Source organism: Schistocerca serialis, chromosome 8 (assembly GCF_023864345.2).
Source record: "Schistocerca serialis cubense isolate TAMUIC-IGC-003099 chromosome 8, iqSchSeri2.2, whole genome shotgun sequence".
Taxonomy (NCBI): Eukaryota; Metazoa; Arthropoda; class Insecta; order Orthoptera; family Acrididae; genus Schistocerca; species Schistocerca serialis.
The window spans coordinates 536837381-536981559 of NC_064645.1; the positions used below are offsets into that span (position 1 = coordinate 536837381).

The 144179-nt window shown below is 41.0% G+C and overlaps 1 protein-coding gene across 1 annotated transcript; it reads left to right on the forward strand.

Moving 5' to 3' along the window:
• The first annotated feature begins 8099 nt into the window (after positions 1-8099).
• On the forward strand, positions 8100-103398 carry LOC126416307 (T-complex protein 1 subunit theta). Its single transcript, XM_050083969.1, has 9 exons — positions 8100-8276; positions 35842-36144; positions 57170-57368; positions 65705-65766; positions 65844-65981; positions 84601-84846; positions 95282-95485; positions 98029-98265; positions 103038-103398. Exons 1-9 carry the CDS (start codon positions 8217-8219, stop codon positions 103224-103226), a joined length of 1638 nt encoding a protein of 545 aa, XP_049939926.1. The 5' UTR covers positions 8100-8216; the 3' UTR covers positions 103227-103398.
• Positions 103399-144179: the final 40781 nt, after the last annotated feature.

Consider the following 144179-nt stretch of genomic DNA (forward strand, 5'->3'; position numbering starts at 1 on the left):
GTAGGGTTTCGCAGGGATCAAATGAAGGCTAGAGCCACGGGTTGTAACACACCTGAAATGTAACGTCCACTGCTCAAAGTGCCGTCAATGGGAACAAGAGGTGACCGAGACGTGTAACCAATGGCACCCCAAACCATCACGCCGGGTGATACGCCATTATGGTGATGACGAATACACACTTCCAATGTGCGTTCACTGCGATGTCGCCAAACACGGGTGCGGCAATCATGAAGCTGTACACAGAACCTGGATTCATCCGAAAAAATGACGTTTTGCCATTCATGCACCCAGGTTTGTCGTTGAGTACACCATCGCAGGCGCTCCTGTCTGTGATGCAGCGTCAAGGGTAACCGCAGCCATGGCCTCCAAGCTGATAGTCCATGCTGCTGCAAACGTAGTCGAACTGTTCGTGCAGATGGTTGTTGTCTTGCAAACATCCCCATCTGTTGACTCAGGGATCGAGACATGGCTGCACGACACGCTACAGCCATGCGGATAAGAAGCCTGTCATCTCGACTGCTAGTGACACGAGGCCGTTGGGATCCAGCACGGCGTTCCGTATTACCCTCCTGAACCCACTGATTCCAATTCTGCTAACAGTCATTAGATCTCGACCAACGCGAGCAGCAATGTCGCGATACGATAAATCGCAATCGCGATAGGCTACAATCCGACCTTTATCAAAGTCGGAATCGTGATGGTACGCATTTCTCCTCCTTACACGAGGTATCACAACAACGTTTCACCAGGCAACGCCGGTAAACTGCTGTTTTTGTATGAGAAATCGGTTGGAAACTTTCCTCATGTCAGCACGTTGTAGGTGTCGCCACCGGCGCCAACTTGTGTGAATGCACTGAAAAGCTAATCATTTGCATTTCGCATCATCTTCTTCCTGTCAGTTAAATTTCGCGTCTGTGGCACGTCATCTTCCTGGTGTAACAATTTTAATGGCCAGTAGTGTATACACTGAAAACCAAAGAAACTGATACATCTGCCTAATATCATGTAGGGCCCCCGCGAGCACACAGAAGTGCCTCAACACGACGTGGCATGGACTCGACTAATGTCGGAAGTACTGCTGGAGGGTACTGACACCATGAATCCTGTAGGGCTTGTAACATGCACACGGGCACACAATACTCATTAAAGCCTGTACTATGGTAAGTGAGTGGGGCTCACCTTACGAGACAGGATTTTTGTATAGATATTGACCGCGTGTACCTGAATGGTGGCAAATCAGACTTACACCCACTCTGTAATAACAATGATACGTCAAGCAAGTTCAAAATGCAATTACACGTCAGGACGGACAAAAAGCAACACAGAAGATGCTACCAATTTGTTAATAATACGGTCGCCAGCCTAATTAGGCATTAACTGAGTTTCTTCCCTGTACAAGTTGGTGTATATTCATGCAAAACAACACGTAGTAACACTGCATAATATAGTAAATTTTAGAACCAGAAAATCTATTGAACTGATAGTTTCACTTTTTTGTACTGATATGGAAAAACCAGGAATACATAACACTACACTATAATGTATACTACAAAACTTCGTACTGTCTATTGATCTGATTAAAATCGGGCTTAGGTTACCCTAGAAATAGCACTTTCGAGCCACACACAAAATGTCAATTTTGATAAAAATAAAACACTGATAAATTTTGGCTTTTATATTGACTTTAACTTTTGCTGGTCAAATCAATTTAGAACACCTCAGAATTCAAATGAATAAAAAAAAGGGGGGACCCTGAAACTGTTATGATCACTGTATTAAAAAAATTAATTACTGACACCATTATGCGCTCAAGATTTCCAATATATGAGTTACTACTCTCTTTATCTTATTTCCTACTCATTTAAATACCTTTATATCTGTCTCGAAATAATTAAACTTCATTACTAAATCAATATTAAAGTTATCTTCCAACTTTATCAGACCTTCGTTATTCATTTACTGGTTCATTAACAAAACAGTTCTTTAAACACCATTCTAACATAGTTAGGTCTGCAAGTAATTATTAATAACACAAAATTTAATTTTTCATTTCGGGACAGTCGGATTGCGCAACATTTGGAAAGGACCCTATCTAGGTTAGTTGTGAGGATAATTAAATGATAGGAAAGTTCTGGTAAAATTTAAGTTGTTATTGAACAGTATGGAACAAAAGTAACACTGGTCCATACGAATACAGTACTAAAAGTTTCAACCTGTTTGTATCGATGCGGCGGTTGGCAGGCGGCGAGATGGCGAGGCACAAAGCACACATACAACCACAGCTATGGCTCTTGACGTATTGGCACTTTATTTCTTCATAGCGTTGCAATACTTTTCCATTTAGTGCCTATGGAATTTTGCCATGCTGTATGGGCGTTGGAATGGCATACCCGAGGCTCAATGAAACTACGTCTTCTAGGAGAGCCTCCTCGCTCCAGAACGTGTTGCTCAGACCAATGCCAAATTCCAACTAACTGCTGCTGAGCCCGTTATGCCGTACAGCGCCCGCGTGCATTTTCCTGCGCTCGCCTGCCATCCAACTTTTACCGCTCCCTTACAGACCGGTTATTCACCCGAGGTTTTGCATTATACATATCCTAACACATTGCCTGCGTATGGACCAGACGCACAGTTACAATTTTAAACGTCTTGCAACAGTTTCAACACTTGTTACATTTCAATTCTATTACAATATTGCTTGACATTTGACATAAACATTAATATTAACATTGAAACTTGTTTACAGTTTTCTTAACACAATGACATGAACCAAAAAAGCAAATGAAATCAGAACATCAATCACACTAGTTTATCGAAAAATCAGATGGAAAAAAATTACTTATATGTACAAGAGTACAGCATTGTTGTTACAGGCTGTCCATAAATCCGTAAGAGTACGAGGTTGGAGATCTCTTCTGAACTATTGGAATTTGCACAGCTGAATAAGTATTAAGGAGAAAAAAAAACATTTTACTAATAACTATATTTGCACATTCAAGAACAAAAAAATTTACAACAAACACAACAGAATGATTAGCGCACACAAAGAGTGTTAGACAATGCCAAAGAGGTCTGTTTTACACAGTGCACTTTGCGCCGTCACACACGATATATGTTGTTCACACAATTCCAACACCCCTCCCTCCTTGAACTTATATTTTGTATGTTGCTTCCACAAGCTAAACCAAATAGTCTCACAATCTTCTCAAACTTCTCCCTTTCCAAGGGTTTGGTCAGAAGGTCATCTAACATGTCTTCTGTGCGCAGATAGTCCACGGCAATGTTCTGTCGCTCTATGTGGTCCCGAATGAAATGGTGCCGTATATCAATATGCTTTCTCCTAGCACTAGTAACATCGTTTTTAGCTAGGTTTATGGCTGCCTTATTGTCACAGAAGATGGTTGTAGGTTCCTCAGTTAAATCGGGTTCTATTTCACTTATTAATGTTCATAGCCATAATGCTTCCTGTGTGGTGTAAGATAGTGCCATATACTCGGCCTCTACGGTGCTCAATACAACAGTTTTTTGCTTTTGACAGGACCATGATGTGAGGCCCCCCATTAATTTAAAACAGCAGCCAGTGGTGGAGTATCTGTCTCCCAATTCACTCCCCCAGTCCGCATCGCTATATCCCTCTAGTTTTGCATTACCATCTCTATGGTATTTTAACTCATAGTTTGAGGATCCTCTTAGGTATCGGAATATCCTCTTTACAGCTTTCCAGTGCTTTTCCTTTGGATCTCTGCAATATCTGCTCACTGCATTGGTGGCAAAAGCAATGTCGGGTCGTGACGTTTGAGACAAATATTACAGACTCCCTACTGCTTCTAAATAAGGAACATTCTTGTCACATTCCACATCAGTCTCATTTACACTTAACTTCACTCCTACTTCCATTGGAGTACTTATGGGCTTGCAATCACTCATGCCAAATTTCTTTAATATTTTTCTGAGTATGATGATTGACTTATGCTCAATTCTTGTCTTTCTTCATCCTTAGTAATCTGCATACCTAAATAATGTTTGACTTCTCCCAAATCATGCACCTTAAACTTGGTTTGCGGCTGTTTCTTGAAAATTCTCATTTGGCCTTCACTTTCAGTCAGGATAGAGAAATCGTCCACCCATATCGCCATTATTATTATTTCTTCTTTTCTCCCTTTATAGTAAATGCTGGGATCTGCATTGGATTGCTTCATATTCATATTTATTAGAGTTTCATGTAGACATCGATTCCAGCAACGTACACTTTGTTGAAGTCCATAAATACTTTTTCTCAAACGCCAAATCTTTTTACTTTCTGATCTGGTTTTTATGGCTTCCCTTGGTGGAATGACATATATCTCCTCCTCCAATTTCCCATTTAAATATGCCGTTTTAACATCCATATGATGAATTATTAAATTTCGTTTTACTGCCAAGGCTAAAAGATATCTCAATGATGCATACTTGACTACAGGTGAAAAAGTTTCTTCGTAATCTACCTCTTGTTTTTGTGATTATCATTTTACCACAAGTCTTGCTTTGTATTTTGGTGATGAGCTTTCAGAGTTCTTCAAATTGAATACCCATCTTGCCTGCAGTGGTTTCTTATCTCCTGGCATATCTACCCATTCAAAGGTTTCGTTCTGATATAAAGATTCTAATTCTCTCTTCATCGCTTCTTTCCATTCTTGAGAGTTTGGGCCACTCATTGCTTCTTCTGCTGTTCTTGGCTCATCATTAAAAGATTGTGCTGTATACATCTCAAAATCCGGATATTCCTTCGGTTTTGGTACACGAGAAGAACGCCTTACATTGTTTTCTTCATTTTTTCATCCTCTAACTCATTGTTGTCATAAATTGTATCCATTTGTCCTTGGCTGTCGTCTTCCTCTTCTTCACTTTCTATTTCCTCACACAAGGTTTCACCATCTGAACTAGGTGCAGTTGACTTAGTGGTTTTGCTCTCTTTTGAGTCCTTTCTATTTTCAAAGAATATTACATCTCTACTTGTGACAATCTTATTAGTCAATGGATTCATTAATCGGTAGCCCTTTGAATTTTCACAATAGCCTACAAAAATATACTTTTTAGCTCTCGGATCCCATTTTCCTCTTAGCTGTTTTGGAATATGTGCCATTGCATCACACCCAAAAACCCTTATATTGCTTAGATCAGGTTTCTTTCCTATCCATATCTCATAAGGGGTTCTAGTCTTTAATGCTTTTGTAGGTGATCTATTGTTCAAATATACAGCTGTTGACACTACCTCTGCCCAAAAATCTTTGGATAATTCAGTGTCAGTCATCATGCTCCTTGCTTTCTCAACAATGGTCCTATTAGCCCTCTCAGCAATCCCATTTTGAGATGGGCTGTACCTTATGGTAGTTTGATGCCTGATTCCCTTTTCTGCCAGAAGTTTCTTCAATTTCTGGTTAATATATTCTCTCCCATTATCAGACCTGATGATCTTGATCATCTTTCCCGTCCACCTTTCAACCATATTGCAATATTCCTCAAAGATATCTCTCACTTGGTCTTTAGAACTAAGAAAATAAATATGAGTATATCGTGAGTAATCATCAATAAACGTAAGAAAATAATTACTCCCACCTATGGATTCACACTCCACCGGGCCACATACATCTGTGTGGATTAACTGTAAGACTTCTGTGGATTTACTCTTATTAGTCTTGAAGGGTAATCCTACATGTCTCACAAGGATCCTTGGACACACTAAATTTCTGTATTCCCTTTACCATATCCTTTATTATAGACATACTCTTTCTATTTAGATGTCCAAGCCTCTGGTGCCATAAAAAACCTTCTGCTGAATATACTGAATCACTAACATTTTTATGTTTACTGTCAATGGTGTCCAACTTAAAAATGCCCCTTTCGTTACTTGCTGTAGCTATAACTTCACCACTTTCACTGATTACTCTTGCACCCTGCATGTCAAAAGTGACTGTATTTCCTTTCTTGACAATTTCCCCTACAGTCAGCAGGTTAGTTGCTACATTTTTCACATAATGAATATTGTGTGCAGTAACCATATCTGATTCACCATTTACACTTATATGTAGATCTGGTTTCCCAGCCAGATGACACTGGAGCTTGTTGCCATCAACAGTAGATATTCCCATATGAGTCTTATCTTTGATGTCATAAAGAAGTGATTTATCTTTAACAATATGCACAGATGCACCTGAGTCTAAAATCGATTCCATATCACGATTACTCATCCCACCGAAAGAATAAAAACATGAGAGTACCTTACCTTTGTTATTGGTCCTTCTCTCTGGGCTATCAGTAACATACCTCTTTTGCTGAGTGTCTGATCTTGGGCTTACTTTTTCTTTGCACTGAGACGCAATATGTCCCATCTCGTGACATTTATAGCACCTCACCGATTCTCCTTTTTGTTTTTGAGTAGAGAGCAGACGCACCTTCCTTCTCCAATGTACAACAGCTTGGAGCACTCTTTACATCCTGCAGGATTTTCACATTAACACTGTCGCCTGTGATTGGTATACCCGAGCTTTCAAGTCCCATAATCATAGGTGCATACCTTTCGGGCAGTCCTGCCAACAGCAATGTTCCTATCCATTCGTCAGCGATCACGAATCTGATGTTTCTCAGTCGGTTCGACGTGGTTATTATTTTGTTAACGTATTCGTCTACACGCTTACATTTGTCCAGACGAGTGGTAATTAACTCGCGTAATAATCCTACATTTCTCGTAAGACCACCATCCTCGAATGTCCTTCGTAAATTGTCCCAGACTTCTTTCGCTGTAGCAGCTTTTTCAACGTGAACGTAATTCACCGAATCAATCAGTAATATCAATTTTGATTTTGCTTTCCTATCCTTATTTGAATAATTCTGATCTGTGGATTTCATTGTCCCATCTACCACGTCCCATAGGTTGTCTAAACGTAAATACGCTTCCACTGCGAACTTCCAGGTTTCATAGTTTTCGCGACCTGTAAGTCTTTCAGTCTGTGGAATTTGTGCCGCACTCATTCTTAACGGTAACTTGCTTTTTATTGCCGTAAAGAACACCGAAAAATAATGCGGAAAAAAATTGCGATCGTCTTGTAAGGATAACTCGCACTTCACGTAAATTGGAACTTTTCCAATACTTTCTCCCTACTATTTTATTGATATACTTATTCCAAATGCAGCCTGGGCCCATAACCTATTGGAATTTGCGCAGCTGAGTAAGTATTAAGGAGAAAAAAGGACATTTTACTAATAACTATATTTGCACATCCAAGAACAAAAAAATTTACAGCAAACACAACAGAATAATTAGCGCACACAAAGAGTGTTAGACAATGCCAAAGAGGTCTATTTTACACAGTGCACTTTGCGCCGTCACACACGAAATATATTGTTCACACAATTCCAACATGAACAGCACGTTGCAAGGCATCCCAGATAGGCTCAAAAATCTTCATGTCTAGGGAGTTTGATGGTCAGCGGAAGTACAGATAGTGTGGCTGAATACTACACATTTTACTTGGAGATTTATAATAAGAATGTTATGGACAAAGCAGTGGTGTCATTCACTGTTAGTTGCATTTATAATACTACATGTGGTCTGAAGATGATAGTTAAGGTACTGGTACTGGTCGCAATTTGTAAAGATTTTTTTAAATGTTAAATGTGATTGAGACAATATATAGAAAATTTTAGAAAGTTTATTAGAAAGGTTTTGAAAATTTATGATCTATATTTTATTGTTTGCTTACCCTCGCTTGCTCTTATTCTGCTAATATATTCACGTACCACTTACTTCGTGTTTTAGTGTATATGTATAAATTCTTTTTTATAAGAAACTCTAGGATGGATTTTTGAAGATTGCTGATCAGCCAAAATAATGCTATATGAAACGTAAACTATAGATTGGCGTATCTTATCTAGGTCTCGCCAAAATAATGCTATATGAAACGTAAACTGTAGATTGGCGTATCTTACGGAGGTACAATGGACTGGCGCCAATGAAATTTAGGCTGAACTTTCCTGCAAGTTGGAAGTTGGGTGGAAGAGACTGTGTTAGAAGTGTGTAAATGTGTTTTCTCTTTCTTTTGTGTGTATTAACTTTCGGTGAAATTCTTTGGTAGTGTTTCGGTGTAGTCCTGTGTCAGAAGCGTGTGTGGTAGCGTGCATTGCCATTTACGGTAGTATTTCTGTAAAAGCGCGTTGTTGATTGTATTTATTATTTAATCATGGCCTTACATGTTCCCAAAGCGCCAGGAATGGCGCAGATGCTTAAAGACGGTGCCAGAGTAAGTATGTGTTCGGAACGAATGTAATGTTTGTTATGAAATTGGTGAGTTTCTAGAAGTATCATCGTCTGCGGATAACGACTGTTATAATGTTAGCAAGCTGGTTTCATAAACACGCATCTTGTGCAAGCGTCAGCGTATTGCAAAATAATGTGGAAGCCCGCCAACGACGTGTAGGATTGTTTGTAATTTTTGGCTCCCTAATATCGTAGGGTGAGAGACTTCAACTAATTCCATGAGCTACCGATTTAACATTTCTTAATAAGCGTTCTGTTTAATGCCGTACCTCGTTAAATGTCGAATTAAACATCACGTTTAAGTCATGTTAGTAGGGTAGCTGAAACACAAAATAGAGATTGTCCTAAACGCAATAGTGAGCTTGAACAAATTCGCCATTAGGACACCGATATATATCGTAGTCGTCACATCTCAGAATGGAACTGTCATTGAAATAAAAGTGATTAACTCCAAACTTCAAGATATTGATAATTCTAGTCATTGGATGGTCAAGTACACGACGCCCAGAAAATACAAAGAACCACATAGATGGCCGTTAGTCATGAAATCCTAACGCAGGGAGGAAATTCAGATGTTTTTATTAAATAAGAAAAATCGATGTTATGGCGAAATTTGTCTAGAGTACAAAAAGCAATTGATATGTACAGGAACATATATGTGTTTGGATGAGTATCTGGACAAAAATGGAACTAGTGGTTGGCTGTGGCCTGTAATAGAACTATCCTGTCGTTTGCATGAAGCCGACTAGTCGAAGGAAACCATGAAAAACCTAAAACAGGATGGCCGAACTGTGCTTCGAATCTCTATACTCGTGCTTTGAGTCTCCATTCTCGCAAATACGAGGTCAGTCTGCAAGAACTTAATTATGTCTAAGCTACTTCTCAATTGTCAACACTGTCACAGAATAAAATGTATAAAGCTAGTTTTACACTGTGCTGTCATTTCTCAACATCACTACAGAAAGTTCTGCAGCTTACCATTTAATTGCAAAAAAAGAAAAAAGTCCGTATTTCTCCATAACAAGACAGATGTTGCATTTAGGATGATAATATATTAATATCGTATGCACAGTTTGCACTTCCTGGGAGTGATTGATGTATTGGCTGACTTAGTGTTAGTATGGACTGTTTCTGCATGTTGCCAAACTGAGCTATGGCGCCAGTAACGCAAGCCATAAGAATATGAGCGTGTAGTAGGCATTGTGACTGCAGTGTGGCTCTTGGTGTAGTGCTTACCTTGCAGGGAGACAGCGTTAGTTCTACCAGCACCTCTTTTTCCCCACAACTGTGCATGTGCTGGCTGATTGTCTTCTGACTCTCTCAGCAGCCCCTAAAATTTGTTCAAATTTATGTTCTGTTTATAGTAGCTATTATAATATCACCAAAATTAAAGAGTGGTATTCCTTGTTACTGTTGTAGGGATACCTGTATTTACCTCAAAATATACCATTACATTAAATATTTTAAATTTCCTATGTAATCTGTGAGAAATATAAACCCCTCCTCAAGACGTCCACTTCATGGGATGTAGTGGATGACTGCTATGGCTGGCTGCTTAACTACGTATCTTGCAATGCTTTAATTATGCACACCTCTAGAACATCTGCTGCCTTGGGTAAATAAGGCAAACACCATGCCTATCATGGCAGTCAGCAGTTTTAAGACCTTAGGATAGTGGCAGTTAACAGCTGTTGAAAACTCTACAATTTTATCTAAGTTGATTTGACTTGAAAACTTAGAACATTTTATCTAGTTGTGGCAGCATGAAGAGGACACATGGATGTTTATCATTATGATAGAGTATTTTTGTGGCATTCTTGTTTATTTCGTCAGCAGATGAATACTCATTCTTCAACTATACATTTATGACTTTGAGATATTTTAATTCTGCGTTGAGTAGCTATAGTTCACAGATGTTCCTTGCTCTATCCACTTAATGTTTTTGGAGTGAATTACTTTACTGTGGATGACAATTTTAACCTCCGTGTAGGTAATGGCCTTTGTGTGTGGGTTTCCAGTATACTATGAGGCCCAAACTACCAGCTTCTTTCTTCAAGAGTAGCACAGCTAGAAAATTTAATCTGCCATATACACTCATCCTCTATGGTTAACTGTGCCTTTGGATTAATCCTATTGAGTTGTTACTGAAAACATCCTGGGTCCTCCCTGCCATGCCTCCACAAAACAAATGCTTGTAGCAAGGAGACAACTGTCTAATTGAACTTACAAAAATGTCAGCTAATAGTGGATAGTATGATAGGCTATACATACAGGTGATAAAGATTCCTAACATGCCGATAATTGCAAGTGGAAGGAGGTTTGTGTTAAACTTATTGATATCTGGACACACGTTTTAAAGGTGTCTACTAGTCTGTCACTGAGTGGCAGTAGCAGGTGACACTGATTAATGAAGTCCAGCTGTGATCGAATTTTCAAAATGTGATGTCATTCCTCTGCATTGTAGCAGGTGGAAGTGAAATTTTACTTCAGCCAGCAGTGAGCCAGAGTGTGGATCGGACAGTCATAAAACTGCAACCTGCTCCATCCTTGAACATGTCTTTCTCAGATGCGCATGAAACAGTGGGTTTCTGCTACAAATTTTGCAACGGCACAATATTACCAACATGGTCCATCAAACTGCACATAAAACAATGCCCAAGTTATAATCCAGAAGGCTTGTGGATTTGAAGGATGTGCTGCACAAACAGTTCCAATCTGTATCATTCAGAATACATTGTGAAATTCATGGTTTCACATGATAGGGTTTCTTCCCTTTCCAATTACAAATGGGGTTCAGAAATGATTGAATACCTTTGTACTGGCTGTAATTAGTTTGTCTCCCCCCCTGCCCCCCCCCCCCAATCTTATGTTTTGTTTGGTCTTTTGTGCTGTTCTGTTCCCATTTTTCTTGGATCTTCTTTCTCTAGTATTGGCCTCATTGTGTCATGATCATGGTATGGTGTGGAGATATGGATGATTCAACGGCAGTGCCAGCTACTTGTAGTGCTTAGTGCCTCTGATGCACACCCTGGTCTCACCCCTCCCTCCTTCCCCCTTCGGTTCTTTGCTCTTCCTGCCACCCCAATGTTCCTTCTGCCTCTTTGTTTGTTTTCCTTTCCCCAGTGACCAGGCTGTGCTGCTGGTATTCCTCCCATAGTTTCTGCCACCACCTTAGATCTTGGGACTGATATCATCGCTGTTTGGAACTTCCCCCCCCCCCCCCCTCCCCCCTCAAAAAAATCAAGTAACTGACCAACAATTTTTTTTCACTAAATATACAGAGCTCAGTATGACCCCTGTCTAAGTTTCTCTTTGGTTTTTGAGTGTAATATTTATGAAAATAGAATCATTACTGTCACACTGAACTGTAGTGTATGTTTTTGTATTATTTTTCTGCCTTCATATCCAGTGTAAATCACATTGGCTCTATAAGACACCAGTGGTACTTGGTGTGTGTGTGTGTGTGTGTGTGTGTGTGTGTGTGTGTGTGAGAGAGAGAGAGAGAGAGAGAGAGAGAGAGAGAGAGAGAGAGAAAGGGGGGGAGACCTGGTGCCAGGATGGTTATTTTGAGCCATTTCAACTGTTTCTCAGTACCACAGACACTTCGGGATACTTAAAGCAAGTTGCCAATCTTTGCACCATCTCGAAATCCTATCAAGCTCTGATTGAATGTTTATGTGGCTTCTTTCAGACAGTACTTTGTTATAAAGAGTACAACTGCATCATCTGCAAGAAGCGTGAGGTTACTATCAATATTGCCTGCAAGGTGATTACAATATAAACAGCAAGGGTCCCAACAGACTTTCTTGGGGTACACTGGAAGTTACTTCTGATGGTGACTCTCCATTCAAGATAACATGCTGAGTCATCTGTACCAAAAAGCCCTAATCCAGTCACAAACTTCACTTGATATCCCATATGAGCCTGCTTTTGACAATAACTGTAGGTGTGATGCTGAGTGAGATGCTTTTCAGAAAATAAGAAATACTGCATCTGACAGCCTTGGTCCAAAGGAGAAAAGTGCAGTTGCTTTTCACATGATAAATATTTTCAGGATTTGTGCTGGTTGGCGTGGAGAAGGTCATTCTGTTTGAGATACCTCACTAGGTTTGAGCCCAGAATACATTGTAAAATTCTTCAACAGACCAGTGTCAGGGATACTGGGTGGTAGTTTCACAGATAACTTCTATTACCCTTCTTGTAGAGGGTGTGACCTGTGCTTTCTTCCAACTACTGGACATAATTATTTGTTTGAGGGAACTGCAATAGGTTATAGTTAGAAGAGGGGCTAACTCAGCCACAGATTCAGTATAGAATCTGAAAAGAATTCAATCTGGCCCTGGAGCTTTGTTTAGTTTTATCTATAGTGAAGGGGAAGGAAATAAAAATTAATAACACAGCAGTGGGTCTTGGACACTCCTTATAAAACTAATATGTGTATCAAACAATGGAAAATGAAGGATGGAATGTAACAATATTATGAAAAGGAAAGTTGCTACTCACCATTCAGCGGAGATGCTGAGCCGCAGATAGACACAACAAGGGTGTCACAAATACAGCTTTTGGCCAGTAAGGCCTTTGTCAAAAACACACACACACACACACACACACACACACACACACACACACACACACACATACGGCTGCAGTCTCAGGCAACTGAAGCCTCACTGTGAGCAGCAGCACCAGTGCATGATGGGAGTGGCGATTGGTTGGTGGGGGGGGGGGGGTGCAGGGATGGGATGGACAGAGGGTAGGGCAGGTATATGCAGTTGGGAGGTTAGATGGGGAGGGGGGGGGATGGAAAAGGAGAGAAGTAAAAAGATTGGGTGTAATAGTGCAATGAGGGCTGTGTTGTGCTGGAATGGGAACAGGGAAGGGGCTGGATGGGTGAGGACAACAAAGGTTGAGACCAGGAGGGTTATGGGAACATAAGATATATTGCAGAGAAAGTTCCCACCTGCGCAATCCAGAAAGGTTGGTGTTGGTGGGAAGGGCCCATATGGCACAGGCTGTGAGAAGCACTCATTGAAATTGTGTGTCGTGTTTGGCAGCGTGCTCAGTTACGGGGTGGTCCACTTGTTTCTTGGCCTCAGTTTTTTGGTGGCCATTCATGCAGACAGACTTCTTGTTGGTGTTCGTGTCCACATAGAATGCAGGGCAGTGGTTGCAGCTTAGCTTGTGCATCACAGGACTGGTTTGCGGTAGCCCTGCCTTTGATGGGATAGGTAATGTTTGTGACTGGACTGGAGTGGGTGGTGGTGGGAGGATGTATGGGACAGGTCTCACATCTAGTCACCAACATAGTCCTGCAAAACCATATCAACCAAGCCCAAACCTCCTTGCAGTACCTTCTCTCCATCTGCTAAATTCTCCTGCTATGCAATCCCAAATTCGTGGAACCCATAACACACACTGAAACTTGTGCTCCCCAGGAAGTAGAGCAACATGTCCATTGTCACCTCAGAAAGCTCTTGACCCTGCTCACTTCCTACTCCCACCTTGTAGTACCACTGTCCACCACCTTTACCAAACCACCTCCAAACTTCCCCCACGCCCCTTCATAGCTGACAAACCCTGTCTCGCAGACCTACTACATTTACCCCAACCTCCAAAACTCACTCCCACCACTACACAGAATCTTGAACCTAAACAGACCCGAAACACAGTCATGAACCTTTCCTCCAGAAGCTTTAGCCCCACAGAAATATCAGTCCTTTCCAAAGGCCTCACCTTTTGCCCCACTCCCAAATTCAGTCATGCAGGCCTTGTTAAAGACCTTCTCTCCTTCCGGTCGCTACAGTGGAAACACTTTTCGCTACCACCCCTACCAATCAGACTCGACCAAAGACCAATGTTGAACCCTGACTAACTCAGTTCACTCCTCCATTATCGAACCATGATCCCCCCCTCAAATCAACCCCTATTAACTTTCCAGAGTTTCTTAACCTCGAACCTTGTGTCACCATCATTCCCCAAATCTCTCAACATGCAAAATAACCTTACATCTGCAGAAGGAACTGCAGTCCACCATCTAAAAACTGATCCCAACCTTACAATCCTACCTGCGGACAAAGGCACCACCACTGTAGTTTTGAACTGCAAGAATTACTTGGCAGAAGGACTCTGCTAGCTGTCAGATACAGCCACCTACAAACCTTGCCACAGTGACCCCATTCCAGAAATCCAGCAGAATCTCCAGTCACTCCTCAAATCCTTAGGCCTATCCCAGAACCTCTTCCTGGAGTCCATCTCCTACCACTCCCCACACTCCTACCTTCGACATTCTTCCTGAAGTCCATAACTGAACCAGGACGCCGCATTGTGGCTGGTTACTGTGCCCGCACTGAGACAATCTCTGCTGTCACAGACAAGCACCTTCAACCTATTACCCAGAACCTACCATCCTCTATAAAAGATACCAACTCTCCACAGTTCCTGTCCCTTTACCACACAGTGCCCTGCTCGTCACTATTGATGCCATCTCCCTTTGCACTAACATCCCTAATGCCCGTGGCCTTACTGCTATTGAACACTACCTTTCCCAATGCTCAACAGATTCCAAACCAACAGCTTCCTTCCTAGTTGCTATGACCAACTATATCCTCACCCACAATTACTTTTTCTTTGAAGGCATTACCCACAAAGAAATCTGGAGTACAGCTATAGGCACCCACATGGCACTATCCTATGCCAACCTATTCATGGGCTATCCTGAGGAATCTTTCCTACGCGCCCAGAATCATAGACACCTCACCTGGATCAGATTCATTGATGATATCTTTGTGATCTGGATCCATATTCCTCCAGAATCTCAACTACTCCCCTATTTGCTTCACCTGGACCTACTCAACCCAACAAGCCACCTTCCTAGATATTGAACTCTACCTCAAAAGGTGTCACCTGGTCCTACTTAACCCAACAAGCCACCTTCCTAGATATTGAACTCTACCTCAAAAGATGGCTACATCTGTACCTCCATCCACATCAGACCTTCTAACCACCAGTAGTACCTCCACTTTGACAGCTGCCACCAGTTCCACACCAGAAGTCCTTTCCATACAGCCTAGCCACCTGAGGTCATTGCATCTGCAGTGATGAGCGATCCCCCTCAGAATATACCGAGGGTCTTGCTGAAGTCTTCACAGACCATAATTATCCTCCCAACCTTGTACAAAAGCAAATCTCCTGTACCTTGTCCTTCGTCTCCCTCCACCTCCCAAAGTCCCACCATCTGGCCATAAAAGGGTATTCCTCTCATAACTCAGTACTACGCAGGACTGGAGCAACTGAATTACATTCTCCGCCAGGGTTTTGACTATCTCTCGTCGTGCCCTGAAATGAGAAATGTCCTGGCCACTATCCCCCCCACACACACACAGCAGTATTCCACCCACCACTGAACACTGTGTACTCATCCATCCCTACACAACCCCTGTTCCAATCCCTTACCTCTTGGCTCATACCCCTATAATAGACCTAGATGCAAGATGTGACCCATACATCCTCCCACCACCACCACCACCACCGCCACCACCTCCTACTCCAGTTCGGTCGCAAACATCACCAATTCCATCATAGGATGTGCTACCTGTGAAACAAATAATGTGATCTACAAGCTAAGCTGCAACCAGTGTGCTGCATTCTATGTGGGCATGAACACCAACAAGAAGTCTGTTTGTATGAATGGCCACCAACAAACTGTGGCCAAGAAACGAGAGGATCACCATGTTACTGAGCAACACCAACAAGAAGTCTGTATGAATGAGCACCAACAAACTGTGGCCAAGAAACAAGAGGACCACCATGTTACTGAGCACGCTGCCAAACATGGCATCCTTCATTTCAATGACTGCTTCACAGCCTTGTGCCATATGGATCCTTCCTACCAACATCAGCTTTTCTGAATTGCACAGGAGGGAACTTTCCGTGCAATATATCCTACATTCCCATAACCCTCCTGGCCTTAACCTTCATTAGTCATTGTCCTCACCCATCCAGTCCCTTCTCTGTTCCCATTCCAGCACTACACACCCTGTAATGCACTACTGCACTCAGTCTTGTATATTATTCTCCTTTTCCACTACCCCCCTCTCCCCCCTTCCCCAACTCTTTCCTGCCCTCCGTCTCCTGACTGTACAGAGCTGCCCTACCCTGTGTCCATGTCGTGTCATCCCTGTGTCCCCCCCCCCCCCCCTCCCAACAGAACTTCACTGTCCGCCACCCCTACCCTACTATCCCTCCACCTCCCTGCCCCAGCCTCCTCCTTACCCCCGCCCAATTGCCACTCCCATCATGCATTGTTGCTCCCAGTGAGGCTTCAGTTGCATGAGACTGCACTGTGTGTGTGTGTGTGTGTGTGTGTGTGTGTGTGTGTGTGACTAGCCGAAAGCTTTGTGACAATCTTTTTGTTGTGCCTATCTGTGACTGCATCTCTGCTATATGGTGAATAGCAACTTTCCTTTTCGTAATATGTATATCTTGTATCTTCCTTAGTAAACAAATATTTGAAAATTGAGTTAATTTCTCATTTTGCTTTTCCGTCCTCAGTTTCAAATGGTATCTTCCATTAGTGTCTGCACATTTTTGGAGCACTGACAGTCTTCATGTATTACTAAGGATTTTATGAGACATCTTTCTTAAGGTTCTGTTACAGTAGTCATTGAAGGCTTCATTCATTGTCCTCTTGACAGCCAGATGTCTACACGCATTCTCATAAATTAAGGATAATGCTGATACATGGTGAAACAATGCTCTGATGGGCAGTTTGTGGGTTTCAATCACCTCTGGGTTTGACCATGCGGTACATTTGACCTATGGTTGTCACACAGTGGTGCTGGCAGCAGTCCACATACACAGAGGTGTGTTGGTGCATGTCAGAGTATGGCGCAGTGAGTAAGTGTGCATAAGTTTTCATTCGTGCTAATGGTGACTGTGTTGAAAATGACTCAAAGAACACATTGATGACGTTATGAGGAATAGAGTACTAGAGCGATTGGAGGCTGGTAAAACACAGCAGGTCGTAGCACGGGCCCTCCATGTGTCACAAAGTGTGATCTCTAGATCATGGCAACAATTCCAGCAGACAGGAAACGTGTCCAGATGCTACAGTACGGGACATCCACAGTGTACAACACAAGAAGAAGACCGATATCTCACCATCAGTGCCCGAAGACGGCCGCGGAGTACTGCAGGTAGCCTTGCTCAGGACCTTACTGTAGCCACTGGAACAGTTGTCTCCAGACACACTGTGTACAGATGACTGAACAGACATGGTTTATGTCCCTGGAGATCTGTAAGGTGCATTCCACTGACCCATGGTCACAGGGGAGCCCGTAAAGCCTGGTGTCAAGAACACAGTACATTGTCATTGGAACAGTGGTTCCAGTTTATGTTCACGGGCGAGTCTAGGTATAGTCTTGCCGGTTTTTCATCTGGCGTGAACCAAGAACCAGATACCAACCCCTTAATGTCCTTGAAAGGGACCTGTATGGAGGTTGTGGTTTGATGGTGTGGGGTGGGATTATGATCGGTGCATGTACACCCCGGCATGTCTTTGACAGAGGAACTGTAACAAGTCAGGTGTATTGGGACGTCATTTTGCACCAGTATGTCCGCCTTTTCAGGGCTGCAGTGGGTCCCGCCTTCCTCCTGGTGGGTGATAATGCACGGCCCCACCGAGCTGCCATCGTGGACGAGTACCTGGAAACAGAAGATATCAGGTGAATGTAGTGGCCTGTCTGTTCTGCAGACCTAAACCCCATTGAGCACATCTGGGATGCTCTGGCAATGTATCGCTGCACGTCTTCAAACTCCTACGACACTACAGGAGCCCCGACAGATACTGGTGCAAGAATGGGAGGCTATACCACAGTAGCTTCTCGACCACCTGATCTATAGTATGCCAACCCATTGTGTGGCCTGTGTACATGTGCATGGTGATCATGTCCCACATTGATGTCGGGGTACATGTGCAGGAAACAGTGGCATTTTGTAGAACGTGTTTCGGGATAGTTTTCTCAACTTGTAACCAACACAGTGGACTTACAGATCTGTGTCGTGTGTGTTCCCTATGTGCCTATGCTATTAGCACCAGCTTTGTGTAGTGCCATGGTGTGTGGCACCACATTCTGCAATTATCCTTAATTGATGAGCATGAGTGTATATAAAGCACTATGCTTTTAATCTTAATAGGCAGAAGTCAGTTTTTTAGATTTTTACAGTCACTAGCCTATATTTACATACAGTATTTCTGTTGGCAATACTGGAATTTCGCCTCCTGAAGGTAAATTCTGATCGGCCATCTTTTATATTTACCGTCAAAACATTTGCTCAAGTGTGGTAGTTTTCCTGAACAAATTGTCTTACTTACAGTTAACTATACATACTCCAATTCATTAATATGAAATGGACTAATATTCTGGAAGTATTTTATGCTTGCACAAAGGTTTTGTGACCTCCACTGTAACTTAACTGTGTAGAAATGTGCAAATAATGTAGTGATAAAAATATTCAACAAAAATTATAGTGAGTTAAAGCTGCTGGTTAGTGAGTTACAGCTGCTGGTAGTCGATAAGAATGAGAACACACTCATTGTGCAACCTTTGGACAAGATTCAGATGGCTCATTAGTGTGTGATCTGTTGAGCCATTGTTCAGCAGACTTTTGAGTTCGTGTACCATAATTACTGAGAACAACAAGACCATTTGGGATCTGATCTGAGGAGTACCTCACAGATTAGGAGCAGCAAACATCTGTATACAAGACTGGGTCAAGTTTCTTTTATAGCTGAGACATGCTGATCCTCTTGTCATAGTTTTTATTTATGTGATCTGTAGCAATTTGTTTCTGAAGGCTGCTATGATTTTTAGAAATTGGGTCTGTGCTTGTGAGAAACCACAGTGACATTCAGCATTGAAATACTCACTCTCATAATATTCAGATGAAATGAAGAAATAGAACAGCCACACGTTGAAACATTGGGATTTATGTGTCATGCAGATTTGAAACAAATAATGTTCTCTTCAAGCACATTTTGTAGTGTCATCTCACCCTCCATGGCTGTAACATTTACACATTAATCTCAGAATATAGGTGAATAACCTGAACATTCTTTCCCCAATACACCGTTGTCTAATATTTTGTCTTGAACACTAATAATCAGGTCAGTTTTAAATATAGCTGTCAATGACCTCCTTTGAAGAAATGTTTTCCACGATGCAGAGAAGGATGATACACACGTTGATTGTTGCTGATGTAATTATTATCCAACAAGCCTGTTGAGGAAGATTAGGCTAAGAAACTTTTTTGCAAGTATCTGAGACTAAATTTATCTTGGAAGTTCATGTTCCATTTTTACTCTTTTGACTCTTAACTGTAACATCAGAATGACATATTATTGCGTACTTCACCATATATTTTCCATTATTGTTTTAATTCTAGAATTAACTCAGTTTCTACCATTCACACAAACTGAAAAAAGGTCAGTTAATTATTTTCTCTAACTTCTTGAAGTCCTTGCAAGTGGGACAGCATAGTAGTTAAGTCACTGGACTTAACATTCAGGAGGTGCTAATGTGTGCTGTTGCATAACATTCATAAACTACACAAAATCTATGGGTGACATCGGATGATGAGCATCAAGGAGCTTAGCCAAATGTGATGTAGTAGTACATGTGAGCTCTGAGCGCACATCAGTGATTAGAACAGAATATACTACAGGAGTTCGTTTAACCACCTAGGTCAGATAGATTACATAATCTTTCCAAAACTGTCCATTAGGAAGTGACCTGTATGCTGACGAGTGCCTGTTAAGGCAAAACGGTTGGTAGCAGGCAACCTGTGGGCATATAGCCACATCAAAAAAGTATTGGGGTTGCTGAGGAATGAGTCAGTGTTACTGGGGAAGTTTATACAGTTCCTTAGCTTTTTGTGGAAGCTAGATGAATCCTCCAAATGCTTCTTTTAGTTTTGTTAAGTCATTTCTGGTAGAAGACAGTATTCCTATGGATTTGGTCAGTTTCTTCTCAAAGCCTTCTTTAACCTAAGATTGTGATCACACTATAATGAAAAAGTTGTTAATGGGATGGCAATGATCTTTCAAATTCCTTTTCTGAATGTTCTGTTGGAGTAGGACAGTTAAAAGAAACTGACATGGAATTATACGAAGATAGTAACTGTTCCGAAAGAACAGATACCAATGATGACCATGCAGCTTCTCTAGAAAGAAATGATAATTAATCGAAACCCTCAGCTGCCAACAGGTGTTGTTGATTTACCTCAATGGGGACAGCTGAAAATATGTGCCCCGACCAGGACTCGAACACAGGATCTCCTGCTTACATGGCAGATGGTCTATCCATCTGAACCACCGAGGGCACACAGGATAGTGCGACTGCAGGGACTTATCCCTTGCATACTTCCTGTGAGACCCACATTCCCAACTGTTCACAACCTACATTTGTAATGTTCCACAGTTGGGAATGTGGGTCTCACGGTAAGCGTGCAAAGGATAAGTTCCTGCAGTCGCGCTATCCTGTGTGCCCTCGGTGGTTCAGATGAATAGATCATCTGCCATGTAAGCAGCAGATCCCGGGTTCGAGTCCAGATCGGGACACACATTTTCAGCTGTCCCAGTTGAGGTATATCAACAACACCTGTTGGCAGCTGAGTGTTTAGATTATCATTTCTGATGTGGAATTGCTAAGCTGAATGCAAACACAATTGGAAATTTTCTGAGGTGGTGGGTTTGTGTGATTTAGTTTTACAAGCCAGTGGATACATTTAAAACTTCAGATCTGCAGAAAAAGCAGCTTAACTAAGGGGTATGTGAAGTGAAAAACATAATTGTATCCAAACCTTTGTTTTGGGCTAATATTTGAGTTGCATAATTTGTTCAGGCTTATTAACGCTATCTGTTTGTTCTAACTCAGCAGTTAATTTTTTATGATCTTCATTTGATCATTTTAGGCAATTTTATAAAATGGATTTTCAGTTTCCTGTTGGCACATTACTTCATTCCCTTGGCTCTCAACTCAACCTTTTCTATTGTCTGTAAGTTTTGTAGTCTAGTTAGTTTATCTTTGAGTTATTTCACTTTCCTGTTTTGTTTTTAAATCTTCTGTCATAATTTGTAGTTCCCTCACATCTTCTCTGGATCTTGGTTCTTTAATCCATCTGATGTTGTTAATGTTCCATAAATTATTTATTATTTTTCTGATTATGTTCTCGGTACCCTTTTTAAATGTCTGACGAATGAAATGTTTAAGACTGCTGCATTTGAAGTTAGTCTCCAGTGTCTTGTTTTCTTGGTATTATTTTTTTATTTACACACATTTTGATTTTTCTTCTATCTTGAATATTCTGCTCGACATATGTGATATTTTGCCTCTTGTAAAGCCCCCTCCCATGCTCCCCGTGGAGATCAGGATTCGTTTTCTTGGTATGGACTTGGCAAACCCAGATTTCTTGAGCTGGAGGCTGGTGAGTGCCACTAGCCCTTTGTAACTGTAACCTTTGGGCCTGCCTTAATGACCCCTGTGGGGGAGGTGGTGGAATGTTTTGTGCCTCAGGGAACTGGGCTCTTTCCTTAACTACCTGGATTTCAAGGATGGTAAAAACCTCTATATAAACACTTCAGTCTCAAGGTGTGCTGCATGACAATGAGATTGGAATGCTGTTTAGGCGGAACAGTTATTAGTGGGCAGGCAACCTGTGGGAAACTGGCTGTACCTCTGTTGTATAAGGTTTACCCAGGCAAGCATGGGTCTGTCTGGATGTATGCTTACTTCCCCTTCTGCTCGTGTGGTTTCCATGTAGCCTGAATCACTTTTCTGTACTCCCAGTAGTTTGAGTGATCCAGTGGGAACTATTGACACCCAAACCCAAAGAGGTCTCATGTAGCTAGTCCACCTGAGAGGTCTTTGAATATCAGTCCAAGCTGTAATGATAATGGAACACATCCTGTGGGAAGGTAATAAACTTATTGTTGTTAAACTTGTCAAAGGTGGCTCTGCATAGGTTCAAGTGCCTTCTGACTGCACAAACATTGTGGCCTTTCAGATAGAGATGGCGAACTATCAATGAATTATTAAGATATGTCAAAAAGAGTTCATGGCAACAGTTCCTGACCACCATAAATAGTTCCACTAATAATAAAGTTGAATGGGAGACCATCAGGAGGGTTTTTTTTTTTGGGGGGGGGGGGGGGGTGGTGCCCAGTGGGTCCTGTAATGGGAGTTGGAAGGCTCCAGACTAACATGAGACATTTCCCAGTCTATTGCAGCTTATTTTGCAGTTACCTCCACAACCACTGTGGTCTAGGGGTAGTGTCTATATCTAATAATGAAAACACCCTGGGTCTATGTTCAAACCCAGCCACTACTGAAAAGAAGCCACCCTTGTTCTGCCAACAGCTTCGTCAAAGAGGGTGGAGGAATGGACTGAGGCTCAGGCCACTCTTTGCCCTTGGCGTGGGAAATTGCCCCTAAAAGGCAGAAGAATCAGCAGTGATCAACGACATGGGAATGCAGAAGGCAATGGAAACAACTAGATTAAAGACACTTATCTGCATGAAGTGTGGCCTATATTTGAAGAAAGTGTCATGATGATCTGTACCTTTCCAAAATACTCCAGGTTAGTCCTCCACTTGGATTTTCACCTGTTATGTGCTCAGAATTCGTTTACTGGGTATGGGCTTGGTGACCCTGGGGTTCCTGAGCTGTGGCAGGTAAGCGCTGCCAGTCCCGTCACCTTAAGCTCTGGGTGTGCTTCAGTGACCACTGTGCAATGTGGCAGTGGAACATTGTGTGTCACAGGGAACGGGGATCTTGGCCTGACCCGCAGATCACGAAGATGGTACAAACATCTATAGAAAACCTCCCAATCTTAAGGTGGGCTGGACACTGATGAGATGCAAGGCCGTTGAGGTGGAACAGTCGTTAGTGCACAATCTCTTGGAACCTGCAGTACCTTAGTTGTATAAGGCTTACCTAGGCATGCGGGACTATGTCTAGGTGACTTTTTATTTCCCTAGCCACTCGTGGGACCAGGATAGACCCTTCGAAAATTTCCTCTCCTCACAGTGGAAAGGTTGGGCGCTGGTAGATACCAACACACAGTCAAACAAGAGGGCTCATGTAGCAAGTCCTCCAGACTTAGGAATTACGTAGACTCTTTCAATATCGAGTAACAAACACGTGCTGGTGGCCAGAAAGGGTTTCTTATAATTAATTGGAAAGAGAGGAACTTTCTTAAAGTTTCACCTTTTTTTTCATACAAAATTGGTTAGAGAGAATTGCTGGAAGCTTAAAATCTGTCAGGCACTTGCAAAACGGGACCGTGTTGGTAGAATCATACAATTTGCAACAAGTGAAGAACATCCAGAAAGCTCTTTGCCTCGGGAAGTGTGCTATAGAAAATGAACTGCACAACACCTTGAACTGTAGTAAAGGTGCTGTTACATGTAGGGATTTGGTCCACATTCCCCAAGAAGAGCTGAAAGCTGAGTGGTCCCAAGAAGGCGTCGTTGATGTACAGAGCATAATGATAAGGGTGGATGGCAGTCTTGTGAAATCAGTCATTTATACTGACTTTCAGCAGCACAAAACTTCCTGAGCATGTTAAGGCCGGTTTCTTCCGACTCAGCATGTGGTTTTATTTTCCTAACCCAGTGCACTGTTCTACATGCCAGCACTTTGGGCATATCACCTCAGGTTGTAAGGGAGCAGCCACTTGGGGCAAATGTGGTAAGACCACCCATGAAGGTGTTGGTTGTTCATCTCCTCCAAAGTGTGATCTTCCTTGAAGAAAGGAAGATACAAGAGATCAAAACAACTAAGAGTGTCTTGTATGGTGAGGCCAAAAGGATCTATGAGGCTATGCAGCCCCCAAAGTTTGCAACCTCCTCTTAAACAACCAGTTCAGAAGACCGATGCTGCTACCCAAATGGAGGTTGCTAGTGTCAACACTAGCACCTACTTTGCCAGTGCATCTGTTGTTGCAGTTCCTTCAAAGCCTATACATCCTCCCAAACCATCAGACAGGTCTGTTGTTGCTAACATTGTGGAGCTTGCAGAGCTCCCTGCTCCTCCAGAGGTTCCACAATCCAGCACGCTGCTACTACTGTCGTGATTTTGGCTCCAAAGCCTACCCAGGGCAGGAAATCAAAGGCCAAGTGTCAGATAGAGTTGGGAAGAAACCAGTCAGACAGTAATGGCATCATACTATCTCATGTCTATCTTGACTCTTTGGTAGAGATAATGGAGCTTGATGTTGGACTGGGGCAATCATCTTACCCCAAGCTGGAACCCCCACCCATTATGGGCTGCCTTCCCCGGCAGAAAGACAGGGTGAAAGTGCAACCCCCATGATAGATGGTTCCCCTATTACAGTGGAACCTTTCATGACACTTGTAGAGGAAGTGAAACTACTAGTGCTAGAATGCCCCATGTGCCTGTGTTTACAAGAAGCACATTTTAAAGCCACTAGCACCCCTGTGCTATGGGGCTGTACCATTCACTGAAAGGATGACGTGACTGAGGAGAGAGCCAGGGAAGGGGTTGCTGTGTTTGTCAGTAACATGCATCATTTGAATTACTTTTTACTCACTGTATCTACCTCCGCCAAATGCAGTAGACCCTGAGGTTCTCATACATTTTGTGGAACAATTCCTACGACCATTTTTGCTAGTGGGAGACATCAGTGCCCATCATGTCTGTGGGGCTCGACCTCTACTTGCCCTAGGGGTCGGGTTTTGGAGAGCCTCATGATGTCTCCTGAGCTCTGCCTCCTCAACACAGGTACACACACTCAGTTTTGCACTGGTGTTCAGCCGGTCTCAGCCATCGACCTCTCTTTCTGCTCTCCAGCCCTCGCAAACTGTTCAGTGGGAGGTCTTGGATTACATTCATTCCAGTGACCACTTTCCACTACATATTCACCTACTGGATGGAGCACTACCTGAAGAGAAGCCACCAACATGGATGTACAGCTGGGCTAACTGGATGCTGTACAGCCAGCTGGCTGTGTTTGAGCATCACAACTGTGTCCATGAATGGGTGGACCACATCGTGTGAGTGATTCATTATGCCATGGACTTATCCATCCCAAAGTCCTCAAGTCATCGTAGGAAGCTATCTGTACCTTGGTGGACAGATGAGTGCTATTCAGCCATCCAGGAAAGATGTGTGGCTCTTTGATAATTTAAATGCTGCTACACAGCAGACAGCCTCATAGCCTTTAGAGTTGCGAGAGCCAAATCTCGACCCATAGTTAAGGAGAGCAAGAAAAGATCATGACAAGCATTCCTGGACTCTGTCGACTGTCCCACTTGTTCTACAAAAGTATGGGAAGCCATCAGGAGGATTTTTAGTAAACACAGCCATTTACCAATAGCAGCAGTGCTGAAACAGGGAGATCTCAAAACAGCACCCAGAGACATCATTCAAACACTGAAAGAGAATTTTACACACACCACTGACAACCAAATCCAGTACTGCATATGTAGACATTTGCCAGCAGCGTCATAGGAAATAATTCTTGAATGTTTTAATCTTATATGGCATACAGGTAACTTCCCCAGTTTGTATAGAGAGGCACTGTTTGATTCCGTCCTCAAACCAGGAAAGGACCATACGTGTCCCAGAAGTTATCGGAGTATCACTTTAGCTAGCTATCTAGGAAAGATCCTGGAGTGAATGGCAGACCGTTGTCTGCTCTAGTTGTTAAGAGACCAGGCAACTCCTTAGCTGCTCTGTGTGATTCCGGAGATTTCGGTCTACTGTCAACAACCTGTCCCTGCTAGAGGCGGTCATTCAGCAGGCCTTCCTCCGTAAACAGTGTGTCGGCATATTCCTTGATATCGGTAGGGCATACATTACTACTTGGAGACACTGTGTTCTTACACAACTGTGTCACTGGGGCTTTTGTGGCCATCTCCCTATCTTCATACAATCTTTCCTATCTCAGCAGTTTTTAGGACCAGAGTTGGTGAGACACTGTCAAATCGATTTGAGCAGGAGAGTGGTGTCCCTCAGGGCAGGGTTCCAGTTTTGTGCAGATAAGTGTGCATGTGTGTGTGTGTTCATTTTAATCATTGTTGTCGTATTTTTAATTTACCTGTTTCGCATATGAGGGACATCATCCTACATTTTAGACACTCAGTGAGGTTTCTAGGCCTCAATTTTTACTCAGAATTGTTGTTCGCCATGCCAGAGATACCTGAAAGCCAGAACCGTGAAGGCATTGAATATCTTAGTGTCTTAGCTATGGGTCTTGGGAGTGGACAACATGCGTCTGCTCCAGTTTTATAGGGTTTTTGTGAATTCACAGCTGGGCTATGGATGCACAGTGTATAGATCAGTGTGGCCTTCGTATTTGAAGATCATTGACACTCTCAACCATGAGAGGATTTGGCTGCCTACAGGTGCTTATAGGACCAGTTCCATACCCATTCTCCGTGCTGAGGGCAGGGAACTACCACTCGCCATCCAGTGGAAGCTCCTCATTGTGTGTCAGGCATGTAAGTTCCTTGCAGCCCTGGCCTCGCCCGCATACCAAACTGTTGCTCGTCATCCTCTGGAACATTTTCTATCCAACTGTCCATGAGCCACATGCTCTTTGGATCTGCATGTAGCATGTGCTGGAGTTACTTGGTGTGGAGCAAATACAACCCCAAAGCCATGGTTTTAACCATCTGCCGCCCTGGTTATTGCAGAGGCCCAGCATAAGTTTAGATTTAATGCAGTACAGCAGAAACTGGTCTCCTCCTCCTGTTTTTAATGCAATATTTTCTGACATTTTATGTAAGCATCACAGCTATGTAGCTATGGGTCTGAGCAGGGGTACTCTGTTGGTTGCTCTATCTATTTCCTGGATCGTGTCCTCAAGGTCTGACTGCCTCTAGAATGTACTGTTTTCGTTGTAGAATTATATGCTATCTTGCAGGCAACTGAAGCAGATGACATTTTGCCAGCAGTAAATTTCTTGTCTGTTCTGATTCTCTGAGTGCCCTTCACTCTCCAACGTTTGTATCCTTGTTACCAGCTGATAAAGTAATCCAGGATGCCCTCCTCCAACTAAGAATGTTGGGGAAGGAGGTGTCTTTCTGCTGGGTACCATGGCACATGGGTATTGCGCGAAATGAAAGGGCAGAGATAGCAGCCAAGGAGGCGTGTGCCATCCCCCTGCATGGTATCACCTCGCTGCTGAGATACAAAGCCATGCGTCAATGGGAAGACGATTGACTGGAAGTGACCAACAATAAGCTCCATGTAGAGTGCCCACAACTTGACTGTGGCATACCTCCTTCTAGCCATGTCGATGGGATGAGATCCTCCTTAATTATCTTTCCATAGGCCATTCCCTAGGATGCATGTTCTTAATCAGGTGAGAGGACCCTCCAGTGTGTGGTGCTTGTGGAGTACATACCACTGTACGCCAGTGGATTTGCTGAAGGATCTGCCCTCTATTTTAAGTAACGTTCAAACGAATGTCATTTAAGTTTTAAAGTTTTTGAATCATCCAGCATCCTTCCTAGATTTTAAGGAGATTGTTTCAATGCATTAACACGGTGACAAGCTCACCCATATTTTTTGTAAGTCGTCAGCCACTGATGTTTACCTGTACCTATGTTGTAGCTCCCTTCTCGTTTTACATGTGTTTTAACCTCATGTATACTTCTACGTTTTCACTGTTGTTTTAGCGCATGTGAGATAGTGATTTTGTGGTCAGTTCAAGTGCATGAGTGTGGAGCAATTTTCTGCTGTTTGGCCACATTTGTTTGTTTTAATGAGTGTAAGTGCACTGATAACCTCACAGTTGAGCACCCATAAGCTCAAGTGATGGGGTAACATTCTATGACATGGAGCACGGAATGTCAGTAGTATGAGTGTAGTAGCAAAGGCTAGAAAATCTGAAAAGGGAAAGGCTTAGTCTAAGTATAATGGGAGTCAGTGAAGTCAAATGGACTAAAAATGAGGATTTCTAGTCAGCCGAATACGAGGTAATATCAACAGCTGCAAAAAATGGTATAACAGGAGTATGATTAATGGTGATTAGGAAAGTAGGGCAGAGTGTGAGTTATTGCGGACAATTAAGTGGTAGTGTTCTTCTCATTAGAATTATCAGCAAACCATTGCCAGTAACAGTAGTTCAGGTGTACATGCTGAAGGATATTGAACGGGTAGGGTAGTTCAGTATGTAAGAGAGGATGATGATTTAATAATCTTGAGGGATTGTAATGTGGTTATTGGGGAAGGAGTAGAAGAAAGATTCTTGGGAGGTTACGGGCTGGCCAGTAGAAGTGAGAGAGGACAAATACCGAATTCTGCAAGAAATTTCAGATGTAATATTGAGTATCTTGTTCAAGAAACACAAGAGGAGGATGTATACTTGGAAAAGATCTAGAGGTGCGGGAAAATTCCAGCTGGATTACTTCATGGTCAGACAGTGATTCTGAAATCAGATATTGGACTCAGATCACAATTTAGCGATGAAGATGAGTAGATTGAAGTTTAAGAGAATTGTTCTGAAGAATCAGTATGGAAGAAAGCAGGATATTGAAGTACTGAGAAATGATGAGATGTATTTGAAGTCTGCTGAGGATGTGGATACTGTGATAAGGAATATCATAGCAGTGAGTTCAGTTGAAGAGGAGTGGACAAAATAGGTAATCACCTATGTTGGACAATCGACCATCAGTACAAGGAAGGTAACAGCAAAGAAACACTAGGTTAGAGAAGAAATACTTAAATGGATCGATGAAAGAAGGAAGTACAAAAACATTCAAGGAAAGAGAGGAATACAGCAATAAAAATCCCTGAGGTACGAAATAAACAGGAAGTGCAGGACTGTCAAGGCGAAATGGCTGCAGGGAAGACATTAAGAAATAGAAAAAGAAATGCTCGCCAGGAGAACAGACTCGGCATATAGAAAGTCAAAACAATCTTCACCGAAATTAAAAGCAAGGGTGATAGCGTTAAGAGGGCAGTACAAACTCCACAGAGGAAAGATTGGATAGGTGGAAAGAGCACAATCAAGGGCTCTGTGAGAGAGGTCTGGTTTGATGACTGGATAGGTTTGATGACTGGATAGAGGAAGAAACCGGAATTGAAAAGGAATAGGTAGGGAGTTCACTATTGGAGTCAGAATTTAAAACGGTGCTTGAAGACTTGAGCTCAAATAAGATGTAAAGGATAGATAACATTCCACTGGAATTTCTAAAATCATTTGGGGAAGTGGCAACCAAACAACTGTTCAGGGTGGTTTGTAGAACCTACGAGACTGGTGATGTATCACCAGACTATCGAAAACATCATCCACACACAATGGATCCAAGCTGCTGACAGGAATAATATACAGAAGAATAGAAAAGGTAATTGACAATCTTTTAGATGATAATCAGTTTGGCATTAGGAAAAGTGAAGGCACCAGAAAGGCAGTTCAGACTTTGAACGTAATAGTGGAAGCAACACTGAAGAAAAATAGACATGCTCATAGGATTTGTAAACCTAGAAAGGCATTCAACAGTTTAAAATGGTGTAAGATGTTCAAAATTATGAGGAAAACGAAATTAAGCTGTAGGGAAATACTGGTAATATACAATATGTACTAAAACCAAGGGGGAACATTAAGATTGGAAGACCAGTGATTAGATTAAAAAATGATGTAAGTCAGGGATGCACTTTTTTTTCCCTGCTGTGCAATCTGTACAATGAAGAAGCAGTGATGGAAATAAAAGAAAGGTTCAAGAGTGGGATTAAAATTCAGGTTGAAAGAAAGTCAATGATGCGATTCACTGATGACATTGCTATCATCATACAAGTGAAGAAGAATTACGGGATCTGTAGAATGGAATGAACCAGTTGCGGCTTGTAATTAAAGGCTCTGAGGTGGAGCTGCCCCAAAATATATATTGAAAAAAAATTCTCAATAACATATTACAGAATTTAAAGTATTGGAACACATTTCACAAATTTCCCACACAGATCAATGTTTTTGGAACTGTTGATATGTGATGTCTTTTTTTCAAACAGTTAGTAACTAGTCTTAACACTGCACCTTGAAATCCCACGTAGCTCATGTAGCAGAGGTTTGGGGGCAGAGTACAGCTCTTATGGGCATCCTGAAGGCTGGTGTTTCAGCCTAAGGGTGTCCTCCTACCAACTTGCACACAGTTTTCACGTTCCACTACTTACATCAAAAGGGAATGGACAGAGTTGCTGAAATACACCAACGAATCCCTGTCTCTATATATCTCTGTTAGAGATACAGCAAGAGAACCACACTGGAAATGGCCACGGAGAAGCCCTTAGACGTTGGTGCGCCAGCTACATATAGTCTGTGGCTGCGACCTCGGCTGGTGAAATGTCAGAAAAATCATCAGACAAACGTTGGCCGAAGAACCTGAGACAGAAGCAAACAGGCAGTTCGTCAACAAGTGGCCACGAAAGCCTTAACAATTTTGTATCTCTGTTACACTTTGATTCATCTTTAATCAATCTTTAATAAAGTTTTGATAGTGTTTAAGACAGTTTCTTTTTTCTTTCTGCCGTGGGCTATTCTATTGACTGCTGGTATAAGTTTGCAAATGTCTTGCCAGAGTGCACTAGTGTGGTACCTCCACCTAATGAGAGTTTCATGAATGACTAGAAGAGAAAGTGTGTGTGTGAAATACACCACTTGTACAAAATATGTCCCATTGCTTTAGTTTCCTTGCTCGTTTCCTTGTATTATGCATGAGTTTAGTGAGTTTTACTTTCTTGTGAATAACAGCAGCATACCACAAGTTCAAAAACAACACAGTATGAATTCAGTGTGCAGTTTACCTTGTAAAATTTTGGAACATGTGATTAGGATGAAAGTGAGGGAACTTGGTGCACCCTGATCTGATGTAAACGTGAATCAAAAACAAAACAGTATAAATATAGGCAAGGGTACATACAAGTCTAACAGAGCAGTGTACAGTGCAGCTGAGTGGTTGTGTGTGTTATATCACTTGAAATGCATATTTTTGTAATACACAAGTTTAAAGAAAACAAATATGGTGCGTAAATTTCCATGGCGGTTGCTCGGGTTCACAGTGTCAGCCAATCATAGAACAGTATCCGTGACAACATGGAAACATTACTGTTTCGCCACACACACTCATAAACACCATATTTGAGGGAACGAAACATTAATTGTCTGAAGTTTAGAAATGAAAATACCAAAAACATTAAGCATTCAGCAAAGCTAACATACACCACATTAAAGATCTCTTCAAATCACATCGTTTAGTACAATTTGTTGTTGCAAACTGTTGGGAAATGTGACATTGAGGGATAAATAAGCTACCTATAGATTTTATCTTGGAGTTAGCACATGATATTATTTAGTATTTGATTATGAAACTGAAAGAAGACACAATATGTAAACGTTTGACTAGAGTGTAATATGCGCCCCCCCCCCCCCCTCCCTCGCCCTGTTTCCTGAAATCTTTGGTTGTGGTGACAGATCTGTAGTGCAGCCTGAAGTCTAGGTTATTTCTGATGGATAACAGTCTAATGACAACGGAACATGGATTGATAGTAAACTGGAAAAAGACAAATGGAATGAGAAGTAGCAGAAATGAGAGTGGTGAGACACTTAACATTAAAATTGATCAAAAAGTCAATGGAGTTAGGGAATTGTGCTGCCTTGGAAGTAAAATAACCCTTGATGGACAAAGCAAGGACAACATAAAAAGCAGGCTAGTAGAGGCAAAGAGGGCATTCCTGAATTCCTGACCAAGATAATTGTACTGTTATCGAGCATAGGTCTTAATCTGAGGAAGAAATTTCTGAGAATTTACATTTGGAGCACAGCATTGTATGGTACTGAATCAAGGACTGCTGGAAAACGAGAACAGATGAGAATGACCATTTGAAATGTGGTGCTACAGCAAAATGTTGTAAATTAGGTGGGCTCTCTGCAGACTCTGTGAAGAAAAGAACGTATGGAAAACACTGACAGGAAGTAGTGACAGGATGATGTGACATTTTAAGACAACCTCTGAGGTACTAGAGGACACTGTAGAAGGTAAACACGTTAGGGGAAGACAAACTGGAATATATCCAATGAATAACTGAGGACATAGGGTGCAAGGGCTACTCTGAAATGGTGTAGCTAAGGAGAGGAACTAACCGCAAGCCACTTGAAACCAGTCAGAAAACTGATGACACTAAAACTGCCACTACCAGTCAGCATTCCACTTTCCAGTGATGTATGGTAGCTGCTGAGATGGGCAGTTTGGACTTCAGTTCCGCCACTGATGAAGAATAAGACTGCCCTCTGTTCATGTTGGAGCTTGATTTTGCATTATCTGCAGCTTGTGTCACATCACATGGCCACAGTAGAGTTCTTTATAGTATGTTATGGCAATCTCACAGGGTGGAACAAAGAACTCCTGTTTGCCCTTCTTAATATCATTTGGGTGTCTGGACATTTCTCCAAGTTGTTTTAATTCCCCTTTTAAAACCTGTTAAGGATCTCACAGACCTGAGTAGTTATCGTTAGTGTTGTCCGCATTAGCTGCGGGGAAAGACCTGGGAGCAGATGGTCAACCGGCATTTTGTCTGGCTCTTAGAATTTAGGTGGCTTCTTAGTTGGTTTCAGCATGGGTTCAGGAGGTATCACTCCACCTTTGATAACCTAGCCATCCTGGAGGCAGCTCTACAATAAACTTTCCTTTGGCGGCATCACCTCCTGGATAGGTGCAGTATTTTAGCATAAAGAAGGCCTGCAGTAGAACATGGAGGCATCTTATCCTCTGGCAGCTCCATCTTCATCTATGTCTACGTGGATACTCTGCAAATCACTCTTAAGTGCCTGACAGAGGGTTCACCATACTTCTTTCTGATTTCTCATCTCAATTTCTGTTGATACTACTTCTTTGAATTCAAGCCACTTCTGGTCTACACTTACATTGTTAATTTGGAAGGAGTGGAGATTGTCTATCAGAAAGGCATCAAGTGAATTTTTATCTGCTTTTTTGAATAAATATATTTTTTGTTTATTTCTGGAGGATTTAGGGGTTACAATATTCGGTCTTACTATGATAACCTTGTGTTCACTAATCCCTATACCCATTTTGATGCTCATTATTAGCTCAGGATTATTTGTTGGTAAGAGGTCAAGTATGTTTGCACGACCATTTACAATTTTTGTGACCTCATGAACTAATTGCTTGAAATAATTTTCAGAGAATGCATTTAGCATAACTTAGGGATGTGCGGATGGATGTGTGTGTGTGTGTGTGTGTGTGTGTGTGTGTGTGTGTGTGTGTGCGCGCGCGCGAGTGTATACCTGTCCTTTTTTTCCCCCTAAGGTAAGTCTTTCCGCTTCCGGGATTGGAATGACTCCATACCCTCTCCCTTAAAAACCACATCCTTTTGTCTGTCCCCCTCTTTCCCGATGAAGCAACCTTGGGTTGCGAAAACTTGAAATTTGTCTGTGTGTGTTTGTGTGTTTTTCATTGTCTATCAACATGCCATCGCTTTCTAGTTTGGTAAGTTAACAGCATCTTTGTTTTTTTATATATATAATTTTTTATATTATACCTAACAACAAAGATGATGTGACTTACCAAATGAAAGCGCTGGCACGTCGATAGACACACAAAGGCCTTTGAATATGTCTGCTTGTGTCTGTATATGTGTGGATGGATATGTGTGTGTGTGCGCGAGTGTATATCCCTCCTTTTTTCCCCCTAAGGTAAGTCTTTCCGCTCCAAGGATTGTAATGACTCCTTACCCTCTCCCTTAAAACCCACATCCTTTCGTCTTTCCCTCTTCTTCCCTCTTTCTTGACGAAGCAACCGTTGGTTGCGAAAGCTAGAATTTTGTGTGTTTGTTTGTGTGTCTATCGACGTGCCAGTGCTTTCGTTTGGTAAGTCACATCATCTTTGTTGTTATATATAAAAACAAAGATGAGGTGACTTACCGAACAAAAGCGCTGGCAGGTCGATAGACACACAAACAAACACAAACACACACACAAAATTCAAGCTTTCGCAACAAACTGTTGCCTCATCAGGAAAGAGGGAAGGAGAGGGGAAGACGAAAGGAAGTGGGTTTTAAGGGAGAGGGTAAGGAGTCATTCCAATCCCGGGAGCGGAAAGACTTACCTTAGGGGGAAAAAAGGACAGGTATACACTCGCACACACGCACATATCCATCCACACATACAGACACAAGCAGACATATTTAAAGACCAAAATATTTAAAATATTTAAATATGTCTGCTTGTGTCTGTATGTGTGGATGGATATGTGCGTGTGTGCGAGTGTATACCTGTCCTTTTTTCCCCCCTAAGGTAAGTCTTTCCGCTCCCGGGATTGGAATGACTCCTTACCCTCTCCCTTAAAACCCACTTCCTTTCGTCTTCCCCTCTCCTTCCCTCTTTCCTGATGAGGCAACAGTTTGTTGCGAAAGCTTGAATTTTGTGTGTGTGTTTGTGTTTGTTTGTGTGTCTATCGACCTGCCAGCGCTTTTGTTCGGTAAGTCACCTCATCTTTGTTTTTATATATAATTTTTCCCACGTGGAATGTTTCCTTCCATTATATTGATATCATCTTTGTTGTTAGATATATTTTTCCCACGTGGAATGTTTCCCTCTATTATACTCATATCATTAATGTTTTATATTAGGTTTACGTATGTGGTTAGGGACTATGATACCTAACCTTCAAAGAGTTAATCATGGGAGCTTGTTTTTTGTAATTGTCTACTAAAGGTTTACAAAAGCAATAGTTTTTGTGATAGTTTCTTTTATTGAAATGAGCTTTTTCTTGACACCGGCCAGGGTGGCCGAGCGGTTCTAGGCGCTACAGTATGGAACCGTGAGACTGCTACGGTCGCAGGTTCGAATCCTGCCTCGGGCATGGATGTGTGTGATGTCCTTATGTTAGTTAGGTTTAATTAGTTGTAAGTTCTAGGGGACTGATGACCTCAGCAGTTAAGTCCCATAGTGCTCAGAGCCATTTGAACCATTTTTTTCTTGACATTTTCTTGTAATTCAGCTGATAATTTGTATGAATTTTTGTGATATTTTTGATATTTGTTATTTGCTTCTGTTTTATGTTCGAAATTTTAACATACCTCATGTCTTCTTTTGAAGTCTGCCAAACAGGTCTTTTACATGAATTTTAAGTGGGCTAAATTTTCAGCTTCTTGTGTGACAATTAGTATTAGTTCTTCTAAACAGTCTCTTAATTCAATGGTTCATGCAATTTCTTGATAACTGTTGCTTCTGATTAACTGATGTGGGTCATAATTCTTTTTTCATTGGTTCCATTATCTTTTTCATTAGAAGTGTGAATTACTGTCAGTCCTCCTTTAAATTCGTTATGTTGTGACAGTCTTTATGTTGTTGTATTCTTAAGATTTATATCAGTTTTATGCAGTATCTTTTTTGTAAGAAATAATGATCTATGGTGCCAGAGCTACACATGGAGCTATCAAAGTTTGTCTTAACTTTCTCTTGAATTTATTTGATCAGCTTTTGTTAACCTTTTTTTTCTCAATTTTCAGTATTTTTCTGGTCTGGAAGAAGCTGTTTATCGAAACATAAATGCATGCAAACAGTTCTCACAAACAGTAAGAACTGCATATGGGCCAAATGGGATGAATAAGATGGTGATAAATCACATAGAAAAACTGTTTGTTACAAATGATGCAGCTACAATAATAAGGGAGTTGGAAGTGGAGCATCCAGCTGCTAAATTAATGATACTTGCTTCACAAATGCAGGAGCAAGAAGTTGGAGATGGCACCAATTTTGTAATTATTCTTTCAGGAGCTCTGTTAGAAGCAGCTGAAGAATTATTGAGGATGGTGAGTTTACGAAACACTATTTTATATATTGTTTTATTTAATGTGCATTTAATTGTTTTATTTAATGCATCACTAAAAATTAATATTTATAATTGTTACAAGTTGCTAAATAAAATTTAGACTGCAAATGTAGTGTATTGAGCCCTCTCTCATCACCATAATATCTGTTGGATTGACACAGAAAACTCTGAGGACATTCTTGAACTGTGTGCTGGTCAGTGCTTTTCAGCACTGCAGTCACAACTTGGAAAAGTTATTTTCTACCACTTATGCAGACAATCAGAACAGCTGCCAGTGCTGGTTCTTATTTGGTTAAGAACTGAGCAGATCTTGCATGGCAAGTTAAGACTATAAAATGTATAAATTAAAGTCTGTAGATAATCAGGTGTAAAAAAGTAATCTCAGTGGCTGCTGTGAAAATATTCAATTGGTTGGATAACAAAACTTTACTTTGTAATCATATTATTTGCATCAGTCACTTCATAAAGACAACAGTATTTGTCTTTCCAGGCCATGGCTGATGGATTTCACGTCAGTGCCAGGGCTGGAGTAATTTGTTAAATTCTAAGTCTATTAGATGGTTAGACTTACTGCACCATCTACTGTTGTACAGTAGATTTCCTACATTCTTGGTTAATGGGTTTACAGCATGGTTGAAATTGCGGTACAATCATAAGCTGATTGTGTAAAGAAAATGGGGAGGGGGGGGGGGAGGGAAGGGGAGGGGGGAGTTCATGTGATACATTAATGAGGAGGAAGAAGCAAAGACAGAATATATTACATAGTTTTGGATGACCTTTCAGCATTTGGTGAAGGAGAATGTTAAATTTATCAGAGAGAGGAAGAAGTGGTAAGGTTACTCACATCAGATTTTCATTCTGCTGCTCAAGGTTGAAGTTACATTACCTAGAAAAAACTTCACTCTGCAGTGTATCTGCCTTTATGTCTGATGGAGCTAGATGGTGCAATAGTTAAAATGATGGGCTTATATGCAGGACAAGCAGGTTTCAAATTGCTGCCTGTTCAGTAGATTTAAATTATATAGTGTTTTCAAATCACTTCAGCTAATGCCAGAATTATTGTTTCACACAGTGTGGATGATTTTCTGTTCCTTATCCAGCTCAAGCTTGTGATCCGTGTCCAACATTAAATTTTTCTTTAGACTTTGTCGTAGAATTCCTTCCTTCTATTATATCTTGAATAACTGCACACAAAGTAATTCCCTATAAATCTTCTCTCTTCCAGTCCCTGGTTTTGTGTGTGAGAGATTGCATCATCATCTTGGCAATCCTCTCTCTTACTGGTTTTACTACATGCTGACGTATACTTTTTAGTTTGTAGTATTTAAAATTCACAATGTTCATATGTCTTTTTCTGTGTTATAGATGCTGCACTGTTTACATCCCCTTCCTGTTATTTTTGACTTTTCATCTGTGCTTTCAGAAGTTTCCACTAATTTTGTTGGCTGTTCTTTCTTCTGAATCTAGTAGTATTATTTGTGACTGAAGAGAACCACCTTCTTAGAAACTACCAGAAGTGGGTCAGTTGGACTAGGGCTGACAGGGGAATGATACATTAAAAATCATTTTTTCCTGCCAGTTTCATTAGAAAACAGTGGTATTGGTATATTTTTCAGTTGTGCATCAGTTATCTAAAACAGTATTTTCGATTTTTCATCACCCCATTGTGAATGTTTCTTAGTAGTTCTTGCCCGATTTACCGCATTTATCGCGTGATTCTCCTATTTTCACTGCCCTAGGAAGATTTTTCTGTGCATCTTTTAACTTTTCCTGCCAATATGGTCCTACATTGTGGATGCCCTAATCTTTGTTCTATTTTCCTGTATTTTAAAAATAAGTATCTGTTTATTGCCAGAAATTGTAACTTGATAATTTTGTGTGGAATACTAGTATGAGTCCTGTGTAGTACACACTAGGGCCTTGCAACTGCATGGCCTATCCATGTGGCCTGTATGTACGTGTGCTGTGTGAGTGACAACGTGAATATGCTTTGCGAATACCGGCAAAAGTTGCTGAAGAATACTGATTCTAATCTCAGCCTCATGAGTGCATGTACACCAGCCGCATGGCTGGCACAGTCGCAAGAGGCCTTGTCCACAGTCATGCGGATTTCATGTGCCTGCATTCACTTTCACACATTGCAAATTTGGTTTGTGCACATGTGCAGTGTGCTTTATCACCGGGCTTATTATTCGTAATAACTGCATGGCCTATCCATGTGGCCTGTATGTACGTGTGCTGTGTGAGTGACAACGTGAATATGCTTTGCGAATACCGGCAAAAGTTGCTGAAGAATACTGATTCTAATCTCAGCCTCATGAGTGCATGTACACCAGCCGCATGGCTGGCACAGTCGCAAGAGGCCTTGTCCACAGTCATGCGGATTTCATGTGCCTGCATTCACTTTCACACATTGCAAATTTGGTTTGTGCACATGTGCAGTGTGCTTTATCACCGGGCTTATTATTCGTAAATAACAAATATTATGCAAAACATTATTCACTTACATGAACAAAAACACTCACTTGTCATCTGTGAATAAAAAGTGTATAGGATAATTGATAAATTTAAAATCCAGTTGCATTTATTGTTCAAATTCTTTGTAATTTATTAAACAAATTTACTTTTCATTTCTTTTAAATTAGTTTTCAGGACAATTCTTTTGCAATGTCTCATGAGAAACTTTGCTCGATTTACAGATATTTACCCTTGTGACTCTAAAGAAAATATGCCCTACACGTGCAATGCACTCCTGAATTTGTCTTTAACTCTGCAGTAGGCGCGTGCTGTATCGTTACGGAGTTAGGTGCGTTTGGGACTCCTGTCCTGCATTTGTGTTTATTAATTACTCATCGAAATGATTATCAAATTTTCTTTAGTTGCTGTTTCTATGTTTGTATATGTATAGGGATCGAAATAAAACACAAATTTCCAAAAAAATATTTCAATAGTTTAGTTCAGAGACAGTTAACACATACGATATGCAAATGAGGCACACACATCCACCTTTTACATTAATGACACCATTTTCTAGTTGACTTGGTTTTCTGTCTTCCACACTTGCAGCAACATCCTTTGGAACCTTCTCGGGGATTGTCTTGTGGTGTAACTGTTGAATTTATGCCCAGTAGAACACGTGCATGCCGCCGTAATTCAATGGGAATTTGAGGGACAGCAGATCTGTACTGAATTTGAGGTTTCATCATTTCCCAGGCCAACATCAGCAGAAACTCCATTTTTTTCAATGATTTAGGCATTCTAGAATTTGCTCGGTATATGCACAGTGTGTTCATGGCAGAAACATTAAGTAAATTACAGAAAACAACCATAGACCGCATATGAGTGTTTCATGACACATCATTTTTTTAAATTAGTTGATCAAGTAAATCAACTCCAATCTTTGTCATACTGTAAAAAGTTACAATTTCTTGTTTTAGTGAATCTTTTGTATCTTTATCAATGGTATCGTCATGATGTAATGTAGATATCAAGAGAACAGCTTATTTAACTTTAGGACAGTATGAAACTAGCGTGAAATTCTCTTGGAAGCCAAATAAAAAAGAATATTGAGGGCTTTGCTAATTAAGTAAAAACTCCTGGGGATTTCCTTCTTGTTCTTCCAGAGCGTTCCAACGTATGTTAGTCTCTTGTCTTCTAGTAGCTTCTGCTCCAGTGGTACACTGGTGAACCAGTTGTCGCCAGTGATTTACAGTGAGTCCCGCTGACAGGTTCCACTGATCTCAATACTAAATCTGTAGGAGAATTACTGTGCTTGAAAAGACCCTCTTACTGAGTGCCAGCTTAAGTTTGTAAGTTGAAAGCATAGGCAGTTTTAGCATCTACCAAAGCAAATGTCTGAATGCTGTATTTGGCGGGCTTTTTAGGAAGATACTGCCTGAATTGGTATTTTCTTCAAAAAGAAAGTAACTGTTCATTGACAGTCAAGTATTCACTTGGAACAAAGTGTTTTGAAAAATTATGAACAACAGTCTCAAAAATGTCTCTAATTCGGGCTAATTTATCAATTTCTTTTCGATGGCTTCTGTTCCTTACGCCATCAAAATGTAAACATCACAGTAGAAGTTTAAATCTTTTTTCACTCATAGTTTGGTAACAGATTTCTAAGACATTTCCTCTAGAGCAGGGGTCTCCAAACTACGGCCCGCGGGCCGAAACCAGCCCGCGAGGGCCGGCAAACTGGCCCGTGTCAGCTGGCCGGACATCCCCGGTACCCGGCTGCCAAATATTTGAGGTGGTACCTATACTGCCAACAATTGAGTTTCGAGGCCTATTGCGACCAGTACACCGTGACATTTGCTCTGCTACTCCCTACAAGACCACATAACTAAACTTATTGTTGCGCTGCTTGAAATAACAATGCGTTGACATACTCTACCTCTGTTACGTCTTGCAGTAATAGTGTTGCTAACAATGATTTTGAGATTTCGTTAACTTTGCAGGATGCTTTCGTGAAGAATGTGCAGTGACATACTTTTTTGTCGGTGAAATTCGCCAGAATAAAATACACCAGAATTTCGGTCAGGTTTGTCCACCAATCAAAATTATGTAATTAAATAAAAATTGTAGTTCGTTTCAGTGCTAGCTATTCCCACAACCTTAGATTTTTGCGATTGCATCTTTCCTTTAGCCTTACATTACGGTGATCGTGGAGTGTTAGGGTGCTTTAATCCCACTAGGTAGATCTTGGCCTTTATGGCTTTGTGGAGGAGTCAATGTGGCCCGCAGACTAAAAAGTTTGGAGACCCCTGCTCTAGAGTTATCCCAGAGCATGCTAGTGTTTCTTCTAAAACTTCTTAGTGTTCCTATTAGGTAGAGTATGCCAAAAAGTGCTCTTATTTCAGTCTCATCAGTGAAGCTATCATCTATGTCTCTGAAATTTGCTTTTCAAATTTCTTACATAAATATTTGTGCAGCTAACTATAATTTTGAAAATGCTGCTGTCTAAGAAAAGATAACTTATTTTCAGAAAATATTGCTGATGCTTGCATCTTGGGGCCAGGTAGAGTTGTTGTTATATTCTCTGAGCTTGTTCTTATGTTTCTTTTAGGAAAAGACATAGACCACTTTGTTTTATTGTCCTTCTCAAGATAATAGGAAGTAGTAGTAGTAGACTCACCATTCTTATTATCGTATTCATCTGCAGATTGTTCAGTTTCAGTATCACGATCACTTTCCATTGGTTGATCATCTTCGTTTGAATCAGATTCTTCAGAATCAAATACATCATTTTCATCACACTCTGCATCAGCTTCGAGCCACCTCATCCGCACTTCAGGGTTGGAAGACACATCCACTCTTGTTTTGTTCAGATCTGACGTCACTAAAATAAAAACATGTTTATGATTATCAGTTTCTGTAAATTATGGTACGTGTTGAAGGCTGCATAAGTAATCACTTTAGTTAACGTAGAAATTTTATTCAGATTAATAAAATTTTTTAATATTGTACTTACAATGAATTTAGTGTGAAAAATGTTAAAAAAAGAAAACACCTACCATAAGAAATTGTTACGTAGATAGGCACGTGGTGGACAGTTGTACCCCAACTAAACTTCAATGTCTTGCTGCTCTGTGTTTAGCTGTCCAACTGATATTAGCTGTTAACGGATCTTCAACAATGCATCCATTTGAAAGGTACTGAGTGAGGGAATGCTGCAACTTTAAATGCAATGGAAATAATCACAATGTAAAAACGCTGGGTGACGGGTGTATCCACGCACCCACTTCAGGATTAATCATGACTTCGACGTTTGACTTTGTTTACAGTCTTCAACAAAAATTGAGAAATCATCAATTCTGCTGTAGTTTCTGGCAGTTAATTTGTTGTAATTCCACTTTAACTCCACTTTTCAAATCATATTACAAATAAATTTTATTTTTTTTACGTCATAATGTCATTTGAAACTCGTGACCTGATTTCTTTGACATTTCTGTCGCTACTACATATCTGAAGTTTGTTGTAATCCTCTCTTGATCATGGACAGTAATAGAGGTGCGACCTACTCATCTTTAAATGGTAGGTAATACTTTGCTACAATAATTGCAGTTGGTGTAGAAAGGTGAAAAAGTCTTCCAGTTGTCTCTTGACAACTGGAAGACTACACAAAAGTAGCAAGTGTGCTATAGTATTATGAACTCTTTTATATACTTGCACCCAGTTTCTCTTCTGAAATTTTTGAATTCAAAGCTCTATGTAATATCATAGACAGATATCTGATGTCCATATTCTAATGGAAAGCCTACTCAGAATTAATCCTAAAACACTTTGGATGGCTTTGGATGTCCAGCATCATTCCATAAACGTTTTGAGAGACTTGAGATTTTTTGTTTGGTGGTGATGTTAGTCATTAGGAACCACTAAGTTATTGCTTGGGTCACTCATTTTGCAGCACTACAATCACGAGTTCTGTAGTTATATCAAGGAGATGCGCATATCCTATAGTTTCAGCTCTCTAAGAAAAAGTGTTGAATATTGAGTTTTTTTATTGGCTGCATTCTCATTGTTGGTGGCTTTTGTAGAGTTCATGTGCTATGTTAGAAGTGGGAGAGGGAGACATATTGGCATGTACAGAGACAGTTGAAGGGGCCCAAGTCAGTAGAGTTAAAGGTGTAAAGCACTAGCCAGGCCATCTGTGGCAGCTAATAAAAGATGACATACATTTTAGTCAGGGAAACTGGGCAGCTGAGATTTCATGGCTCTGTGCTGCCAGTTGTGAGCAGGTTGCCTCTTGGACAACGCATGTGGCTCCCTTCAGTCTCTGCGCACTTGTCGAAGCAGCGAACTTGCTTGCATCCTGAAAAAAAATTTAATGACTACTTTCGACAGCTTGTAGAAGATGGGAATTTCCATTTCTGGAGAGAGATACAGTTTGTATTCGAATTTATAGCCCTCTCTTTCTGGCACCTTATTTTGTAAGATACAGCATTGAGTTATTATGGAAATGGCAAATTTTTCTCAAACATCCATTGGGTGAAGAAAAATCCTCCGTTCTTGGTTTACGACCTTTATGGACAGTTTCTTGCTTGATTATTCCCAAGTGGTTTACTATTTGTCTTGATTCAAATATGTACCAGTAAATGCTTGGGATTTAGTGTAATCAACACATATGACAAGTGTTCTTGCTATTGATGAGCTATTTTTGACCTGAACTATATGACTTAAATTTGAATCACAGTGTTACTTCTAAACAACTTCCTATATCAGACTCTTTACACTTATTGTTGATTATTTTCCTTTACTTTCATCACATTTTTCCGCTTTACTCATCATCTACGTTATTTTCATAGTTCCTATTGATACTACTCTACATAACTCTACTGCTCAAGCTGACAGAAAAAAAGAAAACCACATATTCATGCTTGAATGGAGGAATGCAAATTGTTAAAACCGCAGTGCCCAGTAAATGTTAATCTGGTCGCAAAAGGACTTGGTGTGGTATATATGGCACCCTCACAACTGCCTACACTGCCTGATGCAGGCGTTATGGTTATTTGGGGCACTTCGCAGAATTACATCGGAGTGCAACAACAATAATAGTTAGCTTCAGGAGAGCTGTATGCCCACCTGTTTTTGGTCTAGTGCACCCCATTGTACTCCACATAAAGAGAAATCATAATGAAATTTCCTGGTGATTAAAACTATGTGCCGGACCGAGGCTCGAACTCGGGACCTTTGCCTTTCGCGGGCAAGTGCTCTACCAAGTGAGCTACCCAAGCACGACTCACTGTCCTCACAGCTTCAATTCTGCCAGTACCTTGTCTCCTACATTCCGAACTTGACAGAAGCTCTTTTGCGAACCTCTGGAAACATCCCTCAGGCTGTGGCTAAGCCATGTCTCCGCAATATCCTTTCGTCCAAGATTGCTAGTTCAGCAAGATTCGCAGAAGAGCTTCTGTGAAGTTTGGAATGTAGGAGACGAGGTACTGGCAGAATTGAAGCTGTGAGGATGGGTTGAGAGTTGTGCTTGGGTAGCTCACTTGGTAGAGCATTTGCTGCGAAAGGCAAAGGTTCCGAGTTCGAGTCTCGGTCCGGCACACAATTTTAATCTGCCAGGAAATTTCATACCAGTGCACACTCCACTGCAGAGTGAAAATCTCATTCTGGAGAAATCATAATGACTGATGCAATACACAGCATTTGGCACTTTATTGCTGCTTTTGTTTTTCTCTGAAAAGGATATGTTGCTATTCACCATTTAGAGAACGTCACACACACACACACACGACCACTGTCTCTGTCCATGTGGCCAAATGGCAGCAGCAATCTGGTGTGGATGGTGGAGAGTTGGGTTGGCAGTGTGGGGTGGGGGAAGCTGCAGGGCAGCTTGTGGGAGCATGTGGGGACGTGTGTTGGGACAGAGTAGGTCTGCTGAGTGCAGTTGGATGGTTTTGGGAGGGGGGAGGAAGGAGAGTGGAAGAGGAGGAAAGTGGATGAGGGTAAAAGGATCAGTGGGTGGAATAGAAGGCTGAGTGGTGCTTGAGTGGGAGCAAGGAAGGGGATAGGTATGTGGAGGACAGGGACTAGCGAAGGCCAGAGGTTACTGGAGCTTAGGATTGCAGTAGTAATTCCCACCTGTCCACTTTCGAAAAGCTGGTGTTGGTAGGAGGGATCCAGATGGCACAGGGTGCGTAGCAGCCGTAGAAGCACATCGTGTTGGGCAGCACGTGCCACAACTATGTGGTCCAGCTCTCTTTTGGCCATTTATGGAAATTGACAGCTTGTTAAGCCATTTATGGAAATTGACTGCTTGTTAATTGTCATGCCCATATAGAAAGCAGTGCAATGTTTTGCAGCTTAGTTTGTGGATCACATCACTGCTTTCACAGGTAGCCCTGCCTTTGATGGTGTAGGAATGCCTGTGACTGGACTGAAATAGGTGGTGGTTAGAGGATGTATGGGATGGTGTTGTATCTAGGCCTGTTGCAGGGTTATGAGTTGTGAGGCAAGGGGTTGAGAGCAGGGGTGGTGTGTAGGATAGGGCTGGACAAGGATATTGTATACGTTTGGTGGGCAGTGGATTACCACTGTGAGATGGGTGGCAAGCATAAAGGGTAGGGTATACCTTATTGCAGGGAACGTTGAGAGGTAGTCTATTCCTCATTTCAGTGTATGATGAGAGACAGTCGAAACCCTAACGGAAATGTGATTCAGTTGCTCCAATCTGGGTGATGCTGACTCATGAAGTGAGTGCTCCTTTATGGCCAGATGATGGGTTTATGGGAGATGACTGGAACGACAAGGCATGTGAGACACCAGAGATCTGTTTCTGTATGAGTTTGGGAGGATGATTTCAGTTGGAAGGCCCCATTGAGACCCTTGGTATATTTTGAGAGGGACTGCTTATCACTGCAGATGCGACACCCTCAGGTGGCTAGATGTATGTGAGGGGCTACTTGGAATGGAATGGTTGGCAGCTGTTGAAGTGTATGTATGTCTGATGGTATGTAGGTTTAATATGGACGGAGGTACTGATGTAACCATCTGTGAGGTTGACGTCAACATCGAGGAAGGTGGCTTGTTGGGTTGAGGACCACCAGGTGAGGCAAATGGGGGAGGAGATGATGATGATGATGATGATGATCTGGAGGAACATGGATATGGTGTCCTCACTCTTGGTCCACATCACGAAGATGTCATTAATGAATCTGAACCAGTGAGGGGTTTTGATTCTGGGGGTTAGGAAGGATTCCTCTAGATCTCCCATGAATATCATATTTACCCAAATGTAAGCCTACCTTGGACGCAAGCTGCACGCTATAAATGAGAACTGGGGGGGGGGGGGGGGGGGGGGAGGGGGGAGGGAGAGATTTGTTGCACAGTACAACTGCTGTTAACCAAATTAAGAGGAGGGGGGGGGGAGGAAGCCATGTGGGATAGCAGTTTTTTCAGTTCTGCCATGAACATCTTATAAGTGCTGCATTATTTTGTTTGATAATATTACAATACGTATTTTTGAAAGGTTTCGAAGGAGAAATACTGTTTCTATTATTTCTTGATTCATGATTTCTTGTGAGTTGTCCACAGCAATCCATTCATCAACTATGCATGTATCCAAGTCTTTGCACTCGGGAATTCTTTTTACTGTTTCTGTCATGTATTCAAAATTTTTCCAAGTCCCCTCCTTTAAAAGTATCATACTGTTTTCCCCTGCCCCCTTGAAGAGTTTCTGCTTTCACATTATTCCATGCTTGGGCAAACCAGTGAACTACTGTGCATTTACATATTTTTACTGCATTCAACACTTGATTCACATTTTTGTTTTGCATGTCGCCATTCTGCAGGATGTTTCTCAAACACCGCTCATGGTAGTGCAGATTAAATTCTGCTATTGTGCCTTGATCCAGTGGTTGAATTAGACTGGTAACATTTGGGGGAAGGAAACACACAACAAATCAACACTTTTTAACTAACAAGGATATGCAGGTGCACAGTCATTTAATATTTGCTATTTTAGCAAGACCTTTTTTAGGTAAAAACTTTTCAACTTTCTGTAGAACTGATCACTAAAACATTCAGTCAATAGTTAGCAAGACATGCAAGGTATTTCTTGGGTTTTGTAAAAACCCGGTAATGTATTTCGGTTGAATATCTTTCAACATTTAAGGTTTCTCAACTTTCTGATACACATTCTAAATGTGCCAGAATTGTTTGGTGCGAAAAGAACAGTTTTCCATTTTCCCATGTTGTCTCCGGAGGCAGACATTTCTTTTAAGGAAGTTAAGAATCTTGTGGGCATCATCTGAAAATCATCATCCATTTCATTGGCACTGAAAATATGGTCCTTAGTGTAGCCTTGTCTGGTAATCTTCAAACTCTGTTTCAAAATATCAATTGCATCTGGGTCTACAGATTTCTCCACATACATTAAATTGCCAAATGCCCTATCTGTTTTCAAACCTGTCTAACCATCCAGGTAATCATTTTAGCTTTTTCTTGCATTGTTGAGCCACTAAAGGCAAGCCTTTTTTCCAGATAAAGAGCCTTGCTTACTTTTTCAAGTCAAATGCTTTCAGTGTTTTTCTGCAAAGGTTTTTCACAGCTTTCTCTTGAAATTTAGGCTTCACCCTTTCCACCATATTGCAGTGCCTGTGGTGTTCAGAAGTTCAATGCAATGTTGCTTCGGACATGCATGCAATAAGCGAGAAATCAGGGTTAGAGTCCTGGTCGGGCACAAATTTCCATTGTCATTATTCCATTATACAGCTGATAGTTGTCTATATCCGCAACTGCAAATACATATCTTGTAGCTCTATAATTAACGACAGTTTTCAATAAATTTCGTTTCTCAACTTCTTTTATAGCAACTAATTTATCGATGAAAGTAATTGTAACACACTTCGGGTTAGTCACCATAGTGCAGTAATAAACATGTAACAGAGGTAAACTACTTCACTGCACTGTTGTAGTCAGTGTAGCAAGATTTAGACTGGTGAGTTGGTAGCTGAGGAAGCAACTTAAGGTTGGGTGCCTACTCTCACCATCAGCTTTAGCTCAGAACGCTTTTACCCTTGAATTATTTCCATGCAGTACAATATGAATTTTTGGGTTTGTGATTTTTGAAGATGTTTCAGATGATCTGAGTTTCAGGTCAGAGCTTGGTTAACTGAGGCTTTGCTATAATTTGCACGGAATTAAGATTAGTTTGTTGGACACTTAAAATTGCTGTTACATTGCAGACAGTACCAGAAGTCAGAATTCATGATGTCTATCAAAATATTTCAAGTGGAAATAGGGCAGCTGTGGTCATAAGACTTTCACAGACTGTACCGCTACTCATGTTTTTCATACGTCGGTCTTTCCATATCCCACGAATGTCTTCTGAAGTATTTCTTCTTTCAGTAATGTAGTGTTCTCATCCAAGAGAGTTACATTTTGGCTTGACAGGGTATCACCTTGATTTAAGGGATGTAAATTTGGCAAAGAGCAATCTACATATTCAAGACACTGTTTTGTGTCCTCTGTGGAAGGATTGGACTGGGTACTTCATTAGAATACTTTTTTAACATTTCTACACAATCATTTCCAGCACAAGTGACCCGTACCAAGTGTGAACTGAACTGTAAGTATTGTCATCACTTTGGAAAATCTTTGTCCTGCGGCGTCTCTTATGTCTCTGTGTTGTTCGACAAGGTATGGCGTGTCCACCTAAAATACAAGGGGCCATAATTAGAAACTACAAATGGGTGGCCATGAGCAGTGAAGTCACAGGCAAGTCTCGCTGGACCGTATTCTGGAACACAGCTGGGATTTTTCATGTTTTCTTTTATGGTCAGTGAAATTCTAGTATAAAGCCTCTGAAGGTCATCAGCTTCTTTCAACTTTCAACATCTAGGAGGGCACTACTCTCTCTCTCTCTCTCTCTCTCTCTCTCTCTCTCTCTCTCTCTCTCTCTCTCTCTCTCTGGGGAAAGAGGCTCACAAAGGCTTATGGTAAACCAGACAGACACGTGCTATGGAGAAACCCCCAATAAAGAGGCAAATAAGAATACAAATTTAAAGCCCATAACAGAACAAAATATGTGAATAACTCACATAAATGCATATGTAAAAAAACACACACACACACACACACACACACACACACACACACACACACCAATGTCTTCTCGTTAATAGTAGCATAGGCTCACTGACTGGTTGGATGGATACCGTCACATATCTACAAAGAAAATTAATGGTAAAAGAAAAGCAGGAGTTCAATACAGAAATTTTATGGAACTATCATAAACATGTATGTACTGTTTTAACCATCACTCAGATGATTGTCATCATCACTTGTTTCCTTGTCACTACTCTCTCTTCATAGAGAGCATTGTCCTCTAAGCCATCAAATGCATTAGAAACACAGCATATTTAAATGCGTACTGGACATTTTTATTCGGGATACCTTCCCAAGATTGGTCAATCCACTCATACACTTGAGACAAGATTGCGTGCGTAACACTTCCTGTAGTCATTAATTGCATATTGTCTTTCATTAACCATTGCATGTACATATTAAGGTTTTCCTTAAATGGATTGTTTAAACTAACATGTAATGGTTTTATAATTGACATTGTCCCTCCTCGAATTACAACCAAATCCATTCTATCCTTTACTAATTTTCTCTCTACAGTCACAGTAGTATGACCTGCACATGTATGTAGTACAAGCATGTTTGGCAAAACCTAACAAGGCACCAGGACATAGTTGTCATAAAAGTCTAATCCAATCAGACACCATATTTTCTGTGAACCAGTCACTTTTGGTTTGCACATACAATAATGTGTTTTGGAAATACGTCAGACTTACATAATGTCTTGTGTTTTAAAACAATGAATGTTGCAGTTTGTGACAACTGGCTGTACAAGCGAGCTTGACAGATATGCGCTGCTTTTCACCAGCTGCGGGCAGCATCTTGACATATTTGTTGCCTTCTGCTTCTACTGTGTATTTTGTTGGCATATCAAAATACAACAGAGCTTCGTCTGCATCACCTGTATGACCAAGAAGATAATTATTTTTGGTGCGCTGTCTGATTGTGAAACGCTGATATTAGAGTTTTTCCACGTAGTTTTCTGGCGGCAGCTTCTGTCCAATGAGCTTAAGACAAGAAAATCACCAACATTTCACAAAACAGGCAACCCAGTTTAGGCTTCATTTGAAATTTGTGGTGACAAGCAACTTGGATAATTTCTGCGCTCACGAGTAAGCACTTCTGTCACTCCCCCCTCACAAAATAATTCAGCACAACTTGTAACACATGATAGCAGCCACATTTTTGCCCATAAAATGTACTTTTATTCGTGGAACAATCAAAAAGTTTTTCCTTTTGATGTCTCTATCTCGAGTTAACTCATCGATCCCGGATCACTGACATGGAGCACAATTTGATGTTTTCTCAGTGAGAGAAATAACTTTTTTTTTTTCAACCTTGTAGTATGGTGAACATTCTTCACGATGATGGGCTAAAACCTGGTACTTCACAAAAGTGCTTAAGTAGACAGAAACTGAGGATGAAATCCAGATGTACTGTCTGCATATATTGTAAAGAGCACTGCTCTCATTGGCCCAGAGGTTGGTGGAAGTAACACAAATGAAGTTACGGGAGGGGTTGAACGTGGGCTTGTGTGCTGCGGAACGGACAACAATGTGATTCGTATCGATTATCTGTTATGGTAGAAAAATCTCACAGAAGTAACAAGATTCCGTAAAAGCTCATTTATAAGGGTGCTCACGTTCAAATGTGGAACTTATTTCTATTCATGAATATGAAATTAATTATGGCAGTGAAACACTTACTATTGTCGCATCATGGATATTGCTAGCATAGAGAAATAGCTTGATTACAACAGGAGCTGTCGAAGTGTAAAACTTCACTTACCATATTTGCCAACTTCTTGCAAGTTCTTAAAAAGGTCCAGTTTGATTTAATTGTGTGTGTGTGTGTGTGTGTGTGTGTGTGTGTGTGTGTGTGTATGTATATAGATATTTATTTTTATTGCTATGAATATTTGAAAAACTGCTAAATTCAGAGATGAACAATATTAAATTTTAATTCCCCTGTCATAAAACAGTAATTCACATTCAATACTCAAAACACTAACACAACAGCTTCTGTGGCAAAAAACTACTTACAGCAGCTTCTAGTTACATTTTTCAGAACTTCCTTAGGCTTCGCTCATGAAACTAAGCTGCAGCCACATTATTGAATTGCAAAAATCTGGAAAAAAGGTTGGCTTGCATTTGGGTGAATACTTGTAGGTTGGCATGGGATGATATGTGGGCACACATTGCTGTACCACTGATTCGTTTGTAGTTGATGGGAGAAGAAATTGTGGTTAAGGATGCAGTCGTTCATGGTGACCAGGAAGGAGGTTGTAGGTTTGGAGTCAGTCAGGCTTTGTAGTAGTAGTAGTAGTAGTAGTAGTAGTACAGGGCTATTACAAATGATTGAAGCGATTTCATAAATTCACCATAGCTCCATTCATTGACATATGGTCACAACACACTACAGATATGTAGAAAAACTCATAAAGTTTTGTTCAGCTGAAGCCACACTTCAGGTTTCTGCCGCCAGAGCGCTCGAGAGCGCAGTGAGACAAAATGGCGACAGGAACCGAGAAAGCGTATGTCGTGCTTGAAATGCACTCATATCAGTCAGTCATAACAGTGCAACGACACTTCAGGACGAAGTTCAACAAAGATCCACCAACTGCTAACTCCATTTGGCGATGGTATGCACAGTTTAAATCTTCTGGATGCCTCTGTAAGGGGAAATCAACGGGTCGGCCTGCAGTGAGCGAAGAAACGGTTGAATGTGTGTGGGCAAGTTTCACGCGTAGCCCGTGGAAGTCGACGAACAGAGCAAGCAGGGAGCTAAACGTACCACAGCCGACAGTTTGGAAAATCTTACGGAAAAGGCTAAAGCAGAAGCCTTACCGTTTACAATTGCTACAAGCCCCGACACCCGATGACAAAGTCAAATGCTTTGAATTTTCGGCGCGGTTGCAACATGGAAGAGGATGCGTTCAGTGCGAAACTTTTTTTCAGTGATGAAGCAACATTTTTTCTTAATGGTGAAGTGAACAGACACAATGTGCGAATCTGGGCGGTAGAGAATCCTCACGCATTCGTGCAGCAAATTCGCTATTCACCAAAAGTTAACGTGTTTTGTGCAATCTCACGGTTTAAAGTTTACGGCCCCTTTTTCTTCTGCGAAAAAAACTTTACAGGACACGTGTATCTGGACATGCTGGAAAATTGGCTCATGCCACAACAGGAGACCGACAGCGCCGACTTCATCTTTCAACAGGATGGTGCTCCACCGCACTTCCATCATGATGTTCGGCATTTCTTAAACAGGAGATTGGAAAACCGATGGATAGGTCGTGGTGGAGACCATGATCAGCAATTCATGTCATGGCCTCCACGCTCTCCTGATGTAACCCCATGCGATTTCTTTCTGTGGGGTTATGTGAAAGATTCAGTGTTTAAACCTCCTCTACCAAGAAATGTGCCAGAACTGCGAGCTCGCATCAACGATGCTTTCGAACTCATTGATGGGGACATGCTGCGCCGAGTGTGGGAGGAACTTGATTATCGGCTAGATGTCTGCCGAATCACTAAAGGGGCACATATCAAACTTTTGTGAATGCCTAAAAAAACTTTTTGAGTTTTTGTATGTGTGCAAAGCATTGTGAAAATATCTCAAATAATAGTTATTGCAGAGCTGTGAAATCGCTTCAATCATTTGTAATAACCCTGTAGTAGTAGTAGTAGTAGTAGTAGTAGTAGTAGTAGTAGCAGTGGTAGTAGTAGTAATATTCAATGGTGGCAATTCCATGGGCATTGGGATGTTTGTGTAGACAAAGATGGCACCAACACTTATGAGCAGGGTGCCATGTGGTAAAGGAAAATGAACTATGGTGATTTGTAGAAGAAATACTTGGTGTCTTCTATACGGTAGGTTACGGGTAATAGGATGAAGATCCACTAGAGCAGAGATTGTCTCAATAGGAGCACAGTAACCAGCCACAATGGGGCCTCTTGGGTGGTTGGGTTTGTGGACTTCAGGAAGCAGGTAAAATGTAGCAGTCAGGGAGTGTTGGAGTGAGGTTGACTCAAGGGAGAGGTTCTGGGATGAACCTAAGGATTTGAGGAGGGACTAGGAATCCTGTTGCATTTTGGTGGAATGTGGTCACCATGACGGGGGTTGTAGGTGGATGAATCTTGACAGCTGGCAGAGTCCTTCCACCAGTTATTCCCTGTGGTTCAGAAACAACAATAGTGGGGCCCTCGTCAGGTCAGAATTAGTTTGTAGGTGGTGGATTGTTTTTCCCTCTATGGATGTAAGATTGCTTTCGATGCTGAGGTGTTTGCGGAAAGATGGTGAGTCAAGATTTGAGGGTAAGAAATTCTGGAATATTAACAGGGTGGTGATTTTGATGGTAGTGGGGTGGATCACAATTCGTTGGAGGAGTGAACTGAGTCAAGCATGATTCAGTATCAGTTTTGGGTTGAGTCTGATTGGTAGGAAAAGGAAAGGTCATTAACAAGTCCAGCATGATTGAATTTGGGAGTGGGGCAAAAGGTAAGGCCCTTGCAAAGGACTTACACTTCTGTGAGACTAAGGCTTTTTCAGGAAAGATTCATTACTGTTTGGGTTTTGAGTTCTGTGCGGTGGTAGAAGGGAGCTAGTGTGTGGTAAATGCAGTAGGTCTGAGTGTCAGGGTTTGTTGACTAAGAGGCAATGTGCGATGCTTGGGGGCTTATGTAGAAGGGGTGGTTAGTGGTAGTCCAAGGTGGGAGTAGGAAGTGAATGGTTGGAGTTTCTTGAGGGGGCATTGTGCGTGCCACTCTGTTTCCATGATGGCAAGAGTGTGACAGATGGGATGCAGGAATTCGGGATTGCAGAGCAGGAGAATTTTATGGATGGAGAGGAGATATTGCAAGCAATTCCGGGCCAGTTTTACATGGTTTTGCAAGACTAGGGTGGTCAGGACTATTGATTAATGTAATTTGAAAGATAGTGGTCGTGGAAGACGAGTTGCAGCCAGTGATGGGTAATTTGATAGTCAGGCCATTTGATGCTGTTCTACATGTTAGGCAGCAATGCAGGAACAGTGTGTTCTGGCAGGGATAGGAAATTTTTTGCTATTGGCACAGGTGGAAGGAGCAAGGAGCCATAGTGGAGAATGAAAACAGTAAAAACCTGTAAAATACATGGGAAAAATTCAGGAAAATATGTAAAATTATGTGGGAAAAACTCAAAGGGTGGAATGGATGAAGTATTTTGGACTTGAGATGTTCGCTTGCTTTATTTCTTCATTGATGGTCCTCAGTGTCGATTTACTGCGTTGCTATACTGGCTGAAAACGGGGGTGGAAGTTCAACACTGCTTACTATAAATGATGTAGCCGACAGTTGCACAGTTGCATTTCATAGTTATTTACTTTCACTGTTCACAACCCCCCAATAATACACAGTTATGTGGCCAGTTAACTATTGGAAAATTTTGATAAGCCTCATTAATAGTTTGCAAGCATACATCAGCATACTGCTACAATAGTTAACTGTTGAATATCTGAGCAGTAAAAACCTAACTACACAGTTCTTGCAGAATAATACGGTACATATTGAACAGACACTGTCATTGTTTTAACACACGGCCTATTCATCTTAAACCTATTTCACAGTTACGTTGAAGCATTATTGTTGTTCTAACCAATACGGGTTCCTTGTGTGAAACTCGGCTGTGGACTGACTATCTCTGGACCAATATACGGGTCTTTATATATCATCACAGTAATAGGCACTTAAACTATACATTGTTCGATGTTTAAGTTCCATAAATTACAATTGAAACATACTTAATTCAATTAACTGAATATATAGAAAGCTCCCTTCTTTGAACAGTTTCTTCTACTGCTAGGGTTAAGCTGTATTATTTGTTTAAATGATGAAATTAACAGATATAGGTGTACAAACAGTACTTTTGTCAAAACTCGTAGTTACTTTGGAATTTATTAAGGGCTGGCTTTGTTAACATGTTTTCGAATAAAGCCAAATAAATATTTAAAGAATACTGTTAGTTGTTCTCCAAATGTTTAAAATTATTATATAATGTAGACTGGTAATGGCAAGGAAAGCGTTTCTGAAGAAGAGAAATTTGTTAACATAGAGTATAGATTTAAGTGTCAGGAACTCGTTTCTGAAAGCATTTGTATGGAGTGTAGCCATGTATGGAAGTGAAACATGGACGATAACTGGTTTGGACAAGAAAAGAATAGTAGTTTTCGAAATGTGGTGCTACAGAAGAATGCTGAAGATTAGATGGGTAGATCATATAACTAATGAGGAGGTATTGAATAGGATTGGGGAGAAGAGAAGTTTGTGGCACAGCTTGACTAGAAGAAGGGACCGGTTGGTAGGGCATTTTCTGAGGCATCAAAGGATCATCAATTTAGTATTGGAGGGCAGCGTGGAGGGTAAAAATCGTAGACTGAGACAAAGAGATGAATACACTAAACAGATTCAGAAGGATGTAGGTTGCAGTAGGTACTGGGAGATGAAGAAGCTTGCACAGGATAGAGTTGCATGGAGAGCTGCATCGAAACAGTCTCTGGACTGAAGACCACAACAACAACAACAACAACAACAACAACAACAATTTATATTTGTTTGTAGGCCAACAATAGAATTTAAGTTGTGTAACAATTACTGATTTCACCCAATAACAAAAGAGATTAACTAGGAATAGTCAAAATAAATTAGAAAATCAATTACATACATAAAACTAAGCACAAAATTAGATCTGGTGTTATATTCTTTAAAACTGAGGGCCAAAATTTTTGTTTTATGACAAAGCAGATTATACTCATGTATGTTAATGGTAATTAGATGTGAAAATATGAATTTTTAAGGAGGCAGATGGCAAAACAAGAGGGGAAGTAAAAATACACTATGTGATCAAAAGTATCCAGACACCACCAAAAACATACATTTTTTCTTGCATTGTACTGCCACCTATTGCCAGGTATCCATATCAGTGACCTCAGTAGTAATTAGACATTGTGAGAGAGCAGACTGGGGTCCACTGCAGAGCTCACAGACTTCGTATGTGGTCAGGTGATTGGGTGTCACTTGTCATACGTCTGTATTTCCACACTTGTAAACATCCCTAGGTGCACTGTTTCTGATGTGACTGTGAAGTGGAAACATGACGGGACACGTGCAGTACAAAAGCTTACAGGCTGACCTCATCTGTTTACTGACAGAGCCCCCAACAGTTGAAGAGGGTCGTAATGTGTAATAGGCAGACATCTATCCAGACCGTCAAACAGAAATTCCACACTGCATCAGCTCCACTGCAAGTACTATGACAGTTAGGCGGGAGGTGAGAAAACTTGGATTTTATGGTTGAGCGGCTGCTCATAAAGTCACACATCATGCTGGTAAATGCCAAATGACGCCTTGCTTGGTGTAAGGAGCATAAAAATTGTACTATTGAACAGTGGAAAAATGTTGTGTGAAGTGACAATTCATGCTACACAATGTGGCGATCCAATGGCAGAATGGGGGTATGGCGAATGCCCGGTGAATGTCATCTGCATGTGTAGTGCAAACAGTAAAATTCGGAGGCGGTGGTGTTGTGGTGTGGTCATGTTTTTCATTGTTTTGTGTGGCACTATCACAGCACAGGCCTACATTGATGTTTTAAGCACCTTCTTGCTTCTCACTGTTTAAGAGCAATTCAGTGATGGCAATTGCATCTTTCAACATGATCGAGCACCTGTTCATAATGAATGGCCTGTGACGGATTGGTTACATGACAATAACATCCCTGTAATGGACTGGCCTGCACAGAATCCTGATGTCAATCCTACAGAACACGTTTTGGGATGATTTGAAATGCCGACTTTGTGCCAGGCATCACTGACAGACATCAATATCTCTCGTCAGTGCAGCACACTGTGAAGAATGGGCTGCCATTCCCCAAGAAACCTTCCAGCATGTGATTTAATGTATTCCTGGGAGAGTGGAAGATGTCATCAAGGCTAAGGGTGGGCAAACACTATGTTGAATTCCAGCATTACCAATGGAGGGCTCCACGAACTTGCTTCATCACAGACTTCCCCTGTTTTTCGGTCTCTATTCTGTCATTAGCAACAGTGTTTCAGACACGTGAAATTGGAATATTACAGTCTGTGAAATCCTTTTTTGCCACTAGGCAGATTACAGCTATGTTATCTTTGAAAAAGTGAGCCTTCACTTTCCTACTATTTTGCCATATTAACTTTGACTGCACTCTATTGACATTTGTCAGTGTCTTTTGTGGCTTGTGGTTGCTACCAGTTTCTCACTCTTTCTTTAACTGCAAACAAGTAATTGTTTTTTGATCACTTGTGGAACTTCTGTTGGTTTTCAGAAATCTTTTATCAGCAGTTCCAGCAATCATATAAGAAGACCTGTATATATAATTTTTTGTATCTCAATTATTTACAGGGCTTAACCTCATCAGAAATTGTTGATGGATATGAACTTGCCTTGGAGAAGGCATTAGAAATCTTACCAACACTCACATGTTACGAAATTAAGGATTATAGAAAAGAGGAAGATACAGCAAGAGGTATTAAGCCAGCAATAATGAGCAAGCAGTATGGAAACGAAGATTTCCTTACAAAGTTAATAACAAAGGCTTGTGGTAAGTTTTGTGCTAAAGTTTAACAGTTTATCTTATGCGGACATGTGTGCATTTGTGTGTGTGTGTGTGTGGGGGGGGGGGGGGGGTCCGGAAACTGGATTCATATTTTGGAAGAACAGTGTTCAAATCCCCTTCCTGCCATCCTCTATAGCTTCATGGTTTTGTTTATAGCTGAAACTAATCACATAACATTATTTATTTATATATTTTTGTTGTTTGTAGAATCGTAGCAGTATGTGTTTCAAAGTTAACTTCGTATGGTGCCTGACATACAAGAAGTCCGTATGCTGTAGAATTAAAATGAAATGTATCTTAACTTAAGCTGTTGTAGCAGTCTGTTTGCTGTTTGTAGTTTTGTCCTTTACCAGCTGCTGAGCTGCCTCAACTGAAACAACAAGGTAATACAGGGTTAGCCAGTGGAACGGGCAGATTGGAGATGGCCTTGACAGCTGGAATATGAGTGGTGGGGGTAATGGTGACCGACTCTGTTCTACCTGCATGTCCTGCCATTTAGTTGTGATGGATCGTTGGACGGGTGAATATCGCGGCTAAGTGGTTAAAGCGTATTATACGAATGGTGAGTGTTTGGTGAAAAGCGCGACGTGCTTTTCGATGCCATTTGAACCGCAGAACAGGCCTGTTCCCTTGGATAACGCAATTCGTTCATGGATAAACAACCTTGAACAAACTGGATCAATGTCTAAAAAATGAGGTGGGAGTGCAAAACCCGTTCGAACCCCTCAAAACATCGCTGCTGTTCAACAGGCAATACTCAGAAGTCCACGCCGATCTGCCAAGCAACATGCTCTACATCTTGGAATAAGTACCACTTCAATGAGAAGGATTCTTCATCAAGATTTACATTTTAACCCATACAAAATACAGATTGTGCAATCTCTCAAACCAAGTGATTATCAACAACGATTACAATGTGGTGAGGAAATGGCCAGAAGACTTGAAGAGAGGAAGGAGAGACTGCAGAGAGGAGAGTGAGAGTGCAAAATGTGTGTGGGGGTCAAGGGGTCAGGAATGAAGATGGGTGTGCTGCAGGTGTGATCAGTGATAAAGGTCAGGAGGATTGTGGGATTGAAGGGTGTATTGTGAAGACTGTTCTTGCCTATGTAATTCAGAGAAGCTGGTATTGGATTTTGGAGGGGAGAGGGATGCAGGTGGCATGGGTTGTGAAGCAACAATTGAAGTCAGATGAGTTGTGCTCAGTAGCATGTTCTGCCACTGGACATTCATTTGTGTGGGCAGCTTGTGAACCTTCCATGAAACTTTCTGTCTATCCCTCATAGCACCCAGATCGCACCTTGCTGACTTCCATCTGTCACATCCCCCCAACCTCAGTCTCAACATTGTATAATCCCAGAATCCAAGCAAACCCACAACACTGTTGGTAGCTCATTACCAAAAAGTTCTGTACCAGAGCCAGAGACTTAGGTCTTCAACCCTATTGTAGACCTTACTTTCTGACCCACACCCAAGTTAAACAATGCCATACAGGTTGGTTTAAGATTTGCTCTCTTTCTACCGTGGCAAGATATTTTTGCCACTCCCCCCACTCGGACAAAAACGGACTAAATACCAACTCTGAAGTTGGCCTCTCCCAGTATTTGGTTGGCTTCTTCTAACCATAACCATCCCTCACCCCCACCCACCCGGCTCCTGATCACTTTCCAGGAACTACTTACCTCTAATCTGCCCTGCACTTCTTTTGTAGTTCCTTTCCCTACAACATAAACATCTTGGTGGATTAAATGAGAGCCATCCACAACTTTGAGACAGGCCCTGATTTTTATCAAAGTCCCTGTGGACAAAGGCTTCAACTGTCATGTTGAACATTACTGGGCAGAAGGTATTAGCCAACTGTTGAAAACACACACACACACACACACACACACACACACACACACACACACACACACAAATATGTTTAGGTCTTGGGGTGTTTTAAATTTGCCCGCAGCAACATTCGTCAGCATGATTGAACAACTCTAAGGCATAAAAATTTCCAATGAAGCCGACAACTTACTTCAAAGTAAATCCTCTTTGGCAAAAGAGTGTGCTATTCTCCCATATAGCACGCTCCACTGAACAAACAAAGTACAAACACCAGGTCACCACACCGTAAAGAAATAGAGGGGCGTTTGAAAAGTTCGTGCAAAGTCCGAGAGATGGCACCACCCGTGCGTATCGAGGTCATGTTTAGTTAGTAGTATCTTTGAAAAGAACGCATGCCAAGTTTCAGCTGTATTAGTCTATTTCTTTGTGTTTGGCTTTCCTGTGAATCAAGAAAGTAGAGTGATTGTCAAAAAATGGACGAAAAAGAATTTCGTGCGGTGATTAAACATTACTTTATGAAGGCAAAACGCCTCAGGAGACTAAAGAGAAGCTTGATAAACATTACGGTGAATCTGAACCTTCAATTAGAACAGTTTATAAGTGCTTTCAAAATTTTCGGAGTGGCCATATGGGTACAAGTGATGCTGAATGTTCTGGACGCCCTGTGGAGGTTAAGAGTCCAAAAATCATTGATAAAATCCGTGATATGGTGATGGATGATAGAAGAGTTAAGGTGCGTGAGATTGCTAGTGCTGTGGGCATCTTGAGTGAACGGGTACATAATATTTTGCATAAATATTTGGACATGAGAAAGCTATCTGCAAGATGGGTTCCGCGATTGCTCATGCTTGACCAAAAACAGAATCATGTGAAGTGTCGCAAGGATAGTTTGCAGTTGTTCAAGAAGAATCTGCACGACTTTAAGCGTCGTTTCGTCACTGTGGACGAAACATGGATACACTACTATACTCCTGAGACCAAAGAACAATCTAAACAGTGGGTTTCCAAGGGAGAATCTGCACCAAAAAAGGCGAAGACCATTCCTTCGGCTGGAAAGGTTATGGCGACTGCCTTTTGGGATTCGCAAGGGATAATCCTCATCAAGTACCTGGAAAAGGGTAAAACTTTACAGGTGCATATTATTCATTGTTATTGGACCGTTTGAAAATCGAGCTGCAAGTAAAATGTCAGCGATTGGACCACATAAGTCTTTTCCATCACGACAATGCACCAGCACACAGCTCAGCAGTTGTTAATGGAAATAGGATTCCAACTCGTTTCACATTCCCCCTATTCTCCAGACTTAGCTCCCTCGGACTATTATTTGTTCCCCAATTTGAAGATATGGCTAGCGGGGCAATGATTTTATTCAAACGAGGAGGTGATTGCAGAGCTAATAGCTATTTTGCAGACTTGGACAATTCCTATTATTTGGAAGGGATCAACAAACTAGAACAGCATTGGACAAAGTGTATAAGTCTAAAAGGAGACTGTCGAAAAATAAAAAAGGTTTACTTCAAACACGTAAGTACTTTTTATTTTTGTACGGACTTTTCAAATGCCCCTCATAGTGCAATTTGAATGATTTTTACATGTTGTTGTGAGCCATCTAGTTTAACAAGTCAAGAGACATCCAATTAAGTGGTTTTGTTTTACCTGTCTCTGTAAATAAATTAATCACAGTACATATGCATCATTTTGCCCAAAAAAGAACCTTAGTCAAATCGGTCACCTGTGGCCATACAAATAATTTGGCATTTTCTGCGCAACTGATAATTACAAGGAATGTTGCAGTTAGTTAATAAAACTATTGCTCTAACTAGATCTGCTTAACAGAAGTTTTGTTTCCTTTTTTCATTCCTGGGCAGAGTCATGCCCAACAGTCAAAAGTGTTGCAAAGTTTCAAACAGCATAAAGTTAACACTATGCTGGATGGCAGTAGGAGGCTTTAAAAGCAAAAACAAATAAGTTCACTAGACGTGAGACTAAACTAAAGCTCTCATATCTAATGGTGTAGTTGTCCTTTTCTGAAACATTCAGTGTGCCAAAGTGACATAGCCATAATTCATAGTGCATTGTGTGTCCAGGATCTTGAGAGGTAACTTCATGAATGGATGGATAAACTTCAGATTATGTGTTGTGACTTACTATTAGCAGAGAGAGAATTGTAGAAATCACCTGTAAAATATCTTAAGTCTGTTATGATTAAGATGAAGTGGTGAATTCTGCTACTGACGTTTGTGAGAATTCCATAAAGAATGCTTACACAAATCATTTCTATATTTGCAGGTTGAAGTATGTGTCATAATTTTCTGTTTTCTACAAGAGTAATTCAGAATACGGTATTACCACGTATTTCCAAATAATCGAAGATGACTATGAATGCATGACGACCCAAGCCCGTTCCCCGTGAACAAGGGATTGCAGAACAACACGTATACAAATACTAGATTTATTTTGAAAACTTACAAATGGTTCCTAATTACAGGTAACTGAAGGACACAAACTACTGATACATACAAAATAAAATCATATAAAGATGGCCCATCTGCCCCTTAGATACAGATGCCACTTAGTCCTCCTTACACTGAATCTACAGTAACACTGCCACTGTTATGGATAGCTTATATTTATTCCCATAGTAGATTGTGCATTTGTTGCAAAGCACTTGTTAAAGCAATTCAAAAAGGCTGACTATTTGTGGTTCAAAGTGCTGAGCCAAAAGTGCCAAGGAGTCTTGAACGGCCACTTTTGTGAAAAGCTACATCAAATCGAAGCTCACTAGTAGGTCCTCCCTTTGTAGTCGCATGTCCCTGAGTATTTTTATGAATTCAGCTGTGTTTCTCACATGATGGCTGCAGTGTCCCATAAGGGGTTTGAGCAGTGTTGCTAGCTATTTTGATATTGTAAGACTTCTGGGCAAATACAACATCTAAATCATTCTCCTCCCACCACCGAAGACAAGGGAGCTCCTAGGTTCTGCGAAAGACCTGCTGAAGCTTAACGCACCAGGAATATACAGCATACCGTGCAATTGTGGTAAACAATACATTGGACAAACACAGTACTGTATATCTAAATGCTGCGAAGGACATATAGGATCTGTGCGACTAGGTCACACAGAAAAATCAGCCATAGCAGAACACAGCATAAATGAGGAACATACCTTCAACTCTGAAAACATAAAGGTGCTGTGCCGAGCATCTGGCTTCTGGGAAAGTATTATGAAAGAATCCCTAGAAATAAGGATTCACGACAACCCGGTTGACAGGGATGACGGATACCAACTCAGTGCAGCATGGAACCATGCGATAGTGGCAATCCGTCGGGAGCACCCATCAACGTCCTCCGCTACAGACGCAGACAGAATGCTTACACCGAGAACCAAACGCAGCCACTGGGGGCGACTGCTACCCCCCCCCCCCACCACCACCACCACCACCACCACCACTGCGCGCACACTGCCAGTCCTCCGCAGACTCCCGGGGTCTAGTGGAGGGGGGCGACTGCGCATATAAATGCACCGCTCTCCGTGAATCTCGACACTTCACCAGAAGATGGGTAGTATGACACTTCCTGAAATGTTGTGATAAACTGCTGTACAGCTGTTTCTAATGGTCTTCAGATGGATTAGTCATCACCACATCTAACACTTGTTGTTGCAAAATCACGCCTCCTGCAATGCCGATAAGATTTGTGTTTAATTTCAGGATTTCTACCTTCATTGTAAGTGTCAGATGCCCCTTGAAACACCAATGATCAACATTCCACAATTCTTTAGAACAGCACCAGACGTCCTGCTCCTGTCTATACAAGGCCATTTTATAACCAACTCATTGGTAATGCATCCTTTTCCGTTGTAAGGAAATATGACACCAGGCAGCAGTTTTTTCTTTGGCAAAGTTTTGCAGTTTAGGATGATATAGGGTTGCATCTTCGTTCCATCAGCAAGTGCACACATCACCACAGTGATCCACGTTTCTCATTGCCCATAGTTTGAACCAATACACTCTTGGCACTTCTCTTTCCAGTCGTAGCAAAGAACACCCCTACAGGTAAGGATGTTCTGTTCTCTGTCTTATAAAATGTTGCTGATACTCGACCAACTTAATCACATACGATGCTGGAAGACACTGAGCAAAGGACGTTCATCATCACAACACAAGTCCATTACATTGTGTCATCCATGTACACCGCCAAGAGCTGGCTTTAAATTGAATACTATGTTCCTGTGCTAATTGATGTGCTTTATTTTGGACGAGATTGCAGAAAACTGCCATTCCTTGAGTATTTTTGAAATATTTGCTGTGGGCCACTGAAATATTTCCTAGTCAGTTTCACGTTATTCAGATGTCCTTCGCCCTTTCGCCACCTCCAAACATTGGCTTCCTTGACTTCGTACTTCCTTGAAGACCCACAATCCCCTGTTGCTTGTACATGCCATACAACAATAATTTTGAAATTTGTGTAATAGTAATGCCTGCATCCTGTTGAAAAACTCGATGCAGAAACCTGTTGTTCCACAACACAATCCGTTACACACTTACTACGCTGTTCAGAAGTGGGATCTCCAAAGACAAACAACTGTTAAAAAAACAATGCTGCAACAAACATTTCCTGCTGTCGTACAACGATGGTCAAGGCGCCTGCAGATGTTTAGGGTTAAAGCAGTAGGCATGACAGACAGTAGAGTTACAGCTTAATGGAAGCTTGAGGTTCTATTTGGTAAAGAAAAGAAACTCCACATTATGTGCTGCGAATGCAAAACTATTCCCTAATTCTGGGCACGAAATTTTGGGAAAAAATCCTTGTCTTGAATTCGGAGATATACAGTAAATGATAATGTCTACTTAAACAGTTTTCATAATGATTCTACAATTTCAGTCCTGAAAGTTCAGTGAATGTGTTTATATTGCAAACGGATTGTTGGCTTGCGTGAAACAGCAGTCACTGTCATTCGAAATAATCCCCATTGATGGTAATGCGGTAGGGATAGTCTTCAGGTGGGTTGTAAAATTATGTTGGACATTCAAAAGTCCAAAGACCCCTGGTCTTTCAGGGCTGTTTTCAGTATAGGGAACAAGAAGAATATATGAATGTGTGATGTCTGTTCTTTTGGATGTGTGATACATATTATGTAAACTGAAGATTGAAGAGGGAGAAAGGACAGGAAAGAGAAGGAACTATCGACATCAGCTGCATAGGGACCTTGGGTGGAATCAGTGGTGCTAAATGAAAATGCATAGTGTCTGTTTTTTTTTGGTCTGAGTGACACAACTCACCTTTCGGCAAAGAACTGCTGCAGCAGAAGGGCATTGTGTGGCCAGGTATTGTCATGGAGAAGGGTCCAGCCACCTCGTTTGGCATAATGGGCATGTACCCAGTGGATATGTTACAGCAGATGTTTCAGTATTTCCACATATGTAGCATTGTTTAATGTAGTCCCCACAGGGAAGAATTATTTATGGATTAGACCCTCACAGTCAAAGAACATCATGAGCATTGTTTCGATTTGGGATCACTCATTGCACACCTTCTTGCTTTTCGGCAAGCGTGAACTGCGCCACTCCACACTTCGACACTTGCCTTTGGTGCCATACCCAAGGCACCAGGGCTAATTACCTGTAACGATGGCCATCGTGAAAGTTGCATTTCAGTTAGTCGTGAGGTCTCTATGGGTGCCAAGTTGAATTTTTATTTCTTCTGGCATCAGTGTGAGGCACGAGTCTGGAACAAGGGTTGCATGTACCCAAATCCTGGGTCACTGTGAGGGGCTATCTCATGGCGGGGCTGTCATTCGCGCTGTCACATGATGATCCTGGGATGAAAGTGACTTTACTTTGTGTACGTTGTGCAGTGTTGGCGCAGTCACAAGCCAGCCAGCCGGGTAGTGTCTCCTATTGTCCCCCTTCCTTCTTGGAAGTGTTTAAACCACTCACAAAGAGTGTGTGTGTGTGTGTGTGTGTGTGTGTGTGTGTGTGTTTGGGGTGAGGGATTCGCTGGTGGCTCCGTCTTACAACTGTGAGCCGTATGATGTCATTAATCAAACTTTCTGTACAAGCGTTAAACACTGATTTATATTCTTCATTCCGATCATATACCATTCTTAAATCTAGTGTATATATAAAAAAACAGAGTTTGTAGCGTGTAATGTTGCAGAATCTAGAACACAAAACATGTCGAATAAACATTATTGTTGAAAACATCATGGGATTTCACAGTCTGATCATGTGCATGACCTGGAAAACTATACAGTTAACATCCACTGAGAATGCCTGATGATGATTGATAACAATCATACCCTATATTTGAAAGAATATGGGGCATCAGATGCTATGTTTGTTTTTAACGTCCGACTCGGGAATGTCGACTGCCTTTGTTAGAAAATATTGAAAACTTTTGTGAAATAGTGTGCCATTTTCATGTATTCTTAACTGCTTAATTTTTATTTTTGTATTATGTATTATTGACTTAAGTTCTGTATTTTTCAGTGTCAAATGTTCCTGAAAAGACTACCTTTAATGTGGATAACATCAGAGTGTGCAAGATTTTGGTAAGTTGTGTCCTGTGTGGTTAAATTTGACTAGACATTAATAATGAAGGCATTTACTTATGTGCTGCTTGCTTTAGGGTTCGGGACTGCAAAATTCAGACGTTGTGCAGGGGATGGTATTTAAACGTACAGTTGACAGTGATGTTTTGAAAAAATCACCAGCCAAAGTGGCAGTATTTACGTGTGCAGTGGACATTATGCAGACAGAAACGAAGGTAATCCTCCTTTTCATTGAACTTCTTTCCTTCTCAGTATTAGAGGAATACACCTATGATAATTTCTGTTGGTATAACACTCATTATTAAGTGCAGTAGTTTAGCGTCAACGGTTAGAAAGAATAGCTCGCGCGCGCGTGTGTGTGTGTGTGTGTGTGTGTGTGTGTGTGTGTGTGGTGGGGGGAGGTGGCTAAGTAAAGACCAGCTTTTTTTTATTGCTGAGAAGGGGGATTTTGAACAATGTTTTTTAATCCAATGGAAGTGCGCTATGCACTTAAACTGGAAAAAGATGGTTTGAAAACTAATGGCATTATCTATGATTTTACATATGTGTAAGCATGAACTATCAGTCAGCTGCAGGTGAGTGATGGCCTATATTAATTTGTGCAATTTTCTCGTGTTTTCCCCTAACATCTCTATATTAATGTCCTTCTTTATCATAAGTTGTACATATTTCCAGTGTCCCTTAAAAAATGTAGGAACTATTTTTTGGTGCTTGACCCTGAGATTGGTCTCAGCATTGCATTTATCACTTTATTTTTTTGTGTTCACGACTTACACTTGGGTGTAATGAGTTTGATAAGTTTGTCATATAGTGCCCTTTCATGGGTATATCTTGCAATTTCTTAGCAGTAAAGATGAAAACACCATAATGCTGATTTGTACAGCAGTCTCCTTGCCCATTAGCTTCCACATGTCGAGTCTTTTGACTAATTTGATACTCAAGAAGCTGAGGAGTGAACCAACTGAAGAGACTTGCAACTTTAATGTTTCTTATTTTTTTCCTTTTCAAATTGAAACTTAATTTGAATTGTAATTAAGATTTGTGCAGAATTTCTACTAAATTATTATCCTATCACCGTGAATTGTGCATGAAAATATGTATTTTTTCAAAGCTTATGTAACTAAAGAAAAATATATGCTAGGTTTTGTTGACCAAAAACTGCCAGTTTCAGAATTCAATAACTACAGTCATTATGGGAGCTGCTTGGCCAATCTTAAGTCAACTTCATTATTAGAAAGTGATGTGCACAAAGCAGAAAAGTAGTGATTTTTGAAATCAGACATATGATTTAATATTTAGTCTGTGGTTAAATGTTTGCCACACTATTTCACCAAGTTACCTTTTTTTGGTTAGTTGAAGGAACTCAAGGTGAACCTTTTTTGGGTGTATGCTCACTTTCATGACAAATAAAGCAATTACTAACGCAACAAGTGGTGCTAAATTGTTCTAATATGATAGCTTGCATAATTTAAAGTTGCAATTTAGCATTACACAAGTTTGTCGGTTGTGGTGGCCGAGCTGTTCTAGGCGCTTCAGTCCGGAACCGCGCATCTGCTACAGTCGCAGATTCGAATCCTGCCTCGAGCAAGGATGTGTGTGATGTCCTTAGGTTAGTTAAGTTTAAGTAGTTTCTAAGTCTAGGGGACTGAGGACCTCCGATGTTACGTCCTATAGTGCTTACAGCCATTTGAACCATTACACAAGTTTATTGCAGTATGTGTGGCAGATTTGTACTAAGTATTTGTGGTAGGACAAGCTCTTCCAAGGTTTAGTTAGGTTGGATTGTGATAACTTGTTTTTCACTATTTCACTTGGTGTGCAACTCTGAGTTGCAGTTAGCTGATGCCATTGCTTTCGTAACAGTATATTGGCTTACTGCAAGACTCAAATTTGGCAGTTTTAAGTAAAAGTAATTTCAATTAGCAACTTAATTTTTAAAATACGCCTTTTCAAGTGACTGCTGCAATAAGGTGTTTTTGGAAATGTGTTGCTTGTGTGCACACACACGTTCACAGAATTGTTTATCCTGGCAACAATGGGACAAGAACTGTACCAGGCCACTGTTTCTGATTCTGGCTCACTGTAGATAAATTTATATATTCAGGAAACTGTCACTGCTGCTTCTTAATATGATACTTGTCACAATTACTTTCTGCTACCCATAATGAATACTACAGTCATTAAGTACCTTCACCATACCTAAACTAACATGACAATCAGTTTTAAATGATGCATGTGCACAGCAAAGTGCATGTGTCAATCACATGTGGCATAATGACACTGTTAGCTCCAGTGTCTCATTGTACACTGTTTCTTGCCTGCCACTCCTTATATTCTTATGTGTACGCCACTAAAAAAATATTTCATTACACATTCGTCATAATGTTTCTTTTGTGGTATGTACTCTAGTTCTCTTATCATCTGCGCTTTTTCACAGGGAAACTTTGTTAGCAGTGTTTGAGTGAAGCCATGCATATAATAATAATAATAATAATAATAATAATAATAATAATAATAATAATAATAATGCATGTCCGAAAGAACAGACACCATTTGAAACCTGCAGCTGTGATACATTAGATGTGAGTTGAAGACGGAAGGGGAAGGGGAATCCATTGCCCATCTAGGCAGTCCACAGTGTGGACACACAAATACATCCGACCTTACCTGGAATCCGAGTAGCGAGGATGGAGGAAATGGACAATGACTGCAGATAGGTGGCACTCGGTGGGTCAGCCATGAGAAGTGTCCAGGTAGTACGTGCAGTTGTGATAAAACTGTCCTGGATGGCACAGTGGGTAACGTACCTGCCTAGTAAGCGGGAGATCCCAGATTTGAATCCCAGTCTGGTAAACCTTTTCACTCGTTGCTGCTGATTATGTGTGATATCCCTATGCAGCTGACTTCAGTAATTCCCTTCCCCTTCCCCTTCCCTTGTCCCCTCCACTTTCAATTTATATGTAGTAGTAACTACTACTACTACTACTACTACTACTACAAATAACAATAACAGTAATAAAGGGAGGCGCACCAGTGGTCTACGGATAACATCTTTGACTAGTAATCAAAACATCCTCGTTCCTGGGTTTGAACCTTGCCAACTGCTTAAATTTTGTATAAAAATCATCAGCAATGGTGTGGCTGATGGTTTTTGGCATAAGAAGTCGTCGTCGTTATGCCAGCTGCCAAGTCAAAGAGGGCGGAGGAGTGGACAGAGGTTCAGGGCACACTCTTGCCCTTGGGTGGGAAATTGCCCCTAAGGGCAGAAGAATCAGAAATGATAAATGGCATGAGAATGCAGAAGGCAGTGGAAACCACTGCATTAGACGACACATGATGTGTATCCCCATGAACGTGGCCTGTAATTAAAGAAATGTCATGATCATCTCTTCATTGGCAAAATATGGTGGACTAGGCCCCCATTTGTATCTCCAGGAGGGGACTGCCAAGGCTGAGGTGAAAAAGATAGAATAACCAATAAAGGATAAAGTTATAAAAGCTGACTTGTGAAATGGCAAAGTTTGAATGTGGCAGGGAAGCTAGGAAATCTGAGAAGGGAAATGCTAAGGCTCAATCTGGATATAATGTGGTGTGGTGAAGTGAAATGGAAAAAAGACAAGGATTTCTGTAAGCAGAGGATGAAAAGATAGTGAGTATGTAAGGATATTGAATGGGTAATTCAATTATAAGGATAGATGAAAATCTAATGGTCGTAGGGGTTGGAATGCAGTTGTAGGGGAGGGAGTAGGAGAAAGGGTTATGGGAGAATATGGGCTTCATAGTAGGAATGAGAGTGGAGAAAGAATAATACATTCTACAATAAACATCAGTTAGTAACCGCGAATACTCCGTTCAAGAATCACAGAAGAAAGATGTATACTTTAGGAGCAGATACACACTCCGATCATAATTTGTTACTGATGAAGAGTAGGCGGAAGTTCAAGCAATTGGTCAGGAAGAATCAGTGCACAAAGAAGTGGGATACTGAAGTAGTAAGAAATGAAGAGAGACTCTTGAATTTCTCTAGAGCTGTCTGTAGTGTGATAATGAATAGCTCAGTAGGCAGTTCAGTTGAACAGGAATGGATGTTAGTTAAAAGAGCAAAGGAAACCATAGGTATAAGGAAGGCAACATTGAAGAAACTGAAACCATTGATAATAGATCTATCTACATCTACATCCATACTCCGCAAGCCACCTGACGGTGTGTGGCAGAGGGTACTTTGAGTATCTCTTTCCGTTCTCCCTTCTAGATGAAATACTTCAGCTGATTGACGAAAGAAAGAAGTACAGAAACGTTCAGGGAAGTTCAGGAATGCAGAAGTCAGTCACTCAGGAACAAAATGAATATCAAGTGCAGAGAAGCTAAGGCAAACTGACAGCATGAAAAATGTGAAGAAATTGAAAAAGATATGAGCGTCGGCAGAATGGGTTCAGCATACAGAAATATGAAAATAATCTTCGGCGAAATTAAAAGCTAGATACAAAGGGATTTCCACTTTTAAATGAAAAGGAGAGAGAGAGTAGATTGCTGGAAAGTCTGAAGGGATAGATAACATTCCATTGCAACTTCTTGAATCATTGGGAGAAGTGCCAAGTTGTAGAATGTATGAGACTGACGTTTGGAAAACATCATCCACACAATTTCCACGATAGCAAGAGGCAACAAGTGATAGAATTATTGCACAATCAGGTTAACAGCTCATGCATCCAAGCTGCTGACAAGAATAATAAACAAAAGAATGACAAAGACAATTGATTCGTTAGATGACGGTCAGTTTGGCTTTAGGGAAGGTAAAGGCACCAGAGTGTCAGTTTTGATGTTGCAGTTGGCAATGGAAGCAAAACTGAGGAAAAATCAGGACACGTTCATAGGATTTGCTGACCTGAAAAAAGTGTTCTACACTGTAAAATGGTGTGAGATGTTCAAAATTCTGATAAAAATGGAGAAAAACTATAGGGAGAGATGGGTAATATGCAGTATGTTCGACAGCCGAGAGGCAATGATGAGACTGGAAGACTAAGAATGAAATGCTCGGATCAAAAAGGGTCTAAGACAGGGACATAGTCTTTTGCCCCTACTGTTCAGTCCATACATCGAAGAAGTGATGAGGGAAATAAAAGAAAGGTTCAAGAGTGGGATTAAAATCCAGGGTGAAAGGATATCAATGATGAGATTTGCTGATAAATTGCTACCGTCAGTGAAAGTGACATCATAGTACTGGACGTGTTGGAGTGAACAATCTAATAAGTACAGAACATGGATTGAGAGTAACTCAGTGAGAAGTAGTAGAAATGAGAACAGCGAGAAACGTACCAGAATTGAGGATCATGAAGTAGATGAAGTGAAAGAAGTCTGCTAATTAGGTAGCAAAAAACCCATGACAGACAGAGCAATGAGGACATAATAAGCAAAATAGTACTGGCCAAGAGAAATCCGCTAGTATCAAACATAGGCCTTAATTTCAGGAAGAAATTTCTGTGAATCTACAATGAGAAGCAAAAATATTGCCCAGCCTGAGTCCAAGAACAGCACATTGTGCATGCTCAAGTTAAGAAGTGCCAGCTTTGTGTTTACATTGTCAAATAGAAGTAATACAATAGTTAGCATGCAATATATGGCGAGATTAATCGCAAATTCTCATCGTATCATTTCTTTTGAAAATCATTATTCAAGCACTTATTAACATTTGAAATATAAGAACTTAACATCAGTAGAATTAATATGACTACAACCGCTTCACATCTGTTTCAATGGCTGAGTTTATGAACGTAAAGGATGAGTGTTTGAATCTAACTGGATTCAGTTGTCCCTCCCACCACCACCACCACCACCACCACCACCACCACACCTTCATGTGCAGGTAATATTTTGAACTGTAATTCACTACAAATTGTGCAGTTGTAGACATTTTGAGGGTAGCACATTTTACCAGGGTGTGAGGGGCTTGGTGTGGGGAAGGGAAGTGCCAATGAGGTGCAAGCTGGTGCTATACAAGACTCACTTCCCACCCATACTAATTTAAGGCTCACAGACTTGGACTATGACTAGAAGAGAGGATAGTAGGATACAATCCAGTGAAATGAAGTTTCTGAGAAGTATGCTAGGGAAGACGAGGAGAGACATAGTGAAACATGAAGATGTTAGGAAGGAAATCGGAGTGGAGAAGTTGACTGAGAAAATTGAAAAGAATAGATTAAAATGGTTTGGGCATGTGAGTAGGATGGGAGAGTGAAGAATACCAAGAAGTATGATGAGAGTTCAAGATTAAGGGCAAGAGGCCAAGAGGAAGACTGAGAACAAGATGGATTGATACAATAAAGATGAGTTTGAGGTGGAGAAACCTGCTATGGAACCAAATTGTGGAAGGAGGACAGTGGAAAGACCAAGTAAAGTGGCGAAGTACCATTGATACCCCAACCCAACCAGATGTTGGATAGAGGGGAAACGAAGAGGATGATGTTAATATTAGCGAGTGAATAATTGCTCTTTCTGATAATGGTGTTACTGCATCTGAGGCAGGGCATCGTTATGGTGTTGATACTTCCACAGCAAGGAGATGGATAAACGATTTAGAGACAATGGTAATGTAATGAGATGTCCAGTACCTAGAAGACGACAAGTCTGTAGGTGGAGATAGGTGGAGAATTGGTCAGGATGGCCCAGTGTGTTCCATTGTCAATCATCTGGGAGCTAAGGAGAGCTTCACATTTCCCAAACTCATCGAGAACTGCTCTCAGAAGATTAAACGACCATGAAATCAGGTCCTGTCATGCTCTTATAGAACTGTTGTGTGACAAACAAGCTATGGGTAGACTAGAAATTGTGAACTCGTGGGAAGATGTCAATTGGAGGAATGTCATTTTCCCCAATGAGTGCACAATTGATTCCATGAGCAGAGGTGCTGCTCTTGTTCACCACACATATCGGCAGTGATATGACACACGCTTTGTGGCCACACATGCTAGAAGTGGATGCATGGGTGTGAAATTTTGGGGCTGGATATCTTACAAGGGTGCAGAAACTTTAAAATGTATCAAAGGCAAGTTCAATTCAGCATGCTTTGAACATATCCTTGAAAATGTAATCACCCTGGAGCTTGACTTTGGTACCATGAAGGATGTCTCGCTCACCTACACAATAATCATCCATCATACACTATCATCAGGATACAGAGCTGGTTTCAGAGGAGGAACAATATTATTCAGTGCCTTCCTTGGCCTCCAAAGACACCTGTGTTCAATCCCACAGAGCACATGTGGGCTCAGCTTAAGACGACTCTTTGGGACAATTGGCCAGACCCTCCTCTGGGAACTGTGAATGCCCTGTGGGATTTAGTTCATTCTTCATGGGAGAGAAATGCCACAAATGAGGACTGGAAAAACTTGTAAATTCTATGCTTTGAAGATTCCAAGCTGTTCTTGATGCCAATGGCATGTGGACTAAACACTGCCACTGTACGTATCCTACTCTTCATTTTATTTCATTTTTCTGTTAAAGGCCTGTATGGGTATTTGGCCAACAATATTAATTTCAAAATACAAATTTACTTGCTACTATATAATTTGAGTTTTAATGAGAGTCAGTCACAAACCATAATTAGTTGTTTATTGAAAAGAATATTGGAAAAAGTAAAAAAAAAAGAAAATATAATTCAACAACAAAAATCAAATAAAGCAAGAAACATTTGTCACACAATTAAAAAAGGCTGCAGTGATATTCAATCTGACACATACTACAGCTATTGGCACAGTAAGTTGACATGCTGTCAACGAGCTACAGATCTCTTCTTTTTAGCGTAATGGTCGAATAGGCGTACTGTAGTTGAAGAATGAATATTAAACTGGAAACAGAGACTGGAAGGCACATCTACTTGCTTGTATAAAATTGCCATTCAGCTAGTACAGTTCTCTTGGCTGAAAACTATACACACACCAGGTGACGGTCGAAGTAATTACAAATAAATACATCCATTTGCAATATTTTTTACTACGACCATTTGTCTGTTTAAAGATTAGACTATTATAAAATGGAATCTTTTGAAAGAATGTGGAACCTAGAAAAGCCTACAACTGCACAATTTGTAGTGAATTAAGGCTTAAAATATTACCTGAACAGATCTAAATTTAAAAAAAACAACATTTAACTCTATTTGGATTCGAAAGGTCGTCCTTTATGTTTGTAAAACATCAGCCTACCCACGCAGCTGTTGAAATGGATGTGAAATACTCAACAATGTAGTATTTCTACCGATGTGGAGTTCTCATATTTCAACTGTTTCTACATGCTCAAAGAATGATTTTTCAAAAGAAATATGATGAATTAATTTACAGTGAATCTTGAAATGTACTGTATTCTAACTATTAAAAAATAATGCTTCTATTTGACGATATAACAACAAAGCCGAAGCTCTGCAGACTGCTGGACTTGTGAACACTGGCACTTCTGAACCTGGGCATGCGGAATGCTTTGTTCTTGGACTCTAAATTATTCAGGCTGGGTAATCTCTTTGCCTCTCACTGTATATAGGGAGCACAGCATTGTATGTTAGTAATACCTGGGCTGTGGGAAAACCAGAACAGAAAAGAAGGAAAGCCTTTAAGATGTGATACTACAGACAAATGTTGAAAATTAGTTGGACTGATGAGGTAAGGATTGAAGAGGTTCTCTGTGGACTCGGCAAGGAAAGGAACACATGGAAAACGCTGACTAGGAGGAGGTACAGGACAACAGAACATCTGTTAAGATGTCAGGGAATAATTTCCATGGTACTAGGAGGGGCTGTAGAGGGTAAAAACTGTAGAGGAAAACAGATCAGAATACATCCAGCAGATAACTGAGGACATAAGTTGCAATAGATTCTCTGAAGAGAAAAGGTTGACTTACAAGAGGAATTCGTGGTGCGCTGCATCGGACTAGTTGGAAGATTGATGACTCGGTGGTGGTGGTGGTGGTGGTGGTGGTGGTGGTGGTGGTAGTTGTGGTGGTGGTGGTGATACAATTAATCAGCAATAATAAGTGCTAAATCATTTGTTTTGGTGCACTGCAACAACTAACCTGTGAATTTATTCATTTTCCCAAATGACTTAATGGATGGCGGGCTCTGAATGACAGTTATTGGTTGGTAGCTCAGTATCCTCTGATCATGTGTTTGTGAACCGAAGCAGATATGTCATGCATGATTTGGTTGCTTTTGATTTATGACGTACATCAGTCAGTTTATATTTTAGTGTGTGGATTTCAACTGTTAAGTTCAGAAATATTCCTAGGCATTTTGTAAATTGTGCTACACACGTTATACATTGCTTCAGTTATACCGTTCTTAATTTTTTTAAATTTTTTTTTATTTTTGTGTTCACACATCAATTCTAGGAGTCTTACATCTCCACACCAAGTTATTAACTTACAGCACACTACATAAAAATCACAAAATATGCAATATGTCAGTTCATTGACAACAAGCCAACAATCTATAAACACCACACAGACTTGGATTGGACAGCTGCAATGAACATGGAGACACATGATTGTCTTCAGACAAATAGAGAAGTTACTAACTCGTTGGATTCACATAGACAGCAAATTGGCCTGTTGGAGATACATTGGAAACTGAGTTGTTGTACAGACTGAAATATATGTAATACATGTGAAACAGCTATACTGCCAAGAAGTCAAGAAATTAAAAATCAGAAGTACATATCCTTTATATGAACTGAGGTGTAATGTGATGATAGAGCATTTTATGAATTTTCAAGTTGTGAAGTTTGACAGGATTTGTGAGAAACAAGAATACTTTCATCCAATACCCAGTATATTGTATAGATTGTAAAAGTTTGTAAGTTTGGCTTATCAAGGAAAAAGTCTTTGTTGTTGATAGACCAGTAGTACATCATCAGTATTATTTTTATGAATATTGATATTTCCAGTTTTTGTGCTGTCATAAAGGTAAGCTATTAGTTTAGTACAAATTACTCATTAAATGTGTGTGTCAGTGCATTTTTAAGCTTACTATTAAAGCTATAACTTTCCTTTGTGTATTAGTCCAGAAAATGCGAAAAGATTGTAGGGTTGGTTGTAGTAGTAGTAGTAGTAGTAGTATATGTATTTTTTTCTTTGGCATAATTAACTTTGAGAATCCTGCTAAATTGTTCTGTTTTTCTTTCCAACAATTTAATTTGAGTGTGGCGATTCACTGTTAAGTTTGCATTTCTGGAAAGTAACGTAAATATTAATTTTGTTTGATTTAGAATCTTTTGCACTAGTTGATTGTTTACATGCAGCTTGTGTACAATAAAGTTACAGTCTATTGTGATTAAGAGAGTTTAACAGACACTGCACTTGAGTGAGTGCTAAGTTCTTGTTGTAAGCAGAAATAAATAACTTTTTACATTGCATCATACAGCTGAAGTGCTAATCTGTAGGCCAGATTTTTGCTGCTCATAAGTAATGAAAATTTGTCTAGTGTAAATTATGTTAGGTGATTTAATTGTATTTTTAACCATGTAATCTGTGTTGCAATGTGTGATAAGTATGGATGCTGCCACAGGACAATCAAAGAGGGAGTGGTATGTGTAGACTGTGTGTTGGAATTTCACGGGGGTGACTGTAGTGGGGAACTGAATGGGGAACTCAGTGAGGCTCTCCCATGGAACTGTAAGCTTTGCAGTAAAGACAAGAGAATCACTGAGCAGGAGGCAAAGATTCGTGCCCTTCAGGCTGAATTAAGTCACACGAAATTTGAATTAGATAGGTTGAAGGGGAAAAGGATCTTGGGAGCTGGATGGAGCCTAAAGGTAACAAGCAATGGGCAAAAGGAGAACAGTCCTTAAAAGTTCATCTACATTTGAGCAACATACCTAATAAATTTGACTTGTTACCTGAAGTAGGTGGGGAAGAGCCTCATCCAGCTGTCAGTCACAGTGGGGTGCAGCAGGCATCTAGCAAAGAAACTCAAAGTAGGTTGGTACTGAAAGAGAGTAGGAAGAAGAGTCTTGCTGCTAGGTGGTAGTCATAGGAAGAGTGTAGACCAAATAGTACAGGACAAATTAGGGACAAAGTCACAAGTATTGTGAAGCCAAGTGTCAGCCTTAGCCGGGCGACAGAGGACATAGGGAACTTGTTCAAAGGGTATCAGATTATTATGATTGGTGGAGCAGGGAACAGCCTGGCTAAGAACAATAATTACAGCATTGGGAATGACCTTGATGAAAAAGGAGTAGCAACTACACACTCAAAGTTTTTTTTTTTTTTTTTTTTTTTTTTTTTTTTTTTTTTTTTTTTTTTTGAGGTCCTGCAGCGCCATGACCAGCGCTGGGTAAACTTGCTGTGAAGTGTGAACATTGAGTTGAACAGGCTGCTGTTGACTGAAATGAAATCTCATATGAGTGCAGTGCCAGTCACTGCAATTAGGAGATGGGAATATACTAGATGTGGCCTACACCTGAGCAGGAGAGGGAAAGATAGGTTGGTTGAGCTTATTGCAGGTAATACTGGTATACGAGGGCTGCCATCATACATACCAAGATCCCTATGATTACTGGTGTCAGAGGGGCACCTGTTGTAGGTTAGAATCAGGATTCAGGCACCCTGTCCTGAAATAACAAAGCCTCAGAAAATGCTTAATAACACACAAAGAAGTAAAGAGAGCTTATTTCATCAAAATAGTAAAGGATTGAATAACAAGGTAGAAGAGCTTCTTGGTTGTCTGGAAAATGTAGAGCGCTCTGAAAAGATGACCCCTCTGCCTGTATGAGCACGACATAACTATATGTTAGATAAGTTACATATAAAAGATGACACTATTGCAGCTCACTCATGTAAAAGTAACATAGGAAAAGGAGTTGTAACATACATTGAGACAGAAAGCAAGTTCAAAAACATTGAGACAAGTAAATTTTGTAGTGATCAGCAAATAGAAGTATGTGCACGTGAATTAATCCTGAAAAATAGTTCACTTTTAAATATAACTGTTAAAAGATCCCCACTGAACATTTATGGGGAATTCCTTTTTGTGCTATCTGTCAGACAGCAGCAAGCAATTAATAGTCTGTGGTGACGGCAGTGTAGATTTCCTAAAGAATTCCTATAGGAAAAATGATCTTGTGATATGGATTATAAAATTTGATATTAACTTTTCAACATGTGTGGATAAAGACGGTGCGACTCTAATTGATAATGTTTTCTTTGATGAAGCTCAAAGTAATAAAATAACTGTTTATCCAGTTACAAATACTCTCTGATCATGATGTGCAGTTAAGATAATAACATAGTGCCGTACAGTATTGATACTCCTCATTGGAAATCAGTTAGCATAGTTAATGACTCCATGGCAAATATTTTTAAAATTAGTTTAAAGGAGATGCTTGGAATGTAATTTACAATGAACCAAATGCTACCAGAAAATTTAATCTATTCCATGATAAATTTGTATCATTATTTGAAAATAGCTTTCTGCATAAGCTAATCATAAAGGACACTAAACACGCATGTAAAAAACCATGGATCACTAGAGGAATAAAAGTATGTCGTGAAAGGAAAAGGGAAATGTATCTTTTGGCAAGAGCAAGTTGGAATCCTGCAGTAGTTGCACATCACAAAAACTACTCAAAATTACTAAGAAAGGTTATTAAAAATCAAAGAATATGCACAGAATGTCAGAAATCAGTACTTCTGACAACAGAGAAGGCCATGTGGAATGTGCTGAAATGAGACAGGACAACCAGCCATAGAACAAGATATCACCACTATTGAACTGAATGGGGGGTTATAATTGAGGAGTCACAGGTAGCAAACCCATTTAATAATCATTTTTTAAATACAGTATTATGAAAAGAAAAATCACCACTCACCATATAGCAGAGATGCTGAGTTGCATATAGGCACAACAAAAAGACTGTCACAAATAAAGCTTTTAGTCCGTAAGACCTTCATCAAAAAATCAAAAATAGATGACACACACACACATACACACACACACACACACACACACACACACACACACACACACACACACACACACATTCACGCAAACGCAACTCTCATGCGATTCACAGGTTGTGTGTGAGAGTTGCAGTTGCGCAGGTGTGGTCGCGGGTGTGCGTGTGCGCGTGCGCGACGAAGACCTAATGGGCCGAAAGTTTTATTTGTGACAGTCTTTTTGCTGTGCCTATTTGCGACCCAGTGGTAACTTTCCTTTCCATAATATTGTTACATTCCATTCTGGATTTTCCGTTTCATTTCTAAAATACATTAGAAAGCCTAGGGACAAACAGAGTAAAATCACAGCAGTTCATTGAAAATGTAACTTTCATAAAATTCAGTCATATGAATGTATCAACTACTTCTCCTCCTGAAATTAAGAAAATGACAGATTCTCTCCAAAATAGCTCATCTGGTTTTAATAGTGTTTCCAGTAGAGTACTAAAAGTTTGTTTCCATGTAATAAGCCCAGCCTTATCTGCAATATGTAATGCATAGCTAACTCGAGGCACTTTTCGAGACACATGGAAATATGCCATTGTTAAACCCCTGTTTAACAAAGATGGTACGAGAGATGTCAATAACCACTGACCTGTTTCACTGCCGATATCATTCTCCAAAATTTCTGAGAAGACGGTGTAGTCTAGAATAGTATCTTACCTTAGCAACAATAGTACTCTGAGCAAGTCACAGTTTGGGTTTCAAAAGGGTTGCTCTATTGAGAATTCTAATTACATGTTTACTCACCAGATTTTACAAGCATTAAATAATAAAATAGTGCAGTTAGTATTTTCTGTGACCTCTCTAAGTCTTTTAACTGTGTGAATCACAGTAGTCTCCTAGATAAATTGATGTTTTATTGAATTGGTGGTATAGCCAACCAATGAGTAATGTCAAATCTGATCAAAAGAATACAGAATACTTAGTAATTCAAGGAGTGTAGTTCAGGGACATAATTCTGACTGGGACAATATATATATATATATATATATATATATATATATATATATATATATATATATATATATATATATATATATATATATATGGAAGGAAACATTCCACGTGGGAAAAATTATATATAAAAACAAAGATGAGGTGACTTACCGAACAAAAGCGCTGGCAGGTCGATAGACACACAAACAAACACAAACACACACACAAAATTCAAGCTTTCGCAACAAACTGTTGCCTCATCAGGAAAGAGGGAAGGAGAGGGGAAGACGAAAGGAAGTGGGTTTTAAAGGAGAGGGTAAGGAGTCATTCCAATCCCGGGAGCGGAAAGACTTACCTTAGGGGGAAAAAAGGACAGGTATACACTCGCACACACGCACATATCCATCCACACATACAGACACAAGCAGACATATTCAAAGACAAAGAGTTTGGGCAGAGATGTCAGTCGAGGCAGAAGTGTAGAGGCAAAGAAGTTGTTGAAAGACAGGTGAGGTATGAGTGGCGGCAACTTGAAATTAGCGGAGATTGAGGCCTGGCGGATGACGAGAAGAGAGGATATACTGAAGGGCAAGTTCCCATCTCCGGAGTTCGGATAGGTTGGTGTTGGTGGGAAGTATCCAGATAACCCGGACGGTGTAACACTGTGCCAAGATGTGCTGGCTGTGCACCAAGGCATGTTTAGCCACAGGGTGATCCTCATTACCAACAAACACTGTCTGCCTGTGTCCATTCATGCGAATGGACAGTTTGTTGCTGGTCATTCCCACATAGAATGCATCACAGTGTAGGCAGGTCAGTTGGTAAATCACGTGGGTGCTTTCACACGTGGCTCTGCCTCTGATCGTGTACACCTTCCGGGTTACAGGACTGGAGTAGGTGGTGGTGGGAGGGTGCATGGGACAGGTTTTGCATCGGGGGCGGTTACAAGGATAGGAGCCAGAGGGTAGGGAAGGTGGTTTGGGGATTTCATAGGGATGAACTAACAGGTTACGAAGGTTAGGTGGACGGCGGAAAGACACTCTTGGCGGAGTGGGGAGGATTTCATGAAGGATGGATCTCATTTCAGGGCAGGATTTGAGGAAGTCGTATCCCTGCTGGAGAGCCACATTCAGAGTCTGGTCCAGTCCCGGAAAGTATCCTGTCACAAGTGGGGCACTTTTGTGGTTCTTCTGTGGGGGATGAGGGGACGAGGAAGTGGCTCTGGTTATTTGCTTCTGTACCAGGTCGGGAGGGTAGTTGCGGGATGCGAAAGCTGTTTTCAGGTTGTTGGTGTAATGATTCAGGGATTCCAGACTGGAGCAGATTCGTTTGCCACGAAGACCTAGGCTGTAGGGAAGGGACCGTTTGATGTGGAATGGGTGGCAGCTGTCATAATGGAGGTACTGTTGCTTGTTGGTGGGTTTGATGTGGACGGACGTGTGAAGTTGGCCATTGGACAGGTGGAGGTCAACGTCAAGGAAAGTGGCATGGGATTTGGAGTAGGACCAGGTGAAACTGATGGAACCAAAGGAGTTGAGGTTGGAGAGGAAGTTCTGGAGTTCTTCTTCACTGTGAGTCCAGATCATGAAGATGTCATCAACAAATCTGTACCAAACTTTGGGTTGGCAGACTTGGGTAACCAAGAAGGCTTCCTCTAAGCGACCCATGAATAGGTTGGCGTACGAGGGGGCCATCCTGGTGCCCATGGCTGTTCCCTTTAATTGTTGGTATGTCTGGCCCTCAAAAGTGAAGAAGTTGTGGGTCAGCCAGCTTCATCCTGACCCACAACTTCTTCACTTTTGAGGGCCAGACATACCAACAATTAAAGGGAACAGCCATGGGCACCAGGATGGCCCCCTCGTACGCCAACCTATTCATGGGTCGCTTAGAGGAAGCCTTCTTGGTTACCCAAGTCTGCCAACCCAAAGTTTGGTACAGATTTATTGATGACATCTTCATGATCTGGACTCACAGTGAAGAAGAACTCCAGAACTTCCTCTCCAACCTCAACTCCTTTGGTTCCATCAGTTTCACCTGGTCCTACTCCAAATCCCATGCCACTTTCCTTGACGTTGACCTCCACCTGTCCAATGGCCAACTTCACACGTCCGTCCACATCAAACCCACCAACAAGCAACAGTACCTCCATTATGACAGCTGCCACCCATTCCACATCAAACGGTCCCTTCCCTACAGCCTAGGTCTTCGTGGCAAACGAATCTGCTCCAGTCTGGAATCCCTGAATCATTACACCAACAACCTGAAAACAGCTTTCGCATCCCGCAACTACCCTCCCGACCTGGTACAGAAGCAAATAACCAGAGCCACTTCCTCGTCCCCTCATCCCCCACAGAAGAACCACAAAAGTGCCCCACTTGTGACAGGATACTTTCCGGGACTGGACCAGACTCTGAATGTGGCTCTCCAGCAGGGATACGACTTCCTCAAATCCTGCCCTGAAATGAGATCCATCCTTCATGAAATCCTCCCCACTCCGCCAAGAGTGTCTTTCCGCCGTCCACCTAACCTTCGTAACCTGTTAGTTCATCCCTATGAAATCCCCAAACCACCTTCCCTACCCTCTGGCTCCTATCCTTGTAACCGCCCCCGATGCAAAACCTGTCCCATGCACCCTCCCACCACCACCTACTCCAGTCCTGTAACCCGGAAGGTGTACACGATCAGAGGCAGAGCCACGTGTGAAAGCACCCACGTGATTTACCAACTGACCTGCCTACACTGTGATGCATTCTATGTGGGAATGACCAGCAACAAACTGTCCATTCGCATGAATGGACACAGGCAGACAGTGTTTGTTGGTAATGAGGATCACCCTGTGGCTAAACATGCCTTGGTGCACAGCCAGCACATCTTGGCACAGTGTTACACCGTCCGGGTTATCTGGATACTTCCCACCAACACCAACCTATCCGAACTCCGGAGATGGGAACTTGCCCTTCAGTATATCCTCTCTTCTCGTCATCCGCCAGGCCTCAATCTCCGCTAATTTCAAGTTGCCGCCACTCATACCTCACCTGTCTTTCAACAACTTCTTTGCCTCTACACTTCTGCCTCGACTGACATCTCTGCCCAAACTCTTTGTCTTTGAATATGTCTGCTTGTGTCTGTATGTGTGGATGGATATGTGCGTGTGTGCGAGTGTATACCTGTCCTTTTTTCCCCCTAAGGTAAGTCTTTCCGCTCCCGGGATTGGAATGACTCCTTACCCTCTCCTTTAAAACCCACTTCCTTTCGTCTTCCCCTCTCCTTCCCTCTTTCCTGATGAGGCAACAGTTTGTTGCGAAAGCTTGAATTTTGTGTGTGTGTTTGTGTTTGTTTGTGTGTCTATCGACCTGCCAGCGCTTTTGTTCGGTAAGTCACCTCATCTTTGTTTTTTTATATATATATATATATATATATATATATATATATATATATATATATATATATATATATATATATATATATATATATATATATCATCACATATGGGGCTCCCCAATGTTCAATTTTAGGTCCACCAGTGTTCCTCATACATGTAAATCATCTTCCATCTAGTATACAACAAGCATAATTAGTTCTTTTTGCAGATGACACTGCAATCCAAGCTTACATACAGGAGCAGAAGGAATGGAGAGCAAAGTTCTTAAAAGTATCATTGACTGGTTTTCTGCGAAAGGTCTTGTTCTCAATTTTAAGAAGACACAACATATTTAACTCTGCACATCTAGTGGTACTACACCAATGATAGTGTAACATATGGTGAGGAACCAATAAATAGGGTGTAAACTTCAAAATTCTTAGGGGTCCATGTTGATGAGAATTTAAATAGGAGGAAAATAAAAACCACCACACACATTTTGGAACTCTTAAAACAACTTAGTCACATTTGCACTTAGAATCATTGCAAATATCAGGGGGAGAGAAATCAGTAAGTTGACGTATGTTCATATTTTCATTCAATAATGTCGTATGGAATAATGTTCTGGGGTAGCTCATATTTAAGAAAGTCTTCATTAGAGAAAAAACATGCTGTAAGAATAATATGTGGTGCTCACTCACGACCATCTTGTAGGCCTCTGGGGGGTATTCTGACTACTGCTTCACAGTATATGTATTCCCTCATGCAGTTTGTTGTAAATAATACACTACACTTCAAAAGCAACAATGAGGTACATGATTAAAATACCAGAAAGAAAAATGACATTCATTGATCCAGGTAAAGCTTGACTTTAGCACAATGCTGCAACAAAAATTTTTGATCTCTTACCCAGGGATATAAATTGTCTGACAGCATAGTAAAACAAACTTAGAAAGTTTCTTCTTGACAGTTGCTTCTTTTCCATAGCATAATTCCTATTGCTGTAATGTGTGAAAGGTGGTGGGTAGAAATTACTAACTTGCATCTGTGTATCTTTTTTTCTTTTTGGAAAAAGAAACCCCCTTAGAAATGTTCAGAAACTAACTGTATGTACAAGTTAATTTGTGATGTGAATGTAAAATGACTGCTTCACATTGTTACAACCTACCTTGCAAAATGATCCATGGAACATGTAACTAACAAACTATCCAGTGTAGTGATACACTGATAGTTGCCATGTTTACAAAATTCTCATATTCAGTATACTTTTAATCTATAATTTGTCAGTCTCTTCAAAAGAGTCAGATCACAACATTTGTCTTGTGCAGATTGCTATTCTGGCACAAAGAAACCATTACTCCATTTAAAGATAGACAATTTTGATGATGCCTGTATCCTGATGTTTGTAAGTGACATATTTTCTGTGTGTTGCAGCAGTGTATCATAAATTTTGTTCTTTGTAAGATTGTGTTTAAGTTACTTTAATATTAGGATGTGTGTGCACTTACAAAAGATGTGAATATGCATAATTTAGAAATTGTATTTTGTTTTTATTTAAGGGCACTGTACTCATCAAATCAGCTGATGAGTTAATGCAGTTCAGCAGAGGTGAGGAAAATTTATTAGAAAATCAAATAAAAGCCATTGCTGATGCTGGTGCTGATGTTATTGTAAGCGGAGGAAAGTTTGGAGACATGGCACTCCATTACATAAACAAGTATAATATGATGGCTGTTAAATTATCCAGCAAATGGGACATCAGAAGAGTTTGCAAAACAGTTGGTGCCACAGCTCTTCCTAGACTAGTAAGTTCAACATTCTTATGTGATAATATAAAGAGCACTTACTCATTTCTCAAAACATAATACAGTAACACATTAGAAATTATTCATAGTCTAAAAAACATCTGGTTAAGATGAAGTAGTACTTGCACACGAAGGTTTCCTTACGCACTTAATTATGTTTATATGTTGATAGTTCATCCATCCCATGAATCAAGTCACTGGACAATTTTAGCCTATTATGAATATTGATACTAACGGTCCTGGAAATTCCAAGATCTTTGAGAATGTTTTAACTTCAAATTTTAAGTTTAAATTTCTGTAATTTCACATTTGCTATTGCAATTTTTCATTTATTTTATTAATTTTGGAGTTATATTAACATGCAATGTTAAATAGCAATTGGAGATGTTGACTTCTTGTGCCTTTGTCCCTGTTGCAATTACTGCTAGGATTTGATGGAAATCTCCGGAGAAGAAAATGTGCAGCTGACCATAAGGCTGCTGCTGTTAAGTAAATGTTGAATTTTTCTGTGGAGCGCTGCAATGGATATTTTATGGGATGTTAGAATCTCACCCCAAACAATGGAATTGCAATCCTGAATTAATTACCACTATTACTTTTATTTCAAACAGTGCAGATGCTGTATACGTTGAAGGCATAGATTGTCAGCATGGTGGCTGGGTGGCCTTATGCCTATCACTGTTGAATGACAAAGGCATCATTTGTACAATGGCAGGGTATTTCCTTTCATGATAGCTCAGCTAGTTAGCACAAAATATACATAAATTATATACACAAATTTTGCTGGTGAGTCCCTCTACCTGTTACTGAAATCCAGATCAGAATCTTGCACTAGTTTGTGAGATTATTGCTAGATTACAAATGCAGTGTCAGTTGATATAGAAAAAAATATTTATGTGAATAATTAAAATTTAACACTTCACTGATCTCCCTCCCGCCTCACTTCTACCTCGTAACCTTGCCTGTGCCAAATTACTTGATTCTAGATAAATGGGAAGTACCTTATAGGTTTTTGTGAGTTTCCAAGTATCAGAATATATGACTTAAATAGTCATATGTTCTGATTGCATTGACATAGAAGCTTAAATTTTTTCATCACCAAGGGACCTTAGATCTTAGTGTGTGACATAAATTTCACCTTGATATTTCTACCATTCCTAAGAAGGGGTTTTGACAGACGGACACAGACAGATGATTAGATAAGAAATGACAAAAGAAAAAGTTTTTCGTATGTTACAACCACAGATTAACAGTTTTTGGATGTTGCCCTTTACTTATACTGGGAAATTTTGCTTCTTGCCAGGCCATATAAGATCTTGAATCAAAGGAAACAGGTCAAGAGAAAAATGGGTCTACAAAATGTTAGCAACCAATACATTTGAATACCTAAAGAGTTAGAAGTGGCAGAGAGCACACTCCAAAGACATGAGCAACAGGATCTTACATAATGCTGAATCATTATTATGTCTTACGCCAGTTCGATTGTCTGCGATAATATATTGGGGGGGGGGGGGGGGGAGGAGGAACTTCTGCCTGTGTGGCACCTAATGAGCACTCTTCTTGGCTTAACAATTTCACTGTTCATTCATTCATCATCCTCACCTTCATTCCCTTATGGATGCCCTCTTCTGCAGAGTTTCTCCCTGGATCTTAAATTAACATAATTGTCAGTGGTATGCCAGTGTTTATTTGCTCTGAGATAGTGAGCTGACGTGAATATTTTGCACATGGAAATCAAATTCTGAATTTAACATGATATTACTCACTATCGAGTATTAAAGATAACACTATTTTTTTTATATTTGCATAGCAGTATATTGCAGCCTAGTTCTCGTGTCAGGTACTGATCATAGTCTATCTTCAGTATGATTCTCAAGCGATGATTTGCTACTTGATCAGATCTCTGCAATTGCCATTTCATACATATCTGAAGCATTCAGTTAGCAATTCTTTCATATTACATGGTGACGTGGTCTTCAGTCCGAAGATTGGTTTGAAGCAGCTGGCCATGCTACCCCTTCTTGTGCGAGCCTTTTCATCTCCAAATAGCTCCTGCAACCTACATTCTTCTCAGTCTGCTTACTGTAATCATCTCGAGGTCTCCCTCTACTATTTTTACCCCCAACACTTCCCTCTAATGCTAAATTGATCACTGTCTCAAGAGTGTGTCCTATCAACCAATCCCTTCTTTTGTCCAAGTTGCACCACAAATTTCTTGTCTCCCCAATTCTATTTAGTACCTGCTCATTAGTTACTTGATGGACCCTTTAATCTTCGACATTCTTCTGTAGCACCACAATTTGAAAACTTCTATTTTCTTTTTGTCTAAACTATTTATCATCCATGTTTCACTTCCATACATGGCTGCACTCCAAACAAATGTCTTCAGAAAATACTTCCTAACATTTAAGTCTGAATTTTTAAATATTCTATTTTCATCAATTAAATTCAATCTCTCTTGTGTTATCCAAGTATTTCTATTAGGGCTAGTCTTTTTACCTGTTTGATGATTCACTGCCTTCACTATTTCATCTCTTAAAGCTACCCATTCGTCTTCTACTGTATTCTTTTCCCCTGCTCTAGTCATCTGTTGCGTAATGCTCCCTCTGAAACCCAGCAGCCCCTAGTTCTTTCAACTTAATCCATGTCTCATCTCCTTAATTTTGTACCTTTTTGTAATCTGTTCAGTTTTAATCTATAGTCCATAACCAATAAATTGTGGTCAGTCCACTTTTACCCCTGGAAATGTCTTAAAATTTAAGTTCTGGTTCCTAAATCTCTGCCTAACCATTATATAATCAGTCTGAAACATTCTTGTCTCTTCCATGTTCTCAATCCAAGTGTTAGTGATCATTGAATTATGTTCTGTGTAGTATTCTACCAGGCATCTTCCTCTTTCATTCCTTTCACCCACTCCATATTCGCCTACTATTTTCCCTTATCTTCCTTCTCCTATTATCGAATTCCAGTCCCCCATCAGAATTAAATTTTTGTCTCCTTTAACTATTTGAATAACTTCTTTTATCTCATCATACATTTCTTAAGACTCTTCATCTGCAGAACTAGTTGGCGTAGGAAATTGTACTACTGTGCTGGGAGTGTGCTTTTGTGTCTATTTTGGCTATGATAATGCGTTCACTGAGTTGTTCATAGTAGCTTACTTGCATTCCTATTTTCATATTCATTATTAAACCGCCTCCCGCATTACCCCTATTTGACTTTGTGTTTATAACCCTGTATTCACCTGACCAGAAGTCACTGAACTTCACTAATTCCCACTATATCTAACTTCATCATATCCATTTCTCTTTTTAAATTTTATAACCTACCTTTCCGATTAAGTGATCTAATATTCCACGCTCCGATCCATAGAATGCCAGTTTCGTTTCTCCTGATGACATCTTGCTTAGTAGTCCCCACCTGGAGATCTGAATGGGGACTATTATACCTCCAGAATATTTTTACTCATCATTTAACTAGGCTGCATGCCATTGGGAGGAATTATGGCTGTAGTTTCCTGTTGCCAGCGGTTCGCAGTACCAACCCAGTGAGGATATTTTGGTAGATGTTACAAGGTTAGGTCAGTCAATCATCCAGACTGTTGGCACTGCAACTTCTGAAAAGGGCTGCTGCCTCGTTTCACAACTGAACGTTTTTCTGGCCTGTCAACAGATAAATCCTTCACTGTGGCTGTACCTACGGTATGGCTATCTGTATTGTTGAGGCGCACAAGCCACTCTAACAGCAGCTATGTGCATGCTTCATGAGGGTTTACATGGTAGGATAGCCCCAACAGGCTGCATTACATGATAGCACAATGAAATGAAATACACATATTTACAGTGACCTTTCGAGGTATCCTACACAGTCGTCCTAGGAGTAGGCAATTTTATAAACAGTAGTTAGCAAGGGAAGTTTGCAGTCTCATAGATAGTGGTGTCCAAAGTTAAAGCAACAAACGGAAATTTTGCAATTTTGCAAGTTTGCATTTATTTTGCCACAAAATGGTATAAACAGGTGATAGCAGAGTAGAAACAGTGTAAAAAATACAGAAAGTAAACAACTGCAACATGCAGAACAGTAGACGAACGTGTTCTTTGTTTTTTCCAACTTAGCAGATTTGCATACACTTTCTGACAATTGTTTAATGTGTTCACTATGGAATGTGACTACCTCTGGCAGCCATATAGGTCTTGACAATGATGGAGCATGCAGTGAAAAACGTAATCAATGTCACATTGAGGCAATAACGCCCATTCTTCCTGCGGAGCTGCTCGCTAGTTTGGAGATTGGTTGGTGGATGCTGACGTGATACAACCCATCTCCCTAGTGCATTCCAGAAATGCTTTATGGGATTCAATTCGGGAGAGCAAGCAGGCCACACCATGTTTGCAGTATCTTCTGTTTCCAAGAAAACATCAACCACTGTGCTCTATGAAGTCAAGCATTATCGTCAATCAGTACGCGCAGCATCTTGCAGCAACCAAACATGAAGTCCCAAGACCTCGTCACGGTACCTGACAGCAGCTAAACCTTGCTGATTTACCTGTCCAATTTCATTAAGAGGTATTTGAGTGGTCCACAGAATCCATGCCCCCACGATTAGCGCTCCTCCTCAATATCGTTCTCCTTCCACAATGTTCAGGTCTCAAAATGGTTTTCCACATTCCCTTCAGATGCGAATCCATCAAGAATCACTTCCCAAACCAAATCAGGATTAATGTGTGAAAAGAACATCGGCTCACTCTTCGACTGCACAGTTGGCATGTTGAAGACTTCACTCTAGACATTCCATTCTGTGAAGACGCGTCGCCCATTCTGTGAAGACGCGTCGCCCATTCTGTGAAGACGCGCCGCCCGCTCTGTGAAGACGCGCCGCCCGCTCTGTGAAGACGCGCCGCCCGCTCTGTGAAGACGCGCCGCCCGCTCTGTGAAGACGCGCCGCCCGCTCTGTGAAGACGCGCCGCCCGCGCGCGCGTGCACCATTGGATGCTGTGAGGTCCTATGCCAGTTGTTACACAGTACTAAGGCCGTATTGTTGTGCCCTTACAGCCAAATAAGTCCTCTCTCTCTGATGTCATATGTGGTCAGCCCTGCCATTGTATTCAGGATACAGTTACGGTCTCCGTTAACTATCATCACATCTGAGGAACAACATAATGACTCACATTAAGCCATCGGGCCACATGAGTTTACGACTGTCTTGCTTCCGTTATTCCTATGGCCCTCCACTGCAGAGAATCTGGTAGGCATGTTCTCTGTGCCATACTGCACTGTCTGTGGCTGTGGACACAATGATTGTCAATGTGGGACTACCCAATAAATGCTACTCTGATCGATGGGTGCCCTAATGTCATCATTGGCTTTGTTTTCCATTGACCAAAATTCCATCTTCCAAGCAGAACATGATCGTATGGATATCTGTTGACAGTTTATATGATTATATCGTGAATTAGACACAGGATGGGGAAACAGCGGTTTGTTGCTTTAATTTTGGACATCATTATAGTTGTGTATCCTTCCCTTCAAAGCCATATCCTTCCCTTCATAGCCATATAGTTTTTGCAGGCGACACTATACATATATTTGCTGTCCACAATGTAATCCTAAAAAATTAAATTAAAATCTTGCATCTCAAAGTCATGTAATTGCAGTCCTAATGATGCAGTTAAGGAGATACCAAGTGCAGCAAGAAAGTAGTAAAGTTACACCATAGCAAACATCGAGAAATATTTGGATATTTCTCTCTCTCTCTCTCTCTCTCTCTCTCTCTCTCTCTCTCTCTCTCTCTCTCTCTCTCTCTGTGCGTGCGTGCGTGCGTGCGTGCGTGTGCTCGTGCTTGTGCTCGTGCGCGTAAACCAACCGAACACTGTAGAATGTGTTATGAGATGGATTCATCAATTTGGGGGAATAATTCAAAACATCCTGTTGAAGTTCCTTCCTCCTCCAATCTTCACTTCGGTACTTGGGTTGTCTAGGACACTTACTTATCTTGTCACGTATACATTGAACAAGATTGATGTTGCTGTATGTTTTATTAATATTAAATCTGTATGAAGGCCAAGTGCAGACTTAATTGTGGCCGTTTGGTTTACGCTCTAAAGAGTTCATTATGTGAACTAATAGCAACTTTGTGTGAAGTATTTTGGTGTCCTCTGTTGTCCATTATAAACTACATTTTGTCAGGAATTGTCCGAGTTTCTCGAGGATTGGTTCATGATGCGTGCTGTCTTGCCTAATGAGTGCTGTGTGAAGAGTTTCCGTGTCATGATTTGTGAAATGCTTGTATTAGTTTTACCAAAGTTATGTAGTCATGCTAACATTTAAAATGATTAGTTTTTGGCACTGGTATATAACTTAAATTGCCTCTGACCCCCTCCCCCCCCCCCCTCTCTTTTGCCCTTTTGAGCAAAATAGGTCATGCCAGTGATGGGGTTGTAGTTGGCATAGTTCAAGCTTTGAAATGGTTTGTTTATATGAATATGCATTAAGACATTGCTTTTGTATCAAAAGTATAGGATACAGGGATTCACCAACTACTTCTAGAAAAGTCTTCAGTATTGTGGATTTCTCATACTCTTCCAAAGGCAGTATTGTCAATGGAGAGCTGCAGAAAAATCGTCTACCACAAGAAAGTGTGTTAGTTCTAATGCTGTTCATTGTCTACACAAATGACTATCCATTATTCGCAGACACCAGAAGGTTTTTGTGTACTTACCATACTGCCCTAAGCGCACACAGCACAAAGTAGAAGTAATGGAAGTAATGTCTGCAGCTTTGGAACACCTGTCAATCTGTTACAGTACAAACCAGTTAAGACCCAACTCTATAAAGGTCCAGGTGTGCACCTTTCATTTGAGAAATATTGAAGCTCATTGCACGCTTAAGTGATGTGATCTGGTACTGAATTAGAAATGTGAAACTCTGAAATACCGGACAGTAATGCTTGTCTGGGGCTCTCAATTTAAGAAGTGCTGTGTAAATTGTGTATTGAAGTTCACTTTATGAAGCAACTTGCTGTATTAAGTGGCTGGATCACAGAGATTATCAGGAATGTATTGGGTGTCCCACTTGTAAGGGGTCCCAGAAGAAGCGTTATAAAATTCTTAATAAAACAGGACATGAAACCAAATTTGTACATGAAATACCTTTATGGTTGAGAAATGAAGGTACAGTGCAAGAAGTGCTATATGTTTGTGAATGTTGCTGCCAGAGTATTTGGCATGATTGACTGGTTTTCCTGACGGATGTTCTCATGTAACTCATTTATGTTGTGTGGTTTGTTCTTGTACACATTACCTTTAAGGTGACCAACAGAAAGAAGTCAGGCATCAAGGTTTAAGTCAAATGACTATGGGGCCTGTAATCCTTTGGAAATCACTCTGTGTCAAGAAGAAATGATTCCACTGCACCCATACTCTCTTTAAATATGTGGCATGTTCGCCCATCTTGGTGGTACCAGCCAAGTGTCAGTTCCTCATCATCCAACCTACTTCACAAATTCATGAAGCAATATCTACTAAACTGGTGACTAGCATAAAAAAAGGTCTGATGCTGCACTGCAGTGATGATGCACAGGAAACTTAAACAGAAGACCCATACACAGCTCATGAAACTCATTGTCGCCACAGTTCACAGCTGCTGCCATGTCGATGAGTTACATGAGAACATCTTCTGTGAAATGCAATACTCCGGCAGAAATGTTCTCAAAAATACAGCGCCGTGTTGACCTGTGTATACTAGTGGAAGAAGTCATTTCCAGCACCTTTTGTCATTTACCTTCATTTCTCAGTCGTAAAGGAATGTCATGCACAATTTTTGTTTGTGTGTGTGTGTGTGCGCGCGCGCGCCATAACGGCATGCGCAAACCAACCGAACACAGTAGAATGTGTTATGAGATATTAAGATTTTTATAATACGTTTCCCGGGGCTCCTTAAGTGCGGGGAACCCTGTATTTCTGGTACTGTCACAGAATACATGTACCCAGTTTGGTATTCAACATTTCATGTTGAACAAGTGGTCACCTCTGTGAGCCTACAGAAACTTTGTTTTTGTTGATGTTCATCTCATACCCTCCTTTCAAGACACTGTCCATTCCGTTCAACTGCTCTTCCAAGTCCTTTGCTGTCTCTGACAGAATTACAATGTCATCGGCGAACCTCAAAGTTTTTATTTCTTCTCCATGGATTTTAATACCTACTCTGAACTTTTCTTTTGTTTACTTTATTGCTTGCTCAATATACAGATTGAATATCATCGGGGATAAGCTACAGCCCTGTCTCACTCCCTTCCCAACCATTGCTTCCCTTTTATACCCCTCGACTCTTATAACTGCCATCTGCTTTCTGTACAAATTGTAAATAGCCTTTCGCTCTCTGTATTTTACCCCTGGTGAAGTAGTCTCAGAGGAGTAGCTCTGAATAAGGAAAGAACGGGATTAAGATATGTAAAGGCCTATACACTGCATGGAGATATAAGGCCAGTTAAGGAACAACTTACTGCAAATATCACTGGGAATAATTAAATTACTTGGACATGTGGACTGTTGTCAGTAGGCAAGATTCTCTACATGCTTCCCAGAACATTTGACAGTTATGGAGAAGGCACGACCTGGTTCCAGTGAAAAACTTTGAACAAATGAGAATAGAAGTTGCCAGGTTGAAAGCAAACCAAATGAGGACTTCTATCAATCCTGAAAACATCAGTTGTGAGCCGAAGACCAAATTGAGTGAGGTGGCACAGTGGTTAGCACACTGGACTAGTTTGGCCACCCTGATGTAGGTTTTCCACCATTTGCCTAAATTGCTTCAGGCAAATGCCAGGATGGTTCCTGTGAAAGGGCACAGGCAGTTTCCTTCCCAAATCCGAACTTGTGCAGCATCTCTAATGACCATATTGTTGACGGGATTGTAAGCACTAATCTCTTTATCCTCCAAAGAACAAATTGTGAAACATTATGCTCCAGTTCTTCAGTTTTAATATTTCGTTTAATTTTGATTTGGTAACGGCCATTGTGGATTGTTTCATTCATCCTCAAACATTTATAGAGCATGTGTTGCCACTTGGTCTTTATTATTAAGATTGGCACTTTCAGTGCAGCGTCAGTAGGCCAGGCTTGAAAATGAACCTGTAAGTTTTGAAACTAGTCACCTAATAAATACTGCAACTGTTGACAGAACCATTAATAAACATTTTAAGAAATTGTGCTCCAGTCTTGCCCTCCCATCCTTGTTGTTGTTGTGGTCTTCAGTCCTGAGACTGGTTTGATGCAGCTCTCCATGCTACTCTATCCTGTGCAAGCTTCTTCATCTCCCAGTACCTACTGCAACCTACATCCTTCTGAATCTGTTTAGCGTATTCATCTCTTGGTCTCCCTCTACGATTTTTACCCTCCATGCTGCCCTCCAATACTAAATTGGTGATCCCTCTATGTCTCAGAACATGTTCTACCAACCGATCCCTTCTTCTAATCAAGATATGTCACAAGCTCCTCTTCTCCCCAATTCTATTCAATACCTCCTTATTAGTTATGTGATCAACCCATCTAATCTTCAGAATTCTTCTGTAGCACCAGATTTTGAAAGCTTCTGTTCTCTTCTTGTCTAAGCTATTTATCGTCCACATTTCACTTCCATACGTGGCTACACTCCATACAAATACTTTGAGAAACGACTTCCTGACACTTAAATCAATACTCGATGTTAACAAATTTCTCTTCTTAAGAAACGCTTTCCTTGCCATTGCCAGTCTACATTTTATATCCTCTCTACTTCAACCATCATCAATTATTTTGCTCCCCAAATAGCAAAACTCCTTTACTTCTTTGTGTCATTTCCTAATCTAATTCCCTCAGCATCACCTGACTTAATTCGACTACATTCCATTATCCTCGTTTTGTTTTTGTTGATGTTCATCTTATACCCTCCTTTCAAGACACTGTCCATTCCGTTCAACTGCTCTTCCAAGTCCTTTGCTGTCTCTGACAGAATTACAATGTCATCGGCGAACCTCAAAGTTTTTATTTCTTCTCCATGGATTTTAATACCTACTCCGAACTTTTCTTTTGTTTCCTTTATTGCTTGCTCAATATACAGATTGAATATCATCGGGGATAGGCTACAACCCTGTCTCACTCCCTTCCCAACCACTGCTTCCCTTTCATACCCCTCGACTCTTATAACTGCCATCTGCTTTCTGTACAAATTGTAAATAGCCTTTCACTCTCTGTATTTTACCCCTGCCACCTTCAGAATCCTTATATTGCGAATTGAATTGTTTCCGGTGCAGTATATGCTCATTGCATCAAAGTATTATATTATAGTTTGCCATTTCATTTTGCAGGTATATGTTGATTTATTTGATGTATTTTATCTATGCTAGCATGAATTCAGCATAATAGTTACAATCAGAGACTGACTTTTTTTTAATTTATAGACAGCTCCAACTAAAGAAGAATTAGGGTATGCTGACCACGTGTATGTTGATGAACTTGGTGACACTTCGGTAGTAGTTTTTAAGTTAGAAGGACGAGAGTCTCGAATTGCAACCATTGTTATTCGTGGCTCAACTGACAATTATATGGATGATATAGAACGTGCTGTGGACGATGGTGTGAATACCTTCAAGGGAATCACAAGGGTAAGTTTGGCTTGCGGATACTTCAGTTTCTTGCTTTTTAGGGATGTGATAGCTATACTGTTACCTTAATTGATTTTATTTTATGGACTTAAGCACCGACTCAAATGCTGTAATCTCTAAGAGTTATATATCAGATTTAGTGTTATTATCAGCCCTAATGCATGTGGTGAAGTAACAGTAGTTGTGGGTATGAGTGTCAGGATTTTAAAAGCGGAAGTACTTGTGTGTGCATGTAATAATGATCCTGTGACTGAACTCTTTGCACAGTTCCAAGAAAAGGAAAAAGTGTCCTTCATTTAACAATAACTCAAAGGTATAAGAGTTTGTTTGATGATACTGTAGTCACATTGTTTATAGGATACAACATATGTTGGAACTAATAGTGCATGGAAACTAAATAGTGAACAGCCTAGAAAATTTTATATAAATATTTTTTAATAACTGATAAAAGGAAAATTGCTACTCACTGTATAGTGGAGATGCTGTGTTGCAGATACACACAGCAAAAAGGCTGTTGTACCTATCTGCGACTCGGCATCTCCGCTGTATGGTGAGTAGCAACTTTCCTTTTCATAATATTGCTACATTCCATTCTGAATTTTCCATTGTTTAAGGTACTTGTGAAATGGAACAAGAAATGGATAAGTCACTTTGATTGGGAAAGTACCTAAATGAGCAACATTTCTTTAAACACCATTCTAATATATCTAGTTCTGCAAATAATTATTATTAACACAATTTTTAATTTTCATTTCGGGACACTCGGATTGCACAACATTTGGAAAGGAACCCTGTCTAGGTTAGTTGTGAGGATAATTAAATGATAGAAAAGTTCTGGTAAAATTTAGGTTATTATTGCACCAAACAAACACAGTTCACTCTCTGATCCATACAAATACAGTACTAAATATTTCAACCTGCTAGTATAGATGCAGCGGTTGGCGGGTGACAAGATGGCGAAGCACAGAGCACACATACAACCACAGCTATGGCTCTTGATGTATCGGCACTTTAATTCTTCTTAGCATCGCAATACTTTTCCATTTAGTGCCTATGGAATTTTGGAACGGCATAGCCGAGGCTCAGTGAAGCTATGTCTTCCAGGAGAGTCTCCTTGCTCCAGAAAGTGTTGCTCAAACCAGTGCCAAACTCTAACTACTACTGTGCCCGTTGTGCCGTGCGGTGCCCGCGGCATTTTCCTGCGCTCACCTGCCATCCACCTTTTACCGCTCCCTGACAGAACGGGTATTCACCTGAGGTTTTGCATTCTACATATCCTGACACATTGCCTACGTATCGACCAGATGCACAGTTAAAATTTTAACCATCTTACAACAGTTTCAACATTTGTTACATTTCAATTCTATTACAATATTACTTGACATTTGACATAAACATTAATATTCACATTGAAACTTATATACAGTTTTCTTAACATAATGACATGAAACAAAAAGAAATGAAATCAGAACATCCATTACACAAGTTTATCGTAAAATCAGATGAAAAGAATTACTTATATGTACAATAGTACAGAGTCGTTGTTGTTACAGGTGGACGTGATTATTTAGAATGTAAAAAATTTCTACATTTTAAATGGGAATTATTTCTAGTGCCATGGTTTGTTTACTCAGTATTTGTGTAAAGTTTAATTTTATTGAGGTATGGTGATGACTTCTGTAGCTGAATGGTTATCATCACCGCCCTTGGTGTGGAAGCACCCAGGCTCGATTTGGTCAGTCAGAACAGGCCAAAGGCCTAATCCATGAGGTGGTGGTGGTTGATGTGACTTGTCAGAGTAGACTGTCTGGGACAAATTTTATTGTCAGGCCTAGATCTGAAGTTGAGAAAAATAGTTATCAGTGAAAACACTTTTAGGGTAGTGCGACGTAGGTTTACCCGACAGTGACGGTTTTGGGTACACAAGAAAGGTTTTTCAAAGAAGTTGGGGTTACTGGCAGAGTAGTTTATGATAGAGCAGTTCACATTTTTGGGTAAAACAGCTCTGATGGAGAAGGCAATTAATGTACTCCATGTAGTTTTCTCTAGGCAATGATAGTACAATGACAAAACAAAACAGATTAGCAAAACGATGCTATGTTGAGAGATACTATGAGGCTACATGACTGCATACTTCTTATGAATGTGGGGAACACATTTGACAACAAAAATATATATTGTTGTTTGAGTGTCACTGGGAAGGAATTGAGACTTAAAACTTTCGGGATCCAATGATCAGCTTGTATCCCTTCAACTGGTCAAAATTGAATGTAGGATTAGTAATTGTGGCTTAATAAAAAGGCAAAGAATGTGGCTAAGTGATTAGTATGTAGCTTTATGGGCTCTGAAAAATAGTGTAAGAAACAGATGTTGAATAATGACATCCATGAGTGAGTGTTAGTGTTATATGAATTAATGACATTGGGTCAATATTGATCTGCTGTACTTGCCAGCAGTAGTTTCCTACTCATAATTTTAAAATAAGGGAGTATTGTAGTAAATTTGTATGCTGAGAAGAATTATTTCTAATTTTGTCCCTTTAGGATGGAAGATTTGTTCCTGGAGCAGGTGCAACAGAAATAGAACTTGCACGCCAGATAGCGTCTTTTGCAGAAACTCGACCTGGCTTGGAGCAATATGCCATTAAAAAATTTGCTACTGCATTGGAAACCTTTGTAAAATGTCTTGCAGAAAATTCTGGTGTGAAGTCAAGTGAAGTTGTCTCAAAACTGTATGCTGCACATGAAGAAGGAAAAAAGAATCATGGATTTGACATTGAGGTAATTAAACTATTGAGTACTTTTTATCTATTATCTTATTGAAGGACATTGTGCTCAGTACTGAGAGTTGCTATTGTTTTTTCATGCATATGCTACTTGTATTAAAAAACTGTTTGCATTAAGAGATTATTTTGTTGTTTACACATTAATGGGAAGTCTGTTTACAGAAAATGGATCAGTAATTTTAGGAAAATGTTCACATACCATTCCCCCTGTCAGCATGGCTCTGATGGGCTATATTAGGATACTTTTTTTCACTTTATCAATATGACTTGAAAATCATTAGAAAAAGAGTTGTCCAAATGTTAAACTGTATGGTTCGTTGGTAATTAAGATCCCCACTCAGAAGGTGCTAAGTTATGCACATATCTTGTAAAAGGTCCTCAAAAATAATGCCACCGTGCAGTGGTTGATGTACCTGCCTAGTAAACAGGAGATCCGGCTTTGAATCTTGGTCCAGCACACATTTTCACTCATTGCTGCTGATTCCACATAATGTCCCGATGCAACTGAAATCATTAATCTCTTCCCTCCCTTTACCTTTCTCCCCCTCCACATTCAATTTATATATAATGAATCACAGCTGTGGATTTCGCGTGGTGTCTGTTCTTTCAGACATGTGTGAAAGAATGATGCCACACACTCAAATAGTTACTGGTAAGATGTACCAGGACTGTAGAAATGTATCTGCAAACAAACAGAAAAATAATTGTGTGACTTAATTTTTAAAAATTGATAGTTGTAACTTTAATTGTCTATAGTAATAAGTGACTGAAGCATTGGAATCCCAGTTTGATGGAGCACTGATTTTAGATTGATACTTGAAGTTCTTGACGTATAGAAAGTAAAAACTTCTTTGATCTAGTATTTAATACCTATGGGTTATTTACCATATTTCCAGAAAGTTTTACTATCGTATTATTGGAGGTGCTAACAGATAAATGTAGGAAATATTTGATGACAAGCCTGACATTTAAATCTTACAAATTCTTATTTGAGTTACACATGAAGGGAAAGAAGAATGGGAGAGAAATGAGATTGATTTTTTTTTAAAAAAAGTGGAAATACTTTAACAATAATGGGATTTTGATTGAGAACTGCTTATGATTAGATACAAAACAAACACATCCAAGAAGAGACAGAACAAGAAATCATCAAACAATTAATCTCTCACAAAATGCATGAAAATATTTATAGTAGTGGATATACATAAATCTACTCACCAAGTGGCAGTAGATGGAAAAGGTAAAATGTTCTGGCTGTAGGAATTAGGGGTTCCTTCTACACTCTTTTTGAAAGCTAGCCATTTTTGCATCTCTCTGTTTGTTTCCATCTGTTTCTGCACAACAAGTAGAATTTTCTGTATCAATATTGTAAAATAAAGGGTGTTTCAAGAGATTCATCTTGTTCCACTACACTAATCTTCTATGTGAATGAAGATATAAATGTACGGTAAATTTTAACTAACAAATAAGACTACAAAATTTTTGTTTTCAAAATAAGCATCTAAAACTGCACGAGTAAATGTTCTATAGCCTGCAGTTACAACCCTGTGATATTTGTTATATCTAAATTTAGTATGAAAGTTTTCATTTACCTTCTACAAATGTTCATGATGGCCTCCACTTCTGCATTCACTGCTGTTGATATAGAGTGAGTGGGAGTGGTAGGGGGAGGAAGAGGGGGTCAGACAATGTTGGAGGCCAACAATACTTTATTGAGGCAGGTGATTATTAGAAATGCTCTTACATACTTCTGATAGTGTGGTGGTCCGTCCTGTTGAAAGCTGAAATTTTCAGCATGTTCTTGCATGATCCCCAATATAATCTGGTACGTGATTCCTGTATTTTTTCTGCAAAAGAGAATGGGCTGCAAATATTTCCTCATGAAACATATGAAGCTCTGGAGAGTGTAACTCATGTTGACTGTGGTGTGTGGTTGCTGTGTTTTTCAGATTCTTTCATTGCGCCAGTTCATTTTTCCACTTAAATGAAACAGTCTTATCATTAAACATTAAATGTGAAGGGAAGTTGCTATCCTCCATTTCTGCACCCAGAATGAATTTGCAAAATTCTGTACATGAAGACCTTTTAGCAATTGAAATGTTTAGTTCAAAAAACAAATGATGTTACGAAATGCATCTACCCGACACATGAGGAATGGCTAACTCTTGACTGGCAGGATGAGTAGACTTCTATGGATCATACCCAAAACACTGTTGAATGCACTCTGCTTCTTCAAAAAGTACACTGAAACAGCCTGTGGATTTTCTCTTACATAAACAACCATTATCTTGAAACTGCTGGTGCCATGGTCAAATGTTGTGAACTGTAAGAGGTACAGAGAGACTATCAACAAAAATCATACTGCACAGCTTATCTTGACTCCATACACATTGGATAATGAATAAGTGTGTGACCTATCTGCACGAGAGAGATCCCTACTGGTAACTGTGTGAAGCAGCAATTTGTAACTGGCTCTAAGGTAAACTTGTTTTCATGTGCAAGTTAAAATTTATCTTAAGTTTTTGCCTTCATTATGTAGAAGTAATAAACTTGTGAAATTGGATAATCATATTGAAATATCCTACTTGTTTAGTTCATTGAGTATTCTCATGAAAAATGTATGATAAGATTTGTTTTTGATGGAATGTAAATAATGGAAGGAGCAGAGGTAACAACCCACTGTGTGATTGAGGTGTTCAGTGGTTAATGACGTGTGAGTGGAACAGAAAAAATTAATGAGCTCTTGGATGATATCCTCCTTCAGATCTAATAGAATACACACATGGCTGCATAGCCATATTATTGTGGCCAACTAGATTGCAGCTAGACTGCTTAATTGAGATATTTCTCAGGGTTTTGTATGACTGTTCTGTCTTCCTTTGAGATGTTTGTGTTATTGAGAAGAGAGCTGGGGAGGGGGGGGGGGGGAGGCAAATTGAAGGTAAGGAATACCTGGTGGTGTAAACACAGTTAGGGGTTGTTGGGGAGCGATATAGTTGGGCAGATGCAAGGTTAAGTGTTGGCTTTTGGCCAAATTATCTCGGGAGGGCTAGTTGGTGTGTGTGTGTGTGTGTGTGTGTGTGTGTGTGTGTGTGTGTGTGTGTGAATTTTTCAGTTGACTACTATAAGGAGACTTCTTGATTTGCTCCTGTCATTATTTATGATACTGCGCTTCACTGCTTAGAAAGCATTGATGGCTCAACAGTGGACAGTAAGAATATGTGATGTTAACTGTGCCTTCACAACACACACACACACATATATGCACTGTCGGGGATGGGTGGGGAGTATGCCTGGAAAGATGAAATTGATTTTGATCTGATGATGGCCTGTGCCACCTGGGGGTTAGTAGATGTACTGATAAAGGTTTGTGTTGTCTGCCAATGTGTAGCGTAATAGCTACCAGCGCAGCAGTGGCAGATTTTACAGCTACCACAGTACAGATGAGAGGGTTTGTGAGCCCAGATTGTGAACACAAACTGTTGCGAACCAGCCCGTCTTACACTCACACCACAGCATTGATGTACATTACTCGACTGGTGCTGTCAAAGGATCACCTGGAAGATGGTATGGTGGATCGTGTTCTGCAGCAATGAAGGTAGATTCTGCCTGCCCGAAAGTGATGGTCTCTTGAATGCACAACGTAGACTTGATGAATGCTACCATAGAGTGCATTCGTCTAAGACACATTGCCCCCACCCCAGGCTTTATGGTCTGGCTTTTGGCCAACTTCCCTGGCCAGCACAGTCTGTGAACTTGTCTCCAATCGAACACGAGTAGGATATGATGGGACAAGAAGTGACTTGTGCGATTTGTCAACCAAGAGCTCTTACAGAACTAGCTGAACTGGTTGAGCAGTGAGGCATAACGTATCACAGAACAATATTTGCCATCTGTACAGTTGACTGGATGTTGTAGTCAGCACCTGCGTTGCCGCCTTCGGAGTGTACACCAGGTACTAATATGGGTGTTTCAACATGGGTTGATACATGGTACCTCAGAACCACTTGTGCTATTGATCTGTATGTGTACCCCATATGCACTGTTGCAACAATAAATTGTGAATGAATTTGAAACCTCTAAAAGGGTGTACTAATTTTTTTTCTGGCAGTGTATATTCACTAATGAAATTTGCCTTAAAAATTTTTTTACAATTTGAGAATAATGATGATCCTATCTACAACGCTAGAGGGAAATACAACCTTTATTATCCATTATAAAAGCTGATAGTGACGCAGAAAGGAGTTAAATATGCATCAAGAAAAGTTTTTAATCATTTGCTCAATAACATAAACTGTCTGACAGGTAGTAAAGAAAGTTTTAATGTAAGTTAAAATCATTTCTTCTAGACAATTCCCTCTATTCCAGAGACAGTTTTATTTAAAGCCAATAGCCTAGTTTTTAAGTTCAGTTGCATGAGTAGGACTGAAAAATGGGACATTCTATTATGTTAAAACTAATAATATATAAATATCCTACAAACTTACCCATTCCACATATTTTAGAACCAAATAAGATGATGATGTGCACAATGTTAGGAATATAAACAGTGAGATAATTTCTTTGATGGATATAAATTCTTTGATCTTAATGTTAGTATCATTGTGCACAATGGTGCCTTTTTCAGTGTTGGTAGGCAGTGGACCAATAACCTGAAATCTAGGTGAAATAATTAGTGAAACATGTGGTGAAAATAGCTGTTATTCCTGTGCTTTTTAAGCTTTGTGAATTATTGTTACAATCTTTTGTTTTCTCTTTTTTATACAGGGTGAAGGTGCAGCTATCATAGATGTTGCCGAAGCAGGAATTATTGATTTGTATCTTACAAAAATGTGGGGGCTGAAATATGCAACTAATGCAGCATGCACTATACTGAAAGTTGATCAAATAATAATGGCAAAACGAGCTGGTGGTCCAAAAGCACCTCAAGCAGGAGGCCAGAATGATGAAGATTAAAGACATTCCTCTTATTTAAACAGTTGTTACTAAACCACAATCATTATTACAAAAATCACTTCTTTACTTGTCTGAAATGTTACATTATTGGCTCTGTCAGTTGCTTTTGTACAAAACTATTTAACTCATTAATTTGCTCACATTGATCTGCCTTACCAATAAAGTTTTTTTTATTTAAGTAAACTACAATTACTCTTTGTTCTACAGTGCTACAACCTGAGTTCTCTGGCAGTAACATTGATTTTATTGAATTTTTCGATTAGTGGAGAAACAAGAGTACGAAGGTCACAGCATTTTGCTTCGGGAGACTTTTAGCCTGAACTATTGAAATTATATTTGCGAGGGTCCGGTGTTGCACATTACTTTAGAACTGTAATTATCCGTTCAGAAGTTTATTTCTTGATTTATGTTTTGGACTAATTTCTGAATTAAACTCACTAAATGCATTCCTTTCTGGAACCACACTTGCATACTTGATTTTCAGTTGACATTAAATTAGACATTCCATTTGATGGACCAAAGATTTCAGTGACACACTATAAGTAATGTTCACTGTTTGTAATTAACATTATCGTGAAGTTTACAAGAGCTCAGCTCAGTTCAGTACATGAAGTCTTAAAGAATAACTGTAACTGAAAAAAATCATTGTATTGAAAATACTTATTTTGAGTCAGTGTTACAACACTGTGTTCTCTTTGTACGTTCTTTCAAAGCGTCCATCCAAGCACCCGGCAGTGGCCAGCATACTAAGCTCACACATGGTGTCAGACTTGGCATGTGGGTGCCACTGGAAACTCTGAAACTCTCAATAAAACTGAATCTGAATTAGCATTAATGACAACATATCAGCTTTTTTTAAAATCAAGAAAGATGCTAAGACGTTGTGCCCTTCCACATTGTATGTTAGTAACTGAACAAAACTAGATTTGAGATCAATGGTAAACTTTCTTCTCACATATGGAAGAAACAAGAGTACAAGCTCATCAGGTGTGCAGCAATAATGAGCAAATGTTTAAACTTGTTTATTAGAGAACATCATTAAATTTTTACAATAATAATGGAAAAATTGATCAATCTCTATATAGAATACCATAAACTGGGGCAGCTTTGCCACATTTATGTTCTGCCTGGTTTACCTAGTAATGCAAAAAGGTTTTGAAACCATCCTAAGACATGTCCTGATCTGTAGTTTTGTAGCATGTGAAGATGTGTGTTCATAGATTAAAACTATAAAAAATCTGTCTGTCCAAGTTACCTGACAAACTGGGCAACTTTGTTAATTGTATTAAAATCAGTGAGAGTCATCAAAGCAATTACAGAAAAAGAAGTTTAAAGAACAGGAAACAGTTTACACATTGGTATTAAACACTCTAAGGTAGGTTAAGCAAAAAGGTACATACAAAAATTAAAATCTTAAAAGTTTGACTTTACATCAGAAAAGAAAAAAATTGCCTTGGTTTTGACTGTAAGGAGGATTAATTGTGTGTACAATGTCTTACATTCAGGGAAGCTTCATCTGGCATATCTGGGAACTAAAAACTTTTCTCCTTGTGTTGGACTAAGGTACAATAATTCGAACTCTCCATCTCAATGGAATTGAGTAAGTTTACCAAGAAAATGCTTGATACTTCTATCACAACAAACGTTCCAAGCTTTGACCATGTAAAATTATGGTCATTCTGGCATTTGTTTCATTATGTTCATCAGTGGGTGAATTATGGTCCTCTTCACAGAAAAAAATTTTGAAAACTTCATGCTCCCAGTTTGGTTCGAATGAGCCTTTGGCATTTTAATGACATGTACAGAAATCCAACAATGCTTGATTAAAAAAAGTGTGAAAAAGGGAAGAAAAAAGACAAAATTCTAGATTGACAAAGTTGTCCGATTTTTACCAAGCTTTCTGGTGCAACTTTCCCAAGTAACATTTTTATACTAAATAAACCACACAGTTTTATTTCTAAAAGTGATTCTGAAATGTAATCATACAGGATCTTAAGTTCCCTTTACAAACTTCTAGCAATTGTAGAGGGTACTGAGTGGATAATATTTTGAATTGGAATCCATGTGTGAAATGTTTTGTTTTGTGCTACAACCATCCGAAAACATGTTGGTAATGTGACCACTTTTACAAGTAATTAATTAGGCATGACACAGTACATCACTTGTTTTACAATTCCATTCTGGTTAGGGAAACAAACACGAAATTGAATTATTTTTCATGAACACTTTTTTACTGTTAACCTTAAACCATTTTTGGCCATGGGTTAGCACTCTGATCCAGTAACGAGTATGGTTCAATTTGGCTTCCATAGAGTTCAGTGCATCATTTACCTACGAATGATGTACAAACACAATATCACAGCTGGCTTCTGCAATCTTTACTGCAATGACCACAACTCGTGCCAACAAGTCTCATAAATCAAACTCTTCATTCAGCTCCAGAGGGGAAAGACCAATGGAGTCAAATCCAGTGATCATGAAAGCCACTGATTGGACCACCTCAGCCTATCTATCTGCGTCTAAATCGTTGGTCCAGATGTTTCCGAACATGATGTGAAAAGTGAGCGCATCTGCCATCACGTTGAAACCACACGTAAATGGGGCTTGAAACAGGTCAGAGAGGTAGGATGGACATCAAATGATGACAACTGATCCAATGTAAGCAACCCCTACATTATTGGATACCTACCTAGGAAACATGTTTTCAAACGGCTGTCTACCAGGCCCGTTCTACAAGTCCTCGAAGTTTGTAAGGAGAAGTTTAGAGCTCTGAAGACAAGAAATACTGTAGTTTTCGCTTACAGCAGAATGAGTGAGCAGGACCAGACACTTCTGTAGACTACCAGAAGATGCGTGTTATACAAGCTGAAAGAAAATACACTGCAAAGACCAGGAAACAATAACTAAATCTAAAATGCATACCAAATCATTCATTGTTTGTCCTGTGCTATGAAAGCATTGGTGCCTCTGTTGGATAATTAAGGGCACCAAACACAAGTGGCAAAGTTGCTTGGCAAAGTTGTTCCAGTTTATGGTACACTTTTTCTTTTATGCTATTTAGAGGTAAATTTTGATCACAATTTTGTTGTAATTGTTCAGCTGTATTATTTAAAGTACGCTGCTTTAAGTGTTTCAGTATTTGGCCATTATTATTTTCTGACAAAATTTGAAAATATTTATCTGCTTACAAATCCATACTCTTCATGCCTAAAATAAAATTCTATGCCATTGACAAGCTGAATACCTCTGTCCACTAATTATTGAGTGTGATTCATATCTGATTCTACCTTTGTGTAAATACTTTGCAAGCCATTGTGAAATGCATAGCAGAGGATACTTTGTACCATTGCTAGTCATTCCCTTTTATGTTGTACTCGCACATGGAGCAAGGGGAAAAATTACAATCTGTATTCTGTGTACGGACCATAATCTCCTTTATTTTTTCGTTAAATGATATGAAAAATGGAGTCAGTCAGAATTGTTCTGCAGTGCGCCCGAAATACCGGTTCTCTGAACTTTCTCAGTAATGCTCAGTCTTCTGTGTGAGATTCATCTTCATCATTGTTTTCAATGCCAAAGCATACTGTGGATGGATGTTTCACATTTACATCTGTGAAAAAAACTTTGACTCATGTGCAAATGTGGTTTGAGGAACAATGCGGGGCTTACCTAAACAAATGCTTCAAAACTTTACCTTGCTCTTTTACAAATCATTTTTAAAGTTACTGCCTATTCTTTCATTCATGTGTTCCCGAATCCAGGTAGAAAGCATTACCATCTCTTCATTAACTGAACTGTTGTACAAAAACTGCCTAGGTGACGAGGACGTCATTAGAGATAGAGCACAAGCTAGGACTGGGGAAGGAAATCAGACATGCCCTCTCAAAGAAACTATCCCAGCATTTGCCTGAAGTGATTTAGCAAAATCACAGAAAGCATAAGTCAGCATGGCCTGATGTGGTTTTGAACCGTCGTCGTCCTGAAAGCGAGTCCAGTGTGCTAACCCCTGTGCCACCTCACTCAGTGAGGGGAAAGTAATTTGCTATTTGTTGCAAATACCATGACTTAATACTGACGTATCTTTGATTTGTTGGCTAAGATTGAAAAACTGATGTGACTGTCTTTCAGTAGTTTCTGCAAGAATTGTTTCGGCAACCATGAGCCAGACAACCTTGAGTGACTGAGGTAATACCTCTGTATGTGGTGTAACATGTCATTTACATTACATTTCTTGGGTGCCCTTTTGAAGTTCTTCAGACGACTTGGGTGATATTAGTGATGATAATTGTGAACAGTTCCACTAATACATTAGTTAAATGGAAAAACTCTTGTCAAGGCAAATGCGGTGCTGCAATGTTCTCTGACTGTTGCTGTAACCCTCAAAGAAATATGCCCGAGACAAAATGCATTTGTATCTCTTTGTGAGTGGTTATCATTTTTCTGCAAACATTTTACAAATATATCACACCTTGGCAATAAAAGTGAGAAAAGTAAAAAAAAAAGGCAATTTTTGTCACCGAAAAATACCTGTGAAGTGCCCCAATGTACATGAAAAATACTGAAATGTACTGCCAATAATATTTACTTGAAATTTTAAGGACGCTTTTATCATTTCAGTATAAGTTTAAATAAAAAAAATTTTAAGTCCAAGTTGGAATATCAACAATATTATAAAATGATAGTGTGCTACTTACCATAAATATAACACATTGAGTTGCAGACAGACACAATGAGAAGACTGTTACACTTTAAGCTGGGGACTGTTTAACAACCTTTCTTTAGGACATGCTGATTTTAACTGTTTCTTGGTAATTTATGCATGGGTATTTTAATTATGTACAAAAATATGTATGTTTCTGTACTCAGTCTAGTGGTATACAGAAAAATACACAGGCATGTTTCCTTTTCTTTGTTAATGAAACTGAAGTATGAACTTAAGTACTAGTATTTTATAAGGTATGGCTTGAAAAAATGACTGACACGCTTATTTGCATTCGAGAAATGATAAGCCATTTACACAGTTGTAACATACAGGAAAGGTGGTACAGTTCTGATGCTGTAAGAGTGAATACAAATGTTAAAATATTTTCTCGTTAGCCTAAAAGTGTAAAGATGCTAAAATAAGAATTTTGTTTTTGAATCCCTGTAATAATTATTCGCATTCCTCTCAGCAACATTTGAAAATAGAAAGTGATGTTTTTAACAGATGCTGCAATTTATAGTGGCATAATAAGTTCAAAATATGACCACATTTTTATTTTGAATGTGCTTCTGCACTTCATTCACAATGCACAATCATTTCTCAGTGTTTATGCAGGCCAGCCACTTGGTGGCACTGCAGTAGCAAAACTGCAAAAACGTGCTGAAAAGTGTGGGAGCTTCATGATTCAACAGCGAGTTAGAAAATGAAAAAAAAATAATAATCAGAATTGGGCTATTTGCAGTGTCATATTATTCATTTTAGTCATAGATGATCTGCGATGTTGGTACTGTAGTTCTTACAGTTGTTTACAAATTATCTGTTTTGATTGTCTATTGACAGTTATTGTGTGGAATTAACACAGTTGAAAAAAAATCCTGGTAGTTTTGCCTAAATGAAAGGTCTACAGCCAGAGTTACTGAAAAGAGTGGGAAAACGACATGGAGTTCAAACGTTGATTGAAGCCTGTGCCAGGTAACGCAACTAAAGCCTATTGTAGCCATTGCCAGTCCGAAATGTGTGTAGAACTTAATGATTTGAAGAAAGATTTGGAAACAAAAAAAATGTAGAGCAAAATATGAAATGATTTCTCAAAACAAGCAGCTGAGATTTTCACTGGTACCAGTGAAAACAGACAGCTGTTGTGCAAGAGCTGAGTGTACGTTAACTTTGCACATTGCTCAATATAGTTCAATTTCCAACATCGATCACTTGACTGATGTGAATAAAAAAAAAATGCCGTAAGGCTTAGAAATCAACAAATGATATGAAGTTATGTAGAACCAAACGAACAGAGCTAATAAATTATATTCTACCACTCTTAAGTGTCTTAAGTGGCCAAAAATGTAGCTCATTAGTAGGTGACTCAACGGATTTGAATGTCAGGAAATAGTCGTAAGGTAGTTTGAAGCAGAAATAGTAGTATCTGGGTTGTAGCTTCGCAGTTTCTGGAAAGTTCTGATGCCATTGGAATGGTGTCAGTTCTGAAACAGTGTTTAAGTTCATGACCTCAAACTACACAACATTTAATTACAGTAGGAACTGATAATGCAGCTCTAATGAATGGTTCCAGTCTCAGCATGAATGCAATTGTGAAAATGCAATGTAATCTTCCGTATTTGATTTTGATACATTGTGTCTGTCACTCATTACTTTTGGGAGTAACGCACACATTGGAAATTACTTTGCCACGAAACATAGTGTTTCTGGTCCGTGAAAGATACGCCTGGTTCTCATACACATCAAAGTGCCAAACTGAGTATAAAAATGTATTTGAGCTTACTAATTTCCGTGATGCACCATTAAAAATATTCAAGGTGTGTGACACACAATGGCTGTCTATCGATCCAGCTAGAGCAAGAATTTTATTGCAGTGGGATGAATTAAAATTGCATATTATGACTACTGATTACTAAAGACCAATGTCTCACAGCAGAGGTGCTTTATAATATACACTTTTCGAAAACTGTTCTTAGTGAGGTACAAGAGACATTCAAAATCTTTGAGAGAGAAAAAGCAAACTCTGTAAAATAGTTAAGTTCTGTGGCAGCTTTGCTATGTTCAGTCGTCTGCCAAACGATTCTTTTGCCGACGGCAGCAACAACTGACTTAAGACTACATAGATCTCAAAATTAGAGACCACCTCATTACCGTCCCATACCTCGGAAATTTTTTTTTTAGTCACATGTGCAGAAACTTCATCATATGTCAATGTTGATTTTAATGTGAAGTTAGGTGAAGAAATCCAAAAACAACTTCCAATCAATTACAAAGCTTCAGAAGGAATGACACTCTTGAGTGAGAAAGAAACTTTGAAAGGATCAGAAGACACTTTGCTTCATTAACTGATAGTGTGAAGGAAGTGGGATACTCTGAAGAAAATAACTGACAAAATCTTGCATCAGGTGGCAAATATTCTCTTTGTTGATTGAAATCTCCTAAATTATTAGATTTTGGGCTAAAGTAGCCGAATATAAAAAAGCGATTGGAATAAATAATTTAAGTGATTTCACTATTGCTGTTCCATCCTTATCACATTCTAATGCTGAAGCAGAAAGGGTGTTTAGCTTCATACTGTGAAAAACAGACACTCCAAATAAACTGAACGGTAAATTCTCTTCTTCGCATCAGAAACCAACTAAAGATTAAAAACATGAGTTGCTTGACATATGATGTTCCAGAAGATGTTATTAACCAAGTTGGTAATGGAAGACCAAGTGAAATTGGAGAGGCTTCAACTTCTTTTTCAGTTAGCACAGTCGATGATCCTGGAGACTTCTTATGTGATTTTGAAATTTAAGTAAAAACATCTAACTAGTAGTTATATTTTCTTTTATGAAAGCATTGCATAATACGTACACCGTGACATGTCATCAAAAGTCTGCTCAATATACTCTTCATTGCGAGCAAAATTTATTATGGGACCAGTCGTGACATCACAAAAAATTAGCTGTTTCATACTTTTTTTTTGGGGTGTCATTGACCTTTTAATATGGAACAGGCAGGATTGGTCTCAATAAAAGTTGGAGTTATGAGTGCGTTATCCGGGCTTTCAAGGTAACACATTTAAAATGTGACAGTGTATGAATTTTATTAACAATTTCATGTACATAATTAAGCTAGAAGTTTTTAACAGCAAAAAGTATACTTTTGTATTTTCGGATAGACGGTGTGAGACATGAATAATTTGCAATTTAGGCTGAGTGGAGCATTTAAAGGCATTATTCAGAGATTTAATTTTTTCAGATTTTTGTAACTGCATATGTTAGAATTAATTTTGTTGTTAATAATAATAATAATAATAATAATAAATCAATAAATTAATGTGAGTTTTAGTCTGTCGTACCAAGTTTGTGAAATATCACTAGAATAAAAGAAAAATAGGACCATTAAAAATATCTTGTAGTACATTACTGTCTGGCAATAACCAAGAGCTCAAAATGAACATAATTTCCCGCCCCAGACATTATCTTTGCCATTAAGTAAGTTTACCAACATCTAATATGTAGTGGAATTTTTAACACTAGCGACTTTAAATTTTATGCAGTGGCCCTAACCACCACTGGAGCAATATGGGAGAAACAAATGCTACAGCTTTTTCGTTATCTCTGAGGTAATAGTGTTGGACTGTAAAGTGAAGATTGCACTGGTTCTTGGTTTCAGTCTCGAATGAACCCAGTGTTTTTGCCTATTCTACGACAAAGCTACAAGCACCCATATCGAAAAACATTAAGGAAGCCTGGAGAATACTCCTGCATCATAAGTCCTCTGCTTCCAGAATGCCACATTGTAAGAGGAAAAAACTTATGATATTGCACACTCGATAATCCCTTTTTCTGCTTCTGCTGACAATTCTTGGTTTTTGTAAATACACAATTTTATTTATGAAACTGTGGTGATGGACAATTTTCTAACTGGGCTTCTTGATGCATCTAACCCAAGTGCCAAATTTCCATACTACTTCAGCATGACCCAAGACAGAAAGTAAGTATGACCTTTTGGAGCCCAAAGTGTGTAATAGCTTGCTAATGTGGTCTGATTTGGGATGATCATATTATATACACTTTGTTTTATTAAAACAGATTATAGCGTAAGTTGTAGTTCATTTGTATTTGTTTTGTGCATATTTTAAAAGTGTTTTTCCATTAGTTTATTGACCACAACAGTAAACATAAGAGAGGAATGAAATATCATCAATATATTATCAACATTCTCTAAAACACACTGACAATGGCTAAGTAATTTACCAATTCCATGTCTGTAGAAATCTACTTGTTCAAAGTTAAAGTTATTGCCAAGCCAGGTTTGAAACGAATTTTCGTCTGGAAAGGAATTTTGTTGATGGTCGTTAGACTGGGAATGGGATGGGTAAACATTTGAGGGTGCACTGGTGAGTAACAGTTTATTTATTTAATTTGCTCGTAACACATAATTTTTACATACATGTGCCTTTCTTAACAAAATATATAAAGAATAAAAGTGAAATTTTTACAATTAGAGTTTTCATTTTACGTTATTTCTTATTACATTATAAATGTATATAAAGTATATAAAACAATAAAAATTAATTTCTTATTAAACATAAATGTATGTAAAGTATATAAAAATAAAAATTAATTTTTTTCAATTAGAATTTTCTTTTTACATTGTTTCTTATTACATCTGCATTCTTATTACATCATAATTCATTTAGGTCCAGATTATAGGGGCACTTTTTAGCAAGCCACTGCTTGACGCACTTTAAAAGTATGGCCCGTCACTATTTTGATTTCATCCGGTAATGAATTGTGGAAGACAGCTCTGTGGATATAAGGACTTTTAGCTGTTAGAGTTAATCTTCTGGTAACAGTATGAAAATCTTTTTTATGCCTCATTTCATAGTGGTGGATGTCCATATTTCTTTTAGTGATCTTAGTGTCTTCTTTCAATAACATTATGATTTCTAGTATATACATGGCTTAAACTGTAAGAATATTGTGTCTAGTGACACTTTTGCTACAATCCTTAAGGCTTGCTTTTCCCATATGAAGACTCTTTTGATATTTGTTTGGCATGTGCTGCCCCACAGCACTATCCCAAATGACAAGAAAGAGTATACTACTCATAATATACAGTCCTTAGAGTTTCCGAATTGAGATATGGTGGTAATCTTCTTAGTAGATATAGACTTGAGGTTATTTTTTTTGCAGACATTGTCAACTTGCTGCTTCCATGAGAGTCTGTCGTCTATGTATAGTCCCAAGAATTTTCAGTCTGAACAGCTATTTGACAGAGTTTCCTTAGTCTCAATGTTGTGCCTGTTTACACCACTGGGCTTAAAATGAATGATATTTGTTTTTTCCATTTTTACTTTCAATTTGTCTTTTTTGAAGTGTGCTCTTGCCTTTTCAATAAAGCTACGAATTTCTTCGACTAGGTTGGTCTCACTGTCTGCACAACAGACACCAGATGTATCATCGGCATACATAGTGACCAATTACTTACTGTCTAGAGAACTTGTGAAATCATTTACGTAACATATGACTAGGACTGGACCTAAAATGGAGCCCTGGGGAACCCCAAGATGTATTTTTCGTGTACTTGACCTTTTCCGCTCTAGTATTTCTCCGTTGTAATATAGGGTTTCTGTGCACTGTTGCCTGCCTTTTAAATATGTTTCAAGCAATTGCATGATTTTTCCAGTGACACCACTTGTTGTGGCTTGGCAAGACAGCCAAGCCACTATGAGGAAGCCGCAAGGCACTCATTTAAGCTCACGCAGGCTGGCGTGAGGTCTGGAACAGGTCAGGGATATGAGACTAGCAAAAATAGTATGTATCTGTTGGAATACTTAACTTTAATCCATAATTGGTGAACATCGCTCTTGACGGTACATGTTTTACAACATCAATAGTAACTGGTAATGGCGCCTTGCTAGGTCGTAGCAAATGACGTAGCTGAGGCTATGCTAACTATCGTCTCGGCAAATGAGAGCGTATTTTGTCAGTGAACCATCGCTAGCAAAGTCGGCTGTACAACTGGGGCGAGTGCTAGGAAGTCTCTCTAGACCTGCCGTATGGCGGCGCTCGGTCTGCAATCACTGATAGTGGCGACACGCGGGTCCAACGTATACTAACGGACCGCGGCCGATTTAAAGGCTACCACCTAGCAAGTGTGGTGTCTGGCGGTGACACCACATACCTCCCCCGCAAATCGGCGGACGGTTGTGGCATAAGGCTTCCGCCCACCGTGGAGAGGACCCACTGTTGGCGTATGCGACGAGGTGGGGAGCCTAGCAACAGGCGAGGCTGTGCCACCCGCACCCTGCCATTCGGACCGAGGGGAGCTAGGAAATGCCTGAAAACCTGCTTCAGGGTGCACGCCAACATGCGGTGTATGCGCCCTTAGAGAGACAGGAGGGGCCGAAGGGTTGACCTCCATCGGGCTGGGGCACCCGACGGGCGAAGACGACATATGGTCCGGAGCGGGCAAGAGTTCCATGGCGGAGGACAACTGGTCACTGGGCGCGATCGGCGGCGCGTGACCCAGGGAGGCGCCCGGCGGTTGCAGCGACGCGTCCACTGCGGGCGGCGCCGGCGGGAGAACAGGCGGCGGCAGCGCGTCGCCATGGTGCAAAATGGAAGGCAGCGTCGGTAACACCTGGGGCTGAGGCGAGCCAGTAGATGGGTCCCCAGGGCGCTGACCGGACGGCACCGTCGCTGAAAGCAGACGGGGAGCGGCAGATCCCATGCGACGACAGAGGCGCAGCTGATTGAGATGCAGACGCACCTCACCAGAGGCCCCCAAAACCAGATACATAGCGCAGCCGAGGCAGCGAAGAATGCGCCCTGCGAGCCAACGCCGTGAACCTCGATAGTTGCGGTAGTAGACAGCGTCACCTGGGGCAAAAGCAGGTGTCTGACGCTGCACAGGAACCTGATGCGGCGGATGTAGCAAAGACATCAAGGTGCGATGAGGGCGACCGTGAAGCAACTCAGCCGGCGAGCGACCATCTCGGGACTGAGAGCGATACGAGGACAAAAAAAGCAATAACGCGTCCTCCCGAGAATGCGACTCTTTCAACTTCAACATCTGTGACTTGAAAGTCCTGACCAAACGTTCAGCGGCACCGTTTGACTGTGGCGAAAACGGCGCGGACGTCAGATGTTGAATACCATTGGCCTTGCAGAATGACTGAAATTCGCGGACATGAATTGTGGGCCATTGTCGGAAACAATAGTCTGTGGAAGACCTTCAATGCAAAAGATAGCGGATAACGCTTGGATGGAGGCAGAAGACGTCGTGGAAGACATCCGGACAACAAAAGGGAAATTACTGAATGAATCAACAACAACCAACTATCAAGCATTCCAGAATGGACCAGCAAAATCGATGTGTAAGCGTTGCCAAGGGGAAGTGGCTTTTGGCCATGCAAAGAATTTCCGCGGTGGTGCGGATTGTTGTTCGGCACACGCCATACAAGAAGAGCACATATTCGTAATCGCGGCATTGATTCCGAACCAAGTACAGTGCTGACGAGCAAGTTGTTTCGTTCGCACTATACCCCAATGTCCTTGGTGGAGAAGCCGTAAGGCAGAGGACTGTAACGAATGTGGGACCACGACCCTGGACTGATCATTATCAGAACGCAACAGCAAAACACCACGTCATACAAAAAGTCTCTCCTTGTGAGCAAAAAATCGGCGAACCAACGGATCCCCGATCCGTGACTTTGACAAGGGCCATTGCGTAGCAACAAAACGCAGAATGGTAGCAAGGACAGGGTCTGCAGCTGTGGCTGTAGCTACACGACGAAAATCATTCGGAAACGAGTCGACCACGTCATCGGTTTCCGAATCAATGAACATGCAAGCAAGTTCAGAGGAATCGAATGCTCTATCCTCAGCAACAGGCAAACGGGACAACGCATCGGCGTTTCCGTGCTTAGCAGTAGACCGATACAAGATATCGTAGCGGTACTGTGAGAGGAAAATAGACCAGCGAATGAATTTCTGCGCTGTACGTGGAGGTACAGGCTTGTTCGGATGAAAAAGTGATGTCAACGGTTTGTGGTCTGTGATGATGGTAAAGTGATGACCATACAAGAAATCATGAAACTTTGTAACACCAAATACGAGAGCCAATGCTTCTTTCTCGATCTGTGAATAATTTCTTTGCGCAGACGAGAGCAATTTGGACGCAAAGGCAATAGGGCGATCGTGCGAACCATCTTTGTGCGCAAGCACAGCACTGATCCCGAAATCCGATGCATCCACCATCAACAAAATGGGCTTCCGGGGATCGAATGGCGTAAGGCAAGTATTGGAAAGCAACGCCGATTTCAACTGGCGAAAGGCGCATTCGCATTCCGTCGTCCAGACGAACGGAACACCTTTACGGCGTAAGCGATGAAGCGGAGCTGATATGGAAGAGGCGTGGCGCACATATTTATGGTAGTAATTGATTTTTTCCAGCACACTCTATAGCTGCTTCAAATTCTGCGGCGAAGGGCCTGGAATGGTTGTGAGTGTCCGATCTGCGCTTTTTCTGGCAAACACTTTGAACATGTCCTTTTTTATTGCAGAAAAAGCAAATAGCCTGGCATGACGGGCAATTCTCACGCGAATGTCTAGTAGCACACTGCGGGCATGATTTCACTGCATTTGCTTGCTGGCGCGGTACACGTGGCTGAGAGCCAGGCGGCTTTGGCGCGACCGGGCGCGAGGACTGTTTACTGATCCGTGCAGCTCGCCCGGCGGACCGGTTAACGTGACACACGGGTGGCGAAGTTTCAAATGATTCCTGAGCAAAGTCAAGCGTGTCCTGCTGATCCAATATGTCCATCACTTGTTGAAGGGAGGGATTGACTAGTTTTAAAATCTGTTCCCGTATACGAACATCAGAAACGTTCTGTGCAATTGCATCATGTACCATAGTATCTGAATAAGGGAGTCCACATTCACACTCAAAAGCACAATCCCTAGTAACGCCTTGCAAGGTTGCAACCCACTCCCTATTTGTCTGACCTGCCGTACGTTTTGTACGAAAGAACGTATACCGTTTCGCAACTACATTGAGGGATTCTTTGAAATAAGCATCTAATGCAGACAAAATTTCTTCGTAGGACAGAGTTGCTACGTTGCGTCGGGGAAACAATTTGACTATCACACGGTACGTGGACACTCCGACACACGATAATAAGAAAGGCTGCCGCTCGTTACCTTGAATTCTGTAGGCGGCGAGATGGAATCCAAATTGGCGTGACCACTCCGTCCAGCTTTCCAGTGCCGCATCAAAAGGACGAGAAGGTGGTGCAACTGCGTGTTGTGGCTGCGGGAGCGGTGGAGCGGCGGCTGCCGCATCGTTTTGCATTGCACGTTGACCCTGGACGAGCTGTCCAAGGGCATCCAGTAAGGCCTGCGTCTGCTAATTCTGTAAGCGATAAAATTCGGACAGTACATCTGGAGATTGTGGCGAAGCCATTACACAAGTAAATGAGGGCAGTATAGTTACGAACGCGAATTGGCTCGTCGCCAAACTGTTGTGGCTTGGCAAGACAGCCAAGCCACTATGAGGAAACCGAAAGGCAAGCGTTTAAGCTCACGCAGGCTGGCGTGAGGTCTGGAACAGGTCAGGGATATGAGACTAGCAAAAATAGTATGTATCTGTTGGAATACTTAACTTTAATCCATAATTGGTGAACATCGCCGGCCGCGGTGGTCTCGCGGTTCTAGGCGCGCAGTCCGGAACTGTGCGACTGCTACGGTCGCAGGTTCGAATCCTGCCTCGGGCATGGATGTTTGTGATGTCCTTAGGTTAGTTAGGTTTAAGTAGTTCTAAGTTCTAGGGGACTAATGACCACAGCAGTTGAGTCCCATAGTGCTCAGAGCCATTTGAACCATTGAACATCGCTCTTGACGGTACATGTTTTATAGCATCAATAGTAACTGGTAATGGCGCCTTGCTAGGTCGAAGCAAATGACGTAGCTGAAGGCTATGCTAACTATCGTCTCGGCAAATGAGAGCGTATTTTGTCAGTGAACCATCGCTAGCAAAGTCGGCTGTACAACTGGGGCGAGTGCTAGGAAGTCTCTCTAGACCTGCCGTGTGGCGGCGCTCGGTCTGCAATCACTGATAGTGGCGACACGCGGGTCCGACGTATACTAACAGACCGCGGCCGATTTAAAGGCTACCACCTAGCAAGTGTGGTGTCTGGCGGTGACACCACACCACTCTTGGCAATTTTTGACTTGAGTACATCATGGTATAGTGTTCCAGGATTCTTTTTAGTATTATTTTTTCTATCAGTTTGCTGAATGTTGAGATAAGGCCTATGGGCCTGTAGGTCTGTACATGCTTTCTTTCCCCTTTTTTGTGTAATGGTTTAATTACAGCCAGTTTCAACCTGTCAGGGAACACACCTCCTTCAAGTGTACAGTTTATAAAATGAAGTAGTGGTTTCAACAGTCCATGTTTGCATTTCTTCATTAGATATGGAGAAATTTCATCTATTCCTGCTGATTTTTTGTTTTTGAGGCTATCAATAAAATAACATAAGCACTTACTGCGGGTAGTGTACTACTTCAGTTCTGTTTGTAACTACTCGTGAATATGTGCTGTTTATCCTGTTTCATACATACATCATTTTCGACAATGTCTACGAAGTAATTATTGAAAATATTGCTGACCAGAAAGGGATCAGAAATGAAATTATTGTTTGTGGTTAATTCTACATTATTAATTTTAGTGTCTGTTTCCTTATTTCTTATTTTATTTACAAGTGACCAGCAAGACTTTGAGTCATTATCTGAGTTTCGTATCTCTTGGCTGATTCTTTCTGCTTTTAATTTTCTGATTTCTTTGCAGTACTTGTATTTGGACTGCGTGTAGGTTTCTTTATGTACCTCTGAGTCAGTTAGTCTGTGTAAGCGATACATGTTTTCCATTTTTTTTCTTTTAGATCTTTTGTTTTACAGTCTAATGGTACAGGTTTTGATGTTAAAGGTTGGTTTTTGTGAATGTTTATTTTTGTTATTGGCATGGTTCTTTTTAGGTGCCCAGTCAGGATTTCTACAAATTCGTTCCATTTATTGTTTACCCCATTGGTAGTAATAACTGATTCCCATGATTCCTGACTTAAACTAAGTCTTAGCTTGGCAATGTTGTTTGCAGATAGTATTCGCTTGTGCTCATACATTTTTCTTGGTTTGAACTTGGTATTACATTTTAGTACTAGTGTTTGGCCTAAACGATCTGAAAGGTGACCATTTATGATGTCTGCTGAGATGATATGGTCACAATTTGTAATGATATGATCAATTGATGTGGGTCTGTTAGACATTCTAGTGGGTGCTAGTCCAAGAATGTCTTTAGCCCCATAGGAGAGGATACAATCTGCAAAACACTTGCTTTCCTGGTTGTCGAGTAAGGTGTTTATGTTCAGATCTCCAAGTATGATAACATTTACATTTCTGCAACCTGACATTGCTTTACTTAGAACTGCATCAAGTGATTCCAGGAAAGCATCAAAGTTTCCACTCGGGGATCTATATATACCTATAAAAGTGAACTAAACAGTACAAAATGTGAGTTTAAGAGCTGTAATTTTGAAATCTTTGTCAGCATTGAATTTTTTTGTCCATAACACTTTTTCTGTGGCTGTTATTAACTTACATTTTCTCACGTAAATGTCGACACCACCGCCTTTATTTTGTGTTTGACAGTAGAATGTTGCTAGGTTATAGTCTTCTAATTTGAAATGATGAATGTTGTCTACTGTTTTTTGGTGTTATGTGACTATTACTACATGTGGAGCTAGCTGTGTGATGATTGATTCAAATGCATCTATTTTGTTTCCTAAACCATGTAGCCTCCATTATAATGCAGAAACGATAAATTGCATTCATTTGAACTGAGGTCTGCTTGAGGCATATGTGGATCACGTACACTCGCATCTGGAGTTGCACTGGTGGAAAGTTTTACTGTCCTAAAAAAAGTCACTTTTGTCCTGCTGATGTATTGTATTACTGGCCTGGTATTTCGTGTTGATTCATCCATGAATTCGTGATTTTTGTCCTTGTGAGGGATGGCCACTGTAGCATAACATTCCGCATTCAGTTTGTTGTTTACTATTTCTTTGATCCGTGTTATAACCAAGTTTTTTCCTAGTTTGTTGAGGTGTAGACCACGTGTTGTGTGGAAACAATTTGAGAGATGACTTCCCACACAAACTCCTGGATAGTTTTTTTTGTGAAACAAGTAGACTTTGATATCATGTAGTAGATAGAGACAATTGGGGCTGTTTTGTTACTCATTTTTCTTTGCAGAGAAGTTTGTAGTGCATAGCACCCATTTGTGCGATTGGATGGAAGAATTACCTTTTCACACCACCCTTTGCTGGAGGAGATGTCTTTTTTGTTACAGCTCAATCATTAATTCCTTCTTTTATTAATATTTATAATGACACGTCATCAGTAACAATATTTAGTAGGAATGCTCTGTAACCAAAATGATGATGATGATCAAGCCAAAGTACAGTAATATTCACTCATTTGCTTTCTGTTACTTTGAATCACGAAATGCAGTAGCCTACTTCAAAGTAGCCTATTTAACGCAAATGTTGCAGTATATCAGATAATATGTGAATTATTGAGGCTTCCTGAATGTGGAAAATTATTCATTCCACAACGATCTTCCGTGAAACAAGGAAATCTGGTTGCACTCGCCCACACACATTGAGTCGTTCTGAGGTGATCCTGTGCCCTCCTCTCACCCTGCCTGCCCCCCCCCCCCCCCCCTCCCGCCAAAAAAATTGTCTTTCTGCAATTTTTTTTCCTACATACACTTAGGAAATTTTGTAAGGTAGATTTAATAAAAATGAAGCATTATTGAAAAATATTACTGAAATGTTCTAAAAAGTCATTCAAATTCTCGCTGCCACAAGGCCAAACAACAAAAGTATCGTCTAGATATACGGGGGGAAAAAAAGAAAAAACAGTTTCAAAAGCTGCAGACTCCAAAGCATATTCCTTGAAATCCTCCATAGATAGGTAGACGATACTATTGTTGTTTGGCCTCGCAGCAGTGAAAATTTGAACGACGATGTAGAACACATAAATGTAATCCACCTGAATATTCGTTTACCGATGGAGTGGAAAAGGATGGCTGTCTTTCCGTCCTTGATTGTTCGGTCAAGAGGAAGGTGGATGGTACATAAGTTGGGAGATGCCGTTTGTAGGAATCCGACTCACATTGACTTGTATCTACAGGCAGGTAGTTGTCACCATTCGGCTCGATGTAAATGTAAAGGGGTATTTAGTACACGGCCCATGTCATCTCAGGCCCTAAGAGTTTGTCATTTGAGTTAGCCCATTTCGAAGACACCTTTCGTCAGAATGATTATAGTGAAAGACAGGTAAGACGTGAGTGTGCTGTCGACCAACTGTATACCAGGTGAGTGATGATTATGCCGAGATGGTACCAAAGTCTGTGGCCTTTTTTCCTTACCTAGGGAGCATTTCGAACAGGATTGATCGTATTTTGCGGAATATGATGTGAAGTGTGTGTTTAGACCGCCATCTAAGATCTCGTTTTGCGTAAGGCGGATGTCTACCGTGTTCCTTGCAGTTGTGGCGTCTTATATATATATTGGTCAGACTGTCAGGACTGTGGAGGACCGGTGTACTGAGCATTTTTTAGGCGGCACACTCGCTTACGACAACTGAGCAAAACCGCCTGCAGGACATTGTCTTGGCACCGGTAATCCTGTAGAATATAACAACAAGGAGATTCTGACAGGCACTTCCAGCTACTGAGATAGTGTTATTAAGGAAGCTGTTGAAATTAAATTAGCAAATATCCTTAGAAATAGAGATGATTTTCGTATGAATTCTGCATGGAATGCAGCTCTCGCACTTGTCGAAAAACAGGACAGTACTATCTCACCTGTTGATTATTAATTTCACTATCGATAACTTGAATGTTACCTTTCCGGAGATTCTTTGAAAAGCGCGGTTTTAAACAGGTTTCTACAGCGCTTACTTGCTACAGTTTTGCCTTGAAAATTGCAGGGTTTGCTCCTGTTGAAATATCGACGATTGTCGACAACGCCATCAGGCTGAATTTTTGCAAGTTATTTTAATCATATAAACGTTTCGAGCTCCTTCTGCTGCTTGCATCCCTCCATTAAACCCAAAGCAAATCAATATGTTGCAAATGTTAGACATTCTTCTACTTGCGACTCTATTTTGTAACGCTTAGACAACTTTCGTAAGACTGTGAAGTATGCAAAATCTAGTATGTAACTGCACGACAAAGACTAGAACTTTAAATGTAAATGATACTTGGTAAATGCTGTCATAGTACCGACTCACCTTGTGTAGCTGCACGGTGTCCACTCGATTAATCAAAGTTATCTCGCGCCGAAAATACAACTACAATAAGAAACAGTTTTCTGCTAACACTGCGAGAGCAGAACATGCCGAAGGGCGCCGCGCCGCGATTACTTGATCTGACGGCGCAACGTCAAGGGCGGGCAATTACTGCAGTAGGGCGAGGCAACTTTCGAGCATAGACTGTTCTGATCGTGACGCAGCCACGAGCTCTTTCGCGGAAGGTTTTGCTATGTTGTTGCGATCCGCCATTGGTTTCAATACGAAGTACTGCCTTAGTTGGCACAAATTTATTTAAACTGTAAACTTCACGAGGAAGTCACGTCCGCAGCTAACTAGACTCAATGTCAGCCGAGGGCTACTTTTACAAGAAATACAACTCTACCTCAGTACATTACATGTTAGAATTTACTGTACACTCGTACTTGTTAAGTAACATTGTTAAACTGTTCGCTTTGATCCTGTGCCCATTACACATGTTGTACAAATGGAGATGATATTTTAATTACTGACGACGCCTTTTGGCATAATTGTTTCATTATTCTCCAGTGCATGATGTAATTTTAGAAGTTTACTTCTGATGAAGGTATATTTATATGTACCGAAACCTTGGTCAAGAATTTTAATAAAAAAATTCTATCCTGCAACTGTTTTTGGCTGCTCTACTTGTCATCCTCACATTTCGATGCAGTTCTGAGCTCTCCTCTGTGGCGAGTTATGAGTTATTTCAATAGTCCCCAGATCATGTGATAAAATTTGACAAGACAGCGCGATTCGCTGGTTCGGTTCCTCAACCTATATACTTCAATTCTGAGATGATCGAAGACAGAAAAACCCAGAGGAATGAGGTCAGATGACCTTGGTGGCGAAGGTACAGGCACTGCTCGAAGTATCTAAACTGCATAACATTAGATGGGTGTCAAGTGGTTGCCTGCGTGCAGGCGTCTAGAGCTACTTCGCAGGTTCTCTCTGTGGAGGCACATTTCTAAAATTCTCAGTAAATGTGGGCAGATGTCACCAAGAGTACTGCCGAAATGGGGTATCTTAGAGGGACTCTTTGCCCTTGTATTCACACAGGTTTGAATGTCGTACCCCTCCATGATGAGGCGGCCAGGAAAAGCATAAGTCGTCTCAGATCACGTTCAAACTTCATTGAATGATTCTGAGTGATCCCTACTGGTTCTAAGCTATACACCAAAGCGAAAATTGCAGTCGCACCGCACTCCAGAGGGGTGGAATCACATTCAGTGCGGTTTCCGGCCCACGATGTCCTTAGAGGAAGATGGAGGTATCTGCGGGGCGTCTGCGATGTCAAAGGCTGTTAAGAACGTCGTCCTGTCGGCCTCGCACTGCAAACTGTCGTTTTCGACAGCGAAATGTGTGAGAATCAACGCCACAAGAGAAGGGTTTCATTGGCGCTCTTTATGCTACCCCCTATGACCTTTCGTTTCCGTTCTGAGCAGCGGTGTGTCTGAAATATTTCGTCGGCCATCCATAAGAAAAACTCGTGATTTAAACGCTGAAAGTCGCTCTTTTGACCACCATCGCAGGGCCATCAAATGAAAGCGTGAAGTGTGGTTAAGAGGGAGTGTGACGACCTTGTGACGCGGCCACGCTGGCGTAGGGCGAAATTTTGATGAAGTCTGGTGCCTATGTGACATCATTAACCCACCTTACTCCTCGAATGAACTTCTAAGCCCAGGCCTTTTTTCCGCATGTGTCGACACCTTTCTGTTTTAAGCGTCATCGAGCCCGAGGGTAATATCGCAGGGCGGCACACTTTTGCACCATTACAGAGGAAGACTGTAAGCATCTTTGAGCCAAATTTCAAAGATGCGTCTCAATGGAAGACGATTACCGGATTTCGAAAATGTGACCCTTTAATTGCGTATATCGGACCATAATAGTGTAAGATATTTTCTTACATCATCAGAAAAATGTGTCTGTGCCCTGCCACGCATGTAGTACATTCCCCAACTCTGTGCAAGGTGAGGTAGGCTGTTGTTGAAATGTGAGACCAACTTGGCATGGATTTAATCGAAAAAATTTACATTTCAGTACATTTGCACTAACTAGGACAATACTTCACATAGAAGTTAGTGGCGGCCTGTAATCACACTTTAGCAATTGTCTCGCGTGCTGCCCGCTTGCAGACTCATGTTTCCTGGCACTGTTTTTCTTATACACTGAAGAGCCCAAGAAACTGGTACACCTGCCTAATATCGTGTAGAGCCCCCGCGAGTACGCAGAAGTGCCGCAACACGATGTGGCGTGGATTCGACTAATGTCTGAAGTAGTGCTGGAGGGAATTGACACCATGAATCCTGCAGAGCTGTCCATAAATCCGTAAGAGTAAGTGGAGATATCTTCTGCGCAGCACGTTGCAAGGTATCCCAGATATGATCAATAGTGTTAATGTCTGAGGAGTTTGGTGGCCAGCGTTAGTGTTTATAGTCGGAAGAGCGTTCCTGGAGCCACTCTGTAGCAATTTTGGATATGTGGGGTGTCGCATTGTCCTGCTGGAATTGCCCAAGTCCGTCGTAATGCACAATGGACATGAATGAATGCAGGTGATCAGACAGGATGCTTACGTATGTGTCACCTGTCAGAGTCGTATCTGGACGTATCAGGGGTCCCATTCACTCCAGCTCCACACTACCCACATCATTACTGAGTCTCCACCAGCTTGAACAGTTCCCTGCTGACAAGCAGGGTCCAATGGATTCATGAGGTTGTCTTCGTACGCGTACACGTCCATCCGCTCGATACAATCTGATACGAGACTCGTCCGACCAGGCAGCATGTTTCCAGTCATCAACAGTTCACTGCCCGTATTGACGGGTCCAGGCGAGGCGTAAAGCTTTGTGTCGTGCAGTCATCAAGGTACACGAGTGGGCCTTCGGCTTCGAAAGCCCATGTAGATGCTGTTTCGTTGAATGGTTCGACGGTCTATGGCCCAGCAGTTTGCGGAAGTGTTGCACTTCTGTCACGTTGAACGATTCTTTTCAGTCGTCGTTGGTCCCGTTCTTGAAGGATCTTTTTCCGACCGCAGCGGTCTGAGATTTTGTGTTTTACCGGGTTCCTGATATTCACGGTACACTCGTGAAATCGTCGTATGGAAAAATCCCCACTTCATCGCTACCTCGAAGATGCTGTGTTCCATCGCTCGTGCACCGACTATAAAACCACGTTCAAACTCACTCAAATCTTGATAACCTGCCATTGTAGCTGCAGCAACCGATCTAACATCTGCGCCTGCGCACACCTCAAGGAGGAAGATGTTCTCGTCTGGGAACGAAGTACTAGCGCGCGAGGCGCTTCTCCTTCTAACGTGGTGGTTTGGGGAGAAAAATTCTTGGCTTTATCGTATTTGCTTGACTTTGTGCTTTTCCTTTTTTTGTGATTTTTTATTTTTTTATTTTTAAATAAAAGAAAGATTAAAGAATAGTAAGAGGGATAGTGAGAGAAGTAGAAAGCGAACGGCCTAAATGGCTGGCCGGTGGTTTCAGCAAGTCTCCACTACGTCTGGTGATGGCCTCGCACGGTGGTCATCACTGAACTAGACGGTGTTATTTCCCGTATTTTCGTCTGATTTCTTCCCTGGCAAATATGTCGTCGGGATGCATCTTTCTCCTACCAGACCGGAACACTTCCCCCACCCACATATCTATGATGTCAACTAGGTCGTCCCATTGGGAGTGCGTGAAAACAGGGTATGAGTTAATCGTGGCTAACTCTTTCTTCGTGATTGCTTCCATCAGCATGGTGCGCCATCTGTATGTGCGTAGGTGGAGCGGTTGATGGGGGAGGGGAGGCTCAGGCTGGCCGGGCGGGGTGAAGGGGTACGGGAGGTCTGGGTAGGGGTATGACCCGTTTTGCAGTGACGTGGCAATGCTCTTGAGGACGGTCTGCACGTTGTCCACTCCAGGGAATGGTAGCCACAGCTTCCTCTTATTCGTTGGCTGCTCAACTTGCGAGCAGTCAGGAGGCGCGGTAGCACCATTGCTTGCAGCTGCCTCCTTGGGGGGCAGCCCAGGCGTCACATCGTCGGTATCCATCGGCGCCGCCTCCCGCATTGCTGCATGGGACGGGGCGGCGGTTGTCTGCGTGGCCGCATCGACCCCCACCGGCGGAAACCGGCGGCTGCTTCTTGATAGCTCGCAGCTCTTCGCGCAGCTGCTGGAGCTGGCGGTGCACAGCTGCGAGCTCCTCCTTCAGTGCGGCCCTTTCGGCGCCGGAGCGGGGGGGCGGAGCGGCCGTCGTGGCGCTTGACGCCGCCGCAGGGCGTGGTGCGGCGGGTTGGCGGCGTGTCCCTGAGGTAGCCGCAGCTACGCGAGTTGGCGGCGTGGGGCCCGCCGCAGTTCGCGCAGCAGCCAGCCATCCCACGAGGCTTCGTGCAACTGCGGGTGTCGTGAGCCGTCGCGCATTTCAGGCACGCGACGGCGTTCTTGCACTCGCGCACAGTATGCCCCAGCTGCTGGCAATTGCAGCACTGCAGGCTCTTGCTGTTCTGCTGCGTGGGCTTGCGCTTTGGCTGCCGTTGACGGCCGCCGTTGAACCCCATCGCATGGATGAGAGCTTCCAGTGCGGCGGCAATCTGCCTCCCTTTCCGTACAGCCATGGCGCTGGCGTGCGCGGTGACGGTGACGAAGTGAGCCGCAGCGAGTCGAGCAGCGGAATGAACGACGAACATCTGCCCCAGACACTTCTTGTCTTATATGGGCGTTCCCGACCGCAGCGACGCATTCTGCCAGTTAACATATCTCTGTGTATTTGAATACGCATGCTTAGACCCATAGTGTATAAGTATCTATGGAGTGAGCATAGTCTTCTGCCCATGTTCTCATCAAACCAGGCTAGTCAGGGGGTAGTGGGACGTCGCTGCTTGTCTGCAATTTGTGGTAACAGCGAAACTTTAATATTACACGTATTCACCTGTTTTTACATACGTTTCTATACGTTTTAGTAGCAATAACAGCCTTGGTGCAGTATTATTGTTGCTACGGATGTAAAGAGAAGTACGTGAAAAGAGGACCAGCTACTTTTCATAGGTCCGAACAACAAATCTCTAATAGTGAATATCATATTGATGTTAGGCGCTTTGTATGTTTAAAAATATCGATACGCGGTATTATAATGTCTTGTATTGTAGAGCATGTTTCTGCGAATTTCTTTTTTTTTTTTTGTCCATGTGTTTACGAGAGAAACGCTAGATAAATTTGCAAGTGCGTTTAAGCTGCCAGTCAGTGTTTACGTATTCGTGCTATGTTCATCTGCAGATAAAATGTATATGACAGTGTGATTAATTTCCACCAGTTTATTCAGGTCCTCAAACCCTTGTGTGTATCTAAGCACTTCTGCATGAGACAGTTTCCTGCATTATATAACTGCAGATAATGGATAAGCAGATGGTGTTAATTGCTTATTTACTGTAGCAATTTCATTGCTACAAATGCTTTTCTTTACCCCTTTCTGTGATGCATCGGCGCACGATACAGTGTGATTGTAACGTATTTAATTGGAACAAATATTCGACAGTGTAAGTGGAGTAGAAAACCTAAAAAGGTATTGTTGGCTGTCACTTCTTTTCCCGCACTCGGAAAGCGTAAGTAAAGTGGAACAGAGCTATGATACTGTGGCGAAAAAGCAGAATACCCTTGCTCAGCTATTCCAGTTCCAGGTATAAAATTGTTAAAATTTCTATAAAACGCTTATGCGAAGTTTCAGGACACTTCTGAAGGCGATCTGTCTGTTCTAGCAAAGTAAAAACACTCAAAATAAGGTGAGCGCTATACGGACTAACATGCGCCGTCCCAATACCACGTGACTTGAGCAGCAGGAGATGTTGCGGACAGATTTCTCGTTCTGCGCATCCGAATGTTCGCTCCATAGATATTTATACTCTCTGCATATACCAGTTTTTTTGGCGCTTCAGTGTATTATAGCAGTGGTTCCCAACCTTTCAGAGACCGTTACCCCTGAGTGCATGCAGTCAAATATTTACTCGTACCCCCTCTCCCATCAACATTTACGCCCAGCTAAACTTTAGAATGAAACAGAATTTTCGTTGAACACTTTCATTTTTAGAACGATGAAAGAATGATATACGATTTTTGTGGGTGTTTATTCAACCACGAACAAATGAGTCAATAAGGCATTAGGATGCTGCTTATTTCTAACAACATTTTTTTTAAAAGAAAGAAGAAGCAATTCTCAGTGCATACCCGCAGCTCCTCGGTAAAGAGAGCTAGTTATCCACACTGAGGGTAGACATTTATTACAAAACAAGCTTCCTCTGCACCTCTTCTCAAACCCGTGACACTTGCTTCACTCACACCCAGCACCCATCTTTAAAATCAACCATGTTACCATGTGTGGGCTATATGTAGGCCTACGGTTTGTAAATCACTTGATTTCTAGGCTCTTTACTTCTGAACTGCAGAAACTGAAACACTTCAGGCTGCCAGTACTTTGTATCTGTCAGTGTAGTAGCCTATACGTAGTTAATGCTACGTTCACTGATCATAGCGAAGTGAATAACGAAGCGATTTCTAGTCTGTTGCAGGAACTATATACTACCCAGAGAAGGCATTTTCATGAGATATTTAAAATGTATGTGATGTATTTGTCTCAATGTTACCATCTTAAACAAATGGTACAAAATACAAAGTATGTGTGTAGTGTGTGGGCTATGTGATGAAGGCATCGTTCATAGTTTCGTACAACAAGATGTAACCTCCACCACACTGTGTCACCCGTTAATACTTGTATTTGAAAAGAAATGTAATTATTGTTAATTTACGTAATCAGTATTAGAGACTTATGAAATAGTGTTACTGATAATAGTAATGACCTTGTAAAAATTACTTAGTTTCGTGATCGAAATACAATTGAACGCTTTCATTTTTGCCTTTCAGAATGTTATAAGTTATTCCCCAAGAGGAGGTAATTACATCTCGTACATCTAGTTTGGGAAGCTAGCTCTGTGTTACAAACTACTTTCATATATGACGATTTTTCAGATCCCGCTGTTAAGTGATCCATCCTGTACACATTGTAAGAATTTTTATTATAATGTTTATAGATATATAATAAATCTCGTGTGACTCACCACATGGTGCAAATATTTTCACCTGAAGCATTTTCACTGTTGAATTTGCCATTTTTAGTTGGTGCTGTCTCCAGTAATAGGACCTAGATACAGTGTGTGAAAGGCGTTAACGCTACATTTCTGTTATGCAGGGGGTTATAAATTTGTGACAAGTAATATTTAGGGAAGGGGGCAGGGCAAATGATATGTTATTTGTGTGCAAAATGCTATCGAACGAGACCCGTAAACACTAGAAAAATATTGGTTGTGAAAGTAGAGGTTATGTCGAAACAAAATGTTCGTATTGAAGCAATAGAAGTACAATAGATTTGACAGCAAAATTCGTGGAACACTAACAAGGTTTAAGAGAAAATTTTGGCGGAATAATTCCAGGATATGGTAACCATCTTAGAAACGTAATTTGACATGTGGATACAACATATAGACAATCGGTTTGTAAAAGTTTGATTATAAATTCAAAGAGTGGTACGAAGGGCAAGAAAAAGAATTCTGCTAGTGGAGAAAAGTAAAAGTACAAGAATTGTATGATAAGGTGCAGGAAGTTTTTGGAGATCATAAGTTAGAGACAGATATGCGCATTGCACAATTAATTAGATCTGGTTTCTTTCAGAAATTTTGTGTATGTGTTACTTTGTAATGCACTGATACAAGACACAGTCATTAAAAACATTCAAAGAAACTTTCATATCCGACACAGAAAAGATCAGACAGGATGTAAAACAAATCAAGGCCCAAGCAAAAGAAACATGTGTTCGAACCCCCAAGGGCAATAATACAAGTATTGCTAACAGAATTAAATCAAGTGAAAGTGCAAGTAGGTATGCCCCAACTATTGGAAATTTTGTGAGAACTACTAGTGGCATGGAGGACAGAAGATAGTGTGCTGTGACATCATCAATTTCCCACATTCATACCTGGATGCAACAAGACATTTACAGTGGTCGTTATAAAATCCTTCAACTGTGTATGCAAACCAGAAGAGTAATCGTTATCTCTTAGCTGATGAATGTTGTGTGATGCAACTTAATGTACTGAAAACTCCCTGAACTTTTATCATGAATTTAATCCAATGTAACCATCTAGTGTCTATGTTGTATTAAGAATCATCGAACATAGCGAACACATCCCCAGAGAAAATATGAACTGGAGAAAAATTTAATGGTTTTGAGTTATCTCTAAAATTGTGACAATTTGGAAGCTTGACCTGTGATTTTACGTGCAACAGATATTCTCTGTGCAACTGTCCGGTATGTCGTGGTCTTGTATGGCAAGACCTTACCTTACACGTGAAAAGCCAGCGAGTTTTGTACACTTCTCACACAGTCAGAAGTTGCTTGCTGATGGAGAGTGGCATGTCATCAAATTCAGCACAAAGGTAGACAAGCTGCGATACAAGCGCGAAGGCCCCCACAGCCAGAGCCAGTTCGTATAAAATCCTTTTGGGCCTTACGCCATGTCATTTTGAAACTAAAACTACTATCAAAACCGACCATTTTTGCATCAGTCTTTCCAGCGCAACTAAACTACTCGTTCGTGAGGATGGTTTTCCCTGTATACTGTCTTATACTGGTTGTCAAGCGACAACTTTCGTCACTTCTCCGTACGTCAATGGGCAGTTCCAAGTCAAGACGCCTGAAGGTGGGCACCAGAGAAGGAGGCTCTTGCCTGTGCTATTCTAGCAGATGACTGGCAGACAACAGCACATCGGCAACTTGTATCCAGGGCTACATTTTCCTGCAGCAAAAAATCAATGCTGCATTTCAAATCTCTCGTGTGTACTTGTTTCTGTTGGTGAATCCCGGTCTGGAGGGGCGCTGGCTGGCGAACATACTTAGAGGATCGCTGGCAGCCAGGCTGTCAGCAACTTATTGCCGACTGAAAAAGGAGGCACATGCAGAAGACGATCTCAAGGGATCACAAGGCAGTCGACCTTAAGAGGACTACTGGGCAGACGGATGAAACTTCGGTTTTAATAGTTGTTTTATGCACAAAAGTATTTTACTCAAATAGAAATGTTATGTTTGCTTCCCAAGTGCTATGGCTAAAAATTTTTAATTATTAAATGGTTTGACAGATACAGTCCCCAAGATCCTCAGGTATGGCAGTCAGGTGAGCTTCTTGTCGCTAGTAATACCAAGAAATCTCGTCATTTCACCAAAGGTTGGAGTGGAGTCCATTTTCACTTCAAAAGATGTATACAGCCGAAAACTGCCAACCTGTTTATTCTCCCCATTCCTCCGGCTTCCTGTCACCAATAACTGTCGTGTGCTTACTTTAAGAGTGGAGAAAGAACTAAAAATTGCCTTGGACATAATAGTGTTACAAAAGAGGTGACAATAGTCGTGGAATACCTCCTAACATCTTCTTGGACCTTCTTTTTCCCGGTTTAGTGCAGTATCTCGACATGGCAAGGACTCAACAAGCTGTTGGAAGCCATCTGCAGAAATATTGAGCCCTGCTGCCTCTGCGGCTTCCATAATTGTGAAAGTGTTGGCGGTGCAGGATTTTGTGCACAAATTGACCCCGCGATAATGTCCCATAAATGTTCAATGGGATTCATGGGTGCATGGCTTCTTGGAGGTCTGCGCCACACTCGAACCCTACTATCAGCCACTGGCAACAGAAATCGGGACTCATGTGACCGGGCAACAGTTTGCCAGCCGTCTGGGGTCCAACCGATAATGAGACTGGGAGAGGGGTGCAGGCGATGTCGTTCTGTTAGCAAAGTCTCTCGCGTCGGTCGTATGCTGCCACAGCCCATTAATGCCAAATTTCGCTGCACTGTCCTAGGTGATACGTTCGTCGTACATCCCACATTGATTTCTGTGGTTATTTCACACAGTGTTACTTGTCTCTTACCACTGACAACTCTACGCAAACGTCGTTGCTCTCTGTCTTTAAGTGAAGTCCGTCGGCCCCTGCGTTGTCCTTGGTGAGAGGGAAGGCGTGAAATGTATTCCCGTCGTGCAGTCATAATCACATGGGAAACCTTTTCACGTAAATCAACAGAGCATAAATGATATCACCGCCAATGCAATGATCTTTTATACCTTGTGTACGCGATGCTGTCGCCATCCGTATATGTGCCTATCGCTAACCCATGGCTTTATGTCACCTCAATATATAGCCGAAAGTGAACAAGTCTTGCGTTTTTTGTTTGCTACTTGTAACGTAACTTGTGTTAGGAATAATTTAAGAAATGGAAATAGGCTAAATGAGAAGAATGCGTCACAGGCGTACTTGCAGGAGGACGAACTGTCACAGGTGGGAAATAGAATCTTCAAGACATACACAGCTGGATATCTGGGGTGCAGAGTAGATTAAGATGATAGGCTCACGTAAGGCACTGAAACAGGAACACGGCCAGAAGGGGGTTTAGGAAAAGAAATTACAGCCAGTCTCCATGAGTGTAAAAGCTGTTTCTAGTTGTGAATGTTAATATGAGTCTAAAATAGTAAAGAAACTCGCGAGACAAACTCCAATCGGCGCAATGTATGAGGAAATACGCGCCAGGCACTTGTACACTCTTAGTCAGTTCTCTTAAATGTGAAACAAATCGGGTTACAATTCATTTCTCGTCTTTGTAAGAGCATTTTCGATGTTAGGATTGCGGCTCTGCTACTGTGATTAGCACCTGTTATGTTACTCTGAGATTTTACTCGTATTATTGCGTGTTGACATTAACAGGAAACGGGATTCAACATGAAATACATTTGCCATTTAGTGTTAACAGTGATGATGTTCAAGAACAGCTCCAAGCTCTTTCTGCACTTCCTATTTATTTCATTCCTCAGCGACTTGTATTTCTCTATTCCTGAGTTCCCCGTAACTTTTTTGTACTACCTCCTTACATCGATCAACTGAAGGATCTCTTGTCACCCACCTTCTTTCTACCAATGTTTTTCTTTCCAACTTCTGTTATGGCCCTTTTTAGAGATGTCCATTCCTCTTCAACTGCACCCCCTACTGAGCTTTTCCTTACTGCTGTATCTATAGCCTTAGATAACTTTAAACGTATCTCCTCATTCCTTAGTACTTCCGTACCCCACTTCTTTGCGTATTGATTCTTCCTGACTAATTACTTAAACTTCAGCCTACTCTTCATCACTATTATATTGTGATCTGAGTTCATATCTGCTCCTGGGTACGCCTTAAAATCCAGTATCTGATTTCAGAATCTCTGTCTGACCATGATGTAATCTTCCTGGAATCTTCCCTTTTCACCCGGCTTTCTCCGAGTATACTTCCTCCTCTCGTGATTCTAGAATATAGTGGTGACTATTAATAGCTAAAATTTATTATAGAATTCAATTAGTCTTTCTTCTCTCTCATTCCTTGTCCCAAGCCCATATTCTCCTGTAACCTTTTCTTCTACTCCTTCCTCTACAACAGCATTGAAGTTCTCCATGACTATTATATTTTCATCTCCCTTTACATACTGTATTACCCTTTCAATATCCACATATACTTTCTCTATCTCTTCATATTCAGCTTGCAACGTCAGCAGGTATACTTGAACTACCGTTGTCGGTGTTGATTTGCTGTCGATTCTGATAAGAACAACCATATCACTGATATGTTCACAGTAACACATTTTCTGCCCTACCTTCCTATTCATAACGAATCCTACTCCCGTTATACCATCTTCTGCTGCTGTTGGTATTACACTGTACTCGTCTGACCAGAAATCCTTGTCTTCTTTCCACTTCACTTCACTGACCCATACTATATCTAGATCGAGCCTTTTCAGATTTTCTAGTTTCCCTACCACGTTCAAGCTTCTGACATTCGACGCCTCGACTCGTAGAACGTTATTCTTTCGTTGATTATTCAGTCTTTTTCTCATGGTCACCTTCCCCTTGGCAGTCCCCTCACGGAGATCCGAAAGGGAAACTATTCCGGAATATTTTGCCAATGGAGAGACCATCGTGACACTTTTCCAATTACAGGCCACATGTCCGGTGGAGACACGTTACGTGTCTTTAATGGAGTGGTTTCCAATGCCTTCTGCATCCTCATACCGTTGATCATTGCCGATTCTCCCTCCTTTAGGGGCAGGTTCCCGCCCCTCGGACAAGAGAGTGCCTTGAACCTCTGTCCGCTCCTTCGCTCTCTTTGACAAGGCCGTTGGCAGAATGAGGGCGACTTTCTATGCCGGAAGTCATCGGTCGCCAATGCTGATTATTAATCAAAATTTAAGCAGTGGCAAGTTTCAAACCCGGGACCGAGGACGTTTTGATTACTAATCAAAGACGCTACGCCTTCTAACATTTTCAGTGAACTGGAATTTGTAGTGCTGTACGAAGTGGCCTCCTGATTCATCTCTGGCCACCCATACGACGCTTGATGGAACCAGAACCATGCCTCGCCTAAAGCCATCACTGAACTTATAACAGTGACACAGTGTCTCATTATTAATTTCACAGCACTCGAATGATGTGATGTTGAGCTGTTGAGCTAATACAACCTTGCCTCCGACTAGGACAGCGACAAAGCTAATACCGAGTAGTGTCCTATTGACACTGCCAACTGAATACACCGGTATCATGTTTTTGTGGGAAATACGTCACCTCTTGAGACCTCTCTCATCCTTTTGCTATAGACACGCCAGAAACTCCCCCCCCCCCCCCCCCCCCCGATCGTGACCTACGTACCTAGCGTATCTAATGTCATCTACGTTCTAGGCCAAATCTTCTGCCTTGGAACATTTGGGGTGGTTGGGCAAACATGATGCGTGATCGATCCAGTGGATTGATTCCTTCTACCACATTTGATACCACCTCTAGCTCAATGTATGAAAGACTCAACATCTTGGTGATGATTTTAACCATATTCATGTTGTTGTTGTTGTGGTCTTCAGTCCTGAGACTGGTTTGATGCAGCTCTCCATGCTACTCTATCCTGTGCAAGCTTCTTCATCTCCCAGTACTTACTGCAACCTACATCCTTCTAAATCTGCTTAATGTATTCATCTCTTGGTGTCCCTAAACGATTTTTACCCTCCACGCTGCCCTCCAATGCTAAATTTGTGATCCCTTGAATCCTCAGAACATGCCCTACCTACCGGTCCCTTCTTCTTGTCAAGTTGTGCCACGAACTCCTCTTCTCCCCTATTCTATTCAATACCTCCTCATTATTTACGTGATCTACCCATCTAATCTTCGGCATTCTTCTGTAGCACCACATTTCGAAAGCTTCTACTCTCTTCTTGTCCAAACTATTTATCGTCCATGTTTCACTTCCATACATGGCTACACTCCATACAAATACTTTCAGAAACGACGTCCTCACACTTAAATCTATACTCGATGTTAACAAATTCCTCTTCTTCAGAAACGCTTTCCTTGCCATTGCCAGTCTACATTTTATATCCTCTCTACTTCGACCATCATCAGTTATTTTGCTCCCCAAATAGCAAAACTCCTCTACTACTTTAAGTGTGTCATTTCCTAATCTAATTCCCTGAGCATCACCCGACTTAATTCGACTGCATTCCATTATCCTCGTCTTGCTTTTGTTGATGTTCATCTTATATCCTCCTTTCAAGACACTGTCCATTCCGTTCAACTGCTCTTCCAAGTCCTTTGCTGTCTCAGACAGAATTACAATGTCATCGGCGAACCTCAAAGTTTTTATTTCCTCTCCATGGATTTTAATACCTACTCCAAATTTTTCTTTTGTTTCCTTATTCATATCTTCAGCAAACGGCTCCCTCACGCGCTGTTCATGCCCCTAACGAATGTCTTACAGTCACCTCATACCCCTCTCCGGGATCATTTGTTTGCATAGTTTTTGATGGAAGCTTTTTACAGTACCTCGTGATACTGTTGCCCTGACCGTCAGTTGAACCAAACTGCCTCTTGGGCACAGATACAACATCTGCAACATTTTGACATCCCCTAATCGAAACACTTCCTTCTGCGGATTGAACTGTACTAAATAGTACAAAAACTGTACTGCATCGAGAATAGTCTCCACTGAGAACACTTACTCCTTCATCATCCCTAGAAGAGGTTGAGGTAACATAGAAAATCATTTACTCTATTGCACTGCCTGTATACCTGGACCTGTTAACTTCTGATGTTGAGAACCATAAACTTCCTGCACCATGTTTAAATTAGCCCAACTAACTTGTACCGAAGTTGTTGACAGCATATCAGTTAATGTCGACTCTATTTGGCAACTCTCGCATAAAGTTCCTCAAGTACATCAATGTTTACTGCATCCTTAATCAAGGAAGTTAAATCATACTATCAATTTACATAATGCTCTACCCTGGCTTGTAACTAATTTAATTGTTGCTAGAAGAACTTCATAAACATTTCAGTTTCAGATAATGCTGTGTTGCAGCACTTCCACTCGTTACGTTCTGCTGCTTCCCTGATGCTAACCACAGTGGCTCCTCCACTACCTGGAGAAACTATTGGGTCAACTCGGGTACCGTACCTATGGAGCCAGTCTGCAAATGGCTTCAGAGACTAATCGTCCTTCTGCAGACAGTTCATATCCAGCACATCTCTAACTGCCATTCCTGCAACACCAACAGTAAAAGAGCACAAGGACGTAGAAATGTCAGAATCATCTTACACATACAGTACGCCCCTCACAACACACGACCACACTCTGCTACCAGTTGTGGTGCAGGAAACGGGGGGAATGGAAACCGACTGGCGGTTGTTTGGGAATAAATACTTAACAAGTTTTAAATTAATGAATAAGAGAAATCGATAAATCAGAGTGTATGAGTAAATGTAAAACACAAGCAGGGCACAAAACAAAAGGGAGCTGTACCATTAACAAATACATGAGCTAGAAGAAATGACAAGAAAAGCAAAATATCAAGGTTCCGGCTCAGGTCACAATATCCAAAAATAAACCGCTGGAGCCAACACAATTGGCCCCTAAAACTGATACAGGGAGAAATAGCAAACGATAATTAAAGCAAATGGAACCATGCTACAAAATAAAACTAAACTAAACTCTGTCCGAACAGGCCTTGGAAGGGCCAACGGTACCGACCGGCCGCAGTGTGATCCTCAGGCCACAGGCGTCACTGGATGCGGACATGGATGATGATCATGATGATGATGATGTTTGGTTTGTGAGGCGCTCAACTGCGCGGTTATCAGTGCCCGTACAAATTCCCAATCTTTGCTCAGTCCAATCTCGCCACTTACATGAATGGAGATGAAATGATGGGGACAACACAAACACCCAGTCATCTCGAGGCGCGGACATGGAGGGGCATGTGGTCAGTACACCGCTCTCCCCGACCTTATGTCAGTTTACGAGACCGGAGCCGCTACTTCTCAATCAAGTAGCTCCGCAGTTTGCCTCACAAGGGCACCCCGCTTGCCAACAGCGTTCGGCAGACCGGATGGTCACCCATTCAAGTACTAGCCCAGCCCGACAGCTCTTAACTTCGGTAATCTGACGGTAACCGGTGTTACCACTGCGGCAAAGCCGTTGGTATGCTACACAATGATGGCTTTTTATGTAATAAGATCAGACCAGTAATCCGAACATGGCCAGCAATTAGAAGTCAAAAGACATATCAGTCAGCACAATTGCCACTAAAATAAGTACACTTTTAGGGTATAATCTGTCCAAAATCTTCTCTCTGCTACTAAAATTTCTAATAACACCGCTAGGCTTTGCAGCACTCCTACCATTTGGACAACAGAAAAAGTAAGCTTAAGCTGAAACATAGCCAGAGAATTGTGTGTACACCTCGGTATTTCCGCTGAATACGGTCAGTACGATAGTCTTACGTAGTGTAGTCCAAGAGCACACACCCATGCTTGAGTCTCGTCAGCTCGACCTCCCCTGGAGCCACGATGCCAGGCGCCGTCCTCTAGACTGGAACAGGAACCAATGCCTCATGTTTATAATAAGTCACTTGAGCTCAGGCCCAGAGTCCACTGGGCTGCCTCCATTGCTGACCACACGAAACTGCTGCTCCGTCAGTAAAGCCGGCACCCGTCTCGGTTGCCCCCTTGTTGGTTTCCTTGCTAAGCTGTCTGCTTACTGTCATGTCCCTGCTGAGGCTCCTCACAGCTCTGGCATAGTGGCTTTGGAAATGGAGTGTTATGCTCCAGCAAACTCTGGTCAATCAGCTGACAAGTCAAAGCTCGATACCCCACTCAGGCAAGCGGGAATACAGTAGCTGTAATTCACAGCACAGAGTAATGATGTAGGCAACATATATAGAAACTTAATTTATTTTCTGTGAAACCAGACAAAAATGTGAGCGCGCTTCTTAAGTTGGTGCTCTTTGATACGGCTGCTACTAGTCTATGCTACAACAGGCCGGGAGCGAACTCTAAAATTAAATTCACTCTTTTCGTGGCAAGTGAAAGTGACTCTACAGAAGAGATCCATTTTTGACAAATGAGCGCCCAATCGTTAGCAAAAGACAAACAAACGAAAAAGTCATAAAGTAGAATGCTACTTCATTTTATACACTTGTAACCTCCCCCTCACTTATCGACTTTAATGATAGTGAAAAATTAAACCGCGTGTACCTAATGGAAATTTGGGAAAAGCAATCGTCACCGAAGTTAATCTGTCGGTAAAGAGGGAGGAAGGGTTACATCTAAATGAAAGGAAAAATGCAAATGAAATTGGTGGAAATTAATTTTGAAAAAGGATGAAGTTAACAAAGAAAGTAAATGTGCGGTCGTTACGTTAACAATTAACTGGCGTTAATTAGATATTTGAGATTTGGGGAAAATTACGGTCGCCAGTCCTATGGACAACTACTATAATAACTGGAAAAGAAAGATTAATGCCCATATAATTAGCACTAAAAGCGTGGCAACTGAGGGTCGACACGTGTTGTGTGAAAACTGAATGTTTGTCAGAAGTAATAAATTTCGCTACACTCTGACTTAATTTAGCAAAAGAATTAATAAAACCGGAAAATTGAAAGTTAATTTAGTGACTGAAATGAATAGTGAACTTTGTTTCTGAAGCACTACGAAATAAAGTAAGGTTAGTCTTGGGCTACCTCAACAATCATCTCAAAAGCAACTTGAATCTACACAATTTAGAAATAAGAGATTTAAGTTTTAACTTGAAGTGAATGATTTTGAACAATTAACAATAGTAAAATTTAGTACGTACCAAGCTGAGCTGCAGTCACAGGTAAGCTAAAATGGTAACAAAACTCGCAGTCTTAATTTGTGCTTGTGTCATCTAAATATAGTTCCGTTTGGTTATTGTAGCCGGCTATTAATACTTTAACTGAACTTTGAAATTAAAGCAGTGAAATGGAATGATATTACTTTAATGCTGGCGTTTGAATTTCAACGACGCTCGGGTTCATTTTGGAAAAGGAAGGCCCCTGCTTGCTAATGCAATTGGGACAATGAGCAACAAAGGTTCATGCTAAGTTGCTGTGTTTTAGCGATCGAAATGGAACAGTTTGAAAAGCTGACGTCTGCCATACAGTTCTTAAACTTTACGTGCTTTCATCTTCCTTGTTGGTTGATTGAAGGTTTGAAGTAGTCGATCGAGGAGGTGGCGACAATCACTTATTGTCGGCCGTCGCTGTTGCAGAAGCTGGATGTGTTTCCCGTCCGCGACACCGTGCCAGGAACTATCATAGGAAGTCAAGCGCAATTACATGCTGCCAAACCCCGAAAGCGCGGCAACTCGCAGGAGCATCACTCAACACACCTGCTCCACCGCCCTACTCCAGCCAGACTCCGCCCTGTTAACATTACCCAAGACCCCAAAAACTTTGGTTCTTCACACGACCTATCGATGTAATCGTTTGATAGCATAGTTTTCCCTAGGCAAGACCCAGCGTAAAAATACAAATAAAATTTTACAAAAAAAAAAAAAAAAAAAAAAAAAAAAAAAAAAAAAAATAGCTCTGAGCACTATGCGACTTAACTTCTGAGGTCATCAGTCACCTAGAACTTAGAACTAATTAAACCTAACTAACCTAAGGACATCACTCACATCCCTGCCCGAGGCAGGATTCGAACCTGCGACCGTAGCGGTCGCTCGGCTCTAGACTGCAGCCCCTAGAACCACACGAATAATATTTACAAATCAAACCAATTATACATCGACATAAACGCATAAATATATAAACAAATTGTAAAACAATTACAAAATATGTAAAGATACAGAAAAGTCATATCTTCAGGTAACAAAATAAGGAAAAAATTTATAGTACAATGGATGGAAATGGAAGGTTATGCATTTCTGGCGTTACACACTGTCCAGTCACGTTAATATGACCATCTATCAAGAGCCTGAATAACCATCTTTTGCAGCGCAGATTTCTGTGAGATGTGCAAGAAGAGAGTCAGAGTAGTTCTGGAAGGTACCGACAGTGATGCTGAGAATAGTGCCGTGGCCCGCTGTGTTAGGTTTCTCGGTTGCGGATCCGTGGTGCGAACAGCCAGATCGTGGTGGTCTCACAGATTCTGAATTGGGTTTAAATCCGGGGAGTTTGGTGGGCAAGGGAGTACGGTAAATTCATCCCCATGCTCTTTGAACCACACATGTACTCTGCGAGCTGTGTTACATGTTGAATTGTTCTGCTGGTAGATGCCATCGTACCGAGGACAAAGAGACTGTGTAGAGGAGTGGACATGGTTCCCAAAGATAGATGCATACTTGTGTTGCTGTTCTGTACCATCCAGAATGGCGTGATCTCCCAGGGAATGCCACACAGGTATTCCCCAGATCATAACGCTCCCCCCTCTGGCCTGGATCCTTCCGACGCTCCAACTGCCATCTGTCCGATGGAGCATAAAACGTGATTAATCTGAAAAGGCCACTTGTAGACAATTAGTGGACTCCATTTGCGGTACCGGCGTGAACATTCTAGCCTTCATTGACGATGAACAGCAGTCAGCATGGGTGCAAGAAACAGGTGCCTGCTGCGGGGGCTCGTATGTAGCAACGCTCGCTGAGCAGCCGTTGACGAGTCGCTGTTGGTAGACCGTTGGTTCATATGGGCTGTCAGTCTGTCAGTTGCACGTCTATTCGCCCGTAATCATCTCCGCAGCTGTCGTTTACCCCTGTCATCTATAGCCCGTGGTGCACCACACTGGCTCGACGCAGTTTCTGGATAACGCCTTTCTGCCAAGCTTTAACCATGGCAGCACGCAAACCGTTTACAGACTTACCCCTTTCGGAAATGCTTCTACTTTTGTACCGAAAGCCAATGACCATGACCTTTTGGATGTCAGATAAATTTTCGTTCCCGTATTACACATTACAACAACGACTACGCTGTTTTCCACTTCAGCTCGACATGCGTTATACAGGGTGGTCCACTGATCGTGACCGGGCCAAATATCTCACGAAATAAGCGTCAAACGAAAAACTAGAAAGAACGAAACTTGTCTAGCTTGAAGGGTGAAACCAGATGGAGCTATGGTTGGCCCGCTAGATGGCGCTGCCATAGGTCAAACGGATATCAACTGCGTTTTTTAAAATAGGAACCCCCATTTTTTATTACATATTAGTGTAGTACGTAAAGAAATATGAATATTTTAGTTGGACCACTTTTTTCGCTTTGTGATAGATGGCGCTGTAATAGACACAAGCATATAGCTCACAATTTTAGACGAACAGTTGATATCAGGTAGGTTTTTTAAATTAAAATACAGAACGTAGGTACGTCTGAACATTTTATTTCGGTTGTTCCAATGTGATACGTGTACCTTTGTGAACTTATCATTTCTGAGAACGCATGCTGTTACAGCGTGATTACCTGTAAATACCACATTAATGCAATAAATACTCAAAATGATGTCCGTCAACCTCAATGCATTTGGCAATACGTGAAACAACATTCCTCTCAACAGCTTGTAGTTCGCCTTCCTTATGTTCGGACATGCACTGACAACGTGCTGACGCATGTTGTCAGGCGTTGTCGGTGGATCACGATAGCAAATATCCTTCAACTTTCCCCACAGAAAGAAATCCGGGGACGTCAGATCCGGTGAATGTGCGGGCCGTGGTATGGTGCTTCGACGACCAATCCACCTGTCATGAAATATGCTTTCAATACCGCTTCAACCGCACGCGAGCTATGTGCCGGACATCCGTCATGTTGGAAGTACACCACCATTCTGTCATGCAGTGAAACATCTTGTAGTAACATCGGTAGAACATTACGTAGGAAATGAGCATACATTGCATAATTGAGATTGCCATCGATAAAATGGGGGCCAGTTATCCTTTCTCCCATAATTCCGCACCATACATAAACCCGCCAACGTAGCTGATGTTCCACTTGTCGCAGCCATCGTGGATTTTCCGTTGCCCAATAGTGCATATTACGCCGGTTTACGTTACCGCTGTTGATGAATGACGCTTCGTCGTTAAATAGAACGAGTGCAAAAAATCTGTCATCGTCCCGTAATTTTTCTTGTGGCGAGTGGCAGAACTTTACACGACGTTCAAAGTCGTCGCCATCCAATTCCTGGCGCATAGAAATATGGTACGGGTGCAATCAATGTTGATGTAGCATTCTCAACACCGACGTTTTTGAGATTCCCGATTCTCGCGCAATTTGTCTGCTACTGATGAGCGGATTAGCCGCGAGAGCAGCTAAAAAACCTACTTGGGCATCATTATTTGTTGCAGGTCGTGGTTGACGTTTCACATGTAGCTGAACACTTCCTGTTTCCTTAAATAAAGTAACTATCCGGCGAACGGTCCGGACACTTGAATGATGTCGTCCAGGATACCGAGCAGCATACATAGCACACGCCAGTTGGGAATTTTGATCACAATAGCCATACATGAACACGACATCGACCTTTTCCGCAATTGGTAAACGGTCCATTTTGACACGGGTAATGTATCACGAAGCAAATACCGTTCGCACTGGCGGGATGTTACGCTATACCACGTACTTATACGTTTGTGACTATTACAGCGCCATCTATCACAAAGCGAAAAAAGTGGTCCAACTAAAACATTCATATTTCTTTACGTACTACACGAATATGTAATAAAAATGGGGGTTCCTATTTTAAAAAACGCAGTTGATATCCGTTTGACCTATGGCAGCGCCATCTAGCGGGCCAACCATAGCGCCATCTGGTTTCCCCCTTCAAGCTAGACGAGTTTCGTTCTTTCTAGTTTTTTCGTTTGACGCTTATTTCGTGAGATATTTGGCCGGGTCACGATCAATCGAACACCCTGTATACCGTCCACTGCTGGTGCTGGCATCTGCCGTATGTGAATGGTTATTGTGGTGTCACCGCCAGACACCACACTTGCTAGGTGGTAGCTTAAATCGGCCGCGGTCCATTTAGTACATGTCGGACCCGCGTGTCGCCGCTGTGTGATCGCAGATCTAGCGCCACCACAAGGCAGGTCTCGATATACGATAGAGCACTCGCCCCAGTTGTACGGACGACATTGCTAGCGACAATACGGACGAAGCCTTCCTCTCATTTGCCGAGAGACAGTTAGAATAGCCTTCTGCTAAGTCCATGGCTACGACCTAGCAAGGCGCCAATTGTAACAGTGCATGTATCTTACGAGTCTCATTTGTATAGTTCAGAGAGATGTATCACAAGGAGTAAATAAAGTTAAGTATATTCCAAAGCTACGTATTTTCTTGATAGCAGTCATAACGTATCTTGTTCCAGACTTGACGCCAGTCGGCGTGTGTGTACGCGTGCCTTTCTTTCGGCTACTTCAGTGTGGCGTAACAGTCTTGTTACGTCACAACAGATTGGCGACGAGTAAAGAGTTCTTTCTAATTGCTTACATTTACTTGTGTCATGGCT

Coding starts and splice junctions, on each gene's coding strand:
- LOC126416307 (XM_050083969.1), top strand. CDS start 8,217: ATGGCCTTACATGTTCCCAAAGCGCCAGGAATGGCGCAGATGCTTAAA. Junction 36,145..57,169: donor CTGAAGAATTATTGAGGATG/GTGAGTTTACGA, acceptor AATTATTTACAG/GGCTTAACCTCATCAGAAAT. Junction 65,767..65,843: donor TCAGAGTGTGCAAGATTTTG/GTAAGTTGTGTC, acceptor TGCTTGCTTTAG/GGTTCGGGACTGCAAAATTC.